Genomic DNA, 126753 nt, shown 5'->3' on the forward strand with positions numbered 1-126753 from the left:
AGAGACATTAATGTACAATTGTTAGGATTAAATAAACCCACATGGCAATTGTGTAATATGTGCAAAAAATGTGAGCACTTTACTGAAAGGAAGAGAATTAGCCTAAACTATTGGATCAAAGTAACCATTCATTGCAACAACTTGCCTTTTGTAAAGTATAAACGTGCCATATACCTTTGTGTTGTGTACTATAGAAAATTAAGTTAAATAAGAAAATTAACTCCAATGTGAAAACACAAGCACATGTATATTATCGTTTCAGCCCGATGAAGGCGAAGATGAAACTATGACTTAGAATCAAGATGCAACTATAACGACCCGGATTTTTGACCCAATTTTTTTTTTCTAAATATAATATTATTTAGAATTATTTTCCTTAATGCAATTTTTTTTAAATACAATTATGCATGTAATATATACATGTATTCTTTTTAAAATTTTCCTACACACAAATTACATGCATGCACAAATACAAACTCTTTCCGTCTCTCCGTCTCCTACTCAGTCTCTACTTTCTCCTTAACCCTAAAATCAAGCCTAATTCGTCCATTCCAAATCCCATGAACCCAACCCCATTAAATTCACCATTATTCTCTTCCACCAAAATTCTCCTATAAATACCCCACCCCATTGACCTACGAAATTTACATCACAATATTCCCCACGCCTCACCAGTCTAGAAGAGAGAGAAAACGGAGTTTCAATCCATGGAGTTTTAGAGAGAGAAAGAAAGAGAGAAAAGTGGGTTTCATAGCTACGCCAAACCGAAACTCAATTCAACCATCCCGATCACCTCCTACAACCTAGAGCATCCCTAAACAAGCCTCAATCCGATTCCAAAGTCTCCCGATCAAAAAAAATCCGAAGTCTTCTTCCCCAAAATTCAAGATTCGTTTTTAAATCAATTCGATCCGATTAAAGGTATTATAATTCATTCCAACCTCTTCTCTAAGTATATTAATGTGCTAAGATGTTAGTTTTTATGTGACTAGAACAAAAAAGAGTCGAGATTGGAATTCAACGAACGAAACCCAAATTTTCCAAAAAACAAAAAAAAACAAAAAAACACTGCGCACTGTTTGTCGCCGCGCTTGCTGATCATGTTTTTTTTTTCTTTTCCTTTGGAACTGTTCACCGCTGGAAGTTTTAGAAAAATTGACACTATAATTACACTTATCCCCCTGCTCTTTTTAAATGTAACGTTTCAGCCCAGATCATTAAATGTAATTGGTTATCTTATTGCAGTTACACCCTTGAGGTTGTTTAGTATAGAAATTTGGCCCAATTGAGTTATAGACTTAAAACAATTAGGCCCTTAGGTTACTTAATTGTCCAGTTCAACCCCATCGTTATATTATCACTAATATGTTAATTTAAATTCATAAAAAAATAAGCCTAGAGTTACTAGTAGTTGTACAAAATTATTTTTTCTTTATTAATAAAAATTTCTGCTAATAATATTTACTTCTTGACCATACAAGATTAAGGGCAACGGCCCGTTCATAATAAGTTGCGTGATTACATTGTTTATTAATTGTTTTAATTATTATTGATTTGTTGTATATTGCATCGATACTTGATTTGAGTGCTAGATTGGACCCTAGAGACATGGGGTGGTATGCGAATAGAATTCACTTAGACGGTGCTAAGTAATGGATGAATTGAAAAGTTTTATTTCTAGATTGCCTGCAGGCGTGATGTTGAGATTTGTGATGAGATTGAAACTGGCGAGTGTCCAGTGATGGATTGATAAACTGGCGTGTGTCCAGTGATGAATTGATAAACTGGCATATGTCTAGTGATGATGGTGAAGTGGTATATAAGATAGGCGAACCCTAGTTGTGATTCAGGCATGATAAGCTTTCCCTTTGTTGTAGTTATTGGGATGCACACTCGATACATAACTTAGGTGTATCTGCGACAGCAAAGGGAAGTGATCTCACGGGACCGAGCATGACTAGCGGTTGAGGAGGAAAGATCTCGCGGAGGGATCTTAGATTTCACATTAGAATAATGAATAGTAATAAACTGATGTTTGTGAATCTCTGTTCTACTTTTTGTATCTTTATTATCCTGGTACTTGCTAACTGTAAGGTAAGAGGGGTAGTTGGGTTGGATTATTCTACTGGGTGATTTATCACTCACGGATACGTCTGTATCCTGGCAAATCGTTTACTTCGGCGATCAATTTGCCAGAGGGCTTAGGATTCACTGGAGAGGATTCAAATATGGTGCAGTTCGACACGGAAAGAATATCAGGAACGAAGATCGAGTATGTTTCGGATTTGTATCAAACCTAGAGTCAGCTCTGAATTTAATGTATTTTGAATCAGTAAATTTATCTTGTGACTGTAATAGCTAAACTTTATTTTAAAAAATTATATTTATTTAGCAAATTTTCTTAAGATTTTATTTTATATTGCTTCCGGAAAGTCGGGGCGTTACAAATGGTATCAGAGCCTAGGTTCAACACTCGGCCTTGGGTAGATTGGGTAGACCATACTCTAAGAGCGTAAATCCAAATAGCCAAACGTTTACTGTTTCAATTACTTCCCTAAACCACGACATATCTTACTTAAGTATATCAAATAAATATTTTATTTACCTTTCGCAATTCAAACTCCGGTGAGTTATGGAATCAACGTTGATTCCGATTAGGAGAAAGCGATGGAGGAGCCATTCCTTTTATAATTGGTTGGCCAATCAAACGAGACGAAGAACCCCAGTCCGAAGAAGGCAATGAGACAAAATCTCGACAATAGAGGACAAGGAGGGTATTCAGTAAATAGAGCACCTGTCAAAGAAGAATTCCCTTTCTCTAGTTAGATAACGGTCGAAAATAGATCAAAAAGAGAAAGATCAGTGAGAGAACGTTGTTGCACAAACTCCTTTTCGAGAACCAGATATTTAGAAACCTCAAAACCCTTAACCTATCCTCATAGAGCAGTCATTACAAGATTGGCACAAAAGGTCAACGACATCATTCTCTACAGTCATTTTGTCAACCCACCAGCAAGGACAATACTTGTAACCCTGATTCCAATGACAACGTTGCCTACGTCAACAACAATGCTTGCGCGAATGCTAACTCAAACCTCAACGCAAGACGGAGTATCAATTGGGTCGTGCAACTCATACAAGCGATTACTGCCACACCTACACTCCAACCTCAAGCTCCGAACGCCTCTCATCCCTAAAAGATGGATAAATCATCGTAGAAGGAGTCTTAGCCCTACGTTTGTCTTGTGACTCTTAGGTCACAAAAGGAATTGACCTTGATGTTAAGGTTCGACTATTAGTCAATGGCGCTATTATTGAAAGTGATAGGAGAAACGAAAAATCATTTTTCGCAAGTGAGGTCTTACTCATTTAAGGGGGGTAGACAAGATCTTTCTACACCTAACGCACACAAAGCAAAGTGGCGTGATAAGCCCTCTGAATGGTTAGCAAGACTCAAGTTGAAAGAAACAGATCCTATGGAATTGGGCCTTCCTTACATCATCTACAAATACTAGGACATGTTTCCTAAGGAATTGCCAAGACTACCGCCGCCAAGAGAAATGGATTTCACCATCGAGCTACAGCCCCGCACGGTCCAAATTTCTATGGCTCCGTATCGAATGGCTCCAGCAGAACTACGGACATTGAGAACGCAACTACAAGAACTTTTAGGAAAGGGTTTTATTCGACCCTGTACTTCACTTTGGGGAGCCCCTGCCCTATATGTCAAGAAGAAACACTCCGACCCTAAATCGAGTATTGCCAATTCAACAGAGTCACAAATCAAGAACCGATACCCTCTTGTAAGAATAGATGACTTGTTCGACCAATTGAAAGGGGTCGACTTGTAAATCTAAGATCAGGATACCATCAATTGAGAATCGGAGATTGTGACATATCTAAGATTGCGTTTTGCACACGTTATGGACATTACGAGTTGAGTTCGTAGTCATACCGTTCGGACTAACCAATGCCCCTACCATTTTCATGTATCTGATGGACAAGATTTTTATGCCATACTTAGACAAGTTTGTAGTAGTGTTCATTGGTGACATTCTCGTATACTCTCCAACGAAGAAAGAACAGGAAGACCACTTGAGAATTGTCCTACAAGTACTCCGAGACAATTATTTGTATGCAAAGGCCATCAAGTGTGAATTCTAAAAAAAAAAAAAAAAGAGTCAAATTCCTAAGACACGTAGTGTCAGAGAAAGGAATCTCAGTCGATGGCAGCAAAGTAGAAGCGGTCATGAACTGGAAAAGACCCTCAACGATGTTCGAAATAAGAAGTTTGTTGGGATAAGCTAGCGACTACAGAAGATTCGTACAATGTTTCTCCATTTTGGGTAAACGATTGACTCAACTGAACCGAAAAGTCGTTCCAAGAGCATAAGAAAAATCAAGTGTCACATTTTAACCATTTTCGAGCAGAACGTGGGGTACACAGTGTAATGCGATGCATTCAAAGACGAATAGGGAGCTGTACGCATGCAAGATGGAAAGGTCTTCGCTTACAGATTCCGACAATTGAGACCGCATGAAAAGAATTATCTAACTCATGATTTGGAGTGGACAGCAGTAGTGTTCGTTCTAAGATCTTGACGACATTATTTATACGGAGAGCAGTTCGAGGAAAGGCAAACGAGGTCGCTGATACACTGAGTCACAAAAAAATCGAGGACAAGCGACTAGTTTAGCTACCAGAGAATAAGAGATAATGGAAAGCCATCAGCGGATTCAAGCTGCTACTCCATATTATATAGATTTGGATGGGTCGGGTCGGGTGGGAATTAATCCTACGCATCCGACACACTGAAATTTCTAGCTTTTTTTGACCCGAACCTGTCCAACATAGCCAAGCAAAACCTTCCGTTGTGCTTACTTTTTAGGTCGGGTCAGGTCGAGTCCTCGATCCGGCTGGATTCATGGACACCCCTAAATTCACGCACCTTTCATGTTACTTGTATCAAAATCGTGACTGAGCCTTATGAAATACTATGAACATTCGGAAAAGCTTTATTTCATTTTTCATAGGAGTGTATACGGTTTCGTCTACTACAGTGTTGTGAAAGCAATACAAGTTGTTTTTCCCCCCCCCCCTCCAAACCATACCATTCAATGTATTCAAGAGATCACTGAAAGGGGATTGACTTATTCACTCCTCACGGAGGAGCCATAATTCCCTTATTTACAGAGTCGCGCGATCTCGGCCGTCCATTTCGCATTTGAACGATACAGATTTAAATGAAACTTTCTATTCCCTGAAAACATTTCATTTAAATCTGGACCGTCTAAAAACTTTTGGATGGTCCGGATTCACCTCCATAAGAACTAAAACGAGAATAGATAATATGAGAATCCTCTTTACCTAAAATGAAAAAGAAACAAAACATTATAAACCCAAGACAGTGTGATTTAAAATGTTTGAATTAGAATCGAAAGACTTTGAAAATCATAGCCGATTAAAAAATAAAAGACTTTGAAGATCAAAATGGAAATTTTTGTGAATATCGGGAGAGGGATTTGGATTTACCTTGTTGGACTTCAATTTAATCTTCAGGACATAACCAATGTTCATGGTTGTGACACTTTGATAAAATACAAAAAATTAAGGGCCGCTGAAGAAATACTCTCAAATTATTTTGGCATGTATAGTAAAACTTAACCAATGGATGAATGCCACATGTCCCTTCTCAATAATTCTCCCTTTTGTTTACCATACTTTAGACAAGACAAGATAACTAGCAGGAACAAAATAGACTTTTATGAAGGAATACACAAATACAAGTTTTATGGTAACAAACTGAAGGATTGGTTTTTGCTATATTCAACCCCACTCAGACCGCGGATCAAAAAAAAAAACCCCACTCAGACCTCGCTGGCTCACCCTCGCCGCGCTCCGCCTCCTCCGCCGCTTCAAGCATCACAGCCTCATTCCCAGCTAAACTAATCAGTTGGACAGAATTGGCAGTTTGATGAGCAATTGCGATGAATATCAAGAGCAAGATGGCGAGAGTATGGCAAGGATTAAGGGTGGCGCAAAGGCTATGGCGATGGTGAGAAGAATGCGAGACAATTTAGGTTTTTGGGGTACTTCTGGGAGAGTGTATTGGAAGAGGTTGTGTTGTGTGTCGTGCTAATGAACGCTTTGGAGGTGCATGATTACAAATGTTGTGCGACGAGGATCGATAAACCAAACACACACAAATCAAATCAAACACTGAAAAAGAGACACACAATTTTACGTGGCTCTCTAAAATCGGGTACATCCACGAGGGGAGCAGATTCACTATTTTTAGGGAGAATTTACAATCACACTCAACCTCACATGCAAACGCTATATAATTGTTCTCCAAACTCACTGTATACAAAGCCCAGTGATACGAGAGAAATACACGTGCTTTCATGTCCCATGGGAATTGCTCTAAAAAAAGACCGAAAACGGCATGCTCTTTTAATCATTCTTGTCAAGGCAAGGCATGACACGACTCTATTGAGCAAAAACTATATTTTCTAGGCCGTTTGCCTTCAATCACTCTTGCTTTCACGTCCCGTGAGTTATGCTAGGAGAAAACATCGAAAACGACATGCACTTTTAACTGGTCTACCCGGGTTTTAAAAAATGGCCGTTACGTAATGAGTTTTTGAAGGCCCAATACCATTATGGGTGAAAATAATGGCGTTACAAAAATTCACGTGCGTGTCGGCCGTTACCGACATTACAGTTTGTGTAACGGCCGTTACATCTCGTTATAGGACCGTTGCGCCTATACAACACCGAGAACAACTTTTTTTCTATTCTTTTTCCTTTCTCAGACCTTTATGTGATCCTACAATGGAAATTGATATTCACACTCTCTTTTTTGTTATCACACTCCTTTTTTTGTCTTTTAGCAAAAAAAATACATACACTTTGAACACCTAAGATAAAAAAAAAAAGGATAGTGACTAATAAAAAAGAAGTACGAATATCAATACCCTCCAAAAAAAATATTCTTTGTTAACTTTTTGAGATGCTTTCACGTGCTAAAACAATATTTGAGAACCAAACTCTTGTTAATATGAAGAAAAAAAACACTTCAATTTAACTCTTAAAATGCAACATTTGATCAAATCCTACTTAAAACTACTTGTAAAAGTAAAATCTTGCTTCAAAAACATTCAATTTAGTCATAAATAAGGTTGGAGCTTGTGTATCAACCAAGTTTTCAGTACTTGCAAGTTGCAAGTGCTTTAAAAAAATTCGCGAGTGCAATGTCCGATTCCTATTATACATTGCCATTATACATTGGCCGATTCTCCTTGTATCCGTTACTCGCGACGGCGACCGCAATCGTTACGACCCACCGATACTTCGATTTGAAACCGTGAATACAAGTTGATAAGGTCTTAAATGCTCTGAGGTTCTGATTTGCAGCTGTGTTCCTCAACAGCTTTTAGAAGGCCACAGACAGATCCAAAAGATTTTGAGCCAACAAACCCAACCCGGGGATCTGCTGACCTCACAAGATCTTGGAAATCCTCCAGGATCCGCCTTCTAGGGTTTTCCTCGAGAAAGTTGATCTCTCTCTGGCTGCATCTCTGTTCCTCTAACAGCTTTTAGAAGGCCACAAATTGGTCCAATAAATTTTGAGCCAACAAACCCAACCCGGACCTCACGAGAGAGAGAGAGAGAGAGAGAGAGAGAGAGAGAGGAAATTCAATGAATCAGGACAACTTCTGAAGGCTCAACCTCATCTCTAGACGAACTCTATGAAGACGACGAATTTTGTTATGGAAACTTGACTAGTTATGAAGGCGGGGGGGTCTCTGATGATGATACTTGGAACGAATGGTGAGCGCTTTTAAGTCATTCGTTGTAGTCATGCTTAGTTTTGATTCTATTTTTCCTTGACCTTGTTTTTCGCCTGCATCACTAGTACAAGCAGCTTTAACTATCTTCTACCCTCTCTAGGCAAACGATCTGGTTGAGGCCGCTTTCCTACTCATATACTATCACACTGTGTCAATTGTCGCATGGTGGAACCTTTATCAAGATAAGAGACTCATGTTCGATGTAGTTTTATTGATTTGAAAATAAGATTGTCCAAATTCTTATTTACTCAAGAATTAATAAAAAATTCACTCCGGTGGAAAATATTGAACTGAACCTTACATTTAGGAAAAAGATCTCGGTATGTAGCCAATGGCGTTTCAAAAGGACACCATTTAGTTATCCTCAATCTATGTTATGACTAGTTTTGTGTAGGCCACCCTCCTGTTCACCCTCAGAGTCATGTTTCCGGTAGGATCTATATTGACAATTTGACATGCTGAAGAGTGCGAGGCTTTTGGGGATTATGTCTTGCAATCCTTTTTACCATTTTCTTGGGTTCCAGGATTGCTTCATTTCACTATATCTTGATGACTTGACCAAAAATATATACACTGCAGACTTTTATTACCCATAAGCATGTCCGAGAGCGTTTCCACTTGGATGGAGGTTAACGTGCCTTTTGTCCTGCTTATCAAAGAACGTTAGAAACAAAAAGAGATACCTTGGGACTACTGAATAGGAAATTCTTTGAAGCTTATATGCTTGGATTCATGTTTTGGCAAACTAGCCGTCTTCATGTTTGCCTCAATGATGTCCGCTGACGTGACTTGAGAGTGTCCTAAGACCTCCATTTACGGATGAGACAAATTTAATACCTGCATGTGGGAGATCCCAGTCCCCTATGTACCAACTCTAATCGTTTACTGGTTCATTGGGCAGCGGTTGTTAGTTTGGTTTAACCAACATGTTCCATAGGGGCTGCAAAAATGGTTAGACTTCTGTCCACGTGGAAGCGTTGTCCTTGTAGTCACTGCAGAATTTATGCCTGGAATAGGTAAATGATTGAGAAGTTCCTTCGTGTGTGTATCTTTGGTTCTCTCTTTTGTCCATGTCATCTTTTTTGGCTGCTTTGTTTTATATACTTATTTTCTATTCTTTCTGTGTATTGTAAATCAGGGATGCTGCTGCTCTACTTGAGTCTAAGCGGAGAAAGGTTCAGGTAGAGGGATAGGATTCATAGGAATATGTCGATTAGCATAACAAGAGAGGATAGGGGTATGTCTGCTGCCAAGGTAAAGCATCCTCCTACCCTTGGTGTCAAATCACGTATTGTGCAAATAGAACTGACACAATTGTACTATTTTCCTTTTTCCCTTTGAAGGCTCTGTATTCAATATCACGTTCTCTCAATCTTTTGCTACTATCATTTCGACATATGCATTTGTTTATTGGCTTATTTGACAGGATGAAAGTGGTACTTTTTCAATGTAAGTAATAAGTATGGATAGTGTATGAAGCATAGGTATGTGTATATAACTATATACAGGTACTGACACATATATGGTTATTGGTACGAGTCGTACGACCCGGGTGCTTTAATATGACCAAATCTAAAAAAACAAAGGTACAGATACGGCTAGAGTACATCCTTAAAAAATACTTTTGTACATCAAAGAAATGCATCTTAGAGAAGGATTAAAAACTGAGCGAAAAAAATAGTGACATTGTTTGGCTTGATTGAATAATAATCGATCATAGAAAGTAGAAACAACAGTTTAAGGCTAAAAGTAAAGTACAAATAAGTATTCAATATTAATACATTAAAGAAATTAAACTGTAAGACTTAATTCTGTTCTGTAAGGATGATAACTGATAAGAATAACAAGAAATCCGATCAAGTTTAACAAGTAAGAAAGAAAGTATTATTCTACATGGGTGAAACTCGGATGTGTACTCGGTACCTTCGTGTACAACAAGAATTATAGGGAGAAAAATAATGAGTAATGTTTTGTATACCTAGTACACATGTAGAAGTACCATGTCAAGTACCGGTAGGCGGTACCAATAAGTACCAACTATGGGTAAACTATGTTCTTTTGAAGTACCTATTCTTCATAGTGGATAATCTGTGTTTGTTCCTACTCAATAATAGCAATTGATAGTACGTGTTTTTTTGGTAGGTTCGTTAAGAATCAAGCCTTCATTGTTTGGACCATCTCTTTTTTCTCTGCCATGTTTAGCTTTAAAATTTCAAATAGACTATAAGATATCTAGTTTTCAGTAATTTTTGCCTATTGTTTCAAATTGAGTTTTAAATGGGCTTGGCACAATAAGATAATTTTATCTGCATTGCAGTCCATCCATTTTTATTTTTTAGTGTATTTTATATATGTATCCCGATCTTACGTAAAAAATTTATCTTTTATATATATGCTACTCTTGCGTATCCCCGTATCTGTATCTGAATTTGGATACATATCCACGAATCCTCAATTTTTTGAGTTGAGGTAACCAACCTTCAGATATACACAAGTATCCAATTCTCGTTCCCGCATTTGTGTAGCATCCACCTATCCAATCTCGTAGGTGTGCATACAAAACAAGGTTATGAAATAAGAAACAAAAATAGTAAAGTGGGGGAAATTACAAGTACGAGGACTTTAATTAGTGGCAGGGAATATGAGCGAGTGGAAATAGGTGGATGGTATTCTGGTTGTTAGCTCAAGGAACAGCTGTAGTTAAATGTCAAATGTTTTGGATTTCATAAAATTCCCTGTACCTTTCTACCTATCTCCTTAACAAATAAATTGCTTGCATGGTCGATCTCTCCATTATAAATCTAAATTGCTTCTCCGACACCGTAGTCACCATTCTCCAGGATGCTCAATAACTCTTTCCCACATCTTCATTGTTTGGCTCATCAACTTAATGCCGCTATAGTTGTTGCAACTTTGAATTTAACAGATAGAAATAGAAGGAAAAAGGCACGTATCGTGACCATTTTTACTCTACTATCCATCCATCCTGGTAGATGTGCATACAAAGCAAGGTTATGATGAAATAAGAAAACAAAATTGGGAAAAGGGGAAAAATATGAGTTTGAGAAGACTTTAACTGGTTTCAGGGAATATATTGGTGAATGTAGGAAATTTGCATTGACCTTGATACCGCCCTATTCATCATTGCCCTTTGTGATATTTTGCTATTACCATTCAACACCTCCTCCACCCATGTGTCCCCCCCATCACGCCCAACCAAACCACTATTGTTATCTCGTATGCCTTTTCCTCGCTATTATATCCCCAAGCAGAATGCCATCTACCACATTCTCTCGCCCTAAACGCCATCTATGAAATAGGGATTGATAGTTGTTGTGGCCCGTGGTGGGTGCGATGCGAAATACGGCTGTTGTTTTACGGAGGTGGCGTTGTAGAGGGAGGAGTGGGTGATCATAAGTGATAGGGCCCCTACTATTTTTATTTGTTGGGTTTTTTGTAATGTTTAGATTAGGGGACCAAAATGACACTTAGTGTATACTTTGGGAGCATAAAAGGTAAATTAAAATATAGGTAAAATGACCACAGTGCCCTGGTTTTTACGTTCAAAATAACCAATGTCAGGGCCAGGGATGACTTTGATGCACATTCTAAACATCGGGGACCAAATTCGTGCAATTGGTCGTTGGGGACGAAAATGACACTTAACAAATATATTGGGGACCAAAAACGTGAATAAGCTCTTTAGACTTGATTGTGTTTGGAGTATATTGTTGTTTATTTATGCATACGCAAAAACCATTTAAAACAATTCTATGACTCTACTACTAGCGTTTTATGTGGGCTATGAAGCGAAGTGTAAGTTCTATTGACGTGTTTCAGTTGGCACACAGGAGATGAAAGTTTAAATCAATTTTGGCGTGCTTTGAGAAGTTCTCATTTTCACAAGTGTTTTTTTTGGCACGCTTAAAAAGTTCTCATTTTCACAAGTGTGTCGGTACTTTGATAATATGATCATTGTGTTGCTTTGTTGCTGTTTACACGTGCTTCTTCTATCTATGACGTGATTGGACTCGATTTTGTTTGAATTCATCTTCATTCTTGGGGTGGTCTTCAGGAAACATTTGTATTTTCTAGTGGTTATTTTTCCAAAGCTTGATTTATGCATTTGTTAATATTGACTTGTTTGAAGTTGCATTTTTCAAGTTTGGATAAACAGTTCTCTGGGGTAAATCATTGACAAGAACAATGTAATTGTCATTGTGTTTTGTCCTTTCATCTTGCAGGAAGATTTTAAGAGGGTATATAACATACGCAAGATCAATGGAAAGCATAAAACGTTAGTACTGAAGTTGTGCAATCTCAAGGTCTGTATGGATGGAATGTCTTTTTCTTACGAAAAAGTGCTTAAAATGTTATATACTCAGTGACTGGTTGATGAAGTGCATGTTATTTCAAGCGTTTACCACTGTAAAGCAGAGATTCTTTGATTTATGCATAATTTTAGGTCAGTGCCACTTGTCACGGAATGGCACTGGACACTGAATCATTAGGTGCAAGCTAATAAGCTGAACCTATGTAGCACGGACACGAACACAGAAGCAGACATGGGAATTCTTAAAAAACGGGGATATAGACATGACGGGGGGACACGCCATGTGCAATTTTTTCCCTAGTTTAAATTGCAAAATGTTAACAAAATGAAATGGATGAGTACCAATGGTCCAATACCATTCAAACAGAACAAGATATCAATAAGTTCAATACAACCCAATTGACGAAACATCCATAGTTCATAAGTTCCATAATACTAAGCCAAAGAAATAAACTAAGCAACTAATCTCTAGATTTCAATTAGACCCAACTTCCATCACTTCTTCATTGCCATCTCCATCGTCCGTAAAGATTACAACCTCCATTTTGGGTTCATCAAGTAAGAGGTCTGCAACCTCAAGCATCCCAACGTCATCAAGTGAGACAAATTGGTCTCCCACAATATCCCACATCTTAGTCTCCCCTTGACAATATTGTAGGCTTCTCCTTGATAAAAGCCGAATGTTGCTATGAACAAACACCAAGTCCTCTGCCCGTTGGGGGGTCATTCTATTCCTTCTCAATGAATGGATGGAGGAGTATGTACTTTTCGCCTGGCGGTTACGCTGTTTTTGTAGAAAACTCTTACACGCCTTTTTTCGTCTCCTCGGCGCGCTTACGCTTCCGATTGTCATCGCCCTTCCCTTGCCTTTGAGTCCTGGAAGTTCACTGACCTGCCTTTCAATCGGTCGGACGGAATTCTCATTCATCAATTTCTGGTGGAAAGGCAATCAGGAGGACAGTATTTGCTGGAAATCATGAGAGAATCTTTCTTTGGCTAAGATTCAGGGTGGGATGGGTTTCAGGAATTTTAGAGCTTTCAATGAGGCTTTGTTGGCACGACAAGGGTGGAGGTTAATCATGAATCCTCAAGCTTTCTGGGCGAGATTTATTAAGGGTATTTACTTTCCGAACTCCTCCTTTCTACAAGCTTCTCGAGGCAGTCGAGCTTCTTGGGGGTGGCTGAGCTTACTCCATGGCAGGAATCTTCTTTTTAAAGGTTTAAGATGGCAAATCCAGAACGGGAAGAGCACTGATTTTTGGAATGACCCCTGGATCCCTTCACTCCCAGATTTTAGAATTCCAAGCCCCAAACCCCCTGATTGTAATATTCATTAGGTGGCTGATGTGATCAATTTTGGCTCTAACCAATGGGATACGCCAAAGCTAGCTAGTGTAGTCCTCCGGATGTGATTGATGCTGTTTCATCTATACCCTTTGATAGACAGGCCTGATCAACTGGTGTGGCATTTTAGTTCCAATGGAGATTACTCAGTCAAGTCTGGATACCATATTGCTCATAATTCGGTTTTAAGCATGCTGAAAGAGAAACCTGAGTCCTCCTTTCAACCAAATGAGGGATTATGGAAAGCTCTGTGGAATAAAGTAGTTAACAAGGTTAAGAGTTTTTGGTGGAGAGCGTGTAACAATATTCTAGCGACTAAGGAAAATTTACTCAAGCGCAAATGCTCTTCCTCCAACTTATGCCCAATCCGTGAGAAGGAGGTGGAAACGGTGGAGCATACATTATTTCTGTGCTCTTGGGTAAGACCTGTCTGGTTTGGGTGCAACATCCAGGTTTTGGGGAATCTAGGGGGTAATCCCTCTACGGTGAAGTGGGCTTCTGAAATGGTGGATTCCCTTGCGAAGGAAAGTGCAGCTGATTTCATGGGAAAAGTGGCTTTGACAGCTTGGAACATTTGGAAAGCTAGGAACAATTTTGTGTTCAGACAAGTAAAGGTTAATCCGTTGACCACTTTAGCAGCTATCAATCATGGTAGTTTGGAGTTTTTACAATTTTCAGTGAGAAATTCAGTCCACATGGATAACCCTATTCATCAGGAGGCTATAACCACCTGGAGGGCTCCGGATGTTGGGAAATTTAAGGTTAATTGTGACGTTACTATTCCTCCTAATAGTAGCAACAGCACAGTGGCAGTGGTTTTAAGGAATTGGAGAGGAGATGTCTTGGATGGTTTTGCAAGGAGAGTGTATGCTCGTACCAGTTTGTTTTGGGTGGGGGGGGGGGGGGGGGGGGGACTTCTAGCCATTCAAGCTGCTTGTGAGTTGGCAGTTAGCTTGGGTATCAAGGGCGTAGAAGTGGAATCGGACAACGCTAAGGCTATTTCCCTTAGTGTTTCAGAATTGGTGCCACCTTGGGATTCTAGAGCAGTGGTCATGGACATTCAGCATCTGGCTAAGGAAGGTGATATTTCTTTTTGTTGGGTTAGTAGAGCAGCTAATAGGGCTGCTCCTGAGATGGCGGCTTTAGCTAGGCGTAATTTGCTTCCTTGTAAGTCCGAGGGGCGTTTTGGTGGATTAAAAAAAAAAAAAAAAATCTTCATCATCGTCAATGGTTTTGTGTATCGTCAAAAGCAATTGATCCACAAGTTCTACACTATCCGAAGCCATTCTTTGCCAAAATCAAGAACATACTGTAAAAATTTGATCAAACCAGCTACTATCATACTAGGCCCAAAATCGCAATGAGTTACGGTAATCACACACCTAACTATTATAAGCCATCAACCCTAGGACAAACAACAAAAAGCAGCAAAAAGAAAAAAACTAAGGGCAAGAGAGAAAACGATCGAAGAACCCAAACACAATCCCGAGGGGAGAGAATACCCTTCGATAAATTTCTTAGTATCTCCTTCTTAGAAAGGACTTTGTTGTCGATCTTAATACTGCTATGTTTTTCTGCGTCCTTTTGTTCCAATTCTACTGCACGGATAGATAGCAAGTGCACTATGTCTTTGAAGTTCTTCTCAAAAGCATTTAGTAAGTCGTGTGCTGTGGAAAAAAACTACAAGAGAAAGGAATTAAAGTATACCCACAAAACATAAATGAAGTGCAGTAAAGATTACAAAAGTGTAGGATCCGAATTCTCACCACATCGGTTTCTGATTTAATTTCTTCAAAATGAGTCAAACATTTGCTTATAAACTTTAAAAAACTTTTTGTTGCATGATTCTCCGATGAAAAGAAGCTCGTATTGTATGCACGAGGCATCTTTTGTCCAATTGCGTGTTTATCCACGTGGGCTTTCATTGACCACCTTAATGAAATGTCAGCATCAATAACTTGCAACCATATTTTTGCATTTTCACCCAAAGGCATACAAGTGTGGGTTCAAATGGTTTCTCCATGGGTTTCCACGACGTTAGACAAATGATTAATGAAAATAATGCGGTCACTTGAAAGACCGATAATGACTCTATGCGAGCCAATTTTCTACAAAATAAACAAGAAGAACAATTAAATGAATGAATTGAAACGGCAAAAAAAGAATGAATTAGGGAATCAGATGATGTCCCAAAAAATCTTACTCCTGAGAATGATTTCTAAGAATGCTGATTATGTATTCCATTTCTTGACCAGTGCGACAATTGGTATGCATGTTGATCATGTGCATGAAATCCCCTAACTTGGTCCACTCTGCATTTGAACCACAACCACCTGCATTTGAATTACCAAATACAGGTGGTTGTGGTTCAAATGCAGAGTGGACCAAGTTAGGGGATTTAATACACATAATCAACAGGCATACCAATTGTTGCACTGGTCAAGAAATGGAATACCTAAACAACATTCTTAGAAATCCTGATGAGGAGTAAGATTCTCTGTAACATTCTTTGCTTCCCTAATTAATTCTTTTTTTGTTGTTTCAAAACACCCATTTAATTGTTGTTCTTGTTTATTTTGAAGAAAAGTTGGCTCGCATAGAGTCATTATCGCTCTTTTGGAGTTTGAGTGACCACATTATTTTCATTAATTATTTGTCTGACGTCGTGGAAACCCATGGAGAAACGATTTGAACACACACTTATATGCCTTTGGGTGAAAATGCAAAAAATTGGTTGCAAGTTGTTGATGCCAACATTTCATTAAGGTAAATGAAAGCCCACGTGGATAAACACGCAATTGGACAAAAGACGCTTCATGCACGCAATACGAGCTTCTTTTCATCGGAGGATAATGCAACAAAAAGTTTCTTAAGGTTTCTTAGCAAATGTTTGACTCATTTTGAAGAAATTAAATCAGAAACCGATGTGGTAAGAATTTGGATCCTACACTTTTGTAATCTTTAGTGCACTTCATATTATGTTTTGTGGGTATCTTTAATTCCTTTGTCTTGTAGTTTTTTTCCACAACACATGACTTACTGAGTGCTTTTGAGAAGAATTTCAAAGACATAGTGCACTTGCTATCTGTCCGTGCAATGGAATTGGATCAGGAGGACACAAAAAAACACAACAGTGTTAAGATTGACATCAAAGTCCTTCCTAAGAAGTAGATAATGAGAAATTTATCAAAGGGTATTCTCTCTCATCGGGGTTGTGTTTGGGTTCTTCGATCGTTTTTTTCATTCCGATATTCTCGATTTAGGTTCTCTCGTTTTTTTCAATCCCATGTTCTTTGTGAGTAGTGATAACGTGCATCCTAGTGCTACCTGTTGATTCTTGATCAACTCCTTGCATTTCCTCTCTCTCTGACATTGGCACACGCACACAACAGTTTGCTCATTTTTGGAAAGCAGTTACCTTTCCTTTATCATGCGACATTGGGGAGGAGGTTATCAAAGTGGTTCTGATTGTTGATCATGAAAGAAGAATCCAAGGTCTTCGTTTCATCAGTTTGAAACATATTATATTTGGCCTCTCACTATCTCAAGTTGGTGAGGCTGTCCAGAAAATCGGGCTTAACAAGTTCACTGAAATGCCTCCGAAAATGCCCATACAAGTGGAAGTAAAGAAGGCAAAGTGAAACGAAATATAAAATAGTGGGGTGCGAAATGCACTATTAATTTTAGTACTTGTATTGTGTGTCGATATAGGGGCACGTACTAGAGTTTTCTTCCAGAAAGTTGATTTCCCGTCTCTCTCTCTCTCTCTCTCCTTATATATGTGTGTGTGTGTGTTTGTATAGATATACATATATATCCCCTATAGCTTGTGCATTTTGGGTTCAGTGGTTTCGTTCTGTTGTTTGGGCTAGGAATCAAGGAGTAGGCCAGATAATGAGGGGGAAGGATACGATGTTGATGTTGGGCTCAAATGATTGTACTGGAAGGTCACCTTTACCAGCTATTCTTCTTTTCTGTCGTATATGGAATATGGATCACTTACAACTTTTGTTATTATTGATGCATAGAGATTTATGCTTAGTGTCTTTTTTTTTGGGGGCTGGAATTAGGGAATTCCTTGAAGTTGACAACCAATTTGAAGGTCGGGTACATGAAAGTAGAAGCAGTTCCCCCGATGAGGGGGAACGGGGTGATGAGGTGTGTGTATGTTTTCATAGTTATGTAACTATTTATGACGTGACTTTAATTGATTGGCCCGCTGTAAACAAGTTTTTAACAGCTGAGCTGTGAATAAGATATTCTCATACTACGACAAGATCTAAAAAATGTAAATGTCAAAGAAATAGAGTAACCCAAAATAAACCCAAATCAGGAAAATAAAAAAAATAAAAAAAATAAAAACTCAAATCTGGGAACTAGATTTAACACATATTAGTTACTTAGTTAAATTGAAGTGGTGAGATGTGGCAATTGTGCGAAGTATTAAGATCAAACCCATATAAAAAAGTAATCCTTTGAATTTCATTGCTATGCCCTCCGCTAGACTGTTCAAAATATTAGGAGTTAAAACAAGATAAGCCAAACATTTGAAGAGATGGGTCTCTAATGATCTAAAATATAAGATTTGATGGATATGCATGGTGCATTGGTGCTAGTGGAAGATGGTGGTTATTAAAGGAGGTCGAGAGGGGGGAAAAATGTGTCAATAAAACATAGGGGCAATTTTGTCATTTACGAACAAATAGGACACATCTCATTGTATGATTAAATAGTTTCCGTTAGTTTAAATAGAAAACGTTATAAGTTGAAAGTTAAAAGGGGTGTAAGTATTTATAATGAAGTATATAGGGATCAACAAAAAATGATCAAAGTACGGTACATGAGGTGTTGCTAAAAATTCCACGTAATATGAAATTAAAAAGGACATGTAAAAGGCATTGCAGTGTGTTTTGAAAATGATAGTGTACAGGTGTACGGATAGATATATATTTCAGGTAAAGGGGTGCAACAGTGTAATAAAATAGAATGAAGATTTAAAATTTCGCAACTCCATTTCTGGGATCCATCTAATGCATATTAAGATTTATAAATTTTAATAAAAATTGTAAAAACCTTTCCTCAAACGGGGGTAACACTTCATAGACATTTGGGTGTGGTTGTTGCTATAGAGCTTTGTATATTCTGTTTGTTTCATCTAATGAATCAGATTTCTCAAGTGCAAAAGCTCCGCCCTCTTTGTTGTCATACAAAATAACGTCATGGCATTTCAGATACTAACCCCTCAGTCCAAATAGGAAAACCCGACGATGTCTATACATAATGTTAAATAAGATCAAAATCAAATAGTTTCACAAATCGAAAGTGAAACAAGAGATATCAGAAGAAGCAATAACTTGATAACTCTGCATGATGAATCCTATCAATCTCAATTTATTCTTCGCCGTACTCAAATTCAAATCAAGTAAAACTTGTTAGGATTCCTACTCTCTTTGATGTGAATTTGAGAACGGCGAAGAGCAAATTGAGGACGATAGAATTTATCATGCATAGTTATCAAGTGATTGTTTCTTCCGGTTTCTCCTCTTTCACTTTTGGTTTGGGAAACTGTTTGATTTTGATCTTATTTAACATTATGTGTAGACATCGTTGGGTTTTCCTATTTGGACCGATAGGTTAGTATCTGAATGCCAGGACATTTTTTTGTATGGCAGCAAAGAGGGTGGAGCTTTTGCACTTGAGAAATTTGGTTCATTGCATGAAGCAAACAGAATATACAAAGCTCTAAAGCAATAACAACACCCAAATTTTTGTGAAGTGTTACCCCCGTTTGAGGTAAGGTTTTTTTTATAGTTTTTGTTGAAATTTATTAATCTTAATATGCATTAGACAAATCCCAAAAATAGAGTTGCAAAATTTCATATCTCCATTGTATTTTATTACACCGTTGCATCTCTTTACTTGAAATACACCTATATACTATCATTTTCAAGACACACTGCAATGTATTTTTGACATTTTTTTTTTAATTTAATGTTACGTGAAATTTTTAGTTACACCTCATGTAGTTTGATCAATTTTTGCTGACCCATATCTACTTCATTATAGATACTTACACCCCCTTAACTTCCAACTTATTACGTTTTCTATTTGAACTAACGGAAACTATTTACTCATACAATGAGATGTGTTTTATTTGTTCGTAAATGACAAAATTGGCCCAATGCTTTATTGACAACTTATTTTTTCCCCTCCCGGCCTTCTTTAATGACCATCATCTTCCACTAGCACCATGCATATCCATCAAATCTTCTATTTTAGTTCATTAAAGGCTAGCTCTTTAAATGTTTGACTTATCTTGTTTTAACTCCTGCAATTTTAAAAATATCTAGAGGAGGCAGAAAGAGGGTATGGCATATCAATTGAATTCAAAGGATTTCTTTTTGATGTGGGTCTGATCTTAATATTTCGCACAATTGCCACATCTCACCGCTTCGATTTAACTAATTAACTCATGTGTGTTAAATCCAGTTCCCAGATTTGAGTTATCAACACTCTGTTTGGTTTAACATTCAGAGAGTTACTTTTAACTCTCGGTACAGTTTTCAATAAATTTTTTCCTCTATCTCTCTTCACTCATTACCACTCCAACTCTCGAAAATAACTTTCTAAATTGTTAACCAAACAAAGCATTAGTTTTTTTGGTTCTTTTATTTTCCTGATCCGGGTGGCTTGAAGGAGCTACTTGCACCTGATGACTATGAAATCGTCTGGCGAAGTGTTGTTGCCAAGTTTGTCTTGAGCATTTTTGATGTGGTAAAGTCTTTTTCCATTAGTGGATTTTCTCTTACTTGTGGCTATTATTTCTTGGCTACTTTGTTTAGTTTGCAGTGAAATTAGTTTTTTCATGGCAATTTATGAATGACTTGGTTAAGGTTCATTGTTTGGTTGACAAAGAGGACGAAAATGATGAGACACAAAATCGCACCTCTTACAAACAAGCCTGCTAACGGTTCAAAGGTTAACTTGCTTTTCAAATTAGGAATCATCACTCTGGTCCCCTGTACTTTAAGCGAAATCACTCGTCCCCTTTTTAACTACAAATCCTACCCTTAGAGCCCTTTGGAGGAGGGCAATAGGGTAATTCCACATACCAACTCACCTAAGCAATTGCTGAATAGGGAGAGACATTGGACCCTTGAAATTTCCATTAAATTGCAAAAAATATCATGTCACTCAAAATTCACTAAATGCAGTTTTTCTTGAGCATTTCTGTTGTGGTAAAGTCTTCTTCCATGTGCGGATGGTTTCTTACTTGTGGCTATTGTTTCGGATACTTTGTCTATTCCAAATTTCCAAGATTTCCTTTTATGGCAATTTATGGATGACTTTGTTCATTGTTTGCTTGCCAAAGTGGACCAAAATGATCGGACACAAAACTGCACCTCTTACAAACAGGTCTTCCAACAGTTCAGAGTTTAACGTGCTTTTTGAATGGGGAATTATCACTCGTATCTCCTATACTTCAGAGCCCCTGAAATTACCACTAATTGCAAAAAATATTATGCGAGTCAGAATTTTACTATTGTAGTTTTTCCCACACGATACCTTTGAATGTACGAAATCTGTATTGCCCTAGATACCGCTCTATTCATCATTGCCCCTTTGTGAGGTTCCGCTATTACCATTCAACACCCCATCACGCCCAACCTAACCACTATTTTTATCTCCTGTGCCTTTTCCTCACTATTATATCCCCAACGCAGAATGCCATCTACCACATTCTCTCGTGGCTCTAGCCCTACATGCCATCTATGAAATAGGGATTAATAGCTGTTGTGGCCCGTGGTGGGTGCGATGTGAAATATGGCTATTGTTTTGCAGACGGGGTGTTGTGGAGAGAGGAGTGGATGATCAGAAGTGATAGGCCCCTACTATTGTTATATTTGTTGGCTTATCTGTAAGGTTTACATTCGATTTATTCAATTTTAGTCTCTTTGAATTTAGGGATGAAAGTCAATCAAGTTATTATTGTCTATTGATATCAGAATGAGCTAATTTTCTAACAAGGACTCTTAATGTTTCAAACAAATTGGGTGGCCCTGATATAGTTTGCGTAGGACCCAGTGTTCTAAAACTCGGAAATACTCGGTGAGTACTCGATACTCGGTGCCTAGCCGAGTAGAGTTAGGGCTACTCGGTGGGAATTACTCGGCCAGCCGATTACTCGGCATTACTTGGCGAGTACCCGGCGAGTACCGATTACTCGGTAAAACGAGATTACTCAGAAGTGGGGAGAAAATCGAAAAAAAACTGAAAAAATGGGGTAAAATACATAATATGTTAAATTTGAAGGGTCGTTAGTGTAATTTCAGTATAGTTTTATACTTACCCTAATCAAGTGAACACACCAATCAAGCTACTGCTGCTGTTCGAAGCAGCTGCTGCTGTTCCAACGTTGAACTTTGTAATTGACTATTAATTTCGTACTTGGTTTCATTTGGTTTGAACGTTAAACTTTGCAACGGACTAGTAATTTTGTACTTAGTTTCATTTGGTTTAAACTATGAACATTGAACTTCTCATTATGCATTATGAATATCATTTGGGGAACATATAAAAAAAAAAATCCAAGTAATTTCTACTCGCCGAGTACTCGGCCTACAAGGTACAAGGTGGCCGGCCGAGCGAGTACCGAGTACCGAGTTTTGGAACATTGGTAGGACCCCAAGATGACTTCCACACAATTTAGTATATATTTAGTGTACACCAGATGATGTACTATTTTGGTCAGCCGCATATATTCAGTATAACTATGTATCTTCTTTGCGATGTATGTATTATCCCCTCTTTTTAGTGTTCCGAAAATTGATGTCAATGAAGTAATACACATTTACCCCCCAAAATGGACCAACAAAAAGACATCTTTTCTCTTTACTTCACGTCATATTTTTCCATTTCTCGTATGCTTTAGTTATCCAAATAAGTGAAGATTGTCATTTCTTTTCTTTCCTCACGCTTCCTTTCTCACCATCCAAGGGGCAGTTAGAGTTCTATTAGTGTACTTGTTTATTCATATACCTTTCATCAATGGAACCATAAGTTGGTCAAGTAGATTCTCTACTATAGTAGAGAAACTTTCTCTAACTATAATCCATATAGAGAAAGGAATGTGCAGCATTGTTTTACTATTTTTAAAGTTGAGAATTTGAAAAACTGTTAAGGCTCGACTTACAATGATCTGTGCCCGATCTGTTTTTATAAAGTCTCTGTCGACAGACTTACTGTAATTCGATCTACCTCCCTTGTAGCAGTGTGGAGGATGAGTTGGTGTGGGATCATTCCAAAGATGGCCAATTTTCAGTTAAGTCAGCTTATTGGCTGAAATTCTATGGGAAGTTTGGTACAGGTACAAGCAATGTTCAGGGACATTTCTCAATGTGGGGTATAAAGTGTGGGGTTTGGGTCTTCCTCCGAAATCTCAATTGTTTATTGGAAGGTCGTTCATTGGATTTTGTCTGTCAAAGATACATTGCTCAAGTGGAAAATCGAGGTTTGTTCAGATTGCTCTTAGACTTGCTGGAGACAATAAAGCATTTATTTTTCCAGTGTTCCTATGCATTTAACGTTATGGAGGGCTTCATATTTGGGCTTCAATTTTGACGTAGGGACCCCTGTGTTGTTTTCAGAATGGTTGACGGGTTGGCTGAAGAGTGCTCCAAATGAAGAAGTTGTTAGGGGATTCTGTGTTATTGCTTTCGGTTATTTGGTGTGCACGGAATGATGCGTTATTTGATTAAGAATGGTATGGTGTGGATGTTGCACAAACTCGTTTTGCAGGGCTATGGGAGCAGTTGCACTAATTTTATGTGTAGTACTTTTGATTCAAATAGCAGGGTGCTACTCAAATAGCAGGGGCTGTTTTGTGTTCCAAAGGCAAGGGGTGGATACTAATATGATTCAAGTGCAATCTTGTGACGGATGGTGCATGGAAGGCAGCTTCTTTGAGAGGGCCAGTTGCCTGGATTAGTTGCAGGAGGATCAGAGCCCAGGTGGAGTTATGTTATGCTATCTCAGCTGCTATGGTGGAAGTCCGAGCGGGCTTGCAAGTCTTGAGGTGGGCCTTGGAGAACAATATATTGGAGATCTGCATTCAGACCGACAGCTGGTTATTTGTTCAAGGGCTCAATAATCCACATATGGCTGACTAGTTTGCGAACGGCCCTTTTTGGATTTTCGTTGATTTTCTCATTTTATGTATGTTAAAGTTGTTGAGGTTTCTAGGCAGATTGTGAAATTTGCTTATAACATTGCTCGGGCAGCTTTACTAAGTGTGTAATAATGTGTGATGTTTATTGTTAATGTTATTAATGGGTTGATATTGCTCGTCAAAATTTATTCTACAATCATCACCTCATAGTTCTCGGGAAAAAAAAAAATCACCTCACAGGCCGTATAGAAATCCATGGAATCAGTATGTATAAGCATAGGAGTCATCTTTTGTCCAAAATAAAATCCTTAACCGCAGCTTCTCAAGACATTTGTATGTTTGCCTTGTACCGGTTACAAACCCCATCGTACACAGAAAAAACATACACCAAATAACAGTGGTTCTGTTGTACAAATTGAAGATACTAGTTTATTTTTCATGCAAAATGCCACCGAGGAATAGGTTTTAAAAAATGACAGAATAAACTAGATAATGCAATGCAAACCCGGCCTGCTGCCAGTCTGCAGCCATTGGAGACTCTTTTTGCCACATCTTGTGACTTCGATACAAACTTGGGAAACAAAGTTGCATCGCCAACTCCCAAGTCCAGTTGGTGCACTATCAAGAGATCTGCAGCCAGTCGATACTCCATTATCAAATCTTCCAGAACTAAAGATTCATTCACCATATCTTTCATTGATCTTGGCTGATTCTTCAACTTCTGCTTCAACAGCAGTACCAGTATCTGCGTCTCAGGACAATACATGGACCCATACAAGCATAACACACCAGAATTAAAGCTTCCACCTCCGAATACACGCACGTAGCACAGTCAGTGTGCGAAAAACTTGCATGTTTCAACTTATGGATAGCCAAAATGGACAAATCATTTTTGTTCTAACCATATAAAAGGTTCTGCATGTAATCATTCAAGTAAGAATGTTTTCCGAAACAAATGGTCGATAAAATACCACCATATCGTAGGCAATGGACACCAAGCTGGAAGAGAGAGATGTTTTCTTGGTTTACACATATCCCTGATTCACCTGTTGAAACTGCGCTTTCTGTAGCCGCATTAGCTAAATTAGATTCAATACCCAATGTTCTGACAGACTTCAAACGCCCAATCCATTTGAAATCAATGGGATCTGAAATTAGTTTTAAAAAACAGCCCTTGTTAATTAAAAAGGCCCAAACTTTCGGTGTTATTCTCGTGACACAACTAAGAAACTCTCTAGATAGGTCCTCAACCATTACAGCTCGAGCTTGACCAATATCAAAGCTTGTTCCGAACTTATCCACCAATGTACAGTTACAACATTTATAACTAGGACAAGATGGAATTTCTGCAACAGTTGACCCCCCTTTCGCAAACAATTTCCATACTGGGCTTCTAGCAACATTTAGTAAGGACTCACCTGCTAATATCCAGAAAGTCGCAGCGGATGCAACTAGAGAAGATTCAAATAGAAACAGATGATTTGTTGCACCAGCAAGTAACAAGGAGTAGGCTGCACTGGTTCTACTTGCAGTGAAAGCTTCCAGCTGAAGTTTTTCTACTTCAGGATCAACAGCCAACAAATCGCTGGCACGGGTTTTATACGCAGAAGCCAGAGTGGTGTAGGCAGTCAAAGAGAGATGGTGCAGGGGATGCAAACAAAAGTGCTGCTTTCGTTTTTCTTCTTCAGTTTCAAACTTCCCACCACTGAGACCATGAATAAGCAAGTTCTCGAGCTTCTCACAGCTAGATTTGGGATTACCAAATTTCAAGTATTCTGCTATGGCATCATCTACGTAATCACTGAATCTTGTAATTTCCTCATCTACACCAAGGTGGTGGTGATCAGAACTCAGGTTGGCACAACTGCAATTGACAGCAGAAATTTCCTAGCCAACAAAAAAGATTTTAAATGTGTTACTGCTAATTTAGAAAGTTCAGTCACAGATTTTGGGCATAGTTAAATTCTCGGATGAAAGATTATCTTTCTCGTGCACTTGCAATTCAAAAAAAAAAAAGTCTTTCTCCACCCAAAAGAAATCATATAATCTAAAATATACCCAAATAAGAAAAGAGAGAGAGAAAAAAAGAAGAAGAGAGAACTCCTTTTTCTGAAAAACAATGATTTCTATAACTACTTTTTTCTGGTAAGTTGATATTTGGATAACTTGACTTAAAGAAATAAATTTTTTTTTTTTGTTTGATCCATGAAACAGAAAAAAATACCACTAATCATGCTTTGAAAGGAAAACTCAATTGTTACAGAATATAACTAGCAGGAACAAAATAGAGGATTGATGCACGATACACAAATACAAGTTTAAAGGTAACGAACTGTAAGGTAAAAAATAGGCAAACGTTCAGCATGATAATGACATTTGCACTGCGAATACCAAAGCATAAAGGTGGGAAAGAAAAATTGGAAGAAAACAAGAACAAAATTGTGGCATGGTCACATGGGTGACCAAGATGCAACTAACATTGGAAATTATAATTCAAGGAACTCTTACCTGCAAAGTATGATCCACATATGTAGGGGGAGAAATACTACATCGCTGACAGGAACAAATGAAACGATATTGTGACCATAACTCTGAATGCCTCAACGCCTGAGCCAAGAAAAAAATTGGACCTAGATAGATGTGAAACTACAAATGCTTTTGCAGATTACTACAAAAGAAGGGAAGGTTGGATCAAGCCAACATTATAGGATGCTAGATGTGGAATTCATGTTTAGCCGCTAGAAGACAATAAAGCCGATGTTAAGAAACAAGGATATGGACAGAGGAGACACATACATTTATCTTTTTTATTCATCACCATTTATCACTACATTTCATCAAATTTTTTTTTAGAAACATAAATGGCATAACAAAGGAATTCTTTCTTTAACCATTTCAGACACAACCTCTGCTACTTTGCAATCCAAAACTGACAAAAGGATTTTGTTTCTCTTCATTTGTTGTCATTTCAAACCAATGGGACTCTGAAAGTTCATATGAGGTATGATGTCTATCATAGTATTCTTCAGTAGGTATGCAAGTGCATCTACATCCATTGCAAATTTGTAACCCTGCACTAATTATTCATTTACTTCAAAAATTAAAAGAGGAACACATTCCAGTGAAAGAAAAATAATCAAGCATCTATAATGATATAATAGCAAGAAGACCAAAGTACCTTAGGTTGCAGTAAGTCAATGTAGGCAATAGATACCTCCTCAAACTTCTTGATCGCCTTGATACTTCTTACAACTATTCTCGGACCATATGCCTTGCTCACTGCTCCAAAATTTGTACAAAACAAAAAACTGAACTCAGATAGATCAAAATTGTGTTTTCTATCTTGCTTCAGTCTCCTAGGAGACAAAAAGATTTTGGAAATGTCAAACGAATTTCGACAAGTACAAAATTTCCTTTCTGGATGTTTCAAATACATGCAAAAGGAGTTCAACATCTCAATATGTTTCCTATCATTCCAACCTATTGAAGAGGGTGGGATTGATGATAGGGATTTGTTGAGGCCAGTGTATGCTGGTCAAGACACCTAAGTAATCTATAAAAACAACTTTGAATCAGAAAATTGAACAGTAAATTTGAACTACTACCTTCCGTTGATTCATAATTATCACAACCGCCGCCATTTTGCATCCCTTCAATCCCATTACTGCTGCAGCCACAGCCTGTGGCAGCACGAAGAATGCGCAACCTTGACTCACCACCGGAATAATCTGGCAGCGAAAACGCGTAACAAGCATTGGGAGAGCAGCTGTGATTGATCCATGAGAAGGTCGTATCGTACACAGCAATTCCGACAAGAGGACCTCCATTAACCTGCACCTCCACAGCATTTGTTAGCACCACACACAACACGGCCTCTTCCAACACACACTCCCCGGAGTACTCCAAATCTAAATTGTCTCGCATTCTTCTCGCCATCACCATTGCCTTTGCACCACCCTTAATCCTTGCCAAACTGTCACCATCTTGTTCTTCGTGCATCAATTCATTGCGATTGCTCATCAAGCCGCCAATTCTGTCCAACTGAGGCCCAATTCTCCTTAAATTAATTATTTTTCTGATATGGGAATCTTAGTTCATCTATTCTGAATATTTGTTAGATTCACGATATATTTTTTGGGTTAATCATGTGTCACGATGAGAAGAGTAAAAAATTACGACCAAAAACCAAAAAAAAGTTCGCAAGACGAAAAAATTACCTTACACTTTGGTGTTTGTGGTGTATTTGTCGTCTAAGTTTTTTCTAACATGGGTTCACATTTATTTACTTTTCTGATTCACTGTCTAGATACAAATGATTAACCCAAAATTACAACGAAAAGATAAACCAAAAATAACGAAAAGCAAAAACAAAACGAAAAAAAATACCAGATTAGTTTTGCCGGGAATGAGGTTGTGGCGCTCGAAGCGGAGGAGGAGGCGTAGCGCGGCGCGGAGGTCGGAGGTGTCGCCGCCCGGGGCGAGGTCCGAGCGGAGGAGGTGGTGCTCGGCGCTGGAGAGGTGGAGGTCGGCGTCGGCTTCGGAGCATAGCGGAGAGCAGTAGAGGACGGAGGAGGGGGTGGGAGAGAGAAGGGAATCAGTGAGGGGAGAGGTGGGGAGGAAAGGTGGGAACTGGTGGGGCGGAGGAGAGAGAGCAGAGAAGCAGGCTGAGCAGTGAGAGAGGAGTGAGGAATCGTGGAGAGAGAAGGCGAGGGGTTGAAGCGGTGGGGTTAGGTCTTGGCCTACTCCAACGTCCTCGTTCGCTCTCATCTCCATTTTTTGCAGCTGCCAACAGAAAATGTGTAAAAACTATACTCCAAATTTGAAACCCCAAAACTAAAAAACGGCCAGGGATCTATATCGGATCGGAGTTGAAACGGGAGAGGTCGGAGAGGTGTCGGAGTTGGAAAATTATCGGGTCTCTCTCTATCATAATAATTTGATTAATTTTTTTTTTTTAGAGTGTTTTGACAAAAAAAACAAAATATTAATAATTGATAAGAGTTTTAAAAAAAATAAAAATAAAAAAATGAACTAATGTTTTATTAATTGGTATATTGCTCTTATTATATCAAAATGGAGTAAAATTTATTTAGACATGTATGTAAAAAGTATAAATACTTATAATTAGAGTCGGATCGGGTTAAAACGGGGCAAGGGAAGCAAATACCATCTCCGCTCCATTCGTTTATCGGATCGGAGCATACCCACTCGGATCGGGGCGGGGAGGTTGGAGGCGGGGATGGGTCGGAGGTAATTGCCATCCCTATAAGGGTTCCGATCTCCTCAGTTCCGAAAATTCATGTGCCTCTGTGCCAAGGAGTTTTCCGATTTTATATTTTAAATCCAACAAACAAAAAACCCGTCAACACAGAAACGCAGGAGTTTTTACTTTTTGGACACCAAAGATCCAGGTGTCTGATCTTCTCTATCCCTAAAACTCCTCTGCATTTCACATCCAATTTCATAAGTGACCAACATAAATGTAGTCAAATATATCTATCAGCAGATAATACAGAAGAAAATCCTAAATCCCACTTCTGATACCGCCTGCAACCCCCAGCTGAGCTGATTTTTTCACGAAAGCGGCTTTGGAAGCAACCACAATCGGACTCCTCACATAGTGGCGGCCGTCGGACCACAACAACTGCCCGAAGACGTATTCTCCAGCTCCGCCGAGTTTCTTATTTGTCAGCGTCAACTTGAAGCTTTTCTCCTCGCCTGTCCTGTCAAACTTCAAAACATCAGGCTCCACCGATACCAAGACTCCGTGAGGTTCGCGTATGCTTGCTGCATAGACACCCGGTGAACCGACATTCTTGACTGTCCGGCTCACTGTGACCGAGCCGAAGAGGTTGGGGACGGTGATGGAAGGGTAGTTGAAGTCGAGGAGACTGAAATTGCTGGGACAACTGTAAGGTGCTTTGGAAAACAGTTTGATGGTGGTTTGGTTGTAGCCGATACCGCAGAGGAAGTCCAAGTAATCGTTTGCGTTCAAGTCGTAGACCAGGCCGGGATGTGCAGCGCGGTTGGGTCGTACATGTCCAGCTCCATAACTGAAAGGCGTTGCCTTCATAGAGGTGCCGTTGCGCATTGGATTCACAGTGTTATCTCTGGTTCTTGCTGTAAAGATCCAAAAAAAACACAAATATTTGAAGACAGAGGAATTCATATAAACGGCATTCCCTTTATAGGAAAGAACTAGTAATACATTTCTTTCTGATGGCCATGTGATATTCAGGCGTTACCTGTAGTCATGATCGCGGACTTAATGGCACCGGGACTCCAATCAGGATGCAGTTTCTTGAGAAGTCCAACTACTCCCGAGACGTGTGGACAAGACATAGACGTGCCAGATTCTGTTGTGAAGCCAGTCCGACGTTTGTCAAAGTCGTTCTCGGTTGGGCTATGTGCTTCAGTGTAGGCAGCTATAATGTTGACTCCTGGCGCTGTTATGTCAGGCTGAATTCAAATAATCAAACCAACAAAAACATTTGTGAGTGGAGAGAGAGATAGAAAGAGGCCATGAAAGGAGCAGGCTTTGGCAAAATGAGATGGAGAAGGAAAATAATTCCTCATCAAACCTTGAGGATTTCTGGTGTCACAAAGTTTGGACCCTTGGAGGAGAAAGAGGCCATGAAAGGAGCAGGCTCTGTGCGCATTTTTGCTGTTGAAGCAGTAATGTATGCCTTCGGATCCCTGTTCAAAGAACGGTACTCAGACGAAAATGGAAGGAGATGGCAAGTCACAACATCCGACGATCAAGAAGCAGGGGGAAGAGAGAGATTTACTTGGTAGAATTGATGTATGCATAAACTACAAGACCGTCGGTGTAGTTGATATGCGATGCTGGGAGGTAGTGCGGATCAGTGATAATTTCATTGCCGTCAGGCTCATCGTTACAGAGGATCATGCCAACAGCACCGGCTAGCGCAGCTAGCATGCCCTTCTCCACTCTCGGGTTATCGCCCCTTAGACACACCAATATCTTGCCTTTCACCTTCTTGGGGTCCAGTGTTCCTTCCTTGCACAGCATACTGTATTGCAACACATTTAAAACAAACAAAATGTCAAAATGTCGTTACAAGTTCGAAATTACTCCTTATATAGCTAACGATTTTGAAGAGAAGTCCTTAGAAAGATTATTCTTACGCTTCTTCTGCCGAGGCATTCTTGGCTTTAGCGTGTGCACTGCTGATAAGGGGATAGAATTTATGTCCTCCCGGTAGAGGCTTAGAAATGCTTGTTCCCTGAGCACAAACAGTGGATGAGATTTGAGAGAATAAGGACTCTGTATGAAAAAGAGAAGAAATTCCCAAGCAGGGATACAAAGAGAGGATATAAGAACGACACCTCAAATCGTTTCCCGTTTGGTAGTTTGACAAGAGTAACGAACTTGCGGTCAGTGGTGCTTGCTCCAACGGTGATTATCCATGGGGCAACGTTGGTGACAGTGTAATCTCCTGGTCCTCCATTCCCGGCTGAGCAAATCACGACAACACCGTTCATCACAGCATGGAACGACCCAATAGCAGTGGCATCCCCAAAGTAATCAGTAGACGGCCCGCCAAGTGACACGGACAGCACATCAACACGGTCGTGTATGGCAGCATCAAAGGCCGCCAATATATCGCCATCGTAACACTCTCCACCTAGTGGGTTTGGAGGCCAGCATACCTTGTATGCAGCCACACGAGCTTTAGGCGATCCTCCTTTTGCAGTACCGTTGAAAAGGCCAAGTACTTTAGCTCCGGGAACAAAGTTCCCTCCGGCTGTTGACAGCGTGTGTGATCCATGGCCATTGTTGTCGCGTGGGGAGTTTGTAGAAGCGCTTAGTTCACCTCCACCGGAAAAATAAGCCTTCTTGAAATGCCTAGCCCCAATAAGTTTCCTGCAAATTCAGCGCAAGTATTAAGACATAGGCTTGCCCCTTTTTGCGTTCCATTTGGATGGCGATATATGGGAGAAAATTTCAAGGAAGATAGCTCAACCTCATAGGCACTAACTTATCGTAGTCTTCAATATTGCCGGCAATAAATACTGGCTAAATACTGGCAATGAAACTACGATAAGTTGGTGTCTATTACACGGGACGCCAGAAATAAGAGCATACCTATTACACGGGACACCAGTGCTCGTGTTGTTCTCACAGAAACCTTTCCACTTGGCCGGAACGGCCCCGAAGCCTTTATCGCTAAAGCTTTCCGACTCAGGCCAGACCCCTAGCATGGCGGCAAGAAAGTGTGAGATATCATGTTTCACTCCTTGAGAAGGTTAAATGCTAAACAGGATTTCGCTAAAGGAAAAAAAAAAGTTACCCGTGTCAAGATTTCCAATGATGATATCTTCGCCATAACTAGCCTTGCTCCACAGTGAATTGTGTTGAGCTACACCATTCTGCTCCAGCAACATAAATTCCCATGAATGGGTTGTGTGCAAGTGTTTCCCTTTATTCAAGAACACAGACAAGACATTCGGGTGCCCTGCATTAAAGCAAAACGTATCCCAACTTTTAAGCACTCCACTGTAAGCTATAAGAGACACATATATGTAGGAAGTGCAATATGGTTCATACTTGCAATTGCTGCTGCTTCCTCTTCGTCGAGAATCGCTGCGAAACCATTGATATCTCTCGTGTACGAGTAAAATATCGACTCCTTGGCCTTCTCGGTGCTGCATCGCATACAACAATTTAGCAGAGATAAAAGGAACATTCGACAGTCGACACAAACAGCAAGGTCTCACAAAACATAGATCTAACAAGTTACGGATATAATTATACCTTCCCAAGAAGGATGCTAGAAACTCATTGTGCGACTCTTTCACCTTGCTAACACTAGCCATAGCATCTTTCAGCCCATGTGAATGCACTCCCATGTACACTATATAAGACTGTAAATCACACAATCAAAAAAGCAATTGGTAAAGAAAATTAATGAGGATTGGCTGGCAAAATTGCTATCAAAAGCAAAAACTAAACTAAACAGCAGAACAAGCACCACAGATCAGTAATTTTGGTACCGCATTTAAGCTAATTTTATTTTGTTAGTTTGACCTTCTTCTTCTTTTTTTGAATTATCTACTCGTCCAGACAAAAGAGTGAGAAAAAAAAAAAAAGGAGTACTAATGACCAACTTAAAATTTTTACTAAAAATCCAAAAACCCTGTTTGTTTTGAGTTATTCATTTTTATATTTCAAATACTTTGCCAAAATATTTTACCTAGCTAAAGAATAAGAATTAACACATGCTCATCATACAAGAAAACTAATTTTATGAGAACAACACAATAATAGAGGTAGGCCAAAGTCACCCCAGGAGGTTTAAAGGACGAATTTCGGCGATTGGATATATACCTGCTTGACCGCAGAAGCCGGTGTTTGGAATATCAGAGAGAAAAGAAAGAATGCTAATAGCTTTGACAACCCCATCTCCATGCTTTTCTCTCTCATAACAAGAGCATTAAACAAGAAGAAGAAGGAGAAGCAGGGACCCCTATGAATAGTTTGAGTTCTCGAGAGTGAAAGGCTTGAAATAGGAAGGTGATGAGGGCTAGCTGGTTCTAATTAATGGGAGAGCAATTAGAAAGAGTCCTCCTATGCCTTTTTCTAATTCTCTTTATTGTCAAACATCTTGTTTGCCCATCCTTATAGTGACAAGGGTGAGAGAAGGGGGGGAGTTAAGTACTCAGAATCAGAGAATTCCAACGAAGAAGGTAACCTACTGATTATCTGTTTCTACAGATTCCGGATCTGCATGCAACTATATATATACATGCATGCAAAAAGATTCAGATAGAATCTGATTTGTATGAACCTTTTGAAATAGTCAACCTTCCATATTCTTTCTTTCTTTTCTTTTTTTGAAAATTCTAATTGAGTTGACAATAACAAGTGTGTGAATGTATATTAAAATGTATAAAAAATATACAGAAATACGTATTTTCGTTGTCTTCTTGTGTGCTTATATATTAAGGGATTGACAATAGAAAGACCGGGCTTTTTTTTTTATCTGCAACCTTCCATATTCATCAACCATTACATTGTACGTGCATGAATGTATTAATTAAGAAACAAAAAAAAATAAAAATCTCTTCAATTTACTACAAAGGTATTAATGTTGTCCAAGGCCAGAGAGTCGATCCTTTTGAGATGCATGAATGAGTAATTGAATCAAGTCCCCTTACGTTAACTGAATGACCATTCTCCAAAGGACTCAAAATGGGAGTCTCATTAAATTCGAGTGATTTACATGGTAGTATGACAGAACATAGCTTAGCTTATTTATCATCTCATTATTATAAGAGAATTGAATGTGTGGTCAAACATCAGACCAGACCTTCCAATGGTTTTTTCAAGTAGAAGTCAACCAAGTGTTTAAAGAATATCCGATATCGGACTACGAGATTTTTTTTGTAGACGAGAGAAACATGGGGTGTCCGGTTGAATCTGCCAAGTAACGCATTTTGTGAAAGTTGTGGGTTAGTGTTCAAAATGCAGTAAGTTATAGCCCTAATTGTTAGAAGAAACACCCCCTATATAAAAGGGCCCAATTAAATAATTTGGCTTCTCCGCAGAATGTTATTAGACTGTAGAGTGCTATTCGCGTAATCAGAGCAGTCCAAAAGTATTTTTTAATGGTTCATATTTTTAAAAAAATTCTTTCAGGGAAGAGTTAGATTTTTTTTAAAATATATATCGTTAAATGCAAGGATTACTGGCTACGATGAAACGGCAGATCGGCCTCCCTGCGGTTCAACTCCATGAAAGCCAGGTCCCAATTAAAAACCCCAAACAGTTCGTTAAGGGCCAAACTATTCTGATCTGGTGGGGCACCTGTGAGTTTGGTGGGTCCTTTTCCATTCCTTAGAAAGAAAGAAAAAAATCGAGCTTTACAAATTCCTCTCTCTTCTTAATTTTTTTCTGGATGAACAAGAAAGAGATGGGAAGAACAAGAGCAAAGAAACGATCGAAGGCGAACTTGCAATCGAGGGAAGGAAAAAAATTAGAGATTAAGCGAGACAAAGAAGAATGCATGCTTGATTCCGTACAAGGACGGAACCAGGATTTCGTAAACGCGGGGGCTGAACTATGACAAAAAGATTATGAAATTTCAAGATTCGAAAATCTAATAGTTTGGTTGGTTTAGGTTTTAAGGGAGGTTTTTCAGGTAATGAATGGAGATAAATAGAAAGAGAAATGAGATTAATAATTGAAGTAAAATTAAGGGGAGACTGTGTGCAAAGAGAAAAATTAGATTTTGAGACCTAAAATGAACACATTCTTATAACATTCAAATATCTAAATAACACTCAATACAAAATACAATATCTAGGTGTTCTTATTAACAAATAAAAAAACAACTAATATTAATATTAAAATTTAAAAAAAACTGAAACAACGCTGGGGCCGTGACCCCCATATGGCACACATAGATCCGTCATTGATTCGTAGTTTGTAGGTTTTGTGTTGAATGCATGCATTTGTTTTTGCAAAAAATAAAAAATCATTTATTTACTTCATATTGCATCATGAATTTTTTTTTGTTAAGAGCCCCATTTTCGAGATTCGTCTTACTTTCTCAAAATGTTAGAGCCAACCCTGTCAAAAGGATCAAAGCGACTCTTCATACTACGTTTACGTGTCAATGGTAATATGGTCGATGAATTTATAAGTGACGTTTATGGTCCATGCTTTCATAAACTGAAATGTCCACAAACATACATTAGATGGATTATATCAAACGTTGAGCATAATTCTTGAGCTAAAGAGATGAAACACAGCTTATCCTATTACAAAACACATGAATAAGAGCATGTGATCTAACTAATCAAAATTAGAGAGAGAAAAGTGAGAGAGTGCTGGGGTTTGGGGGAGGTTGATGCCCCCCGGTTGCATCCTCATGAATAAGCTTCCTATGTAATTAAGCATCCAATAATAAGCATCTCTCAAAGTCCCATTCGGCGATCCCTGGAGCTCTGGCAATACTTGCTGTTTCTGGGACCTCTACACGTGTTGCACCGAACAACCATGCTCTGATCTCAGATCTGACTCAAACCTCTACGTGTCTTGTACCAGACATGCATGTATATTACCCCTTGCTTGCTCGGCCTCCCCCTCCAATCCCCCCCCTCCCCGTCTAGCGGTTTCTTTTTTCTCCCTTTCCCCAGTCGGTTGGCTCCCCCTCCTCCGATCTCTCCCTTTCCCTGTTCGATTGGCTGACCCCATCTTAGTTCCAATTGCTCCCCCTTTTCCCGACCTCCCCCTCCCCCTCCGATTGGGAATTTTCTTTTCTCCCGTCCTTCGATTGGACCTGGTTTGTTCCGATCGGCCCCGATCAAATCTAATATATGCATGTACGTTTGATTCTTGTTCTAGGTTATGTTTTAGGGCTCGTTTTGCATGCTTGATTAGCTGAGGTTTTCTTTTAGAGCATCTTCAATAGACTCAATGGGATCCTAAGCAATTTTTCTGGAAAAAGTGCACATTTTAACTTTGTTTAGCCACCAAATATTTTTACTACCCAATAGCCTGGACAAATCCCTACCCAAATTCCAAAACTCCCTTGATTTATAAAAAAGGAAAAACACTCACCTCCACCACCATCCCTCATCTCTGACACCTCCATAGCCACCACACCCACCAGCAGCTATACCCATCGCGTGCGCTCTCTCTCTCTCTCTGAAATCGCAAAACCCAGATGGAACGCAACGATTTTGCACTGTCGTTGCCCAAATCGGAAACCGCAACTGACTGACCAAATCAAAATTCCACAAACTGAAATCGGAAGACTCACAAATTAAACTCAACCACAAACTACAAACTGAAATCGAGTTCGATTGCGGATTCCGTCATCATTGAGTTCGATTTTGCCGCTGCGGCCATCGTCGTGGAGTTTGATTTTTCCATCGTCGAGCTCGTTTCTGCCATCGATCCGAACCCAAGTTCGATTTTGCTGTCGTCGAAACCGATTCTGCTGTCGTGGAGCATCTCTTCCGAGCTTGAGATCTCAATTATTTGGAGATACGGAACAAGACTCCGTTTTTCTTCTTCCTCCACGAAGAAACAAAGAGATGCTCCATGTGGCCAATTGTACGTGGGACGCGCTGCAAGAAACACAGAGAAAATGATAAAATAATCTGACCGAGTGAACAGTACCTCGCTGGTCCAGACGAGTTAGTAGCAATATGGCAAGAGGCGAGCCTTTTGTTGAGTCTGTTGGAACATGATTTTGGGGTTCATCTTATTTAAAATAGATAAAAGAAGTATTTGCTTAGCCTATTGAAAATGCTCTTAGATGTACATAGCTTTAGTTTTATTTTTCTATTTCTGTTGTATATTTTGGTCTTTGCGCCACACTGTGCTCTGTTCCTTAATTAGGCATTTTGTTGGCCTTCGCGGCACGCTCATATTTATTGGCGATAGCATGCATGGATTTGTGTTTAGCGGATCCGTACTCTGTGCTCTGTTCCTTAGGCCTAAAAATACATGAATTACACGTGCCCGTCTCTATAATCTAATTGCTTAGTTTGGATACTTTCTCAGCTTCATACGAGTCATTCTTTCTTGAATCAATAGAAGGGAAAAAGGATTTACTGGATGAATTTAGTTGTACTCGTTACTAAATGGTACTTGAGATTGCGAGCGCTAGTAATGGAAAAGAAAAGTAGGTACTTCTAGAACCTGCACCAAATAACGTAACGTTAGATTCATGATGACATTATCGTGAGTTATCTTCTCATCCCGTAAATATAAAGAAGTCCCATTATACCCTTATTAATTAAGTATAAATTGCAACTATTTATCTCTCCATTCAACCTCTCATTTATTATCTTACCTACCAATTTCCGAATATGATATATTTATCATAATTTATGGTAAATTTATTATATTTGTTATGTACGTTTGCAGTTTTAAGATAAATTAATAACATAAAATCTCGTTCGAGCAAAAAGTGTAAAACTTAACTTCATCATATGCAAGAAGGTTTATATCATGTATGCTTCCAAAAGTTTTTAAACATAAGTATATTTGTATGTATATGCCGATCTTTAAGAGAGAGAAAAAGACCTTGGTGGTGGGCCTGGTGGGATCCGGGGGCTCTGCTGTGCCATGAGGCACAGTAGCGCCTACCCACACCCCAAAACTGTGCCGTTTTGAATAAAAAAATATTTTAAGTTATCTATTTGGAATTCTAAAGAGCAGAAACGTGATTATATGAGAGCTTTAGAGATAAAATTTAATTATGTCTCTTTAGAATAATATGATCAGAATAACAACATCTTTACACTAGTTCAACCTGATTGAAAATTGGATCAGTTAATTTTTTAACCATATTTTTTAATATATAAATGTTCTAAAAAAAATTAAGTGCTCAAATTTTTAATCCGTTTGAACAAGTACGAAGATCTTATTATTCTGAACGAATTATTTTAAAGGATCATAATTAACTTTTATCTTTAGAACTCTTATAATTAAGTATATACTCTTTATTTAGGATCTTCTGGAACAGAAACACACGATTATTAAAACTTTAAAGACAAAAGTTAATTATGCATTTTTAGAATAATATGTTCAGAATAATAAAATCTTCGTACTTGTTCAAACGGATTAAAAATTTGAGCACTTAATTTTTTTTTAGAACGTTTATATATTAAAAAATATGGTTAAAAAATTAACTGATCCAATTTTCAATCAGGTTGAACCAGTGTAAAGATGTTTTTATTCTGATCATATTATTCTAAAGAAACATAATTAAATTTTATCTCTAAAGCTCTCATAATTACGTTTCTGCTCCTTAGGATTGCAAATAGATAACTTAAATTTTTTTTTTATTCAAAACGGCACAGTTTTGGGGTGTGGGTAGGCGCTACTGTGCCTCATGGCACAGCAGAGCCCCCGGATCCGGCCCGGTGGAACAACGGCAAATTGCAAAGTGCGAAACGGTACGACTCCAAATGTGCAAGCGTGCGACGGTGAGATGCTTTGTGAGTTCGTATTACTTTACTTTTACTTGTGCTTAAAAACCCTGAAATTGAGATGCAGCACGTGACTCCACGTGTGCATCCAAGACATGATTGGTCAAATATCACAATCCAGACACAAAAAAATTCCCCATAGCTCTCACACTTTACACATGCTGCCTAACGCTAATACGGGGTTAAAATCTATTGGTGTGGAAATTTCCACGATGCAGCAGCCCTCTCGGCCACTTAAGTACTCGTACTATTTTAATCAATCAATTTCCCAATCACATTTTTCACAATCCCAATTCCGAACCAACTTATTATAAACAGGCAAACCACAAAGCCATCAAAGCACTAGACTTTCAAGTTTCAACTCTCTCTCTCTCTCTCTCCACACACCCGAAATTCAGTACCCATAAGTTGTAATTCTCTTTCCTCCGGCCACAAAAAATCCCTTCTAGCTATCAGTTCCATGGCGAAAGTAGCGATGAAATTACGGATCGAGGCAGCACCGGCTCTTGTAATTTCAATCAGGAAGGCTTCTGATTTTCCTCGGTTAGAGACTATACCTGAAGAGAAATCTACTGAAGATAAAGATGATTGATGGGATGAAGATGATTTCCAGAGAAACAGAGAGATTCTGTTGTTTTGCGATTTTGAGTTGTTTGTTTTGTAGATCTAGAGTTTAATTAGCCTTGTAAAATGGACTTATTCCATGGGACCTGAAAGCAGGGTCCAGTTGTTGTTAGGCCTGATCCTGTTATTTTTTGCTCTGAAATCAGGCCTTACTCTGTCTTGTAAAATTTTCCTATTTTCCTCGACGGAATTCCATTGTCCTGTCCATTTATTTGCACATCTCTCTCTCTCTCTCTCTCTCTCTCTCTCTCTCTCTCTCTCCATTTATTTACCGAAAGTTGTTGAATCAAGAAAGGGTGTTAACTTACCAACAACTCTCTGGTTAAAATTTCGTTCTCCCTCTGGACAACTTTGAACAACACTGCGTAAAGTTATGGGACCATATCTCATTGTGGAATCTTCAAAGTTAAAATGTTCCACCGCAAGTCATTTAACCTCCGTAGCCCAAAAAGATTTTACGGGAAAAAATAATTTACTTGCGATTTCAACATCCAAATGCCGGAAAATGGATAAAATGATTTGTCGGAAAATATTTTATGGTCAAACAAACGGAGCCTCTTTTGTTATTTTCCCCTAAAAGTGAAATTGATCCTCCGAATCCGAAGGTGGAGATTGATTTCAAGCTGATTGCTCTTGTTTACACGCAGCGGAAAAACAGTTGAGCAAAGAAAGGTTCGAAGTAGTTATTTTAAACGCGTGAGCGAGTGTTGACTGATGATAACGAAAGGCATTGATATTTTGTTTTTGATCAATTAATCAATGTCTACAAGGCATTGGTTAGCAACATCGTTCAATATACTCTAATAGTATTTTCTCCGTCTTTTTTTAAATGTTATGTTTCGTAATTTTAATTTATTAAAAAAATATCATCATTACACATTTCACATCAACTTATACCTTTATTTTCTCTATTTACCCTCTATGAAAACATCATCATCACACTTTTACTCACTAACTTTTCAAAATGGAATATAATTTTAGGGGCAAAATGGAAAACGTACAACCTTTTACCCACTAATTGTACAAAATGGACATTTATTAAGAGACGACTCAAAATAAAATACTGAACTTTAAAAATGGGACGGAGGGAGTACCAATTTTTGCTACTTCTATTTTATCATGCCGTATGTAATGGCTGACATGGTATCATTCGGGCTTTTTGTCAATTGTAAAACTTATTACATGCCATTTACAAGTAGGAGTAAAACTTATTCCATGCCATTTACAAGTAGAGTAAAAAAAAACGATGATAGAAGTTTGGTGATATACTCTATTACGTTTGTCTCTTCGTTTTGGTCAACTAGCATCTGCAAAGCGTTGGTTAGCAATGACGTTCAATATAATACTATTAATTTTCGTTATTCTCATTATATCATACCTTAGATAATGACTGACGTGATAACATTTAAGCTAATGGCTGACGTGATATTATTCAGGCTAAATCCTCTATCTCTAACAATCTTTGTCAATTGTAAAATTTATTACAAGCCATTTACCAAGTAGGAGTAAAAAATGATGATAAAAGTTTGGTGATGTACTCTATTTTCTCTCTTGTGATAATGATAACAATAATAGGGAGGGAAAAAAAATGCGGTGGTATCATGCATGACGTTTATGTTATAAGCCGCATTTGGTCAACTATCCCAACCACCACAACAAACTTTTATAGAGAAAATTATCATCCCACCCCAAGGTTTCTACAAATTATTGATTGTCCCCTAATGTTTGGGAAATTACAAAATATCTCCTGTCTCGGGAATAAATTTCTCCCTTGTCATGATTTAGCTGCTGGGAAACTCAACGGGAAAATTTTGACATTATTAAATCTTAATTATAATGGATCACACTGTCCTTTTGTAACTTGTGAAAAGCTGTAGAGGTGTTAAAATAGCATTTTACAGGCTAAAAAAAAGAAAGATAGGTTGGTCCACTTTAATATTGATTTAATGATGTCAGTCAAAACTCCATCGAATTTCCTAGCACCAACATTTTATGATGAGGGAGTATTTTGTTATGAGACAGTGAGTATTTTTTGCAAATTTTTCAAGCTTGAAGAGAAAATCTGTAACCTATAGAAACCTTGGATGATTTTAGTAGTTTATAGCTCTGACACTTTCCACATGCTTAATACTCCCTCTCTTTTTTAATTATACATGGGCCCCTTGAGAAAAGTTACAACTTTGGCATAAAAAAATAACATATATTTTGAAAAACTTTAATTTGGTGAAAAAAAACTTTAAAAAAAATTGCACATATTTTTTATATTCTAATCTAAAAACTACACGACCTTTCGTAAGTAACAAGCGACGAGAAAGGAGTTAACAAATCTATTGGTGTGGAACTTTCCATTAGCTTTCTTGGCCACTAAGTACATTATTTTAATTTCCATTCACATTGTGCATATCCCAATTACAAACCCACTTATAAAAGGGCAAAAAGCTACCGTAAAAACCCATAAAGCACTCGCCTTTTCTCTCTCTCTCTCCACAACTCAAGAAATTTTGTAGAATAGACTCTTACTTCAGCACACATAAGTCGTAATTCTCTCTCCTCAAGCCACAAAAATTAACTTCTTTTTTATTTATTTGGCAACTCGAGCTAGAAAAATCCCTCGTGTCAATTAGATGGCGAAAGTGGTTATGAAGTTAATGTTATGGATTGAGGCAGCACCGGCTCTTGTTATTTCACCCGGTAAGACTTCCAAATCTCCCAAATTGAAGACTATACCTGAAGAATCACCCAGATTGGAGACTATACCTGAAGAGGACTCTGAAGAGATCGATTGATGATTGACCGATGATTTGAGATAGAGTGTTTGTGTATATTCTCTTGTTTGTTTCCTTGTAGGGTTTTGTTAGACCGTCATAGAAAGCTTAGTCTACTTGTGGCAAAATTATTAATGGCTCTAAGAGCATCACTACGTGGTGCTCGATGGGGCTTGATTTTTTTTTTCCCATTTTGATTATTAGGATGTGTTGCTGTAAAGTTTCCCCTTTTTTTTTAATCGAATTTAATGTCTTGTTCATTTATTTGCATCTCTCTCTCTCCCTCTCTACTATCCATTCGTATACCTTCTTCTTCTTCTTTTTAAAGACATTCATTTGTATACCTAAATCTTTATCATTTACCTCTATCAAACACTGATGGAGCTATATGATTCAAATTCGAGAGGGACCCAAGTTAAAACGAAAAAATATTCAACCTCTAATTAGTGAAAAGCGTTAATAGAAATAGTCAAAATTTCCAAAAACACAATCACCAATTACTGATTTTATATGTCAGAACATGTGAATGGTCATCAAAACCGAAAATTCCATGATGTGAAAGGCAAAAAAAGAAAAAGAAATTAGAGGGAGCCTGAGGCAAGAAAAAAAATATTGGCATATGAAAAATCTTAGGATGATCAAACAATTTGACCTAGATAGATGTGAAACTACAAATGCTTTTGCAAATTACTTCAAAAGAAGGGAAGGTTGGATCAAGCCAACATTATAGGATGCTAGATGTGGAATTCATGTTTAGCCGCTACAAGACAATAAAGCGATGTTAAGAAGCATGGATACGGATAGAGGAGACACGTACATTTATCTTTTTTATTCATCACCATTTATCACTACATTTCATCAAATTTTTTTATAGAAACATCAATGGCATAACAAAGGAGTTCTCTCTTTAACCATTTCAGACACATACTCTCCTACTTTGCAATCCAAAACTGACAAAAGGATTTTGTTTCTCTTATTTTGTTGTCATTTCAAACCAACCGGACTCTGAAAGTTCATATGAGGTATGATGTCTATCATAGTATTGAAGAGGGTGGGATTGATGATAGGGATTTATTGAGGCCAGTATGCTGGTCAAGACACCTAAGTTATCTATAAAAACAACTTTGAATCAGAAAATTGAACAGTAAATTTGAACTACTACCTTCCGTTGATTCATAATTATCACAACCGCCATTTTGCATCCCTTCAATCCCATTACTGCTGCAGCCACAGCCTGTGGCAGCACGAAGAATGCACAACCTTGACCACCACCGGAATAATCCGGCAGCGGAAACGTGTAACAAGCATTGGGAGAGCAGCTAGCTGTGATTGATCCATGAGAAGGTCGTATCGTACACAGCAATCCCGACAAGAGGACCTCCATTAACCTGCACCTCCACAGCATTTGTTAGCACCACACACAACACGGCCTCTTCCAACACACACTCCCCGGAGTACTCCAAATCTAAATTGTCTCGCATTCTTCTCGCCATCACCATTGCCTTTGCGCCACCCTTAATCCTTGCCAAACTGTCGCCATCTTGTTCTTCGTGCATCAATTCATTGCGATTGCTCATCAAGCCGCCAATTCTGTCCAACTGAGGCCCAATTCTCCTTAAATTTTTTATTTTTTTGATCTGGGTATCTTAGTTCATCTATTCTGAATATTTGTTAGATTCACGATATATTTTTTGGGTTGATCATGTGTCACGATGAGAAGAGTAAAAAATTACGACCAAAAACCAAAAAAAAGTTAGCAAGACGAAAAAATTACCTTACACTGTGGTGTCTTTGTCGTCTAACTTTTTTCTAACATGGGTTCACATTTATTTACTTTTCTGATTTACCGTCTAGATACAAAAGATTAACCCAAAATTACGCCGAAAAGATAAACCAAAAATAACAAAAAGCAAAAAGATAACGAAAAAAAATACCAGATTAGTTTTGCGGGGAATGAGGTTGTGGCGCTCGAAGCGGAGGAGGAGGCGGAGCGTGGCGCGGAGGTCGGAGGTGTCACCGCCCGGGGCGAGGTCCGAGCAGAGGAGGTGGTGCTCGGCGCTGGAGAGGTGGAGGTCGGCGTCGGCTTCGGAGCATAGCGGAGAGCAGTAGAGGACGGAGGAGGGGGTGGGAGAGGGAAGGGAATCAGTGAGGGACAAGGACGGAATCAGGATTTTACCTTGCGAAATGTATACTAAAAACATCTAGTGATGGCGAGACTATATAAGTTGGGTATAAACTCATTGTGTGATACGAATAACAAGTTACTGATATAATTACCTTCCCAAGAAGGACGCAAGAAACTCATTGTGTGACTCTTTCACCTTGCTAACACTAGCCATAGCATCTTCCACCCCATGTGAATGCACTCCCATGTACACTATGTAAGACTGTAAATCACACAATCGAAAAGTCAATTGGTAAAGAAAATTAATGAGGACTGGTTGGCGAAATTGCTATTGAAAGTAAAAACTGAACTAAACGAAACAGGAGAACAAGCACCACAGGCACAGATCAGTAATTTTGGTAACGCATTTGGGCTAATTTTATTAATGGATTATTTTCTATATAAAAAAAAAATATCTGTCTTACATGAACTTTGGTTAGTTTGACCTCAAATTATTTTTTTGAATTCTCTACTCGTCCAGTCAAAAGAGTGAGGGAAAAAAATAATGACCAACAACATTTTTTTTTTTTTACTAAAATCCAAAAAACCTGTTTGTTTTGAATTATTCATTTTTATAGTATTTCAAATATTTTACCTAGATAAAGAATAAGAATTAACAAATGTTGATACAAGAAAACTAATTTTATGAGAATAACACAATAATAGAGTTAGGCCAAAGTCACACCATGAGGTTTAAAGGATGAATTTTGGCGATTGTACGTATATACATACCTGCTTGACCGCAGAAGCCGGTGTTTGGAATATCAGAGAGAAAAGAAAGAATACTAGTAATAGCTTTGACAACCCCATCTCCATGCTTTTCTCTCTCATAACAAGAGCATTAAACAAGAAGAAGAAGAAACAGGGACCCTGATGAATAGTTTTGAGTTCTTGAGAGTGAAAGGCTTGAAATATGAAAGGTGATGAGGGCTAGCTGGTTCTAATGGGAGAGCAATTAGAAAGAGTCCTCCTATGCCTATTCTAATTCTCTTTTGCCAATATTTATAGTGACAAGGGTGAGAGAAGGGGGAGAGTTAAGTACTCAGAATCAGAAAAATTCCAACCTAAGTAGGAAACCTACTGATTTTCTGTTTCTACAGATTCCGGATCTGCATGCAACTATATACATGCATGCAAAATGATTCAGACAGAATCTGATTTGGAATAGTCAACCTTCCATATTCTTTTTTATTTTTTTTTGAAAATTCTAATTGGGCCGACAATAACAAGTGTGTGAATGTGTATTAAAATGTGTAAAAAAATACAGAAATACGTGTTTTCGTTATCTTCTTGTATGCTTAATTATTAAGGGGCTAATAATAGAAAGACTTTTCTTTTCTATTTTTTCATTTGATCTGCAACCTTTCATATTCATCCACCACTACATTGAACGTGCATGAATGTATAAAGAAACAAAAAAAAAATCTCTTCAATTTACTACAAAGGTATTACTATAATTAATTGTTGTCCAAGACCAGAGAGTCAATCCTTTTATGATGCATGAATGAGTGATTGAATCAAGTCCCCTTACATGAACTGAATGACCATTCTCCAAAAGACGCAAAATGGGAGTCTCATTAAATTCGAATGATTTACATGGTAGTATGACAGAACATAGCTTATTTATCATCTCATTATTATAAGAGAATTGAATGTGTGGTCAAACATCAGACCAGACCGTCCAATGGTTTTTTCAAGTAGAAGTCAACCAAGTGTTTAAAGAATATCCGATATCGGACTGACGTATTTTTTTTTATAGATGAGAGAAACATGGGGTGAATCTGCCAAGTAACACAAATTGTGAAAGTTGTGAGTTACTGTGTGGATGACTTGTCAAAATGCAATAAGTTATAACCCCTAATTGTTAGAGGTAACACCCCCAAAAAGGACCCAATTAAAGAATTTGGCTTCTCTACAGTACAGTCTGTTATTGGATTGTAGAGTGTCGTCTGCGTAATCCTAGACATCCAAAAGTATTTTTTAACGGTTCATATTTCAAAAAAAAACTCTTCCAGGGAAGAGTTAGATTTTTTTTTTAAATATGTATCGTTAAATGCAAAGATGAATGGCTATGATGAAACGGCAGAGGCCTCCCTGCAGTTCAACTCCAGAAAAGCCTGGTCCCAATTAAAAACCCCAAACAGTTCGTTATAAGGGCCAAACTATTCTGATCTAGTGGGGGACCAGTGAGGTTGGTGGGTCCTTTTCCATTCCTTAGAAAGAAAAAAAATCGAGCTTTACAAATTCTTCTCTTCTTAATTTTTTCTGGACGAACAAGAAAGAGATGGGAAGAACAAGAGCAAAGAAACGAAGACGAACTTGCAATCGAGGGAAGGAAAAAAACATTAGAGATTAAGCGAGACAAAGAAGAATGCATGCTTGATTCCGTAGTTTGTAGGTGTTGTGTTGAATGCATGCATTTGTTTTTGAAAAAAAAATATCATTTATTTACTTCATATTGTATCATGATTTTTTTTTTGTTAAGAGCCCCATTTTCGATATTCATCCCCCTCCTGTCGCAATGGTGTGGGGCATACTTTCTCAAAAAGTCAGAGACAGCCCTGTCAAAAGGATCAAAGCGACTCCTCATACTACGTTTATGTGTCAATAGTAATATGGTCGATGAATTCATAAGTGACGGGTTTATGGTCCATGCTTTCATAAACTGAAATGTACACAAACATACATTAGATGGATTATATCAAACGTTGAGCATAATTCTTGAGCAAAAGAGATGAAACACAGCTTATCATATTACAAAAGTACATGAATAAGAGCATGTGATCTAACTAACCAAAATTAGAGAGAGAAAAGCGAGAGAGTGCTAGGGTTTGGGGGGAGGTTGATGCCCCCCGGATGCATCCTCGTGAATAAGCTTCTTATGTAATTAAGCATCCAAGAATAAGCATCTCTCAAAGTCCCATTCGGGGATCCCTGAAGCTCTGGCGATACTTGCTGTTGCTGGGATCTCTGCGCGTCCTGCACCGAACAACCATGCTCTGATCTCGGATCCGACCCAAACCTCTACATGTCTTGTACCCGACATGCATGTATTTTACCCCTCACTTGCTTGGCCTCCCCCTCCAATCACCCCCCTACCCATCGAGCGATTTTTTTTTTCTCTCTTTCCCCAATCGGTCAGCTCCCCCTCCTCCGATCTCCCCCTTTCCCCATCCGATTGGCTGACCCTATCTTAGTTCCAATCGCTCCCCCTTTTCCGGACCTCCCCCTCTCTATCCAATTGGGTTTTTCTTTTCTCCCCTTCTTCGATTGGACCCGGTTTGTTCCGATCGACCCCGATCAGATGTGATGTATGCATGTATGTTTGATTCTTGTTCTACGTTATGTTTTAGGGCTCGTTTAGCATGTTTGATTAGCTAAGGTTTTCTTTTAGATGTACGTAGTTTTAATTTAGTTTTATTTTTCTGTTTTTGTTGTATATTTTGGTTTTTGCGCTCACACTTTCCTCTATTCCTTAATTATACATTTTGTTGGCCTTCGCGGCGCTCTCATATTTATTGGCGAGATAGCATGCATGGATTTGTGTTTAACGGATCAGTGCTCTGTGCTCTGTTCTTTAGGCCTAAAAATACATGAATTGCACGTGCCCATCTCTATAATCTAATTGCTTAGTTTGGATTCTTTCTCAGCTTTATACGAGTCATTCTTTCTTGAATCAATAAAAGGGAAAAAGGATTTACTGGATGAATTTAGTTGTGCTTGTTACCAAATGGTACTACTACTTAAAAACTGCGAGCGCTAGTAATGAAAAACGAAAGTAGGTACTTCTAGTTTTAAGAACCTGCGCCAAATAACGTTAGATCCATGACATCATCGAAATAGAAAATTATATACGCAACTCAACCCATACTTATGTTCTAATCCATGACATCATCGTGAGTTATCTTTTCATCTCGTAAATATAAAGAAGTCTCATTATACAATTTATACCCTTATTAATTAAGGATAAATTGCAAATATTTATCTCTCTCTCTCTCTCTCTCTTCAACCTGTCATTTATTACCTTATCTACCAATCCCCGAACATGATATATTTATGATAGTTTATGGTAAATTTATTATATTTGTTATATACGCTTGCAGTTTTGTGATAAATTAATAACTTAAAATCTCGTTCGAGCAAAAAGTGTAAAACTTAACTTCATCATATGCAAGAAGGTTTATATCATGTATGATTCCAAAAGTTTTTAAACATACGTATATTTGTATGTATATGCTGATCTTTAAGAGAGAGAAAGAGACCTTGGTGGCGGCCCTGGTGGAGCAGCGGCAAATTGCAAAGTGCGAAACGGAACGACTCCAAATGTGCGAGCGTGCGACGGTGGGATGCTTTGTGAGTTCGTATTACTTTACTTATTTGTTCTTTTTCCCAAAAAAAAAAAACCCCTGAAATTAAGATGCAGCACGTGAATCCACGTGTGCATCCAAGCCACGGTTGGTCAAATATCGCAATCCAGACACAAACAAATTCCCCATGGCTCTCACACTTTGCACATGCTGCCTAACACTAACACGGTTAAAATCTCGGGAAAATTTCAAAATACCTCCAAACCTTTTAGAAACTTCAATTTCACTCTCGACGTTATTTTCTGTTAATCAAAACGCCCCCTTCTGTCTGAATGACTAACGGATTTCGTTAAAAGCTCCGTTAAATAGCGTCCCGATCGAATTTCGATGATCCGAGCTGCTTAATGTGTTCAAAATGTATTTATCAGGGTATTCGCAAGAAATCAACAAAAAAATGAAATCAACAAAAAAATGACCGAAAAGGGTTTCATCTGAACAGTTTTTTTATTGAATTATTCAATAAAAAACTGTTCAAATGAAGCACTTCCTGATCATTTTTTTTGTTGATTTCTCGCAAATACCCTTAAAATCACGTTTGAATCATATTAAGCGGCTCGGATCATCAAAATTCGATTGGAAAAATGGAGGTGCGAATTGATCCGGATTTTGTTCAAGTCCAGAAGTCCGGATTTTGCTTCGGTCCGCACCTTCCCTTTTTCGATCCAATTTCGATGATCCAAGCCACTCAATGTGATTAGAACGTGATTTTCAGGGTACTCGCGAGAAATCAGCAAAAAAAATAACCGGAAAGGTCAATAAAAAACTGTTCAGATGAAGCCCTTCTCAGTCATTTTTTTTGCTGATTTTTTGTGAGTACCCTTAAAATCACATTCTAATCACATTGAGCTGCTCGGATTATCGAAATTAGATCGGGACGCTATTTAACAGAGCTTTTAACGAAATCCATTAGTTATTCGGACGGAATGGGGCGTTTTGATTAACGGAAGATAACGTTGAGAGTAAAATTGAAGTTTTTAAAAGATTGAAAGTCTAATTGACTTTTAGTGTAAAGATTGGGAGGTATTTTGAAATATTTCGTAAAATCTATTGGTGTGGAAATTTCCACGATGCAGCATCCCTCCCGGCCGCTTAAGTACTCGTACTATTTTAATCAATCAATTTCCCAATCACATTTTTCACAATCCCAATTCCGAACCAACTTATTATAAACAGGCAAACCACAAAGCCATCAAAGCACTAGACTTTCAAGTTTCAACTCTCTCTCTCTCTCTCTCCACACACCCGAAATTCAGTACCCATAAGTTGTAATTCTCTTTCCTCCGGCCACAAAAAATCCCTTCTAGCTATCAGTTCCATGGCTAAAGTAGCGATGAAATTACGGATCGAGGCAGCACCGGCTCTTGTAATTTCAATCAGGAAGGCTTCCGATTTTCCCCGGTTAGAGACTATACCTGAAGAGGAATCTACTGAAGATAAAGATGATTGATGGGATGAAGATGATTTCCAGAGAAACAGAGAGATTCTGTTGTTTTGAGATTTTGAGTTGTTTGTTTTGTAGATCTAGAGTTTAATTAGCCTTGTAAAATGGACCAATTCCATGGGACCTGAAAGCAGGGTCCAGTTGTTGTTAGGCCTGATCCTGTTATTTTTTGCTCTACAATCAGGCCTTCTACTCTGTCTTGTAAAATTTTCCTACGTTCCTTGACGGAATTCCAATGCCCTGTCCATTTATTTGCACATCTCTCTCTCTCTCTCTCTCTCTCTCTCTCTCTCTCTCTCTCTCTCTCTCCATTTATTTACTGAAAGTTGTAGAATCAAGAAAGGGTGTTAACTTACCAACAACCCTCTGGTTAAAATTTCATTCTCCCTCTGGACAACTTTGAACAACACTGCGTAAAGTTATGGGACCATATCTCATTGCGGAATCTTCAAAGTTAAAATGTTCCACCGCAAGTCATTTAACCTCCGTAGCCCAAAAAGATTTTTCGGGGAAAAATAATTCACTTGCGATTTCGACATCCAAATACCAAAAAATGGGTAAAATAATTTGTCGAAAAATATTTTACAGTCAAACAAACGAAGCCTTTTTTTGTTGCATTAGCATTTTCCCCCTAAAAGTGAAATTGATCCTCCGAATCCGATGGTGGAGATTGATTTCAAGCTGATTGCTCTTGTTTACACGCAGCGGAAAAACAGTTGAGCGAAGAAAGGTCGAAGTTGTTATTTTAAACACGTGAGCGAGTGTTGACTGATGATAACAAAAGGCATGATATTTTGTTTTTGATCAATTAATCAGTGTCTACAAGGCATTGGTTAGCAACATCGGTTCAATATAATAGTACCAATTTTTGCTACTTCTATTTTATCATACCATATGTAATGGCTGACGTGATATCATTCGAGCTCATGGCTGACGTGATATCATTCTGGCTAATAATTTTTGTCAATTGTAAAACTTATTACATGCCATTTACAAATAGGAGTAAAAAAATGATGATAGAAGTTTGGTGATGTACTCTATTAGACTATTACGTTTGTCTCTTTGTTTTTGGTCAACTAGTGTTTGCAAAGCATTGGTTAGCAATGACGTTCAATATGATACTAATTTTTGCTACTCCTATTATATCATTCCATAGATAATGACTGACGTTATAACATTCAAGCTAATGACTAACACGATATTATTTAGGCTAGATACTCTATCTCAACAATCTTTATCAATTGTAAAATTTATTACATGCCATTTACCAAGTAGGAGTAAAAAATGATGATAAAAGTTTGGTGATGAGGATACTCTATTACGTTTCTCTCTTTGTGATAATGATAACAATAATAGGGTGGAAAAAAAAAAGTGGTGGTATCATGCATGACGTTTATGTTATAAACCGCATTTGGTCAACCATCCCAACCCCCACAACAAACTTTTATAGAGAAAATTATCATCCCACCCCCAAGGTTTCTACAAATTATTGATTGTCCCCTAATGTTTGGGAAATTACAAAATATCTCCTGTCTTGGAATAAATTTCTCCCTTGTCATGATTTAGCCACTAGGAAACTCAACGGGAAAATTTTCAAATCATTAAATCTTAATTATAATGGATCACACTGACCTTTTGTAACTTGTGAAAAGCTGTAGAGGTGTTAAAATAGCATTTTAGGGGCTAAAAAAAGGACAGGTTGGTCCACTTTAATATTTATTTAATGATGTCAGACAAACTCCATCAAATTTCCTAGCCCCAACATTTTATGACGAGGGAGTATTTTATTATGAGACAGTCAGTATTTTTGCAAAAAATTTCAAGCTTGAAGGGAAAATCTGTAACTTGTAGAAACCTTGGGATGATTTCAGTAGTTTATCTAATTTTTCTATAGCTCTGACACTTTCCACATGCTTAATACTCCCTCTTTTTCTGATAAAAAAAAAAAAATACTCCCTCTTTTTTAAATTATATATAGGCCCCTTGCGAAAGGTTATACAACTTTGACATAAAAGAATACTAACATATATTTTGAAGAACTTTAATTTGGTGCAAAAAAAACTTTGAAAAATTTACAGAAAACCTTTTATATTATATTCTAAAAACCTACACGACCTTTCGTAGGTAACAAGAGACGAGAAAGGAGTAAACTAATAGTCTATTGGTATGGAACTTTCCATAAGCTTTCTTGGCCTCTAAGTACATTATTTTAATTTCCATTCACATCTGTTCAAAATTTCCATTCACATTGTGCATATCCCAATTACAAACCCACTTATAAAAGGGCAAAAAGCTACTATACAAACCCATCAAACACTCGCCTTTTCTCCCTCTCTCCACAACTCAAGAATAGACTCTCACTTCATAACACATAAGTCGTAGTTCTCTCTCCTCAAGCCACAAAAATCGCTTCTTCTTTTTTTTTAATCGGCAACTCGAGCCAAAAAAATCCCTCGTGTCAGTTAGATGGCGAAAGTGGTTATGAAGTTAATGTTATGGATTGAGGCAGCACCGGCTCTTGTTATTTCACCCAGTAAGACTTCCAAATCTCCCAAATTGGAGACTATACCAGAAGAATCACCCAGATTGGAGACTATACCTGAAGAGGACTCTGAAGAGATCGATTGATGATTGACCGGTGATCTGAGATAGAGTGTTTGTGTATATTCTCTTCTTTTTTTTCCTTGTAGGGTTTTGTTAGACTGTCATGGGCTAATTCCATGAAAGCTTAAAGCATAGTCTACTTGTGGCAAAATTATTAATGGCTCCAAGAGCATCACTACGTGGTGCTCGATGGGGCTTGATTTTTTTTTTCCCTTCTGATTATTAGGATGTGTTGTTGTAAAGTTTCCCCTTTTTTTTTTTAATCGAATTTAATGTCTTGTTCATTTATTTGCATCTCTCTCTCTGCTATCCATTCGTATACCTAATCTTTATCATTTATCTCTATCAAACACTGACGGAGCTATGATCCAAATTCGAGAGGGACCCAAGTTAAAACGAAAAAATATTCAACCTCTAATTAGTGAAAAGCGTTAATAGCAAAATCGAAAATTCCGTGATGTGAAAGGCAAAAAAAAAAAAATGAAATTAGAGGGAGCCTGGCTCCACCCAGCCCCTATACAACTCCGCCCCCATGGTATCAAATTAATTTTCTTCCTAGGAAAAGAAGATGTCAGTTTATTCTATGCTAAGAATAGGGATAGAGAGTCGGAAGATTGTAAAGCACATATAAAAAGGATAAACGTACGTGACAATGCGGTTGTGGGAATTTGGGTCGGGTTTGGGATCTAAATTGAGTCGCGCATGTAGGTATGACCCGATGACTCATTTCGTTGAAATTTAATCTTATCTTAGATATGACCTGATGACTCATTAGAGGAAACTTCAGATGTAACCACCAATATTTAGTACTCCTATATCCAAGGGAGGTACGCGGGTAAATGTATCTAGACTACATCTAGATGTTCTCCTGGAGAAAAATCCTCACGGGAGAACAAGAAGAGTACTACAACGCAGAAATTAATCTTCCCCTTTTCCTAGGGCCCTTATGTTTTGTTTGTTTGTTGTTTTGCTAACTGGATGTTCGGTCAGTTTACGCGCATCTCAATTAATTCACGAGTTCGGGTCAGCTTGCACGCATCTCAACTAATTCGGGGGCCTTGAAGATAGCACTCTGCAAATCCTCTAGCTGCCCCATGGTTTAGAATATTTAGCCTATGTGGAATTTGAACGTGCGACCTCATGAAAAACAAATATTTATTTGCTTTCTTATACTCACTTGACCAAAGCGATTGAGGTTATAGTGCGAAAATGTTGTCATTTATTTGTTCCGCTCTTCTTTGTTTTTGCGATTTCCTTTTGTTGCTGCCTCATGGTATTCTAATGCATAACCCGAAGGGGTTCGCCGAGTGGTCTTGGCCCAAACTTAGGGGTATGGTCCCTCTTTAGGTTTCGAGTCCGATTCTCCTTACCAACAATTTTGGGGCCACCTCACTCATATACGTAAGCGTGTGAAAAAGCTGTGAGTGGGGATTGTAGTGATTAGTCTGAAGTGCGTGCAAGTTAGCTCGAAACACCATGCATTACTCTAAAAAAAAAAAAAACATTCTTTGGTAGTAATTTTTTTTTGGTGACTTCTTATTGTGCTTTTCTTTCTAATTTTTGGAGTTTATCATTCGTCTCGACGAGAGGAATCAGAAAAAAATATAAAATTTTGGAAAAAGTTAATATAAACCAACACTTTGGGGAAAAAAAAAAACAGCTGTTTGGTACTTTTTCATCTTTAGTGAACTTTTTTTTTTTGCTTTTGGTAATAATTTGTTAATTTTTAAATTTCTCTCGTCTTGATAGAAAAACTAATTTAAAAGGTATAACGGAAATCTAACAAAAATGAAAAAAAAAACGAAAAAATACACCTAAAGAAACAGACAAAAAGGTTAGGTAGAATGGAGCAGCATCATTATAGTAATCAACAGCGAGTGCTTTCAAGCCACTCTGTTTCCATGGTTCAAACCATCTTAATCAAAGCTAAATTGGGACTGTCTTGACATGTGAAGATAAATTTTGCAATCTTATAGGAGAAATGTTTTGTTATTTGATTTTTATCATCGTTTTGCACCATCGCTTAACTTCTTTCTTTTTTTTTTATCCGAACTTCATTTCAAAAATGTCAAGCGGCACTTACAGTAAAACCATCCGAATACAATGCAAAGGAGTCTACAAACTACCCATCACAAAAAAAAATACATGAAAACACAAGAACAAAGAGACAAGCCAACATCTAGATCTATGCCGAGCCTAAGCTCCCTCCACACCGGCCAAGGGCGAAACCAGGAATTTATTTCGTCCTAGGCTAACCAAAATTTATATATGTAAACCAAAAAGAAGGCAAACTCGTATATAAATATATAAATGTTTTAAAATAAACAAAACAAAAGTACAAAAGAGTTTTTCCTCCTTTTTTATTTTGTCGTTCAATTAGAGTACGTACACTAGAGTAGCGAAAATAAAATATTAGCTATTATACCCACCTAAAACCGAAAAAATCCACTTGCAACAATTAGATAAAAGCTTAGGTAAAATACATTCGCTACAATACTTCGGTATATATACTGAACGACTGTTCATTAACAATTTCTTTTATATTATTTTTCACTTCTCTCTCTTGATTTCTCTTATATTATTAAACAGTCTCAAAAAAATTAAGTGCTCCAATTTTTCATTCGTTCGAATATGTTCAAGATCTTATTTTTCTGATTATATTATTCTAAATGGTTATAATTAATTTTAACCATATTTTTAAATATATAAACTATCTAAAAAATTAAGTACTCCATTTTTCAATCCGTTTGAATCAGTGCGAAGATCTTATTTTTTTGATCATATTATTCTAAAAAGTCATAATTAATATTTTCATCCAAAACTCTCATAATGAAGTATCTACCCTATAGGATTCCAAATAAAGAGTAGAAACTTGATTACAAGAGCCTTAGAGACAAAAATTAATTATGACAATTTATAATAAAATGATCAAACAAATAAGATCTTTACGCCGTTCAAACGGATTGTGGATTGAGCTAGGCTGAATGGGAGGATGGTGGGTTGGGCTAAATTCATTTGGACCGAAACTTTACACATAATTTTTTTTTTTTTTAATTCTTAGGAATTGCACCTAGGCTATAGCCTAGTGCAGCCTAAGTGTACTTCCGCCATTGACACCGCCTCAAAGGGTCGGGTCTCCTGAACAAAGACCACAACCAAGCACTGATGGAAACAGATTAAACACAAGCAGGTCGGTTGCCGCGCCACCTTGAGAAGTCCCAAAAAGCACGCCGACCTGCTCTGGCCGTAGGATGCACGCCCGACGTCATCAGATGCTAGGACGGACCACAACCAAAGCACCATCGCTTAACTGGATGATCGTGATTTGTCATAGGTTCGGAAAAGATTAGGTGAACGGAAGAGTAGAATTTGCATGCCTGGGGTCACAAAAATCGATAATTTATCGCGGCCATCATTTTAAAACTCGGAATAGAAAGTTAAGAAAAAGAGTCCGACCATGGGTACATCGTTTGGTGTACGCAGTTTGGCGTACACGGAAGTGAACAGTAATTGGTATTTACTTACGAACACTGCTATAGGTACAACAATGGTTGTACAGCAGTCGCGTACAGATGGATTTTACGCCCGTCTCGGGTCCCGCAAAGATGATCGGAGCCGCTCATTTTATTTAAAACATTTCATTTAGGGTCCTTATAAAAAATCATCTCAATCCGATAGCAGAAAGGGTGTTTATGCATCATCCAACTTTACTTCAGAATTTAGCCTAAATTTTGAAGCAAAGTTGGATGATTCATAAATACCTTTTCCGACATCAGATTGAGATGATTTTTCACAGAAACCCTAATCGAAATGTTTTGAATAAAATGAACGACTCCGATCATCTTTCCGAGACCCGAAACGGACGCAAACGAGATCTGTACCCGGCTGCTGTACAACTTTTATTGTACTGCTATCTTTACTATTTACTGAATAAGAACTAGGAGTGAGAGCGTATACAATCCTAGCAACTCGCACGTTTTGTGGAATTATAGTATACGAAATACAATAGATACACAATCTAGGTCGTAAAAATTTACTTGAATGTGAATTTTGTCCAATGATAAAGTTAAGAAGGGTAGTGATTGGAGATTTTGGAGTGCCGCGTAACTTTCTCTCTCTCTAGAAAACCCAAACTCGAAACCAGATCTGGGGGAGGGGGGCCGCCGCCGCCCTCCCCCTCCTATCCCCCCCCCCTTCCCGCTCCTTCCACCTCCCAAATCTACCCTCCATCGTTCCTCTCCGCCTCCCCCTCTCGTCTGTTCTTCTTGTTCCTCCATTTTCCTACCCGGTGGTCCGGCTCCAATGACGGGATTCCGCCCTTGTTGTCCGGCAATTCTGGTGTAGATCGGAGTTGAGGAGGCGGTATATGATAGTCCGACAAGCGGCGATCGTTGGTGTGGTTAATAAAGGTGAGGTTGGGGTTAGGGTTTGCTTTTCTTTTCTTTTGCCGGTTGTTTTTAGCTTGGTTTTCTATCAGCTGGTCTCCCCAGTTTGGTCTATACCGATCTTGTGTCCTAGAATCCGGTGGGTGTTGGTGATAGGTGAATAATCTCTTTTAGTTAAGGTTTTGGGTGTTGTTGGCTGGAGTTTTCAGCTGCGATAGAGTCTTTTTTGCTTGTCAAGGTTGTGCCGGCAGTTTTGGCAACGCGTTGGGGTGTTGCTGGGAGTTTTGGTGCTCGGATGTGGTGTTCGGTGCTTCGTCGTGGTGTCGAGTGTTCGTCGTTGTACCGGCGTTCGCGTGCCAGAGCCTGAAGTGTCAACAAGGCTCGCACCGATGTGGTCTTTCCCATATTAGTGTGGTTCACTTGTCGGTGATTGCCCGTCGATGTACCTCCTGATATGGGTGTGCCGGCGTTGAGCTTCTTCTGGACACCATACCCGTTTGGATTTCATCTTGTGCTGATTGTGGGTTTGAGCTGAGTGTCTTTTTCGATACTCTACTATTTATTATGCGATTGGTTCTTATGTCCCGACAGAATCGTTGGCATGCTTCGGCAGTAGGTGCCTAGGTCTAAGTTTAAATAGTTTTGGTTCACTCTTGTATTTCGTGATGAAATCTGTATTACTTTCGGACTTTACCTGTTAAATGGGTTGAATCGATTCAAAAAAAACATTGTCTAATATTTTATGCTCATATTCAATCGAACAAATGAGCACTATGAGAGATTGACATCAAAAGTCAAACAGGACCGGGCACGGTCAGTCACCAAATCCCTCCAATTATTTATGCATACTGTAGTGGGCCTTCAAAGAAGTATGATCCCGTAGGAAAAAATTAGCTTGATCAAACACGATAGCTTTATCAAATACTTCACACTTCCGGAAGACAAATTGGAGGTTAGATAGTGATTTCCAAATTTCTACCGCCGTTTTGTCTTTCACGAATCTTAACTGTTTGCAGGATTATACTTTTCTACAAGGCATACAATATGAACAGTTCGGATTATCAGTTTGAACTCGGGAAGAGCACATTAAGGTACAAAACTGGAGCAAGTGGGGAATTGGATGACTGGACCGGAGCCTGATCCTGAAAAGTTATCCTTACCTTCACAGTACTTGGAGACAAATACAGCTCATAACAGAAAGGAAAACGAAAATGTTATGTACATGAAAAAGGATACATGAATGTGTCTAGAAAAATGTTATGGTATGTGAAAAAGGATCTGAATTATCTATTCTTTTTCATGGACACGTTCATGTATCCTATTTCATGTATCGTATGAAGTCCCAAAGCGAAAGAAAAAAACAAAAAACAAAAAAGCCCTCTGCCTTTTGATCCATAAAAAGAAGGGGAGTGATTTCCGCTCTCTCATTTTTACTAACTACACTCCCATTTTTGTTTTATTGTGTGAAGTTATTAAAGCACCCTTCCACTTTTCAATTTTCCTTTTGTTGTTATCCAAATGAAATTAACTTTTTACGAAGTTCAAGGACATTTCAGTTATTTTACGCACTAAAAAAAGGGGAGTGTGGTCAGTAAAAATAAGAATGAGAAAGTCACTCTCCAAAAAGAAATCTGAAGATCCCAAAACACCGCAGGAGGCTTCAAAACATATAACCATCTCTCTCTCTCTCTCGCTTCATCCTCACTCTATAGTCTATTCGCAGCACCAAACAAAGGAAGCGAGGGGCTTCTTTTAAAATCCGAACCTTTGATTATCGAAATGAACAATAAAATAAGTACAGTTGCACGCTGCTGTGATGCTCATAGCAGCCCCACCCCCCGCACCCACACAATACGTCCTCCACTGAGGGTAGAGACAAAGAAAGGGAAGAAAAAGAGGTGGCAGTTCAGCTGTTGGGGTCAAGTGGCTTGTATTCAGCAGCTTTTTCTTTTTTCCAATTTTGCCAACGCAAAAAGTCTAGTAGGTGGTTGGGTTTGTGAATAGAAAGCAGGGAGAAAAAAGGACAAGGGTATGGAGGGAAATAGGGACCATGAAAACCTGGCCAATTTTGATTCCAAAACCTTCCTCTATGACCCTTCTATAAATACTGCTACATGGACACCCATTTGTCATAGAATCAAGGGCGATCTTCTCTCTTACTATTATTTCTAAGTTGTGTCTTTTGCAGATCCTCCAATGGGGGCGGTTTCACGAATGTTGTCGTGCTTCGAACCCATTTCGTGGATGTGCGAGCAGAAGTTTTTTGCGAAATTTTCATACAGGCGATGATATGACTTTTTGTTAAGCTCTTGTTTTTAGAGTCGAGACTCGTATATTTTTCAAAATGTCATGGCCAAATTAGTTTCTTTGTTGATGAATGCTTGCATATGCATGTTGGATGCAATACTATGCCTGGCTCCCTGTATGCCATTTGCGAAATCCACCCGTACGAACTGGTGGCCTTTGTGGATGGCATGCGAGGAGCCATGCATATATGGCATGGTATTGGCTCTCTCTCTCTCTCTCTATATATATGCATGGTATTGGCTCTCTCTCTCTATATATATATATATGCATGGTATTGGCTCTCTCTCTCTCTCTCTCTCTCTCTCTCTCTCTCACAGGGGTGAGCCCCCAACAAGCCCTCCGGGCTTGGACAACCCCCTACACTTGGCAACCAAAAAAAAACAAAAAACCATGAAGTATGTATTAAATATTTGACGTAGCGCCACATATACAGTTAGTCGCTTTGGTAAGGAGGGAAGGTTCTGTCTTTCCACAGCAAATGCGTTCGAGTCCTTGCGTATGACAGTTCCTTATTTCATTTTTTATTTTCTCAAGGGAGCCCCCCATTTTCATTGTCTTTCCATTCTCCATAGAACTTATTTTAAGCCTCCTACTATTATTTTTTTTGTTTTATTTTTTCATGTGACCTCTACTATTAAAAGTTAAAGGATGAGGTTAATAATTTGGGGAGTGCGAAATTTATTCCCCTTTTTGTTTTGATCAAACTATTTTACTTTCATAGTATTTTTCATTACAGTAACTAATATAGACGTTAGAAGTCTATATTGGTAAATATTAGTACTCACTTAATTTTAACCTTACATAGTAGACCTTTTTTGCCAAAAAGGATTTGTAAAAATAGTTGTTTCAACGGAGACTAGTTTTTCTTAGTTGAAATCACATAGAAATTTATCTTCGGACTACTATGTCATACGAGAGATTAAGTGGATTGGTTATGATCTCAATTGAAAATAAGTACATGAATAAGTTAAAGTACAATAACAATTTATCCTTTTGCCGAGCAAAAAAAAAAAAAAACAATTTATCTTCAGAGAGTAGCTAGTCTTTTTTAGTTGAAGTCACAAGGAGAAGTTTTGGCATTAGCAACACTCTTTATACAGAGTATGTTTCTTGTTCCTTTCATCAAGATCCATAATTAATTTCAAAAATGACTACAAAAAGTTAAAAAAACAATTATAAAGCACCATAACCGGGATTGCATTTTGACTTTGAATTTTAATTCAAGCTAAAAGCATAATATAACCTTGTTTTTTTCTTTTTGTTTTTTTTTTAACTTGTTTGTCCTTTTTTATGAATTCATACTAAGTGGGCAACCAAGCGTAAGGTCGAACTTGGGGGACCTGGAGACCCTGCCAAGCAGGGGTGCCGTGCATATCTCGGCCGTCCAAAAGTGTTTTGGACAACCCAGATGTAAAGGTATCGAACGGATTTTAAAAAAAAAAAAAGGAAAAGGAAAAAGATGTTTCGATCCGGGCCGTTGATTCTGAGATGAACGGCCAGATTGGCCGCTCGGCACCCGCTTGGCAGGGGTGCCGATCGGCAGGGTCCCCGGGTCCGGACTTGGGCAACCCAAATATCGGGGCGCTCTCTCTCTCTTTGCCCAAATATCGGGGTGCTCTCTCTCTCTCTCTCTTTGCCCAAATATCGGGGCGCTCTCTCTCTCTCTCTCTGACTTGAGCCTTCTGTTCTGCTTGATGGTTTTAACTTCCTCTGACACTTGGGAGTTTGAATGACAAGTCTGTTCATAAGATCTATCAGTTAAAAGGGTTCCTCTGTGGTAGTGATGGATCTCTAATGTAGCAATCCATGCAAAATACATACCGAAATATCGATCCAAAAGAACAGACCAAGACCAGTCTTGTAAATATATGCTGCTATTGATTAGTTCACCCGTTAATTTAAGCAATTTGCAAAGAAGTGAAATGGAAATTATTACATTGATGAATTGTGACTTCAGCACAACAGAAAAATGCTTTGCCGATACAATTGTCGTAACTCGGTTAAGTTTACAAGTTTATCAATCCAATTTCAACATATGTACAACCGTCACAAATCTGACAAAATAAAGCAACAGCAGTACGAAATCTTGATTCTCAATCATCCGTAGCGCGTCTCGAATCTGAAAGAAATTTCAAATGATCAATTCTATACAGTTTGTAAACTATCTATCGTCCATACTTTGTGTTATCTTCTTAGGTATAGCTGCTGCCGGGGCTCATTGTGCTAACACTGGTGGAACCTTTGGAGAAAAGCTCCGAATGCCTGCGGCTGCGTATTTTGACATCCATGAGATCGGGGATGAGTCCAGGTTGTGAAATCTCGACATTGCTCGTGTCAGTCTCATCGGTTAACATCTTGAGTACCTCGGACATTGCAGGACGTTTTTTAGCCATTTCTTGAACACAGAGAAGGCCCACCTTCAAGAATCGGACAGCTTCCTCTGCTGGGAAGTTGCCATTTAGCACAGGATCCACCAGTACCGCAAGGGTATTTGCCCTATACATTTCCCATGCCTGCAATTGCACATGAGTGAACTCATCTTTAGCCAGAACAAAATTTCACAGAGCAGAGCAAATAAGCATGGACGCGTTCAGGCATGCGTTGAACAACGGACACACTTAAATATGTATTTTTCTTGTCTTTTCTAGTCGGACAAACTTGGTTACACATGGAAGACATGCTAGGATAAGCTGGGAACACGTTAGGAGGTCAAAAATTAACCTAAAATCTCAGGGCACGGTCAAAGTCGCGGTGACTTGTTTAGTGAGTGTTGTTTTTGTGTTTTTTCATCCTTAATATATAGCAATGTTTTCTTTTGCTACTGATAAATTTTTTAGTATATATGCTGATACGCAGAATGTTACATTTCTTGTATGTGTTCCCACCGTGTTAGTGTCCTAGTTTTTAGAGAAGTGACGAGTTAGGATTTTTATCATAAATGAAATGTTTGTGCCAATGCTTCTTAGGAAAAAAGTGCAGAAAACATTCTGGAAACATTGCATATATATCCTGATAATTTTGTGCCAACATTGTGGACACTATTCTGCAGAAATTCATCAGTTTGGAGAACTTACGTTAAATAGAAGAATTCACAGCTAAAATTGATGGTTAACAGTTTGCATTGCTTACACTACCTGATCAACTAGGTAGTGCTCTCCAAATCGTACATCGAAATTCATGACTGGCCGACCGCTGACAATTTCCATTAGTAGCACACCAAAGCTGTAAACATCTGATTTCCGTGATAAATGTCCACTAACGGCGTATTCAGGAGCAAGATAGCCTCTATGGCATTCAAAAATTGGAACAAGCTCCATCAGCATCGAAAAATGATAAACTTGAACGAAAATTTTGGGTAGAAGGGTATTTACTCTTACACTACTTACAATGTCCCAGCAACGCGAGTGCTAACGTAAGAAGCATCATCTCCAAACAGCTTGGACAGACCAAAATCTGCAACTTTAGGGGTGAAATGCTGATCAAGAAGTATATTGCTCGCCTTTATATCCCGGTGTATGATCCGGGGTTTAACTTCCTCATGGAGATAGGTTAGTCCGCGCGCAACACCTAATGAGACATCCCTCCTCTGCGCCCAACTGAATTTAACCCTAGTTTGCACTCTGCCTAACATTAATCAGCAATCACAGATTAAGTACTTTTTCCCTGTACCACATTTCCAGGATCATTTTTTTTTTTTTTTTGGTATCAAAAAACACATATTACTAGATTTAAACTTACCAAGAAAGGTGTGGGAGAGGCTATTGTTTTCCATGTGGTCATAAACCAAAAACCTCTCAGCTCCATGCACACAACACCCTCTGAGCTTAACAAGATTTTCGTGTTTGATATTGGACAGTGCAGCTAATTCAGCTATGAATTCCCTCTCCCCTCTCATTGATTCAAGCTCAACAGCAAGCACTTTTATGGCCACAAACGTCCCGTCTCTAAGCCGGCCCTTAGTAATCCAAAGAAAACTAAATTTAATACCACTAAATTAACAAGAACAAATTTTAGTCCTGTACTAGATAGCCTAGTCAACTAAGTGTCTGTTCCAGCTCAACTTACAGTAAAATTTGTAATTGCAAAGCAAGAAACACAGAGCATAACGTATCAAAAGAGAAAAGAAACACAAAGCATCCAAATAGGCTTCTCAAAAGTCCGGTTTTCAGATTTTCTAACTAGTTTTCGGCCCATAACAAAAAGAGAGAGTGAAAAACAGAAAATGTGCCAAACAAGTAGAGAACTTTCACAAAGAAAAAGTCCTAATTTTTTTTGTCGCTCAGGGTGTCCGGACCAACTTACCCGCACTTCGACTAATCCCTTGGTACCAGTTATGTAACAACACGCATGACTTTGTCACAATAAACATCCCGTAAGCAGTGACAGTCAGTCAAGGGTGGTCTGGGGCGATCAACCCACAAAAAAATACTGGATGAACTCTCATGTTGTACCTTCTACTTGTAAAAATAACACGAAATTATAAGTGCTCCTAACCCTAACTATTCGGAGCTCGACCACCAATATTGGAATCTTGATTTGATCCATTCCTAGCCATGCTATGCAATTTTTTTTTAGATAACCCAGGATGTCCGGGCAATTCTACGCCCATATCAGCCAATCTCTGGACCAATCCCATCAGGAAGCCCATTGAAAGCCAGGCAAACAGTATAAATTAGATCTGGACTTATAAGAGTTGATAGCACCTAGAGGTTTCGAACCTAAGACTGCAATGGAACCATGAGCAAACTCACTACAAGGTGTAGTGTAGTGAGTCATCGCAGCCGTCAAAAAGTATTTCAACGGTCCGGATTTAAAAGAAATTCTTCCAAGGATCTCTTCCCTAGTTCCTGGAAGAGTTTCTTTTAAATCCGGATTGTTAATTGCTAAGATATACAGTTGCGATTACTCATTACACTATGGAGTAGGGGTGATATCGGTCTGGTTTCGACCGGTTTGGGTGTATTTTTCGGTCGAAACCGGTTATCCGGTTTGAGATTTTTAGAAACCGGTTGAGATAAATTGGTCTGGTTTCAACCGGCTCAACCTGTTTCGGTTCAATTTATCCAGTTTTCATTCATGGGCCATATTTTTGGCCCAACACATCAAAAAATTCACAATTCAATCCACAAAATATCAACCAAAAATTCATAATTCAACCCTTTTTTTGGACCCAACAGATCAATTTTGAGCCCAACACATAAAAAAAAATCCATAAAAACAGTTTTATATATATATATATATATATCTATGATTGATTTTATATAATAAATATATTTATTAGACCAATATACACCACAAAATATCAACCATGCAAAAACCCATAATTCAACCCCTCTCCTACGTTTATATATATATTTAAAAACCGGTCGAAACCAGACCGGTTATATATATGTATAATATATATAAACCGGATCGAAATTATTTTTCCGATTTATTTATAAACCGGAACTGAATTGAAATTATTCAACCGATTTAAAAAATTCGATTCAGTCCGGTTTTGATCGATTTTCCGGTCTCGGGGAACAGCCCTACTATGGAGTTCAGAATATGCAATTTGTTCTGGAAAGAAAATAATCAAATACTACCTTGTAGACAGAACCAAACCCTCCCTCACCAATCTTGTTTGAGGGGTGAAAAGACTGAGAGGCGGCTTTCAATTCATTGTAAGCAAATACACGGAAATCCTCATCACCTCCTTCACCTGGTACATAGTTGTTTTCACATTAGAATCAATTCGTACCCCAAAAAAAAAAAAAATTGATGCTGCTTAACTGAAACAAGGTATCTATCTGAGGGTTTGCCCTCGTTAACTTCAGGACCAGAATAAGTCAAAGTGGGTGCAAGCTGGTGTGAACATTCGGTTATATAAAAAAATAAAAAAAAACCTGAAAAAATGTATGAGAAAGGAGTTGAAAAGGAATGAGAATATACCGTCAAGGCTTCTATTTGGAATCAGGGTATCTGATGGAGAGAAGCAGCGTAAAAACTTTGAGCAAGGGAGAGAAAACTTCATGCATTTATTTGATATGTGTTTGGTTTGGGGGTTTGAAATCTGAATTCCCATGTTAAGGAATATGGGTATCAATGGGCATATAAAACTGCAGAATTAAATAGATAGATAGATAGATAGATAGCTAGAGAGAGAGAGAGAGAGAGAGAGAGAGAGAAGAGGGAAGGAGAGAGAACTGCAGAATTAAAATAGATAGATAGATAGATAGATACTTAGCTAGAGAGAGAGAGAGAGAGAGAGAGAGAGAGAGAGAGAGAGAGAGAGAAGGGAAGGAAAGGGTCAGGGGGAATTCTTGCGAACGGATTCCCCTGGATTTTGACTTGTAAGAAAGTCTTTGTAGTTGTTTGAATTGATCATTTCAATTTCCAATCCGTGTACGTGAAGATTTTTTTATTATATAAAGTGAAAGTGGGAGAAAAATAAAAAAACGCTTTGTTCGTTTGCCATTTTAGTTTTGTTTTAGTTTTATCTTTCAATCATTACCTTACTTCTTTTTCCAATCATTATCCTATTTTTTCAATTATTACTTTCACATCTCTCTCTATCTCTCTCCAATCATTACCCCTATCTTCAATCATTACTCTATTTCTCTCTCCACCCACTACCAAAACTAAACTAAACTAAACTCTCAACCAAACACAACCGAGTAATTTTATTACTACTAGTACTAGTACTAGCGGTAGGGGCTCGCCCTCCGTGTGTACATGTGAAAGTGCAAGTTAAAATTTTTGGAGAGTGCGAGTAGAATTGTCGAGCTATTCAATGTTGAGATGAAATTTGAACTATTGAATTGCAGAAATCTGAATCTTTAAAATAACTTTCTATTAAACAACTATTCAATTGTTACTCTTAACTTTTTCAGGAGCTTTTCGGGCTTTAGAGTTTTCTCATTATTCAATTTTGTTCGTATTTGTTAATTTTTGCGTCAAATCTTTTTGAATTATTATTTCGTCTCGTCGAGAGATATTAGATGTTTTAAAAAATAATTTAAAAATATTTGACGCAAAACTAACAAATGAAAAAAAAAATTGAATAAAGGCTCCCAAAAAAGTTGAGGGGAACAAGTACTAAAAGTAGTAAAATGTTGAGAGCCCTAAAAGGCCATCTCTGTGAAGAACCAAACCTTTCTTCATTTCGGTCCTACTAGTCTCCTACCACACCTGAGAAAATTGCGTTTGGAAAATTCGGACCCCAAGACCCATTTTTGTTTGTTTGCCTCTTTTTATTTCATTTTTAGCCTCTTTTAATTGTAATTCTGTACCGGCCTGGCGGCCAGCATCTCATTTCGGTCCCGTTTTCAAAAGAGAAATAAGTATTTATTTTTTAACAAATCAATTTCAAGCTCAAAAATCATGTGCTTACGCAAATAATTTTTCTATCAATATGGATCTTATTTGATAGATCTCATTGATATCTATAATACGGTGCAAAAAAATTAAAAAATTATTTTACATTTACATTATTTTTGAGTTTAAAAATGTGAAATAAGTATTTATTTTTTAAAAAGGTATTTTGGAACGGGGCCTAATATGTACAGGTAGCACCGTTCGGCTAAATAAGGCTTATTTTTTTGTCCTTATTCAATTTTTTTCTTATTTGTTAGTTTTTCGTCAATTTTTTGGGGATTATTGCATCATCGTGACGAGAGGAATCTAAAATGTAAAAAATTATGATCGAAATCCATTTTTTTAATAAAGACGAAAAAATTGGCTTATTTTTGTCTTTATTCAAAAAAATTTGGTTTCGATCGTAATTTTTAACTTTTTAGATTACTCTTGTCATGACAATGCAATAATCCCAAAAAAATTGACGAAAAAACTAACAAATACGAAAAAAATTGAATAAGGACAAAAAAATAAGCCAGTTGGCTTATTTAGCCGAACAGGGCCGTAACAAATTTCTATCTCGCTAAATTTTTGGTTATGGAAGTACTCTAATAATTGCAAGACATGAAATAGAGAAACAAAATAAGTTCTAATATTTTGATGTATCCCGATCGACATCAGTTCTAACAAAAACAACTTTTTCACTCACGTACCCATCAGCAATTTATTAATTACCGAAAACAACTTACATTTCTCAACTAGACTGGGAAGCTGCTGTGCAGCTTCGTGTTGCACAGCGTGCTGCACACCCGCTGGCGAGCCTTGCCGGCATCGGTCCGACGATCGGAGACGTTCACCGCGTAGAGCTCATCGAGTTCTACTTGTGTGCCAAAATCTGCTCGATCAAATATCGATAAGTGTCTCATCTGAACACATATAACTTGAAAAAAATGGATTCAGTGGTTTTGATCCAGTGTTTTGTATCCATTAGGATTTATTTTTTTCAAGTTATATATATTCTGATGAGGCACTTAACAATATTTGATCAAGCTGATTTTTGGCTTACACGAAGAACTCGATGAGCTTTACGCGGTGAACGTCTCTGATCGCCGGACCGATGCCGGCAAGGCTCCCCGGAAGGTGCGCAGCACGCTGTGCAGCACGAAGCTACACAACAGCTTCCCCAGTCCCAACTTATTCACTCTCTGAAAAACCTAACAACTTTCCAACCACAAATGAAAATCTACACATTTTTCATCATTACTGTGTAAAAAAAAAAATTCTCCTCCCTTTGTGTATAATGTGACATAAGACCCATCAACATATACATTATGTTATTATAGCAGAGGGTATAGGATTTTCATAAACAATCAAATTAATACACGTGACTTTCTTTTATGACATTTTTAAACCTTTAGCGATATCTAAATAACATTACATTAATAATGTATATCATATATGAACCGATAATTTTATTTTAATGTTTATTTGAAAAGACGGTTACAGTATCTCGCATCGTACATTTCCGCTAGTCTAACAAATATGGGAAATAGGTTATTTGAATTGGTCTCTAATCCTTGAACCCAACAATTGTGGTAATAGTAGAAGAAAAGGTCATATGACGCCTCGATCGCGTTTGACACAAGTCCTTATCTAGCATTAGAGATCCTCTGTATAATGTTGGGGGTACCCATGTACCAAGTGATTTTTAGCTGCAAGATCATGCTTAAAGATTCTCTAAAGCATGATCTTGCGGTTGAAATTCGCTTGATACGCGGGTACACCTAGAACTCGGTAGAGAGGACTATAATCCTGTGTCGTCTCAAGTATAAACTAATTTCAGCGGTCTAAAGAAAGTTTCAAACTGGAAAAAAATAAGACAATTGAATGAGTCAAGGGCCTAGAATAATAGTTTTTTTTGTTTTGGGTACTTCGGAAATGTATGCACATTTTATTTGTAGTATGTTTACTGCAGTATAGCAGTGGAAGGATGGGACACAATTTGTGCGCACAATTTTATATATCGAAAATTCTAACTCCACATCTACATACACAACCAATTACACATTCATACTCACAATAGTGTGTGCGGGCTCCACCCCTAATGTAAGTATGAGTGTGTAATTGGATGTGTATTTAGATGTGGAGGTAGAATGATTTTATATAATAATTGATGATTTTAGGATAATTGTGGATAATGGAGTAGTGATTACGACGAGTTAGATTACTATTTTGCTCATAATAATTATTGAATGTCACATTTAGAGTAGTCGTAAAAATTTATTTATTGGAGGGACAATTATGACTACTTTTGTGATGGAGCTTCAAAGATTATCCCTCCCTATATTATTAGAAGAAATTGATTTTTGCGCTACACTTTTGTACGCAAACGCTCCACTTTGTACGTGAAGTTACCAGTAACTTCACCTAAAAAATGGAGCGCATGCATATAAAAGTGGAGCGCCAAAATAAACCTCCATTATTAGAATATCCACAATGGAATAATCAAAAGAGATAGGTTACTAAAGTTAATAATGTTGGTGCAAAATATGGTTCACAATACTATAATCAAACTTAGCAACCTCCTTAATAATTTGAAAGTCTTTTCGTATTTTATTACTACTAGTACTAGCGGTTGGGGCACGCTCTCTATGTGTACACGTGAAAGTGCAAGTTAAAATATTTGGAGAGTGTGAGTGGAATTGCCAAACTATTCAATGCCGAGATGAAATATGGACCCTAGGATTGCAGAAATCTGAAATCCTTAAAATAACTTTATGTTAAACAATTATTCAATTGTTCCTCTTAACTTTTTCAGGAGCTTTTTGGGCTTTTTGAGTTTTCTCATTATTCAATTTTGTTCGCATTTGTTAGTTTTGCGTCAAATTCTTTTGGATTATTACTTCGTCTCGTCGAGAGATATTGGATGTTTTAAAAAATAGGAGTATTTGTATAAAAGTCATAATCTTATACTTTTTTCAATTCATCTCGACGAGACAAAAAAATAATTTAAAAATATTTGACGCAAAACTAACAAATGCGAAAAAAAATTGAATAAAGGCTCCCAAAAAAGTTGAGAGGAACAAGTATACTAAAATAGTAGTAAAATTCTTGTTTCCAAAAAGAGCCCATCATCAGAATAGCCGAAACCGAACATAACAAAAATGTTGAGAGCCTAAAAGGCCATCTCTGGTCAAGTGTGAAAGAACAAACCTTTCTTCATTTCGCTCCTACTACTAGTCTCCTACCAGACCTGAGAAAATTGCAGTTGGAAAATTCGGACCCCAAGACCCATTTTTGTTTTTTAGCCTCTTTTAGGCTCCGTTTGTTTTACTTTTACTGTAAAATATTTTTTCAGAAAACAAACTTCAAACATTTATTTTTCGGTGTTTGGTTAGCACTTGAAAATATTTTCAAAAATCAACAAAATAGTGTAGAGAGAGAGAAATAGGGGGCTTAAACGGTGGAAAGATATGAGATTATTGGAATTGAACGAGGGTCAGGACTGACGATCGAGGAAACTGAGCAGTGAGAATTGCAGTAAAAGACAACGGGTTTATTTTGGAAAATAACTCACAAAAAATTTAAGGGTAAGTCCAATTGATGGAAAATGTTTTACATGTAAAATGTTTTTCTCATTTTTGACACAATCAAACACCAGAAAATAGGTAAAACAATTTACAGGAAAATATTTTACGTTCAAACAAACGGAGCCTAAATGTATAAATTCTGTACCGGCCTGGCGGCCAGCATCTCATTTTCTCTAGAGGAATAATATATGTACAGGTACCAAATTTGTATCTCGCTACCTTCTTGGTTACGGAAGTACTGTAATAATTGCAAGACATGAAATAGAGAAACAAAATAAGTTCTAAATATTTTGATGTATCCTGGTCGACCTCAGTTCAAACAGAAACAACTTTTTCACTCACGTACCCATCAATAATTTATTCACTACCGAAAACAACTTATAGTTCTCAACAATTTATTCACTCTCGGAAATGCCTAACAATTTTCTAACCACAAATAAAAATCTACAAATTTTTTATTATTATTGTGTAAAAAAAAAATTTTATCCTCCATTTGTGTATAATGTGACATAAGACCCATCGACATATACATTATGTTATTATAGCAGAGGGTATAGGATTTTCATAAACAATCAAATTAATACACGTGACTTTCTTTTATTACATTTTCAAACCTTTAGCGATATCTAAATAACATTACATTAATAATGTATATCATATATGAACCGATAAATTTATTGTAATGTTTATTTGAAAAGACAGTTACAGTATCTCGTGTCGTACATTTTTACTAGTATGACAAATATGAAAAATAGGTTATTTGAATTGGTCTCTAATCCTTGGACCCAACAATTGTGGTAATAGTAGAAGAAAAGGTCATATGACGCCTCCATCGCGTTTGACACAAGTCCTTATCTAGCATTAGAGATCCTCTATATAATGTTGGGGGTATCCATGTACCAAGTGATTTTTAGCTGCAAGATCATGCTTAAAGATTCTCTAAAGCATGATTTTGCGGCTGAAATTCACTTGATACGCGGGTACACCTAGAACTCGGTAGGGAGGACTATAATCCTGTGTCGTCTCAAATATAAACTAATTTCAGCGGTCTAAAGAAAGTTTCAAAATGGAAAAAAATAAGACAATTGAATGAGTCAAGGGCCTAGAATAATAGTTTTTTTTTTGTTTTGGGTACTTCGGAAATGTATGCACATTTTATTTGCAGTATAGCAGTGGAAGGATGGGACACAATTTGTGCGGACAATTTTATATTATTATGTATCGAAAATTTTAACTCCACATCTACATACACAACCAATTACACACTCATACTCACAATATGAGGTGAGTTCCATACATCTTAGGTGTGTAGTGTGTGCGGGCTTCATCTCTAATGTGAGTATGAGTGTGTAATTGGATGTGTATTTAAGTGTGGACGTAGAATGATTTTATATAATAATTGATGATTTTAGGATAGTTGTGGATAATGGAGTAGTGATTACGACGAGTTAGATTACTACTACTCATAACAATTGAATGTCACATTTAGAGTAGTCGTAAAAATTTATTTATTGGAGGGACAATTTTGACAACTGCTTTTGTGATGGAGCTTCAAAGATTATCCCATTCCCTCCCTATATTATTAGAAGAAATTGATTTTCGTGCTACACTTTTGTACGCAAGCGCTCCACTTTGTACATGAAGTTAACTTCACCTAAAAAATGGAGTATTTTGCGTACAAAAGTGTAGCACGAAAATAACCATTCATTATTAGAGTATCCACAATGGAATAATCAAAAGAGATAGGTTTCTAAAGTTAATAATGTTAGTGCAAAATAAGGCTCACAATGCTATAATCAAACTTAGCAATTTTCTTAAAAATAATCAAATTTTGGGTTTTGGATAACCAAAATTAGCAACCTTTTGCCAATAACCAAATTTAATGAACCCCACATTTTCAATCAAATACACCCATCATTACAAAAAAAAAAAAAAGTTCTCTCTCTTCCCTACTCTCTTTTTCTTTTCAACAATGTTTTCAAAAAACAATATTTCATTTTTTTTTAAACTGCTTTCTAACTGTTTGTAAAATAACATTTTTATACAAAACAAACTGTTCATTTGTAAAAAATTTATTTTGTTTTTAAAACTTTTTTTCAAGACCTTTTCTTATATAAAAAGTATTTTTTTACAAAAAACTATATTTTTGAAAAAATTCAAAAATTATATTCTATTTCTAATAAATATTTTTTATTAGTCTCAAAACTATTTTTAGAAAAAACTATTTTGTATGTTCACAGTTTTTAATTTTTTTGTAATTTGAAAAAGTGATGTGGCAAGTTTTGGTTATCTAATTTTGATTATGCCATTATGAACCTCTACATTGCTAACCTTAACAATCTCTTAAATGTATAATCAAAAACTGATGTGATAACTTTTGGTTATTCAGTTTTAATTATAGCATTGTAGATACCCTTTAGAATAGATGTCCACTAAAAGCAAACCACATTTTTTCCCTTTATTTATATGAATTTACAAATTATCTTCTTCTTTTTTCCATCCGCACTTTTACGTAGCGAATGACTTGGTAGTTGCCATATTTATTTTATTGAGTCTGGCCTCTGAGGGTGGAATGTGACAATAACAAAGGGTTTTTTTCTTTTTTGGGAACACGTTAGAAATGTTTTTTTTTTTTTTTTGATCTGCACGTTAGAAATACATTGATGAGAGAATATTACAACCTTCCGTGTATGCAACTAATACAACTGAAACAAGACAAATTGCACACTCTTGAAGACAAATGATGAAATAAAAGGCCAGGCCCCGTTTCCTTCTACTACTACTAGCTTCACAATCATATGGTCCATATCCAAGAAAACGCTGGAAGAAGTCCAATCAACATGGATTGGGCCTGGGCTGAACAAGTAAAATCCATTTAACTATCTTAAACGCAGATGGCCCAATTTTAGTTGTTACAAACTTACAATACAAGCAAGCACAAAATCAGTCTTCAGCCAGACCCTTAACTCTACTGTTTTAATAAGTTTGATACGTCCATCCCTTAACAGTCACACAATATCCTTCAAAATGCTTTGCGCTTCTGCTCTCAAGCCTTGCAAAGCGCGCTCTCAATATTCGCTCTCGATAATGTTAGTAGGTTAGGAGGATGTGTTTCAGAGCCGTTTTTCATGCTCCCACTCAAAAACGGTTTTCGGATTTTCCTCTGGAATCGTAGTTTTGTGGATTTTTTTGGCATAATTTTAAGTGGGTACGTAAAGTCACTCCATATGTAGGAGGATGGAAAAGAATCATACTCTCTATTATTATTATTATCATTTTTTTTTACTCTCCATTATTATTAGTCAAAATATATAGATATGTAACGGGCATTTTGTAAGAGTACCAGCTTTATTAATGAATAACCAGTGCCTCTGTCCAGAAGATGTTGCAGATTCTCAGAAAATGGCATTTGGAAGAGACAGCTGATGCCCATCTCATTAAATTGTTTCATGGGTCAAAATTGCTTTGACAAGCGTCTTTTTCGTCATCTTATATGAATTTTTTTTAACTTTGGTTTTATGTTTTTATACTTTTCCGACTTCTCTCGTTGAGATAAAAAATATTATGTAAAATTAAACTCAAACTCGGAAAAATTAAGAGAAAACAATCGAAAAGACCGAGAAAAAAGCCCCCAAAATTTAGGACAAGCTCACTATCTCTTAGCAAAATAAAAAAAGATTTACTTGATAATCTATGCCGTAATTTGTTGATAAACATGAAGCGTCGTGAAGTGTTGTGTTGCCATACATGTGACTTACGAACATGTCACAATTCGTGTCGTGTCATGCCTGTGACGTGTCTATTTCATGTCGTGTTTCACCCTTGCATAATCTATTAGTGAGTTCATCTCATTTGTATATAAATGAAATAGTATTATATTTTGTGCTGCTGCCGTGCTTATATATGCCAATGCTTGTGATGTGTTCGTATTTTATCATGTTACTTTTGCCACGTTCTCCAAAGTGATGTCTTGGTCCAACTCATCGAACCCATATAGTGTTTGTTGTCGTGTCGATCCATACAATGTCATGTCTTACTGTGTAAGGCAAATTTTAAATATATAATTTTTTGGTTTGAAATTACCTTCTTAAAAAATAAGCAGCATATTGGAGTTTTGGAACGAGGCCTTAGAGTTTGTCGAGCGAAATTATAGATAGACTTTTATGTATTTCGGCATTTGGAATTTGTTGTAAAAAAATACGTATCTATAATTCGAGCTCCTCTGTGATTTTCTAATAATGTCTATGGAATTTAAGTTTTACAGGCTTCTCTCTCTCTCTACATCGCTGCATATTAAAAAACGAGCCTTGCTACACACACAGACAATCTGTGCACAGATTGTGCACAGATTTCATTGTGGGGTCCACCACGGATCTCACACAAATCATCCGAGCCATTCATTAAAGGTAAAACATTTTTTCAAAGGTCCCGGTAAAAAATAAGCTCAATCCGATGCCTATAGGTGCTTCATCCAACCATCTAACTTTTCATTTAGATTTCCAAATAATAAAAAGTTATATGGTTGGATCGGGCATCTATAGGTATCGGATTGAGCTTATTTTTTACGAAAACTCTTGAAAAAATGTTTTACATTTAATGAACGGCTCGGATGATTTGTGTGGGACCCATGGTGGGCCCCACAACGAAATCTGTGTATGTGTGTATAGACTTTCTGTTAAAAAACAGTAGTCTGTTTACACAAACATTTTTCACACAGATCACGCACATATCCGTATGCAGGGCCGACTCCAAGTCCCACACAAACGATTCCGAGCCGTTCATTAAATGTAAAACACTAGTGCTTGCCCGTGCCTACGGCACTATCCATCCCAATTGAAATTGAAATTACCATTTGAATCTTGATAGCGTCTCAACTTGATGACATTTTTGTAATATATTTGTAAGAGTGTGGATACTTTCTTAAGAGAGTTGGAGAGCACACATCGACCATTGGATCAAATCAATTTCAACCTTTGGATCAACTTGTCTTGTGTGGAGTCCCACACCCTTGTGTTTTATTATATAGATTTTTTCAAGGGACCCCACGAAAAATCAGCTTAATCCGATACTATAGGTGCTCGATTCAATCATATAACTTTTCATTATCTTGAAATCCAAATGAAAAGTTAGATCATTAAATCGAGCACATATAAGTATTGGATTAAGCTGATTTTTAGTGGGGCATTTGGACAAATATTTTACATTTAATCAACGACTCAGATAGTTTATGTGAGACACAAAGTGAACCCCACAACAAATCTGTGCATTTTTGCTATGTGTGTAGTATTACTGATTAAAAATGATAGGATCCATGAAAGAAATTGAATGGCGTAGATTCACTTTCATGGACCGTTTAATTTCTTTCATGAATCCAACATCATGGATTGTACCAGGCTTTGTGCATATTTATCTCATTATCCATTTGGATTGATCAAGTGTATCTTAATGCATCTGAAAGGTTAGTCATTCCACTGATATTCCACTTATTACATTCATATACTCCATCATTAAAAAAATTTGTTGCCTTTTTATTTTATTGGTAGGTAAATAGGGCTTCAAGTGGGATGATTTGACCTGGTGGATTAAACAATGAGAGGGCAATGGAAATGAGTTTCAAGATAATCCTAGGTACAAAAGGACACCATAAAACTAACTTTACAATCGCCTGGGTAAAAATTGATTTGGTATTTTTTGGAACAATAAAATAGCTTAAAAATACTGATTAAAGCTATGTTCTGTTAGATTTTTATTTTTCAAGTACTTATTGTAACGCCCCGATTTTTCAAAAGCAATATAAAATAAAAACTTAAGAAAATTTGCTAAATAAATATAATTTTTCAGAATAAAGTTTAGCTATTACAGTCACAAGATAAATTTACTGATTCAAAATATATTAACCTCAGAGCTGACTCTAGGCTTGATACAAATCCGAAGCATACTCGATCTTCGTTCCTGATATTCTTTCCGTCTCAAACTACACCATCTTTGAATCCTCTCCATTGAATCATGCGCCCTCTGGCAAATTGATCGCTGAAGCAAACGATTTGTCAAGATACAGACGTATCCGTAAGTGATAAATCACCCAGTATAATAATCCAACTAAACTACCCCATTACTTTACAGCTAACATGTAATCGGATAATAAGGATGAGACAAGTAAAACAGAGATTTTTCCATATAAACCAGTTATTACTATCCATTAACCTAATGTGAAATCTAAGATCTCTCCAAGAGATCTTTCCTCCCCCAACCGTTAGCCTTGCTCGATCCCATGAGATCACTTCCATTTGCTGTCGCATATACACCTAGGCCTCGTTTGATTCGCGGACTGAAAATGATGGGATTAATAGTCCCTGGATTAATTTCATCCCTAATTTCACCCAATCCCATGTTTGATTCGTGTGGGATTAAATATGGGATAAGGAATAGGATTTTTCTTTAAAATATTTCAAAAATATTTTTTGAAAAAATAAATTTTTTAAAAAGAAACATTTCAAAACAAATTTTTTTGTGAAGCATTTTTATTACAAAACAATTTGGGAAAAGTTTTTTCTTTTTTGAACTAATTTTTGAAAAAAAAAATTCTTTAAAAAGTTGAAAATCAATTTTCTGAAAGAAAAAAAAAACTAGTTTTTGAAACTTTTTTTTGAAAACATTTTTTGAGAAAAGAAAGTTTTAAAAAACATTTTTCGTATTTATTTAACAAAAATATTTTCTGAAAACATTCTTGAAAAACATGAAAGTTTTGAAAATATTTTTTTAAAAAATTTTTTGTAAAACATTTTTGAAAAATAAGAAAGTTTTGAAAATATACATTTTTAAAAAAAATATAAAAACATTTTGCTGAAATTAAAATTAAAGAAAATAATTCTGAAAATACTTTTTGAAATCAATCTCAATATCATCGAAATATTTTTGAAAACAATTCCTCATTTGTTAATCCTACGTAATACCACCTCCCCCCTAGGATTATTTAGTACCCCTCATATAGGGATAAAATTAATCCTGGAATTAATAATCCCGACAGTCATTTCGGGAACCAAACGTGGGATAACTCAGGATTAAGTACATTTAGTCCTATCCCAGGCAGTTAATCCGCGAATCAAACGAGGCCCTAAGTTATATACCGAGTGTGCACCCCAATAACTACAACAATGGGAAAGTTTATCATGCCTGAACCACAACTAGGATTCGCCTATCTTATACACCACTTCACAAATCACTTCACAATCATCACTGGACACACGCCAGTTTATCAATTCATCACTGGACACTCGCCAATTTCAATCTCATCACAAATCTCATCATATCTCAAAATCACGCCACCAGGCAATCTAAAAATAAAAATTTCCAATTCATCAATTACCTAGCATCGTCTAGGTGAATTCTATTCGCATACCACTTCATGTCTCTAAGGTCCAATCAAGCATATCAAGTAAGAGTTTGAATAATATGCATATTACCAAAATAATAATTGAAATAAACAAACAACAAGCGAAGCAATCACGTAACTTTTTATGAACGGACCGTTGCCCTTAGTCTTGTATGGTCAAAAGTTAATAACAATACAAGAAACTTTTATCAAAAATAAATAAATAAATAAATAATAATTTTATTCAAATATTAGTAAGTCTATGCTTTTATTAGTCAATTTATGAAGTTAGATTACCATATTAGTGATAATATAACAGTGGGTCGAAACTGTACAGTTAACCATCTTGGGTTAAAAGCTGCAATTTGTAAATAACGTATCATTAAATTTTGGACCAAAACAATACATTCAATAACCTAAAGGGGTTAACTGTATTTTTAGTATTAATTTTCAAAAACAATACATCCAAGAACAGTGGGTTTTCAAAAAACAGGGGGAAAACGTCGGATTATATGATTTCGATTCGTGGGTTCGATTTTTGCAATTGAAACTTGTTAAAAATCCTCATGTAAAGAGTACATATACTTAGGGAGAAGTAGGAGAAGAATTAATCTACCTTTAATCCGAACAAAATGATTCGGTGCAGTCCCGTGGGTTTTCGTTTGGCAGCGAAAGATCGGTATTCTAGCAGCAACTTTGGACTGGAATAACTTGACCAAACCTCTGCCGTTTTGGACGATTCTTGTGTCTAACGCGAAGATCATGAAACGTCCTACAACTTTTGTGAAGAAGCCGAAGCCCGAAAACCATTTGAACTAGGAGAAAAGTAGGGATTTTTATAAGTATTGTTTGCTATCTGGAAACAGAAATCCGAGAATTTTACTGATTTTTGGACAGCAATAACTCTATCAATCCTTGACCGTTTTGGGTGATTTTTGGGTCGAAATCGAAGCTCTCGACGCCCTCTACAACATTCGTGAAGAAACTTAGGCCTAAAAACGACAGCAACTAGGAAGAAACAGGCCGTGAACAGAGGGACGTGATATGTACGAAAATTAAAAGGGTGTGATTCCTCTTTTCTTATTTCTGTTTATGTAGTAGACTAGGAGTGTTGTATTGTGAGAGAGGAGTGGGGATTGGGGATAAGTATGGAGGTGGTGGAATGCAGAAGGAGAGAGAGATATAGTTTAGGGAGAGTTTGAAGGGGAGTGGAAGATTGGTTTTAATAGAATTTTGGTTAGATAAGGTATAAGATGAGTATGAATACTTATATATCTAAAGTATAAATATATATCCTATATAAGTGTGAAAGTAATATCAATTATACACATAATAATGTATAATTAGTAATTCAATCTAATTAGTTATTGAATTAAGAATTTAACATTATAAATTTGCCAAAAAAAAAGGGCAAAAAAAATTCAGGTCGTTACACTTATTTTCCGTTTTACGGAGCATGTCATTTTCTCACAATACATTACCATTAATTCAAAAAATAAGTACTTATTTGAAAAATAAATACTTCTCCCGTTCCGCAAAAGTTTTTATTTTTTAAGTAAAAATAAGTACTTTTTTTTAGCGGAACGAGATCTTATTTTAATTAATGGAATGGAGCCTCAATAACGTTTTGTGTCAATTACTATAAGACATTAAATTATTCCTTATTTATTTTAGGGTAGTATATGTAATGTTAAACCAGAAATGAAATCCTTACACGATAAAGGTTGCAGAATGACTTTTAGTTATGACAAGACTCAAATATTATCTACAAGTTGTGCTCACACAAGAGTGTTGTGTTTGCAGGGCACAACCCCACAAAATCAGTCAGTGCTATAAAATCTTGCCTAAATTAGATGCAAATATTTCTTTTGTAAATGCAGACTTCAGGTTGGTGCAGAGCACCGTGTTACGTAACTCTGAGCCGTCGGATCATGCATCTGACGGTTCAGATCTCATCTCGGCAACCAACGATCGAGAATCGATTCATTGTTGAGATGAGATCCGAGCCATCGGATGCACGATCCGATAGCTCTGAGGTGCGTAGTACGGTACAACGCACAATACTGCACAACACCCTCCCCTAATTCTGTAATAAATACCCAGTCTTACATATTCATTGGCAAAAAAACTGATAAAAGATGAATCATAAATCTATAAGAGCCATTGATGACTGTTCATATTATGCAAAGTTATAGACAATGGGGCATTGATAATGCCACTCTCCAAAATTATAATAACATTGAGGGGCAAAGCCGGCCCTAAATTTTCGAAGGTTTAAAGCGAAAATTAAAAATATGGCCTCCTCTTTTGTTGGACTATAATAAATAATAAAAAAATAGGAGAGCTCTTATAATTCAGAATTTTTTGGAAACCTAAAGCAGCTGTAACACTTGCTTTATCTCAGGGCCGGCTCTGCCCAAGGGAGTGACAAAATCAATTTCATATAGGGATTGATAATGTCACTCTCCAAATTGATAATTGCACTCTCATTTGAAGTGATATTATAAATTTAGGCAGTGGCATTATAAATTCCTTATATGATAACCACATTTTCTACGATGTCTTTTTATCACGTACTTAAACAATCTATCATTTGGGATTTATTCTCATGCAAGTGCGGTTTAATTAAATATTTTTCAATTCTATATATTATGACAGGGAAGTTTTTGAATCCCTAAATTTCCTCCAATATATTGGACCCTAGGATCAATACACATTTTTTCTACGGCTGAGATTACATGGTAGAAAACCGAGAGATAAATTGAACTTTTACCAAATCCTGATATCCTGATTTGTTGTGAGGGTTAAAAAAAAAAAAACTTGATTGTAATGACTTAAAGATTTCCGAAATTTCCGTTTACATGATTTCCAAAATTTCCTGCATGAGAGTCCCTGTTTACTTGATTTCTGAAATTTCCGAAATTGCCTATTGTAGTTGATTGGTTGGACATTATTCAGTTAAGGACTTAAAGATCCATATTTGCCGAATGCCGATTGTAATGACTTTTGAATTTTCTGAAATTGCCGATTGTAGTTGATTTGGGTGGAATTAAAGACTTGATTGTAAAGACTTGCCGTTGATTGTAAAGACTCATTAGGAAATGTCAACACATTCAAGTCGATCACATTCAAAACCGAATTAAAAAAAAGGAGGAGGAGGAAAGATTCATTAGGAAAACTTTTCAAATTGCAAAATAAAGGAAAGATACAATTACATTAAATTTGATTTACTCGACGTGGCTGCTATGCACGGTTTTGTTACATTCATATACAAAACTTCCGAATTTAAAAAAAGAAAGAAAGAAGAAAAGATTCATTAGGAAAACAGATTGAAAGATTCAATTACATTAAATCAACTTTAGGTTGGCAAATCATTTCCTAATTAGTAATTACCAACCATTTTGAAGATATCAATCATTTAATTACCAATCATTTCCTAATTACTTGACGCAGCTGCTAAACTCTGTATTAATGAATTTGGAGATCATAGTGCTCCTCATTTCGAAGATAGTTCCCATCTTCGGAAGCACGCCTCTGGTAGTTCCCATCATTTCGAAGATACTTACCCGACGCCGCCGCTACCAACCATTTCAGGTTAGTTGGTTTTACATTGTTCTGCAGCAGCACCGCCATTTTTGGTTCCATTCTTCTTCTTCATTTGTTTTTTTTTTTTGGTAAGTATATCTTCGTTTTTTTGGTGTCCCGTTCACATGATGAAGAGTGAGAATGTTAATCCTAATATTTTTCGACGCAATCGATTTTCGAAAACTATCGTCACACCAATACTGAAACATCCAAAGAAGCACGCCGTGTTAGATTAGGAGTCCTATACAACAAAAAGCTTATTCGTGAAGGTACTAATATCCACCACCCCATACTTATTTTTCAACAAAATGCTTAACCGAGGGAGCATACCACTCAAGTACTGAGGGAGAGCACCACATGGGTAGAATTTTAACCGCATGGTTTGTGAACATAGGTGCGCATGATTTTTTTTTCCAGTGGTTTCAAGAAAAAATATGAAAAAGTAGCTATTTTTATTATCATTTTATAAGAGTAGTTTACCAGTCAACTTGAAGGTTGGTGGTTGTGCTTTGACAAGGTAAATAATTGAAATGTTTTGAGGGCATAGATAAAAGAGGGGTTCAAATGAAATTTTATTTTCCTGCCAATGAATTTGAGTATTCTCCTTTGTTTCTATTTAGTTGGAGAAATTCAAAGCAAGTATTGCAGTATCTAATTTCAAATTGCAAATTTTAATGAATCAATCTGACTAATAATCCGGAAGTACGTTTTCATAGGTAAATACCGTAGATTGACTCAGATTGATTTCATCTGACGGTTTTCAGTTTTTGGAAATAATTTTTTAAGCTTGATTGGCTTGATTATAATGACAAATCTATAATGACATATTTCAATCTTGCTTCTCTTTAACTGTCGATTTTTTTGGGTAATGATTTTTAATGCCGATTTTTGGTAATAATTTTTGAAAGCTTGATTGGGTTATGGGATAGATTGGCGTTAATTTTTGAAAGCTTAATTGAATACTATTATTTTCAGTAATGAATTTCTACACTAAATTTCCCAAAACGTTTCTACACTACACTTACGTTTTGGTAGTGACATAAGGAAAGCAACATAAGAAAAATCATTTCAAATTATTTCCTTATGCAATAATGTGTTCCTACTTATGGAACGTCTTCACACGAAGAAATAAGAGAAAAATGTGTGAATCTTTTTTTAAAATAACATAGAAGGAGGAACACAGTTATGTCAATCTTTTTTTTACTAACGTAGTTACCCATCTTTGTTTTTTTGGTGTCCTATTTGCAGGATGAATAATGCGAATGAAATTAATATGCAAATTGACCCAGTTAAAGAGCAAAACACGCAAATGAACCACCAAATGGTAAGACTTTTAAACTGCGCTTTCTTTTGCAGATAGGAGAGAGAGGCCCCACACAAGAAAATCGATGCAAACGAGAAAACACAGAGAGTAGGGGTGTTACGAGGGGGGAGAGGAGCTCTGGAACTGGGCTGCCGGCTGCGTGATCTCTGATTATCTGAGATGAGATGGGATGAGAGTTGGAGATAAGAGGGGATTTAGGGTTTTCAATAGACGGTCAAGATTTAAATGAACGGTCAAGATTAATTTGAAATATATAAAAATATATAAAAACACATAATCGGTCGGTTCGGTCTGATTTCGGTTCGGGGTGTTTCGGTTGGTTCGGGGTGGTTCGGTCCTGTCGGTTCGGTTCGGTCCGGTCGGTCCAGATTTTAACAAAACCGAGACCGAACCGAAATAAGTTCTGTCGGTTCGGTCCACCCCGAACCCAAAATTTTCTGCCGCTACCCCGACCGAAGACCGAACCGAACGATCGGTTTTTTCAGTCTTTTTCGGTCCGGTCGGGTTCGTAACACCCCTACCAACTGGGCTTCTGGTGACATATCATTCTTTTTTAGAATTGTGATCGAGAAGTCTCGAAGCTCAAAAGGATCAATATGCTTGAAGATTTTTAGTCTTGACATGTTTCATGTTCTCTTTTTAAATGTCTCCTCGAAGCACGCATTTTCATTAATTTATATCATTTTTTATTTTCATCGGTGTTTTAGATGGTGTTTTTTTTATTTGATCAAGATTTATGCGTTCGAGTTTGTTCTATGCGTCTTAATTGGTTAAATTTGTTGTTCAATTTTAATTTGAGTGTGCTGAATGTTCGAACCGTGCCTCCAGGCACGAGCATTCGCTAGTTCTATATATAACATGGGTCGGGATTATATTAGTACAAATTTTCCGAGATCAACTCCACAAAGTAAGTTTCAAATCCATAACATGCAGTTAAATTTATAAATAGTTTTGAGTTTAATATAATATCATAATTCTATCGGTACCGATGAAGGGTGCATTGATGGTGCACATATCAGTGCGTGGGCCACTTATGGATTCTATACAAATAATTCGAGTCGTTCATTAATTTTAAAATAATTTTTCGAGCGACTACAAAATAAAATTAGCTAAATTGAATAATTATGAGTGTTTAATCAAAAGTATCAACTTTGGGGGGGAAAAAAAATCTAACATATCAATTTTTCATTCAGAATATAGGATCATGAACTCTGAATGAGAAACAGATGCACTAGATCAATCACTTGCAATAATGCAATCGAATTGTTTTTTTTTCAAAGTCACTCAAACGAATATTTTAAAATCAATAAACGATTTCAATTATTGTTATGAAATCTTCAAGTGGGCCCCTCGAGCCGATCATTGATACCCATAATTGAACTCCATAACATGGTTTTGAAAGAAAAATTCAAATGAGGTCAAATGAGACAGAGGGTGTGTGCTGTGCAGCTTCGTACTGCACAACGTGCTGCACAGCCTCCGGCGAGGCTTTTCCGGCATCGTTCCGACGATCGGAGACGTTCACCGCGTAGAGCTCATCGAGTTCTTCATGCGCATTAAAAATCAGCTCGATCAAATATCGTTAAGGTCCTCATCCGAACATATATAACTTGAAAAAAATGGATTTAGTGGTTTTGATCCAGTGTTTCGTATCCATTAGGATTCATTTTTTTTTCAAGTTATATATATTCGGATGAAGCCCTTAACGATATTTGATCGAGCTGATTTTTGGTGCACGTACAGAACTCGACGAGCTCTACGCGGTGAACGTCTCCGATCGTCGAACCGATGCCGGAAAAGCCTCGCCAGAAGCCGTGCAGCACGCTGTGCAGCACGAAGCTGCACAGCACACACCCTCTGTCCGGTCAAATGACTTCAGACCCCATTTCTTCTTCTGCCCCTAGTTTTCCGGGTAGGAAACGTAGGATAAGTTGGAATGGGAGATTAACGTCTCCATGTCGAGCAGTGCAGAGCGTCTGATCCAACCGCTAGTCTCGATAATCGACGATTTGAATCTTAATCAAGTAAAGAACGGTTTAAATTCATATGCACTCAAACTCGATTCGAATCATCCGTTTTTTGATCAACGGCCGAATCTACAAGTTACAAAGTCCTGTATTTGTAATTTTGGGAACAGCGTTTCATTATCTTATCTTATCACCCACTGCTTCCCCCACTACAAGTAACTACTACTGTTACTTAAAAAAGCAAATCAACCCTACTTTGGGACAACGTTTTTTAAACATTTTCTTTCATTTTCAGTCTCTCTCCACCGAACCACCATTATCACGAGATTCTTGTTCCTACTCTCCTCCTTTCCTCTTTTCACCTTCCATCTCTGATACCTCTCTCTCTCTCTCTCTCTCTCTCTCTCTCTCTCTCATGCTCTGTTTTGCAAAAACAACTACTCAGATGCTCTAAAATTCTCCAGAATCAAACCCACATAAAACCCCTGCCACTCCATTTCCCTTCAAAGATCAGGTTTTTAATCTCTCTCTCTCTCTCTCTCTCTCTCTCTCTCTAGGAAAAAGAAAAGAAAAGAAAGAAGCCCCAAAGCTCTGGGGCTTTGTTCTTAATATGTTGTTTGGACTTTGGATATAAATCATTACTATTAAAAGAATATAATTTCTTCCCAATTCCATTCAGTTGCCCTTCTTTTCTTTTCTTTTTCAATTTTCTCAAGTTGAATTAAGACTCTGCCCCATTTTCTTGTCATTTCAAGAGGTGAATTGAACATGGGTAACATCGGAAGTAGCAACATAAACGGCCGCCGGAGGAACGGAAGCCGGAGGAGCCACCCGCCGCCGCCGCCACCGCAACCCCCTCAGCCCGAAATCTCGCCGAACCAATACGTGTTCGCGGCCCAAACCCCTTACCCTGCCCAATACCAAAACCCTAACCCCCATCCGTACTACCATTACCCGGGTTACTACCCGCCCGCTTTGCCGGCTCCGCCTTTGCCCGCACCTTATGATCACCACCACCGTCCGCCGCCGCCGCCTCCACCGCCCCACATGTACCCGTGCGGGCCCGCGATGCCGCCGCCTCTGCCGTATGTAGAGCATCAGAAGGCGGTGACTATACGCAATGATGTGAATTTGAAGAAGGAGAGCTTGAGGGTGGAGCCGGATGAGGAGAACCCGGGGAGGTTCCTTGTTTCTTTCACGTTTGATGCCACCGTCGCTGGGAGGTAAGAGAGATTTTACGTTTCACGTGATTTTTTCTTGGTGTCATTTATTAATTAAATTTTGCTTGGTTCATATTGGACGTGATAGGGATGCTAATATGATATAGTTTATTAATAGTTTCAATTGTGAAATTAGATTTTAGAAGCTAGCTGTTAGGGAAAAACCGTCAGAACCGCGAATGCAGTCTGAACAGATTCGGGCACTTTGGTTCAGTGTTTTGTAGCTTGGTCTGGTCCCAATTTAGAGAATGAAAAAAATGAATCAAATGGTTTGGTATGTTGATTTATGTTAATGGTTAAAATAGGCGACAACTTTCACGGATTGGTTTGGTTCTCGTAATCTACAATCCAAATCAATTGTTTTGGTTCTTGGTTCACCAGAAAAGAGAATGAATTCAGTCTATACTCATCCGTATTCGAAGCAATTTCCTAGGGAATTATCCTTTTCTTTCTCTGTTTGTTTACACTTCTTCTTATTTGTCTAGATTGTTCGATTTGTACTGTTTCTGAGGAGGTTTGACTTGTTTAAGTCAACTTTAAAGCTTAGTTTTGTTGGTTGGTTTGGTTCCTACTACATAAGTCATATAATGTTTAAAAAATGTGAGAAAAAATTCTCCCTTTTTCTGTTTTTTTTGACTAGGTTTCAGAGAGGAGGATATAAAATCATTGTCTGGTTTTCCTAAATGCATGCCAAACATGGTCCTAAGTAAACCATTCATTTTTTTTAACCCGGATGTCCGAGCCAGCTTGCTCGCACCTCGACTAATTCCAGGACCCCTCTTGGAGAACAGGCCTTTTAGTTGCTTTCTCGTGCCCCCTGGCCAAACCCTTGGGGTCGTATTGCTGCCCCTTATGTCAGGACTCAGTAGGCAGTGTAAGATTAAGTGATTTTTTAGCACTAAACACCAAAGATTGCTTAAACATTGCGTGACATGGATACAAATTCTGCTTGTATATGATCGTGTTTTTCAGAACAAATGTACAGTTTGACAGGTTATTAACTTCCCCACTGCTGATCCTCATTTAATGACACGATTGGATGCGGCAACTCTAGATGAAAATGAATTGGATCGGCTAAATATATCCGTAATAACTTCAGTGGAATAGCATGAATGTTTGTTCTGTATGTGGAAATGGAGATATGGATAAAATGGTTCATGGTCTAAGATGGTCCCAATGCCAAATCCCCTGAAAATATTTATTATCGAAAGCTTTAAATAATTAGATGGAGAAGTTGAACATGAATGAATAAATTGGTGAACCATTCGGAGATGGGAAGGTATAAATTATATGTCTCCAGTTTGGAGTGGATTCACGCAAACTGTGGATTGTTGCTTAGATGGTTTGGGATAGACATGTGTTCTGTTTTCTTCTCTTTGTTTGTCCTACGAAGTAATGTTATGTAATTGATTCATGACTGAACTCTTGTCGTTTGAACAAACATGCTGCTTTGTTACCACATTTGATGATGTATTACACTCCAGTGCTACGATATTTTACTGGATTTTCAACTCTTGTGCTGTTTGCTCTGGAAGTTTTCTCCTTTGATATATCTTGTTTTGTTAACTTCTTGTTTGTTCCCGAAACGCACAAGTTCTTGTATACACAGCTTATAGCATTACAATTGTTTTCTCTGGTAAATATAATTAAGGTCTACATTTTATTTTTATAATCACTTTCTTAACAGCATTACGATTATGTTCTTTGCGAAAGAGGGTGAAGATTGTGGTCTTACTTCAACGAAGGAAAACATGCTCACACCTTTGACTGTGCCTTTCGAACAAGGTTTAGGCCAGAAGTTCAGACAACCTTGTGGGACCGGGATAGACTTCTCAATGTTTGAGGGGACAGAATTACTGAAAGAGGGTGAAATGGAAGTGTATCCTTTAGCCGTGAAGGCAGAGGCAATCCCAGTTAGTCCGAATGGATCAGCTGATGGAAACCCGGAGGGTGGAGCCAGTAACTCTCAAATAACAAAGGCAGTGTTTGAGAAGGAGAAAGGTGAGTACCAGGTGAGGGTGGTGAAGCAGATCTTATGGGTGAATGGGATCAGGTATGAGCTTCAGGAGATTTACGGGATTGGAAACTCGGTTGATAATGACTTTGATGGGAATGATCCGGGGAAAGAATGTGTTATTTGCCTATCAGAACCTAGGGACACGACTGTCCTTCCCTGCCGACACATGGTACTCTTTGTCTCCTTCTCTTGTGAGCATGCATGTTGATTAGTGGTATTTATTACATTCTGGATCTTTTTTTCTCTGTCTTGTTTGGGAAAAGAAATATGCAAAATGCCCGGCGGGTGAGCCTGATAAGCTTCAGTGCTGCAATTTCCATTGGCAATTGGTTCTTCCGCTCATGACGGAAACGGGGCTTGTGGTTTTCTGTTGAAGTTTTAGAGGCCTTCTTGTGGTGTTACTGTTTATGAGTTTTGCCTGTGTTTTTTCCTTTTCTTTAATCTAATGGGAATCGGATGAGCAGAGACAGAATCAGACTGATTCATGAAATCCCTTTTGGAAATTCCATATTTCCCTGCTATTCACAGAACATGAGAAGAAGATGATTAATCATCCATTTTCATGAGGGGTTTAATTCAATATTATGTATTGTCATCAACTCATTAAGAGTTACTTAAATTCTTCTGTAACAAGTAGCCGGTTAATTGATTCTGTCCTAGTTTCTTCGCGTTGGTTAACATGGACCTGTTTCCTCATTTTCAGGAGAGCTTTTATTCTTTCCTCATGTTAACAGCTTATTACTGATGAAACTCCCTGGATTTTCTTTTTTATCTATGCAGTGTATGTGCAGTGGATGTGCAAAGCTTCTGAGGTTCCAAACAAACCGGTGCCCTATATGCCGGCAGCCAGTTGAGAGGCTTCTGGAGATCAAGGTCAACACGGGGTCCGACGATTGAAGAAAAATTGGATTTCCTGCTGCTGCATGCTGGAACTCTCTTTCTCCTCAAGAAGAAAGTTCAGCTGTCCAAAAATGTTTTGGAGATGGCAATGATCTTGACAGGATATCATGACTCAATCCTAAAGTTGCCCTAAAATGTATTGCTAGGTCTTTTACAGAGTTCATTGGACCAGGAACACAGCAAGCCGTAAGCCAATGTATGATTTGTGCTTGCGTCGGTCCTTGATCAGTTCTTCGAAATCAATATGATTTGTTGTAAAAATATGTATGTTGAGTACTTTATTTACATTTGATCTTGGTTTAATGGTTAACACACTCTACAAGTTGTCATATAATTCTTTCCTTCGTTCCGTTCTTTTCCCTACTGGTAGGTTAGGTATCAGGTGTTTTATTCGCGTTATCTATGTTGGCCAATGAACTAAATATTCACACAGCGACAGTAGCATGAAGAATAATCGAGCAAACATGCAAAGAAAGAACGATAGAAAAATTTACTTGGTGATTCGGCGACACTGTTACATAATACATTCACGGCTCACATTAGTTTCTCACGATATTGTAAACAAGGAAGTTACAAAAATCAACTAGAGTTGGCAATCTTATACACTGGCAGGGGTTTCAGTCACCAGATTAATCAAAAGAACACATAGTTGGAGACGGTTTTTGATTCACTATCAATCGGTATTGAGAAGTATCCTCGCATGTGACGTCATGATCTCCCATGCGACGTAAAACGGAACCTACCAAGTCCCATTTGACAATCCAAAGAAGAGTTTTATTTCAGAAGTTTCGATATATTTATCATCTATGCAAAAAGTTAAGCTGATCGAACCCTATTTGAATGGTGCCATCTTTGGAGTTATCCGAGAACGGGATAGCCAATTCCTTCTTTTCTTTCCTTCCATTTATGGGTGGGTGGTTGGTGAGACTGGGAGGGACATTAGTGTTCTCATCTATATGGATATGGAAGAAGTAGGAGAAAGAGAAAAGCAACTTTCTCGATTGTCAATTTTGTCGCAAGTAAACATGATAAACATGAATTATTTCGCACTATGGCAAGAAAGTCACAATTATTTCCTACCCCACCAAAAAGTCCAATAACTTCAACTAAAAACCCCCACATTACCATTCCCACTCATTATGGTACAAAAGGACTTATTGTCACCACAATCGGATTTGATGTTAGGAGAATTTTTTGGGTGCAAATAGGGTATGGGACACGTGGTATCCGGCATGCATCCGAGCAGTCCAAACGTGTTTTGGACGATCCAGATCCGAACACCTTCTCTCCTCTTCAGCTGAACACTCTCTCTTCTCTTTTTTTTTCTCTCTCTCTCTCTCTCTCTCTCAAATCCTGGCCGTCCAAAATATGTTTGGACGGCTTGGATGCGCGCCGGGTACCACACGTCTCATACCCTATTTGCACCCAAAAACTTCTCTGATGATAGACTGAGCGCACGGAGCTGGGCGTAGGCTGTCGACCAAGAGGCCGCCACCTTTGGCCCTGTGAGCAAACTACTTAGTACTCCAATATTATGTTCAAAAATTTTAATTTTGGACCCAGCATATATAAGTTCAAAAGAAAAAAATAGGTCCCTTCTTCGAACTTCGCTTTAGCCTTAGAAAATGTCAGGGCCGACCCTATATGCACACTAGCAGTATTAATTTATCCCCACTACCGTGTTGAATTATGTGTAAAATTCCTTTTTTAACCCGTTCGGCTAAATAAGCCACTTGGCTTATTTTTTTTGTCTTTATTCAAATTTTTTTTGCATTTGTTAGTTTTTGGTCAAATTTTTTGGGGATTATTGCCTTTTTATAACAAGAGAAATCTAAAAAGTAAAAAATTACGATCGAAATCCAATTTTTTTTAATAAAGATGAAAAAATTGGCTTATTTTTGTCTTTATTTAAAAAAATTAGGTTTCGATCGTAATTTTTTACTTTTTAGATTCCTCTCGTCATAACGAAACAATAATCTCCAAAAAATTGACGAAAAACTAACAAATGCGAAAAAAATTTAAATAAGAAAAAAAAAAAAAGGTCAAGTAGCTTATTTAGCCGAACAGCCCATGCTTGGTCTCTTTACCAATAGGGTTGGGCCTGCGACCCACCTCAGATCAACGTGATTCAACACCCACAACTGGGGCAAGTCTGCTCACTAAAGTTACCACCTCTCCTTGATCTTGTTGTAAGCTTTCTGCATCAAAAAAATTGTCCATTGTACAATTTATAGGGGTGAGGGTGAACCAGATTTGGCCGATTTTGTTGAAATCATGAACCAAACAATTTTTTACAGATTAGAGAAAAAAAATCGGTGAAACTCGTAGATTCGGGTTTGGTTTCGGTTTTAATGCACGGTTCATTTCAATTTGTTGTTATTATAGCATGAATATTAACTTATGCATGTGTTTACATGTATCGCTGTGGTTGGGGTCGATTTGGAACCAAACTGTAAGAACAAATCCAAATACCAACCATTTGATTCGATTTTGATTTTTCAAACCAAGACCAAATCATGCCAAACGGGCTGTTTGGATGGGGACTAGGCCCCTGATTTGGGAGCCCGCCGGACTTGCAATCCCTTCCCTCCTCATCTCCGGTCTTTGGCCGGGAAAAATGCGAGGTGGATTTGATCTGTGAGTGGATTTACAATTCACGCACAACTGAATTTGATAACAATAGGGGTACCCATGTCGTTGGTGAAGCGGGATCTGTATTCATGAAGACAAAATCCAATCGTACAAGATAAACATGAGCAAGCCATAGTTGAAAAACTTTGTTACTTCGAACTTTTAAATGTGAACTAGCACAGCCCTCATGGCCAAATCCAAGTCAACTTAATCTGCAAAATCGTTATGACAAAGTAACGAACTGTTTGTTGACAAAGTCTCTTGTTGAAAAACCACAATGAGCACACAGATAAAGGTCGGTAGCATCTTTCTCAAAGAAAAAGATCAAAGAAGCGGTCACATTCTCTGGTCCCTTGGCGAAAATTATTTCTCACACTGGTGATTACGACCATCTTAACATCTTTATTTTGAGCTCAGACAGATGTCCTTTTGACTCCTTTTGTGCAGTTGAGTGAATAATAGTAGCAAAAACCAATCCTAAATACATTCTGATGAATCGAATGTAATTGAAACGGTCTTTTTGCAAATCGCATATCAAATAGAATCATGAAACGCTCCGATTCGGTCATCATTTCTTCTCTTTTTTTTGTCAATGATAGAAGAGATCATTTTACATCAAATATAAAGTACAAAGTATAAATTCGGGACACTACATTAATTGTGAGAGTCCACGAGATAATCAAGCCCAACAACTCAATCAATACAAGAAATAAGTTCATTATATGATAGAAAAGAAAGAAAGGAAAAACTCTCTAAGGAAAGAACACGTACACACATGTGGAAAGAGACTACTCCCGACCTCCTAATGAGATTCAAAAATCCTGGCCAACTGAGCTAGCCCCGGTTGATTGATTTAAAGTACACGTTTATGCCATTGGATATTTACATGACAAAACGTATTACTGAAAAAGTTTTTTTTTTTTGGGTAAATACTATAAAAGTATTTTAGGCCTAAATCAATAAGAAGCTGGTTGTAAGTATTGTATCATATCTTTTTTATCTCTACATTATTTATTTTTCCATGATTATTGGTCTATACACACATGAATAGATACGCACACAAGTTTATGACTCTCACAATCTAAGATACTTCATGCGAGAAGATATAAAAAAAAATATTTGTACTTTGAATTGATGAAATTGAGAGAAATTGAATGCATTAAGAATCCATACATTAAGTTTAACAAATGACAAAAAAAAAAAAAAAAAACCATCATTCATTCACCCACAAATGAATGATAATTAAAATTATTTGTTCAAATTAAAATTATTTGTTTACGTAACGAACCAATGCAAAACAAGGTCTAATTTGACGGAACCAAAGCATGTAGTCGGCTGGTCGCGGTGCCAGGGCACTTACCTCCGCCCTTCTTATCACCTGACCTAAGCCCCTACAGGTTTCTTTAGAGATGATGTTGATTCCTGTGAATCGTGATCCACTCCAAACTGGAGTATTATCTTGACATGAAAGGGTATATCAGTTTTTTTCCCAGGGGCATAGGTACTACGGTACTAGCGTTTTTGAGTTAAATTACTTTTAGACCCCGTTTTGCTAAGTTTTTTAAGTATTTATTTTTTATTTTACGAAGCACATCATTCTTTCATAATACATCACCTTTAATTCAAAAAATAAATACTTATTTAAACTATCGATGTTGATCCATACCTCTAATCTTATGGAGAATGCTGAGGATGAGTATCTCAGCACTTTAGGTCGAGCCCGCAACAATCATTATGAGATCACTTGAGATTAAGATGGGTAGAAAACTTTAAAATTAGTGGAAATTGCACACGGATTAATTAACTTTTCGCCCCTAATCTAGATGATCATATGAGATTTAAGATGGGCAGAAAAATTTAAAACTAGTGGAAATCGTACATGGATTGATTTGCCTTTAGCCTGTAATTGATCCAAACGTTGTCCCTCAATCACTTTCAAATTTAAAGTCTTAATAATACTAACTCCGTCCTGCAATGTTTGACACTTTTGTGCTTTTCGTTATCCCATAATATTTTGCTAGTTTGAAAAGTCAATAGCAAAATTAGGTGAACTTTCCATTTTACCCTTTTTCTTTTGCACTCTAAATAACAATCTATTCAAAATTCAAAGAAACAAAGTACACTTTTCAGAAATAAAAGTACACTATTCAATTTGGAAGCCACAACTAGCGCCAAAACTTTTTGGTATCCGGCCCAAGTTTGAAAATTTTCAAATAGTGTTGAAATTACATAAGGGTAAAATTGGAAAGTTAACTCATCAATTGTACATCAAAAATTTTCTCTTAAAAGTGGGAATTTCCAAAAGTGCCAAACATTACGGGACGGAGGGAGTACTAATTAATAATAATTTATAAAGTGTTTAAAATTTAAAGTCATCATTTGCTAGTGGCAAGAGTCTTGCCGCAAGAGACAGATATTCAGTTATTCACTCCCGCGCGTGCCACTTTCTGAATAAAATAAATACTCCTTGAGACTGTGAGGGGTAAATTTATTACTAGTTGTATAAAATTGGAATAATTAAAGTATTGTCACAACACTCGTGCACAAGTTTTTTTTTTGCTCGGCGAAAAAAAATTTATAATTTTTGAAATTGTTACAAGACTAAAGAAACAAGGATTCGAGGACCCGAAATCCAATTCCGAGATTGAGTGAAGAACCAACCAAGAAAACACCCATTGAGACAAGCCCACACCTAAAAGGCCAAACCCCAAACACCTATTAGGCCAAGCTCAAAACCTTAAAGAAGAAAAAGAAAGAAACTCAAGACCCCACGCCCTAAACCAGCAACCTCAACGCCTGCATCCTGATTACCACCGCCCTTGCAGCCGCACACAGACCCACGATCGCCACAAACCCTCGAGCACAAGTTGGGAGATTGTTCAGATCGTAGAACATACAAATTCCACTCTAGAGACAAGGGGAAAATAAGTAAAATCTTAAATCAAACAAATTAAAATGCGGGAGATGAGAAAAAAAACCCTATGATGTGGACAGCCAAGGAACCTCATGTAAGGTTTCAAATGCATCTTGAAGGTATAATTTGTACTGTAAATTGAGATTGTTAAATCGCACAAGCAAATGATTGAATCGACATAGCTAGTTCTTCCATTCATTTTTACAGAAGGTTGTGTTCTTGTGGAAGAGGTCACCATCTCACCAGGTCCAAATGCTTATATAGTGAGACCCTTGGATTTTTGAACTGATCTACGCCCAAATAAAGTGTTCTGTTAAATAGTGTGACTCAGGTGAATTGAGGATATGATCGATGGGGTGAATGATCTACGCAGAAAAATCAGCTCAATCCGATACTTATAAGTGCTCGATTTAATCATTTAACTTTTCATTCAGATTTCAGGACAATGAAAAGTTAGATGATTGAATCGAGCATCTATAGGTATCGGATTGAGCTGATTTTTTGCGAGGGCTCTTGAAAAAATATTTTACATTTAATGAATGACTCAGATCATTTGTGCGAAATCTAAAGTGGGCCCCACTCACGGATCTACACATGATTTATGTGGAAAAAATCTATATGAACAAACGTACTATACACAAGAATATGTACTCATAGCAGCTTTGTTTTCCTTTTCCTTTTGATTGCTGCTATGTGTACATATGAAATGTATATATCATGTACATATGGATTTTGTGGGATCCACCTTGGGTCCCACAAAGATGATCCGAACCGTCCATTATTTTTAAAATATTTTTTATGTAGCCCTATCAAAAATCAGCTCAACTCGTTATCGGTAAGGATTTTTTCTAAATTTGTAAGGGCGAAACTAAGCAGTTAAGTAGTTTTGCCCCCGCAAATTCAGAAAAATTTCTTACCGACATCAGGTTGAGCTAATTTTTCACAGGGTTCCATAAAAAAAAATTTTAAAATAATGGACGGTTCGAATCATCTTTGTCGGGCCCGAGGTAGGCCCCACAAAACTCATATGTACATGGTATGTACATTTCATATGTACCCATAGCTTTATTGTTTCCTTTTTGCTATTCCGGGCGGAAAGACGTTGTTGGTACAGACACACCAGTACATACCCCGTGTACAAATCAATTTTGAGCTTGTTTTTTGTTCCCAAAAAATGATCCAAGTCTGTTCACTTTGTTTAAAATATTTTGTTCAGAGTCCTTGCAAAAAATAAGCTTAATCGAATATTGGTAGAAGCATTTACGATGCATCCAACTTTATCCCAGAATTCAGGCTTGAATTCTGGGATAAAGTTGGATGTATCGCAGACACCCCTAACGATATCCGGTTTAGCTGATTTTTTGAAAAGACCCTAAATAAAGTATTATAAACAAAATAAGCGGATCAAATTATGTTTTTACTCGATGGTACAGATAAAAAATCTGTACCTTCATCATTTTTGTTTCGGGTGTAAGCAAGGAGAATTTCCAGACTCAAACCAGGATAGTAGGAGTAGTAAAATTGTTTTGTAGTTGAAATAGAGAAGAGGTATTATTTAAGCCTCACCCGGAATATTAATTAATAGGGAAATTTATAGAATTGGTTCTTCTAGTTTCACCCAAGTCTCATTTTCATCCTCCAAGTATTAATTGCAACTCTTTTAACCTTCAAGTTTGGTTTTCGTACTAAGTTGGTTCAATTGATAACGTCTGTCAGCCAAACTGAACGAAAAAAATCATATTGAGGGCAAACGCCATTTATTGGATCAACTTGGTACGAACTGCAACGTCCAAACCGCCATCAATCAGATTTTTTATGTCCAATTTGGTTGACAAAAGTTATTAATTGGACCAATTTGGTACGAAAACCAAACTTGAAGGTTAAAAAAGTTGTAATTAATACTTGAAAGATGAAAATGAGACTTGGATGAAACTAGAAAGACCATTTATATAAATTTCCCTAATTAATAACATCCCAAAACCCACCTATAAATAATACCCCCGCACCCCCTACGGTTGGATAAACTAATCCCCTGCGCCACCTACAAATGCTTTCCAAACCAAGGATGAGAATGGGGCCCACCTCTTTATCCCCACATAATTAATCCCTCTTCCTTATGAATCCTGCTTTATCTACCGACCAAATTCCCACCGAAATCGTACCGACGGCCGCGCCAGGTCGTCTCTGGCCACCAAACAGCCGATCCGAGCCATCCAAAAATTCTATAAAAGAAAACCGAGGGGGCCGACAAGGGAATCAACGGCATCCGATGTGTGTAGGGTGTTTGGATCAAACACCTTATTTTTTGTGTATATATGTGACAAGCTCTCCACGTTAGCCACCTCCGAACTAGGTCTCCCTGAACCTGGAGGCGAATCATGAGGAATCTTTGACCAGCAAGATTGAGAAGCACACAAGTGAGTTACCAGGAAGTCGGGAAGTCAGGCTCACGCTTAGAGTCGGAGAAGGAGCACTACATCAATGCCAGGGCAGTAGGGGATTAAGATCGGGTCGGGCCAACAAGCAACATTAGTTTCTAGGGATAGTATTAGCTCTAGTTGCTCTAACCATTCTAGTGGACCGGTCGAGGCCAGCAGTACCGACAGAGCTAGTGCCGGGTGTGATGTAGTGCTCCTTCTCCGACTCTAACCGTGAGATTGGCTTCCTCACTTCTTGGTAACTCACTTGTGTGCTTCTCGATCCTGCTAGTCAAAGATTCCTCATGATCCGCCTCCAGGTTCAGGGAGACCTAGTCCGGAGGTGGCTAACGTGGATAATTGTCACATATATACACAAAAAATAGGGTGTTTGATCCAAGCACCCTACACATATTGGATGCCGTTGATTCCCGTGTTAGCCCCCTCGATTTTTTATTTTAGAATTTTTGGACGGCTCGAATCAGTCGTCCAGTGGCCAGAGACAGTCCGACGCGGCCGTCGGTACAATTTCGGTGGGGATTTGGTTGATACGTATAAGATTTCTCGTTCCTTATTCCCCATCCAAACGGACCCTTAATGTGAACTGTCCCATTGCCCAAGGTGGTGTCATTCTCAAAAGCAAGAAGAAGAAAAATCCTTTTTTACTCAAAAGGGGTCTAGCAGTAGTTGGCCAAGCTTGTCATTGAAAAAGTGAAAGACGTCCCCCTCTCCATCTCTGTCTCTCTCTGACTCAAACTCTCTCTAAAGTCTAAATTCTAAATTCTAAATTCTAGGGCAAATTTCACTGACCTCCCCTGAGGTTTCTGACACGAACAGAAACCTCCCCTGAGGTTTCTGAAACGACACTGCCCTCCCCTCCTTTACCCGACAATACAAAGGGACCCCCCTGCCGTTACCTTTCCGTTAGAAAATGGATGGAAAAGGTGATGTACTATACTTTTTACAATACCTATACTACTCTCATCAGACTCTTTACCCCTCTCATTTATAAAATATAAAATACAAACATCTCTACACTTTGTGCTCATTTCACTTTGAGATTTTGTCCTTATTTAAAAGGATTCATATTTGTTAATTTTTTGTCAAACTCTTGTGAATTATTGGTTCGTCTTGATAAGAGGAATTGAAAAAAGTAAAAAATTAAGACTTTTACCAAATATTTTGAGAAATTCAATATTTTGGGTAAAAGTAATAAATTTATACTCTTTTGATTCCTCTCGTTGAGACAAACCAATAATCCACAAAAATTTAACGCAAAACTAGCAAATACGAAAAAAATTCAAATATGAACAAAAATCAAAAAGCCTAAAAAACCCCACAAACAAGCCCGCACGAAAAAAAATTTGTGGGTTTGTTTGTGGGATTTTTAGGCTTTTTAGTTTTTGTTCATATTCAATTTTTTCGAGCCGAGCGCGAGCGGCTTGGATCGTTTGCAGCCCTAGCAGTAGTTGGCCAAGCTTGTCATTGAAAAAGTGAAAAACGTCCCCCTCTCCATCTCTGTCTCTCTCTGACTCAATCTCTCTCTAAAGTCTAAATTCTAAATTGGTGGCAGTTGATAAAACCTTTATCTGGGTTTCCTCTCTTCTATCCCTGTTTGCTCAGTTGTCATATGAAAACACAGCCTCATTGAAGTAGGTCAGACATTCCAAATCTGAAGATCACTGAAGGATTTGCTTTAAGTTAATTTCAAAATTCTAAACTTAGTTGAGATATGCGTAAATTGTTCCGTACATCCGGTTATTAAAAAACAAAGGCGACATGCAGATTGTGGGTCTCTGTCAATTGTCAAAACCACACAGATAAAGCTCTGTAGCATATTCTCTTAAAGAAAAAAGATCAAAGAAGCGGTCACATAATTCTCTGGTCCCTTGCGAAAATTGTTTCTCACACTAGTGATTACGACCATTTTAACATCCTTATTTTGAGCTCGGACAGACGTCCTTTGACTCCTTTTTGTGCAGTTGAATAATAGTAGCAAAAACCAATCCTAAACACATTCTGATGAATCGAATGTAATTGAATGGTCTTTTTCCAAATCGCAGATCGAATGGAATCATGAAATGCTCCAATTCGGTCATCATTTCTAGAAACTATTAAAAGTACACTTTTTATGCCATTGGTTATTTGCATGACAAAACGTATTATTATGTTTTAGGCCTAAATCAATAAGAAGCTGGTCGTAAGTGATGAATAATGAATTGGGAATAGGTATTGCAAGAGATGCGGATTCAACGCTTTTACGATCTTTATGACTATTATATCCATATCTTAATTTTTTTTATCTCTCCATTATTTATTTTTCCATGATTATTGGTCTATATACACATGAATATATAGATACGCGCACGAGTTTATGACTCTCACAATCTAAGATACTTCATGCGACAAGATAAAAAAAAAAAATTGGTATTTTGAATTGTTGAAATTGAGAGAAATTGTATGCAATAATAATATTGCTAGTGACGTTTGTCTTTTGTAATTTGTATGAAAATTAAGTCTTAAGTACAATACTCGGGTAAAAAAATCAGTCCAAACAAATGTTCTGAGAAAAATTTACCAAAAAAAATGTTTCGAGAAAATAAATAAAGTAATTAAGATTTTTTCAACAATTTATTTAAATATCTTCATCAAATGACTAGATCAAAATTTCGGAGATCATAGTAGGAACTGGCTCCTCTCAAATTGTACTCTCTCTGGTCCCCGTCAAGTTTTCACTTTTTTGGGCCCGTTCCGGAACAGACTTCAAATAGCTCCTTTTGCAATTGCAGATGTTTGATAAAGAGAATTGTTTCGGGGGTGTATCGAATCATATGGTGTCTATACTGAATTACAAAATTTTCGTCTTTAAGTGATCATTCATTGCAAGTGGTTGGCTTCCTTAGTGGTGAGGCCTTATGCTCCCATCCCATGCATAATCGTTTCAAGGGTGTATCAAATCATATGGTGTCTATACTGAATTACAAAATTTTCGTCTTGAAGTGATAATTCATTGCAAGTGGTTGGCTTCCTCAGTGGTGAGGCCTTATGCTCCCATCCCATGTACCTGGATAAGATTCAATTTTCGTAAGCCCCATTTCCATCCCCTAAATCCCCTAGGATAGCATAGATTAAATTTAACGAATGGCAAAAAAAAAAAAAAAAGATCATTCATTCACCCACAAATGGGAATCGATAGCTTTAGTGTATGGAATCAAATCGTTAAATACGTATCATGAATCATATTGTTCAGATAACAAAGCTTTTAAACTCCAGTTTGTTTTGGCATACAGTCGTCAAGAGTGCAAATAAGCATATCAAATCATATCAGATGCTTGAGCGATGGCCTTACAAATTTGTGCAAATTAAAATTATTCGTTTACGAAACGAACCGATGTAAAACGATGTTTAATTTATTTAAAAAAAATGGTGGACCCAAACCATGTGGTGTTGGTGCCAGGGCACTTACCTCCACCCTTCTTACCATTTGACCTAAGCCCTTCTTTCTTTCTTTGCACTTGAGCTAAGCCCCTCTAAGGCTCTTCCGAAACATTGATTCCTGTGAATCCTATTATAGGATAGATCAAAAATTTTATTTTTTCCGGGGCATAGATAGCGATAGTGAGTTAAATTACTTTTAGAACCATCGATGCTGATCCATCCGTTGGAATCCAAAACCTCTGATCTTATGGAGAATGCTGATGATGTAAATTTCTTTGCTTGCTCCCCTTGGAACATGAGATTGCGTGAGTAAGATGAGTAGTAGAAAATTTTAAAAGAAAATCAGTAGAAATCGCACACGGATTAATTAACTTTTCGCTCGTAATCTAGATGATCATATGAGATTAAGATGGGTAGAAAAATTTAAAACTAGTGGAAATCGTACGTGGATTGATTTGCCTTTAGCCTGTAATTGATCCAAAGTCGTCCCTCAATCACTTTCAAATTTAAGGGAAAGTCTACAATACACATCTCTTAAAAGGATGTACCATATGCACCTATTTTATGGTTCATTCATAACATTTTAATGTGTTTCGTAATTTTTATTATACAATTCATAACCTTTCAACAATACGATTCATAGCATTTTCATTATGATTCATAACATTTTGGTGTATCTCGTAACCTTTATACGATTAGTAACTTTTTAGCAATACGATTCGTAACATTTTCTCTACAATTCATAACATTTTAGGAGTGCATATGATACACACTCAAATAAGGGGTGTGTATTGTAGTCTTTCCCGCTAAATTTAAAGTCTTAATACTAATTAATAATAATTTATAAAGTGTTTAAATTTTAAATCATTTAGTCATCATTTGCTAGCTAGTACTAGTATTTGGCAAGATATTGGATTTCTACCCACTCCCGGGGATGCATGGCGCTTCCGGATCGTTATCTCGGTAATTAATGATCCGGGTTGAAAACAAATTCTTTCAGGAAAGAGTTAAGTAAGATTTAACTTTTTCTTGCAAGTGTTCGTTTTTAATCCGCAGTGCTTTATAGGGAGCTGCTTTGCAGCATCCCTGGGTCCCACTTTTGCACGTGGTACAATAAATAAATACAGTAAACAAATTCATTCATGGTTAAAGTCACTTTGCCCCTTGAAAGTACGTTAAATTGCACACACACATAAATCGGGCACATTATTGTTTTGCTCTAATGATTTGAACCCGTTCTAATGGACCCTTGTATTTAGATAAGTCATGAAAGAAAATTAGATTAATGTCATAATTATAATTACAACTGTATTTCATCATTCTTCTTTCAGAAAAAGTACAATTTTAAGGATAATAAAAAGGCATTATTTGAGACTGTGAGGTTGTAACAATCAAAGTATTGTCTCAACCCTCGAGCACAAGTTGGGGGATTTTTCAGATCGTAAAACGTACAAACTCCATTTTCTCAAGAGACAGGGGGAATAAGTAATCTTAAATCAAACAAATGAAAATTGGGGAGATGAGAAAGAGAAAAAACACCCCATGACGTGGACAACCGAGGAACCTCATATAAGGTTTCAAAGGTGTCTTGAATGTGTAATTTGTAAATTGAGGTTGTTAAATCGCACAAGCAAATGGCTAAATCGACATAGCTAGTTCTTCCATTCATTTTTACAGAAGGTTGTGTTCTTGTGGGAGAGGTCACCGACTCACCGGGTCCAAATGCTTATATAGTGAGACCCTTGGGTTTCAGAATTGATATACGCCCAAGTAAAGTTTTCTGTTAAATAGTGTGACTGGAGTGAATGGAGGGTATGACGGTGACCTATGCAGAATTATAGGGTTTTAGTTGTTCAAATTATGACTCCAGGACTTCTTTTATTGGAAAGGTGAAACTTTGAAGTTTATTATGTAATTTCTTTTACCATTGATTTTTTTATTTTGTTATTTCGGAAATGTATGACTTTTAATAAATGGTAATGACTGAGATTCATTTGATTCCACTTCCCGGTTAAATACCCATGGTTTTCACCTAAATCACACAACTGCCATCCCCTTCCAACCAGAATGCGTAGTGCCGTAGGCACGGGTTAACACTAGTAATACTATATATCAAAAACAACATATTGACAATTTGTGTTTGACTTTATTTTTCTCAAGGTGGCATAGGCACGAGAATAAACACGGCATGAGAATGGCTTCTTGTTGATTGTAGCGTGTCCATGAGTCGAGCTACGGCTAGACTATTATAACATGATGCGACACAATATAACTTGATTAATAATAAGGGGTGCGATTCCGTCAAACTAAATGGACTAAAGCCCATTTTTTTAGAGATTTTTAGACAGGTAAGTCTCTTTACATACATCAACTCAGATACCATTTAGCGAAAACAATTTGACTATTGACATTAGCCTGTAGTCCATTTATTTTAGTGAAATGCACCCTAGGCCGGATTAACTACGACACGAAACACGATCGACACATAAATAAATGGATTGTGTATAGCCCATTTGACATATAAATTACTACTATCAAATACAATAAACAAATCAAATAATAATCATAGTGAGTCAAGAGGAGGGATCACAATTTTGAACGACATGTCCAATACATTTGGAAAGGGAATGGATCCTCGCAGTCCAACTGGACGAGACAGTCCATGAATCGATCGTCCATTTTTGTAATGAATGATTGAAATTTGTTGTAAAATGCTTCCATGAATTTTTTTTAAACAAATTCGAACCATTGATTATACTAATAGACGATCAATACATGGACTGTCTCTTTTAGTCCAAACCGTTACACTGAAGAGGATCCAGACCCATTTGGGAAAGAAAAAAAAACCTTCTTAAATAATACTTTCACTTTTGACTCCTAAAATACATATTTTTCTTCTCATTTTGATCCCTGAAGTATAGGATGTGTGTCAATCAACCCTGTAGTTCACTATAATTGGTGGAACGCGTGGTTAAAAATCTCAATGAAATCCATGATTCCAATTTCACAAGACCTCTGATATTTTTTCCGTCAGAGATTGAGATTGTTATTGTGGTTGTTACCAACTAGATCTTGCATTTATAAATAAGCACTATTCGGAGGACCATTAGGGAAAATTCAGAGATTATGAATCAAATTTGGCAAAAAGTGTTAATTAACCGAAAATTAGTTGGGAAAAATATTTGTTGTACTTTAAGTTAGAGCACCTCTATTAGCCGATTGGTTTGGTGCACTTGACCCATATAACTCTATACCCGGATCTGGGATGCAGCCAATCACGCTTGGCAACTGTGCCAAATGGTCGATCCGACCGTTCATTTCGACAATCGACGGCTCGGATTTCAATTCAAGCAAAGGATGGCTCGGATCTTTATCCACATGAATTAGATCCAAGCTATCCATACCGAGATGAGCAACTGAATCGACGGCTCGGCATCGCGGCCGACAACATCTCCCATTCCCTCTATACCCTATCTCTATTTTTTTTATAAGCTATACCCTATCTCTATCACACTCACTTTTCTCTTTTTTAGTTGAAGCATTTTATAGTTTCAGCCGCATATTATGTCCCACAGTAAAGATAGTTTGAATCAAGCATAAGTTATGCAGTGATGCTACACACAGAGCAAAAATGCACAGATTTATTGCGAGGCCTATTATAAATCTCATACAAATAATTCAAGCTGTTCATTAAATGTAAAAAAAAAATATCAAGAGCCCCCGCAAAAAATTAGCTCAATCCGATACTTATAGGTGCTCAATTTAATCATCTAACGTTTCATTCGGATTTTAGGATAATGAAAAAGTTAGATAATTGAATCGAGCATCAAAGTATCGGATTGAGCTTCTTTTTTTCGTGGGAGCCCTAGAAAAAGTATTTTACATTAAATGAACGACTTGAATTATTTGTGTGGAACCCGAAATAGGCCTCACACACAAATTTGTGCACAATCTATGTGGAAAAAAGTCTGTGTGAACGGACTCACTGTAAGTTATGTACACATTACACAAGAATATGTACTCATAGCAGCTTTGTTTTCCTTTTTGCTATTCCGGGCGGAGAGATGCTATTAGGTACACCAGTACATACCCCGTGTGCAAATCAGTTTTGAGCCTATTTTGGATTTAAAAAAATGATCCAAACCATTTATTTTGTTTAAAATATTCTGTTTAAGGCGTCTACAAAAAATAAGCAAAATCGAATAATGATAGAAGCATTTACAATGCATCCAACTTTGCTTCAGAATTTTAGCCAGAATTCTGAACCAAAGTTAGAGGTATCAAAAACACTTCTAGCAATATCCGATTTAATTTATTTTTTTAGTAACTCTAAATAAAATATTTTAAATAAAATAAGCAGATCGGATTATTTTTTTACACAATGGTACAAATAAAAAAATTGTACCTTTATCATTTCTGTTCCAGGTGGAAGTTTCCGGACTCAAACCAGAATGGTAGGAGTAGTTACTTTTAAGAGTTGTGCTACAGGTACAGCAACCCACATACAGCATTCGCATACAAATTAATTTTGTGCCCGTTTTGGATCTCACAAATATGATCGGAGCTGTTCATTTTGTTCAAAATATTGATCCCTATAAAAAATCATTTTAATCCAATACTAGTTAAGATGTTTACGAATCATCTATCTTTGCTTCTAAAATTGAGGCCAAATTCTGAAGCAAAGTTGTATGATTCGTAAACACTCTTACCGATATCAGATTGAGATGATTTTTTACAGAGACCCTAAAAAATATATTTTGAACAAAATGAACGGCTCCAATTATTTTTGTGAGACTTGATACAAATGCAAAATGGATCTGTGCGCCGCTGCTGTACATGATTTGTTGTACCCTAGCATTTCTGTACTTTTAATGTGAACTGTCCCATTGCTCAAGGTGGTGTCATTCTCAAAAGCAAGGGAAAAAAAAAATCCTTTTTTACTCAAAAGGGGTCTAGCAGTAGTTGGCGAAGCTTGTCATTGAAAAAGTGAAAACGTCCCCCTCTCCATCTCTGTCTCTCTCTGACTCAATCTCTCTCTAAAGTCTTAAATTCTAAATTGGTGGCAGTTGATAAAACCTTTATGTGTGGGTTTTCTCTCTTCTATCCCTGTTTGCTCAGTTGTCATATGAAAACACGTCCTCATTGAATTTTCTTGTTGATTTTACGTAGCTAGTTTGCTTCCATCTGATACCCATACAGAAGCTCGTAGATACTACTATAGGCTATGGAAAGTGAAGAACAGGAGTCTCCGGCTAAGGAAATGGATGAAAGGACTTCCAATAACAGCTCAATTAGTACTCCAAAGGTAGTTTGTTTACCTTTTGGCTTAATTTCACTGCTTTTTTTTCCCCCCCTTGCTTTGAACAGGATTTGTAGCTTTTGTAGTCATATCTGGGAGTTAAATCTGTTGTTTCGCCTGAATTCTGTGATGGGTATCTCCAAATTTTGTCCATTATTAAAAGCATTTGGTCTTTTTTATGGATTACATTCAAGTGACAGGCAGTGTTCTAAATGGCAGCCTCGGCGGCAGCTCGGCGCCATAATTTTACCCTCAGCGGCTCATTTTCAGCCGCTCATTCGGCGGATAGGCAGTGCTTGGCGGCTGACTTGGCGGCTAAGGGAGATTTGGCGGAGCTATGCGGCCATCTTGGCGGTGCTTGATTGCCTTAAAAATATTTAAATATATATATTTTGGAAAAAAATGCTGAATCGCTCAGCGGCGCTTAGGAGGCCTAAGCACTTGGCGGCGGGTTGCTCACCCAACTAGCGCCATTTAGAATTTTTTTTTTTGTGCATCCAAACAAATTTGTTTTAGCATTTCAATGGCACCCAAAACCCTTACGACTGAACCCTAACCGAGTGTTAGAGGTCCGAAACGCCGCCATTGCGCTGAATTTTGAATGATTAATGAGGAATTATTGGAATCTATGGTTTCAAAGTGCTTTTCACATACCACCCCCGGGTTTGCTTGAGCGGTAAGGGCGAGCTCATTGCCTGGAAAATGACAGGGTTCGATTCCTCGCGGGGGTTGGTATCCAGGATGTACCTGGCGGTTGGGGCAGTGGTATGCTCTGTGGAGTGGTTCCTTCGTCACCCCCCCCCAAAAAAAAGGTTCTTTTCACATTGATGTTAAAAAAGAAAGTGCTTTTCACATTGGAAATTCATGATTAATGTTTAGCAAACTGTTTTCATTTGGATATGTGCGTTTTTCTAATTAATGGCGTGTGATGTAGGTTGTAGAATTGAGCGAAATAATGGAGGAATCACCCACCGATCAACAACGGCAAAGGCAAAGCCTTGCCTTAGAGATACCCTCAAGAACAAATGAGAACTCTAATGGGGATTTTGTCAGGATAAACATGCCCCAAACACCGAATCAAACTCCTAAAAGAGTGAATTTTTCGCCCGCTCCTAGCCCTAGATACCCTCGATTCAATGAATCTGCAAGTCCCTTTAGAGGTAAATCATCCCTGAAAAGCCTTCTTCCAAAATTGAGCTTCAAATTTCGTACTGCTAATTCGGAAATTGAGAAAGCTGCAATCCTAGCCTTGGGAGAGTCGCCAATGGAGAAGTCTTTGGGTCGAAGGACATCCTCTCTTACAAAACTTTTCACTCCCAGAATGAAAAGAAGTTCATCTTTACCAGGCATCCTAATTATACACTCAAATCCAGAGTCTATGCATGGAGGGAGTACAGTGGATGATTATGCATATGCTGTAAGTATTTACCCCTTATTAGCTTTGAGAGCTGTTAATTGTTAAGCATCTTAATGATTCCTTGTTATGTGGAGTGAACATCATGATCAGAGATTTTCAAAATTCTTTGTTGAGTACTATTAACAGTACAAATTGTTCTAAACTCTTGGCAGTTGTCATTATTACCACTAGTTTGCCATTCTTTCATGATCTTCATGGTCAATCACAAAAGTCTTATTTACGCCAAAATCCAAACTCTCCACACCTTCAAATTTGTCATTTCAGAGCACGTAGGAGAAGTCATATGCATATACGAAGAATCTGCTGAGTTCGTCAGCAACTTTAAGTCTTAATACATTCTGCTTCATTGTATGGTTTATTTGAAAGATGGGCTAACAAGAAAGTGAGTTTCATTCATTATGGAGTCCAATTGGGTTCTGGATATTCCATTTGTGCACTGTCTAAATCGGCTACTGTCTTGTAGTTTAAGTTTCTGTATTCACTTGGGTTATTATCATACTCTCTCTCTCTTTTTTTTGGCACTACTAACGGGGTCCTGGTTTATATAATAATCATATATAATGCTACTGTCTTGAAGTTTAAGTTTCTGTATTTATTCTGCACTACTATGGGGGTACTAGATTGTAATCGTGATCATGTATAATGCTAGAGACGCATCTCCAGTAGCCTCTATAGTTGCCTGAGATTCATCGACTAGTGGTGTACTGGCTTCAAGTTTAAGTTTCCGTGGTTAGTAGTGACACTTAGAGGTAGCATTAGAAGTTCCCACATTTCATATCCTTTTGCTGTTTCAGTAATCAACGTAACCCACTTTGAACTTTCCTCCCACCTATGTTTTCCACATCTGTACTTGCTTCTGATAATGTTATCTCCTATGCAGAAAAGCGGGACTCAGCTTTCTATTCATCGTTCACACTCAGTCCCTGTGTTAAATAAAGATGGAAGCATAAGACAGGGTGATTCATTAAGCGGTGTGTTTCGTGTGGTTCCCACTACTCCACGAGCTGCCGAAGGAACTCCCGCAACGTTGACCACAAGTCCAACAAACAATACTGGTAATTGTCTCCTAATTTTCTTCTTTTGTAAATAGAACTTATGGAATATATAAGGAACTCATTGTCCATTAACTTCCAATTATCATCTAGAAGTCACCCAAGAATTGACTTAACTAAGTTTTGGAGACTAGTGCCAAATGGAATTGACTCCAATACAAGGAACTGGGAATCCTGTTTGTTTTTTTTGGCATTTTTCTCAGCAATTGGAGAATCCCATTTGTTGCAGTGATTCATCAAGAATAGTATGCTTCACTCACAACCCAAAAAGGCCAAACCTCAACGTTTTGACCGACGAGTGCTTGTGACCTAGTTTTGGATTCACTGGCCCCAAAATTACTAGATTCATGATTACAACTGCTAGAAATCTACGACTACGACAAAAATATGTGGAGAAAAATTTCTTCCTATTGTCTAAGAAGTTTCCTGTCAGGCTGTCACCAAGTTCTTAACTTAACTATTAGATGGTGATTCTTTAAAATGAGAGCAGAAACTGAGCGTTCATAAATCAATTTCTCTTATTATCATCGGCAACGAAGAAATATAGGAATAGAGAACAGACAGAAAATGCAAACTCTGGGACCGTACTACAGTACTAGTTTACACTTTCTGCTTCAACTTGACACTTGTTTTGGAGCTTGCGATAACCAACCTATGCTTTTAAGGTCTTGTACTTCAGATGGAAATTATGATGCTGGTGATGATATTCCCGAAGAAGAAGCTGTTTGTAGGATCTGTTTGGTTGAGCTTGGGGAGGGTGGTGACACTCTTAAGATGGAATGTAGCTGCAAAGGTGATCTTGCACTGGCCCACAGAGAATGTGCTGTAAAATGGTTTAGCATCAAAGGCAACAAGACATGTGATGTGTGCAAACAAGAGGTTCAGAATCTACCTGTCATTCTTTTCCGAATTCAAAATGCCCAAGCCCGTAACTTGCGAGGAAATAGAGCCCGGCAAACTGAAGTTGCTCGATACAGGCAAGTTAATGAGGCTTTCTCCTGCAACTGGCTAGGAAAAAGGAACCCATTCTGATTTTGTGATTCCATCTTTGCATTCCTTCTTTTACCTTTTTTTTTGGTGATTGGAAATATATTGCCAAGTGCATTCCATGTATTGAGGACCGAAAAAGTTAACTCAAAGGCTTGGTGGAGCCTGTTGTTAACTCGATTGAATCAGGTTTTAATCAATTGGGTTTTTGTATTGTACCCTCTGCTGATGACTACTCGTAGTTTTCGCTATATTACCAAACTAAACTAAGCCTTGTTTCCCAGACTCCCAACCAATTGGGGTCAATTACATGGATTTGTTTTCACTATTTTGTTTTGTCAAGAGCTGTATAATTCTTTAAATTTAGTGAATTCATATCAGTTTTTTACAATAGCATCCCATGGTAATATAGGCTACCTCCTAGCATTTCCTAATAGTAATGGTATCACTTTACTTGGATTTAGGGTGTCAAGTCATTAGTTTTCCACGTGTGAAATCACTTATATTATATTGATGTTGCAAGTCTGTTGTTGGTGACCAACCCAAAACGTGCATTATAATCAAGTATATTATCGTGCAAGTCAGTTACATTGGGAGCAATCACTTATGCTTTAGGGGCAACTTAATTATGTTGATGGTGCAAGCTGTTGTGGCTGACCGACTTACTTGTGTTATACTTTTGGTGCAAGTTAGTTATGTTGATTACGGCAGACACTCCAAGGTGTAAGTCTTTGATGGGTGACCTAAAACTCTGGTGTAAATTATCCTTTTGGTGCAAGTCAATTGGACATGGCGTACTAGTTATTTATGTTGTTGGCACACATCAGTTATATTAAGGGTGTAAGCAGTATGTTATGTGGAGATTAAATAGGTATTCTTCACATCACTCTCCATGTTCTGAGATAAACTTTAATAACTATCATGTCCCAAGTTATTTTAGTACTTGATTGATGCCATGTTTTCGCTGTTGTTTTAAGGACTTGCCATTGATATGAAATTTTCTTTTCTTTCATCCCGGTACCATTACAATTTATTTATTTTTTATTGGCACCATTACGATTGAATTGCTGTCAGTATTTTTGTGGGGCTGTGAGCTGATGTGCAAATCTGTATAATTTTCAGAGTTTGGCAGGATGTTCCTGTTCTGGTCATTGTCAGCATGCTCGCGTACTTTTGTTTTCTAGAGCAGCTTTTGGTAAGTTTATTGACTTCCAGGCACAATACTTTCAAGCATAACACCACGTCCCTAATATTGCTTTCCATGTTCAGGTTTCAAATATGGGATCGGGCGCAATTGCCATATCCCTGCCATTTTCCTGCTTTTTAGGTCTCCTTGCATCCATGACATCAACAACTATAGGTAGATATAGTTTAAATTTGAGTATTTGGAACCCTATTTAGAAGCATGAATTTTGCATCTTCTGTGGGCTCTGCTGATTTCTCTGCACTTTGTGCTTAGTGAGGAGGAAATTTGCCTGGCTGTATGCTGCTATTCAGTTCTCACTGGTGGTTCTATTTGCGCATCTTTTCTATTCACTGGTAAGAGTTAACTAAAATTCTTTGTTTCAGGACTTTCCAATCGAATAAAGTTCCGTTTGTATGAGTGGATTATGATATGGAAGGAGATGAGGTTGGAACTCTGTAAAAATGGAGGAAGCTTAACTAGTGGATGTAAACTTGTGACTCTAAAGTAGATGATTGCATAGAGTCAAGATGTATATGTTAAAATACGTGTCAAGAAGGATCATAAATGGATCGATCTGAAATAACTATAGTTGCATATTTCCAAATCCATCTAGTCCAAATCCTTTCTTGAAATATAAACTAAAGATTATATGTTTCACATCAGTGGGATTCAAACGTGTATTGAGAACTGCTAGTAAATTCAAACGCAACCTAAACGGTTTATGTGGAATTCAGAGTCACAATGCTTTCCTATTGTAAGAGATTTCTGTTGATATTCCTGGCTCTTTTGGGATCCAAGTCAACTGATGTGAATCCACCTCTAGAATCGGGTAGAAAAAAGATGCACGTGCAAGGCCCAACGAGGTTCTTACAGATTTGAAGATGCCATTGAAATACAGTTTCGTGTTACCCTTTTCAGAAAACAAATGCACCCGTCGTGTTTTCCGAGAATCCAAAACATCTTTGTGGTGTTTTCCAAGACATGGGTTGTCGTAAAAATATCTGCAAAACGTGTATTGAGAACTGCTTGCCAACATGTTTTGTGTTTTCAAACAGGAAACAGAAAACATCGAACATCCCCTAATTGTTTCTGTATGTTTGTGTGATTGCTACAGCTTAGAATGCAGGCTGTTCTGGCAGTTCTTCTTGCCACACTTTCTGGTTTTGGAGGTGCAATGTGTGGGACCTCTGTTCTTCTTGAGTTTTCAAAACTGAGGGATAGATGGGATTTCCAGTTAAATCAACATTCGACTTCTCAGGAGGTAACTCAGCCGCCGGCAACTTCAAATACACAACAATCAACTGCTCCCCCTGAAACTGGGGAGTCCAGAGTATAGCGTGGCAGCTAATTCATTATTGTTACAAAGAAACATTTTGTGCAGAATGCCATAGTAGATCAAGAACTGGTTCTTAGCTTGTGTATAATAACGTTAAGTTTCGGTTGAAATATTGGGTTTGGTATTTGTCCTGCAACTGTACAGTCCAACTCTCTCTCCATCAGCTCTACTGTCCAGCTATAGTTTAGAACTTGTTGACTGGATTGAACTCCCAGTGTCCAACTTGTCAAAGAGACTTGTCGGAGCATGGGGTTAGAATCTTTTCTTATTTACTTTTCCTAGTGATGAAAATTGTTGAATTGCCTAAACCTAAAGGTGGCAAATGGGTGGGTTTGGGTGGATTGGAACGGGTCGGGTGTTGAATATGGACAAGTCGAATACAGGTCAATTGTAGGGGGGGTGCAATGGGTCAGGTCAGAACATACCCAAACCCGCCCCGACCCGTTTCCTTCATGTTCTCCCCTTTTCAAATATTTCCCCCAAACCAAACCTATTTCTGCCCACCTCACCAGTCACCACGCACCAGCACCCACCGCCACCACCAACTGCTGACCATCGGAGACGCAACCGACCACCACCCACCGCCACCGAGAACCAGAATCAAAGTTCACCACCACTGCTGCCCAACCAAACACCTTTTAATGGCCCTGTTTAGGCTAAACCTATACCATGTGGCTAAGCATTCATGTTCTGCTGTGTAAGTGTTGTATGTGGATACTCAGTAATGACTCCCGTAACTAATTTCAGACCATGGCAGCCACAGAGCCCTTGCCTTTATTGTATTCCCTTGTACCTTTACTGTATTCCCTTATCATGGTTATGTTTCCGGCCTAATCTTATTTGGGTATGGATCTGTTTTAGTTTGAAGCAGAGAATTAACTGGCTATTGACAAGGCTTGGGAGTTCAATCTCATTGGGAATTAAGAACTTCCTTGGAAATGCTCAGCACTAGTTTATCTCGATTCTAAGTACTGTAATCGCACCCCTTTTCCCTCTGGATCTCCGAATCTTGTCCTCCGACTGCATTTCGACAGCAAGTTTTGGGTTTCACATCCCACACAGCAAGCAGAAAAGTTTATCCTCTCTCTCTCTCTCTCTCTCTCTCTCTCTCTCTCTCTCTCTCAAGGGGACATTACAACTCGCAACACTAAGACTCAAACCAACAAATAGCATGACAATTCTGAGCATGCCAGAAGATGGGTAATCGAATACTATTAATAGAAATTTACTACAACTATCGAATGCCAATCCCTGAAAAAATACTAACAATAAGATGAGAAAAGCTAATCAACTCCAAAGAAGAAGGAGGAGGAGGTCAATCAAAACAAAACCCTACAAACAATAATACACTTAAAAGAACCAACTTCCGTTATTCTGCTCAGGCATCTTGTGATCAAATTAGACAGATACTTACAGAGTGGGGTTTTTGCAATCTCTTCTCCACATCATAGCGCAACAGATATCGTCATTAGTCTTCATGGCCACCAACTTCCAGTTTTGTGCAAACCAACCAGATGAAAAGACGAGACCGACCCTCACTTCAACAGAATTGTACGTTTCCAGTTTGTCTAGATAACGAAGATCCCTATTTCGTCATTGTCTGTAGCTAAATTGCTTTTCCTTCAGTGTGGTATTTAGCAAAGAGTCCGAACCGTTTGATGATTGGGCTTCGGAAAATCCGGGTCTCGTCCAAATCTTGATGTGTCCATCTCGGCAGACACTAAGGACAGATTCCTGAGTGAAAATCACACCTGATAGAGGCTCAGTGTGGACCCGGTGCGAAACGACTGGAGAGAGCTTCGGAACGTCTCGCATGCTTGGGGCAGGTTGTAGGGTTCCCACTGGGCAGGCACTGTCCCAGTGGGATGACTGGCTTCCGGTGCTGAAAGTGGGGGACCCGCCGGGAGCTCGGCGTAGGGGCACAACAATCTCTTCCACCTCCAGGTCCCAGAAAAGTAATTGTGTGTCCTGTATAACACCATTGAGTGGTGAATGACACGTCCTAAAAGACACTAGGCAATCAAATAATGATAGTATAGAATATCAAAAAAAGAGAAATCAACTGCTGAACAAGACCGTGCAGTGCCAAGCTCAAGTTTAGAAATTCCAGAAAATGGAAGTGAGCAAGTATGGCTGTCTTCGGATCATGGATTTGTGGTGGGATTCAACCATGGCTGTCATCTCTATGAGCATCCTATCTTCGGTTGCATCAATCCCATCACAAAGTTCTTCCAAGCTACACCCTCACAGATGGTATATTCAAAAAATTCCATCAACACTAACAGGTTTTTGTAACTCTATTAAAGGAACTGACAAACTATATCCTAAAGGATGGTATCTGTGGAATTCCTCAAATCTCACTTTGATGTCCAATGTTCAAGGTAAAAAGCCCAATAAATCTCGTAAACGTCATTGCCCAGTCACTATTAGGCACCATCGTACCATTCAGCTTGATGTATATAATCGACCGCAAATAATTCTGCAACTACTAGTCGGATGCGGACAAAAATAAATAAACTAAACCAGCAATAACCACTGAGAACCATCACAGCCTGTATGGAGTTCTATAGGTACCACTTGTCAGTTGAGAACTTCACAGATAAACAGACATCCGAAAGTCAAAAATGCAAGATACATGTACTGATTTACGTACTAGATGACTAGGGACCGTATAGCCAATAATGCTCAACACAACAAAATAAAACAGAGAAAAGGAAATTATGGGAGTACGGATCCAAAAAAGATACCTGGCCAACCGAACCAAACCGGTACATGACATTTTCCTCTGAGCCATCTGAATTTGGTGGTGACCAAAATGAATCAAAAGCCACTCCACTGACCTGCCACCCTCCACTTAAAATGAATATAGAACTCATCGTTATTGAAAAGAAACTCTAAACAGATATCATTTATTTAGAGACTTACCCATGAGTTGTGTCCCTCACCCCATGCTACAACCTTCCGGTTGTCCATACTCCAAACTTGAACTAGATCATCTTCACCTCCAGTCAAAACGTACTTTCCATCCACACTGTTGAGTTGCACTTTTTGTCAATTACAATATTTCTCCAAAAGTGGGTTTCAAAAGTTAGTCTAAAAAGAGCACGTTGGAACAACAGTATCACTTCGTGAAAAAGAAAGGAAAACCTTCAAAACTAAAAAGGTGCAAACATATAGTAATCTCTAATGGAGAAAAAATCACCTCCAAGAGCAACATAACAGAGCCCCATAATAGCTTTTGCCACCACATATCAGTTGTTCATTTTTGTAGTCAAATACCCGTAGATAACCTACATTCATTGATTGGTTAAAATTTCATGTGTCACTAACAACTAAAAACAGATTAAAGAAAGGACAAGGAAAGGGCCAAACTGAAATAAGCTACAAAAGGAAGGAAGACAATACCATCCCGTCCAACAGTAGCAATATAGGTCCCATCTGATGAGAATGCAATACTATTAATTGAACCTTGGCATATATGCCATCTAGCAATTGGGTTCTGCATGAAACCACAGAAAGTCAAATCAATAATGGAAGGTGGAAGCTCTAAACATAGATCGTCACTACATATCCATCTATTGGTTATAGGATAAAGCATTAAAATTTCACGGCCTCCCTTCATTATGTTTATGCTACCGCAATCCAAAAGACTCAATAATCAAGGAAATAGGAATGAGCTATGTGACAATCAGCATGTCGATGTCCATTACGAAATAATAATCACGTCTAAACTTAAATAAGTAAAGGCACTGTATTCATTAATGTTTTCAGTAAGTAATTTAAAATTCACATATTGTCAAGAGGGTACAATGTAACTGGGATGACTGTAAGCAAGTTGTCACATGTTGCATATGTATGTTACAATTTTAGTAATTTAGTTATGAAATATTTTCGCTTCTTTTTTTGCTAATATGTTTTCGCACACCCAGCCAATGTAGAAAAACTTTCTAAAAACACCTCAGATACCAAATAAAAACAAGCAAGCAAATCTGAGGACTAATACGAATCAATGACAAGAATATATTTCAAATAGTTTGGGAAACATGTCAATATTTTTTTTTGAACGGCGAGGAAACATGTCAATATACCTTACTGTAACGTGCATGTGCAACAGAAAATTGAGTTTGATCCTTGATGACAGGGAATAAAGGATCACCAGAACCTTCTTTGTTCTGAAAGGAAAGAAAAAAGGGACATTATAATAGGATACAAATCTGTTCAAAGCACTTCTAAGCATATAATTCAAGAATAATCTGATAACTGTTTCCCTATATACACGGCTTGCCTTTTCATACACATAAAAATTTCCATCTGCATGAGCAACGATGAAAGCTCCATCCCCATTAGGCACCCAAGCAATACTTGTACAACGACTGTTGCAAATAAGGCAATAACTTAATCAGACAAGAAACCTTGTATAGACTTCTACCACATAGTTCTTGATTCTTCATATAGGAACAATAAATATTTCACAGAAGCATAAAATTATTGTACACAAAACGTAATTCTGAATTTTCTGTTTCCTGATGAAAAACGATACAAGCTAGACACATTCAATAAGGGTCTTTTTAGTAATATGTGGCTAGAACTCCATCCAAACGAAATTAACTCTCTTAACTAGGATTCAACACCTTGAAAGTTATATCCATGAGTTTCAGGATAAGCTCACCTGTACTCTTTCTTCTTGGGATAGCTTTTTTACTGGGGAAAATAAAAAACCCACCTCAGCTCTTTCCTTTGGATTAACTCTTGTGTTGATACTTGATAAAGAAATCATTCGATCCACATGGATTGCCACGTCTTAGAGAAGAGAGATTAAATGAAGGATAAGATTAGATGATTGGCTTGTCAAGTTCCTTTACGAATTCAATCAACAGGAAAATAACCGGTTGTTCTCAACGAGATAGCTAGTCACTAGCCTTCCCTACTACAAATTAGGAAGCAAAATAATACTTAAGAGCAGTAGCAAAAAGTGGCAACCAATGAGGATCAAATAGGTTTCCTCCACGGACAAAACAACTCAACCAATACAGGGACCTGAGATATTATTGAAAGAAAATTTTCCAAAATCTCGTGAACACGGGTATGCTTACCCTGAAACTTTATTTTTTACCCTGATTAAATAGAGTTCTTATCTCCGTATCTGCTCTACTAAACAGCTCTTGATTCCATGTTTTAAATCTATGAAGAGTTTGGGCTTTTTTGCCAAACCAAAACCAAGTTTGGTATCTACTACATAGTTATCCCACTATGCTTTCACCATTTCTTTGAAACTGGATTCCCTAACCCTGGTTAACTAATCCATATCCTTTATTTCATCTGAAATTCTCATGACATAGAAATCAAAACTTTTTACACCAAGGGTGATTTCAACTAGCACTCACTGCTAACAATTCTGCAAGACACATAAGTCTTGCATCTTCTTCTTTTCAGAGCCCATAAACAGCTGAAAGCCCTCTTTTGTGCTTTCCACTAGAAAACAGAAAAGAAAAACCCACTCATACCATCCTCCTTGGCAAACACCCTGTTGTGCCTCCACAGCCCATAAACACCAATAAAGCCCATTGTTAAACAGTTTTCCATCCTCGTTCCTTGAAAACAAACACAAGAATCATTCAGTCTTTGTATAGCTATTTTGTAAATTCTTTTACCAGGTCATTGAGACCCCTCAATTCCAGCAAGTTGTTTTGACTAAGGTTGTATATAACAATATACCATTCCTTGTGGATTCAAGCCCCTTAGTGAACTCTAAGGTTTTCTACTCCTTATACTTCAAACTCTATGTATCGTGAAGGCTTCGATGAAATAACCAATTGCAGTTTCTAAATTTCATTTTGAGTTCCACGTTTATCAATAAGTCTTTATTTCACCTGGGGTTAGCACCTCTATTTTGATCCATTGTAATTATTACTGTTCCATTTACGATGTTCCAAGATGAATATTATCCCCTAAAATTACTAATAGGATGAGCAACAGATATTTGCAGTTCATTTCTCTTCATACTCAGTCAGTTCATTTCCATGACACATGGACCTTTGGTCCATTACCGTTAACAAAGTTGAATCAGGGCTACAACAATTTAATCTCTTCTTCAGAAATCCTAACCACAAATATAGGGGAAGCTTTAGGGATTAAAAATGATATTATCCTACTGTAGCATGTACCTCCATTACTTTCCTTCACATAAGAGTCCAACTGGAAGTATTTATCAATATTTCACCACACGATTGCGCTTGTGTATATCCAGGATTGATCTTAGTGAGACTAACTTTCGGGGTAAAATAGATTTCTCATGACAATTCTGGATGTCAGCCCAATGGCATCCCATTAGGAATAGGGTGGAAAATATAGTACTCTAATGAATCCAGATCTTTTAACACAAATAACAGCTTTTGTTATAATTTCGTGACTCACTTATCATACTATAGCGTCGCTACTTGACTAGGAAATAAGACGTATACTACAACATCACTACTTCACTAGGAAATAAGACTTACTTTGGTTTGGTTTCTGGTATCATTCCTAGAATGACATAATATCACTTCACAACAGGATTGCACGTGTTCAGTGACTTTGCAAATTTTCTCATCCCCCACCCACTCCTTATCCGTTACCTGCTCTACCGTTACCTGCTCTACCACTAAATTTCAATTTTGATACTCAATCCTCTACCTTCTTCTCAAGTCGATTATGACTTTTCCAAGTACGATTTCCATGTCGATCCACAAAGCCAAGAAGCCCAACGGTAATACTGAGCTTGGAGTGAAACCACCTACAGATGCGAAGAAGACTCTTTTAAACTAAGTTGGCAATATCACCTATCTGTCATGCCTTTTCTTCCCTAAATTGACTTCACTTCAGAATAACTGACATGATAATTTACACCAATAATCAACCTTCATGCTGAGAAACTAATCAAACCAATGAGACCATCTTCACAGAATACAGGATGAATGATCAGAAATCATGTATATCAAAACATGAACATTTTTCATCAATAAAAAACATACATTATGAGAGAGTGCTGAAACTGATAAGACAATCCTCAAGTAGGTAGAGAGAGAGAGAGAGTAGATCATATATCTGAAGATTTAGCAATGTGGCAAAATGGAGAGTGATCAGAATAGGGTAAGGATAGTCAAGGTCTTGCCTATTGTTAACACAACCATCTTTGTTATAATGCTGAGCTCCAACGAGCTTCTTCCCAACATCTTGTAGTTGTTGTCTCAGTGACACTGAATAGACTGGAAAAAAAAATAATGCACGAACCGAATTATAACTCACAAGACAAATTGCTTGTCAAAAAGACAAATTATTGAGTAAAAGAAGACTTTACCATCCCCGGATATCAACCCAATAAGCAAATCATGCCCATCCTTAGCATCCGGGTCAAATGCATGGCAAACAGGATTTGAATTACTAAAATTTATTGACTTTAGGGGATCCTGCATTGAACAACCAAGTTTTCAGGACTGAATCCAATAGGACAAACGCCGGGGGGGGGGCGGGTGGGGGGGTGTGGGGAAGGGGGAATTTACACTATAACCAAACTACCTTATCTTGAGAGTTCAAATCGCTAATGAAAATTGCATCACCGACATTGAACACCAAGTAAGTTCCTTTGCCATCGAAATTTGAAGTACCAACAAAACTATTTGAACTTGACGCTCCCAGTGATCCAACCCTACTAGAACCACTTACAGTCTTACTACCTGCACCATTGCCTCCCACAAAACTAAGTGCCCGACTCCCATTCCCACCACCTAAGAACCTCGCTGCCGCTGATCTCACACCACTGCTAACGCCCATACTTGATGAAGTTGACGGTGGGGCCTGCACTGGCTTATCCTTGAGAGGAGCCAGGGTAACCTGACAAATAACCAGAAGCCATTCACAATAAACCCCAAATTTCTTTTTGGATTTAACAAAATATCTAAGCAAACTAAAGACATCAAAGAAAATGGTTTAGACAGCAACACCCTTACAAGGGTGAAATTTTTTATGTTCATCCAAAGCTGTTTGGGAATCGGAGCGTTACTAATAAATTGGTACTTAAGTTGTATTGTTTGTTGTCCGAGATCGAAATTGAATGTCATAATTAACCAAAAATTATCATTTCCGAGTGGGTAAATTCCAAACAAAAAAATAGACCCAAAGCATCCAAATTAACCAAAAAAGCATCCAACTTCCCAAAAAACAAAATTCAACTTGAAAAAATTAATCTTGCAACAAGGGTTGTGTCTCAAAATGAATTTGCAGTAATGGGAAATCGAGAAAAACCTGAGTGGTGATCTTGCCATGGGAATTTCACCAAGTGGAATTGATTCCAAAATTATCATATCCACGTGGGTAAATTCCAAACAAAAAATAGACCCAAAGCATTAAAATTGACCCCCACAAAAAGTACCCAACTTCTAAAAAAAACGAAATTCAAGTTGAAAACATTAATCTGCGACATGGGTTGTGTCTCAAAATGAATTAGCATAACCCAAAGCATCAAAATTGACCCAAAAAGTATCCAACTTCCAAAAAAAAAAAAAACGAAATTCAAACTGAAAAAATTAATCTTGCGACAGGGTTTGTGTCTCAAAATGAATTTGCAGAAATGGGTAATCGAGAAAAACCTGAGTGGTGGTCTTGCCGTGGGCGTAGTGAATTAGACCGGCAGGGTGTGTCTTCTCGTACTGGAGCTTGTACCGCCCTTCAGGGGTTTTGAAGTACGTTTTGAGGCCTGGCGACTGGGCTGCGTTATTCGCCGCCGCCGACGACGACGGCGGCATCATGGTGTTTGCACTGCTGTTCATCATCTTTATTATTATCAAATGCAACAATAAGATTACGACATTTCTGGGTTAGGGTTTTTGTTGTGAGTGTTTTTCAAACTGAGGGGTTCTTATGTCCGATAGACAATGGGCTCTCTCTCTCTCTCTCTGGGGGGTGTGGCTTTTGCGGATGGGTACCGGTGAGGGATCGATAGTATGGAATATTGGAATCTCTGGTATTGTGAAGAGAAAAAAGGTGGGTTTTTCTTTGTCAAGGGGATGATGATTTGACTTTTTTGATGGTGCCTATAGTCGACGGGATCGACGGTGGGGGCTTCTCTTTTTCTCTCCCCGAGGCGCCGTTCAGAATCATACAACTGAAGAAAAACTGATTTTCCTTTCTTTTACCCCCTTCCGGGATAGGGCGAGGGTCCAGTGTGGTTACAACCAGTTTGGTTTAGTGATGGACGATTTGTGGACCCGGGAAGGGCTCACAAAAATTATCGAAATTGTTCACTTTTTAGAGCTCGTTGAAAATATTAACCATGCCAAAAATCAAGTTGATTGAATATCGTTTGATATAACATTGAAATGCATTTATCTTCAAAAAAGTGTTGCACACTTTTTTCCATAGAAACTTAATGTATTAATAAATCATATCGAAATCCGATCAATGTGATTTTTTGCGTAATCAATGTTCTCGATGAGGTCTAAAAATTAACGGTTCCGATCGTTCTTGTGGGTCCAAAAAGGGCCCACAAAAGATCCATAACTAAACCAAGCTGATTGTAAGTTTGTAACCACACTTTGACTGGACCTTACCCTTCGGGATAAATAATTTACAAAAAATACTGTACTACTAGTATTCCTAAAGAATAGGAGTACTTGGTAAACATTTCCTACAAAATCTATTCCGAAAAGTCTAATGGTACCGACCAAATCCACCGAAATCGTACTGACGGTCAATCCGAGCAGTCAAAAAATTCTATAAAAAAAAATCGAGGGGATTTACGTGGGAATCAACAGCATCTGATATGTGTAGAGTGGTTGGATCAAGCACCCTATTTTTCGGCTCGGCACGATCGTCAGTACGATTTTATTTTTGGTGGGCTAATGGTCGGTACCATTAGCAGGACTCAATGTTTTCGAAGTCACCATTCGTTACGACTATTGGTAGGTACTGAAAATGTACATAACGCTATGCGGGGCCAACTTTTGGGTCCCACACGAATAATCCAAACCGTCCATTAATTTCAATATAATTTTTTGAGTAGTCTACAAAAAAATCAGCTCAATTGAATATGCGTAAGTGTTCAAACCAATTTTTTAAGTTTTTAGTCAGAATTCAGGATCCTAAGTTCTGAATAAGAATTTGGAAGATTGGATCAACCTATTAAACACATCCACTTATGTGCCCCACGAAAAAGTATTTTAAAATTTATGAACTGTTTGGATTATTCGTGGGGCACCCAAAAGTGGGTCCCGCATGCCGTTATGTACATTTCTGGTACCTACTAGTATTTTGATACTGCTTGCATTATTGGTCTCTATTTGTCAAGACCAAAGTCACCATAATTAGCATGCACGTGCATAAGCAAAAGCACAAACACGAGCAAAAGCGTGAAAGTAAATAGTAAACAAACTACTTTGCTTGATTTTTTATCTTATTATTGCCAAACATCAGCGGGGTTAGTAGATTAATTCACAGTGAGTTTCAGAAGCTATCATAACCTTGAATCCCAAATGCTTATGACAAAATTCGAATCCTAGCCTCGCATATGGAGAAGACCAGGAAATGTCAATTGGGCCAGAGACCATTAGCCACTATGCTATATTGACTTCTTAATGTATCCATACTTATGAGGCCCTTTTGGTACAAATTTGCTTTCATAAATGACCTCTGTTATATTTTTTCGTCGTTGTTTCTAGACAAGTAACATGTATGATGGTACTTTGCTCCAGTAGTCCATGGTGAGTAAAAACTGAGTTAGAGCATTTCCAATTCTTACCCTTTTTCATTCAAAAAATTGGGTAGAAATTTTTGTTAAAAGCTTGATTTGGGTAAGGCATCTCCAATACTAAATTCATACTTGTACCAAAATTTATTTTTGAATGGTACACTTGTTAGTTCTATATTCATTAAGTGTGACTCACATGACTTGTCATCTTATTATTGTATTTATGTATTATATTTATTAAAACTTGGATATAAGATTTAAGTTAATTACCCATATAATGGTATCTTTATGAATAGTTGCCTAATACTTTCTTGATGGAAGGAAGTCTAAGGGGTGTGACTATTGGAAAGGGTGCGACTCTATGTGAAGAGTCACATATTGGGTTGTGACTATTGGGAAATGGTCCCTGTCTATCTATATAAAGGTCTGTGATTACCATCAAGTTATGAGATTAACGTGATATAGAATAGACTGGAAATCCTATCCATTTCTCTCTAAACAAATCAGTGAGAGTTGTGAGTGTTAGACAATTCGGTTCAAGATCAAAATGGGGTCCAGATTTCTCAAGACTTAAATACCATAGCAGAAGGTAAGTATTTTTCCGCTGCATATTTATTTTGATTCTCCCATATAGGTTTATCAACACTTTTAATTAATGAGTGGCACACTTGTAATTAATGAGAGTAAAAATAGGCTTTTAAAAAATGGGTCTGAGCTTGAGTCCCCCTAAATTTGGGTGAGAAAAATGGGTAGAACTCAAAATGGATAGACAAATGGATATAACGTTGGAGATGGGTTTTTAAGTTTTTTACTCAAATTTTTGGTATGGAAAATAAAATGGGTAAGGATTGAAGACACTCTTACTGTGACTAAAGGGGCATTTCCACTAACAAAAAATACTAAAAACTTAACGCATTTTATCATCTCGTTTTCACTAACAAAAAAGTTTCAGCATTTTACCATTTTATTTTCACTAACAAATCAACAAAAACTTTTTGTGATACAGTAACTCTACTCACAAACTCATCAATAACTTATTCACTACTGGAAAAAACATGACATTTCTCAACAACTTATTCACTACTAGAAACATCTAACAACTTCACAACTACAAATAAAAAATCTACAAATTTTTCACTACCGGAACTAATACAAAAGGTACTGAGGTCACTCCTAGTCCTAGGAATGATATCAGAAAAACCTTGGCAATTTATCATATACTAGTGCATACCCGTGCCTGAAGGCACAACTCGAGCAATCAGCACACGCAAATCATTATGTGCTCACATGCAATATCTCTAGTGATGAAATTAACATAATCTAAACACTCAATGCATGGGCATTCGCTCAAGGCATTGGTTCAAGCACATGCCAATATAACATGGCATATGAAAACATGTCTAGATTTTTATCACAACACATTTTGACATGATATTGCTTACATCCCAAAAACCCAATCGTCTTCATAAAATCCACTATAACAGTTTTGAAATAAATAAAGGTTCATATTTGTCTCATATGACACCAATGATTGAATTTAGTGAAATAGAGCAACATCTAACTATTCAACCCAAATTAAGTAACATTAAGTAACATAAGGAAGCAAAAGAGATGACAGAATTGTGCCTTTGAGGTGGTTTCACTTGTACCTCCACATGGATTTCAACATTGCAGACTTTAATAGTTCAAGCTCCATTACCAAGCTCAAACTCCTAGGATTTATGCGGGAGGTTGCCACAGCAACCTGTATAAAATCAATATTTTTTCCGCTCATAAATACAATTTCAACCATTAAAACACTTTGCAAGTTGCTACCGTTGTTATGTTTGTTCCCTCATCCATGTATGTGCATGTAACAATGAAAGTCGAGCTACTTTTCAGAACCAGGTGCGTGGGGATCTTAGTCCTGAAAATTAATAGTGTGTCAAAATGAATAAAACCATCATCTTTCTATTTTTCTACCCTTTTTCATGATGAAACATGCACTCTTAATAATCACAATCAAATGAAGAGGAAAACATAAAGAACTAAAGTAAGAAGTCAACACTTGGATTTTTTTAATTAGATTTATAAAAAAAAAAAGCATGTTCAAAAGTATGAAAACTAATGGGCTGTGAGTACCTCTTGAGCAAATACCAATTTAACTTAGACCTTCTCGTTTAGCCAATCAACAAAATCTTCCTCTTCAAATAAAGGGATATCTTCCTGCACGATGGAGTGCAACCAACCAATTAAGAAAGAACAAATATGATAAGCTGCAAACCACAAAATAGGGAGACTGAGCTGTTAGCCTCGTAACAATGATCGTAACATGATTAGAGTTCCAAAAAAAGATTGAGAAAATGAGGAAAAGGTGGCAATATTAGAGTTTCAAGAAAAGAACTTTACGATAGAGTAGTCGATTTGAAATCCACAGGGAACTTTAAACAAAAAGAACCCCGAAAATAATATATTTGTGGTCTTGAAACACAGAGTTCCTAATAACCTTTGTGGTCATTTGTTGGCCTAATACATTGTTCATAAGAAAAGAAAATTAATCAAGTCTTCCAAAAAAAATAAAATTAATTAGTAAAATATTGAAAAACAAAGGAAAAGAGAAGTAGATAGGAACAAAAAAGTGTCAGTTGCTCTCTATGCAAAAAAAAAATCTTACTAACCATAACCATGGATATCAAAACAGAACCAATGGGAGGAAAGGGGCGTGTTGGGCGGAGAGTTGCAAACAAATCAAAATCATTCCATGTTTAAGGGTAAACAAATCAGAAACTCTTAGGTTATTAGAAAAACGTTTTGCTTATAATATATGTTCCTTTTTGGTTTGATTTGTTCCTTGTTAATAGCAAATAAAGTTTGCTTTCCATGGTAACGTACTGTAAGCTAGAATAGGAATTTTTTTTTTTTTTTTTTATGTGTGTGAATGTCTTTGTTTTGGAATGGTTACCTATTTAGTTCTCACTCGTTTCCAAGTTAATTGAAAACGTGTGTATTACATGGATTGCTAATTACCTATCCAAATTTATCGTTAGCCCTACTACCCGTTAATTTCAGCCGTTGAAAAGAAAAAATATGTACCGATCCTATGATCGAAAATATACATATTCAAAGACCACAATCCCATATTATATAGATGATCATATCAAAATTTCCTTATTACGTAGTCTTTCTATAATATAGATGCCCAAATCATGGAATCAATTATGGCATTTCTTTGGTCAATAAAATTTAATTTAAACTTACTCATATTTAGGTAGTCATATAGGATAGGTACGTATGATATACTTGCATGTACAATTAGTGCTGAATTTAGGTTTCGGAAAATGAAACAAAATCTATATCTATCTATATTACAATACACAACGGTTTTGCAAAATGTCTCTCTCACAATTGTCCTACGTAGCACATTGAAGGGCTCTGATTATATAAAGGGTTTGAGGGCAAAAATTCAATATATCCAAGGGTTATCATTTGTCTAGGTTCAAAAATTTGAAAACCCATTATTTTTCTCCCTTAATTTCTGATTCTTTCCTATTTCTGTGGCAAAAATATGAAAATTTGTTTTCCCTTTACTTCCCCTGTTTGACATTTCATTTCTCTCCCCTTCTCTTTTCCTCTCTTCTCTCTCATTCTTCTTTTTTGTAATAGATTGACTTTATTTATTCATTTTATTATCACAGCCTCTATACTTGACTTCATTTGTTTTCTGTTTTTCAATTGCTCAGGCTCGGGCTCATAAGATTCACCAGCTTTTCTCACCTTTCTTGATCGTGACCATCTACCATAGATGAAGTAAGTTTCCTTCTTTTCTTTGTGTTCAACAAAGTCTACTTTTTGAATCCTAAGTTTTTGAATCCACAATATCCAAAACCCAAACACTTCTAACATACTATTATATTCAATTTTTATTATCTTTTTTTTACATATTATTGCTTATGTATTTTTACTAGATGAGAACTGAAGCGCCATCCTTTTTTTATAGGTTGCATTGGCTAACTGATGAGTCAGATACAGAGTTGGTTGGAGTTTGAAGCTTAGAAAGTCTACAATTTTTTATAAGTGAGATTACATTTCTAGATGTTGATATTGCCTATGTATTTTTACATTCTGAAGCTTGGTTTATTTTTTTCCCCATAAAGTGTATTTTGTGATAACAGAGGTTTTTTTCCAATTGTGATCAGTAGTTGGTAGCGTGATCAACATACTGTGAATTCAAATGGCTGGCTATAAGTACCCTATAAGCACGGACACTACAACTGTTAGTTTTTTTGTGTTGATTCAAGTTAACTGGTGGATATACTTGAGCTATTATTTTTTTGTAGTTGGAATTTTGCAAAATGGGGCGTTGGTCTTCAAGAGGTTAGAGAGACAAAACTGGTGTGCATGGGCATGCACTAGTTAAATCAAAAGGAAGGAGATATGTTTAGTTTTCTCCCATATCAGGAAAATGTGTAAAACTTAAAAGGAAATCATCTTTAATGCTAACAATAGGTCAACATATAATTTGAAAGTTTGGAAAACATTTACATTACTGTAGATTTATTCATTAGGAAATATTCATTCGATCCGACGGCTACAATGTTAATAGGAAGTATAATCGAATGGTTGTGGAGGGTGCTCTGTTTGTATGAATAGACATTTTAGTAGAAAACCGCTCTGTTTTATAATATTGATAGATTAACAGTAACAAATAAAGTTGGTTGGATGTGTTGCTAGTCTTACG

At 37.5% G+C, this 126753-nt stretch overlaps 7 protein-coding genes and 1 long non-coding RNA gene across 22 annotated transcripts; 3 read left to right on the forward strand and 5 right to left on the reverse strand.

The window, feature by feature from the left end:
- Nucleotides 1-7729: 7729 nt before the first annotated feature.
- On the forward strand, nucleotides 7730-23883 carry LOC131325721 (uncharacterized). 9 transcript variants are annotated; one of them, XM_058358126.1, is made up of 6 exons: nucleotides 7778-7834; nucleotides 8756-8870; nucleotides 8993-9035; nucleotides 12099-12179; nucleotides 22769-23042; nucleotides 23158-23883. In XM_058358126.1, exons 2-6 carry the CDS (start codon nucleotides 8803-8805, stop codon nucleotides 23271-23273), a joined length of 582 nt encoding a protein of 193 aa, XP_058214109.1. In that variant the 5' UTR covers nucleotides 7778-7834; nucleotides 8756-8802; the 3' UTR covers nucleotides 23274-23883. The 9 variants fall into 9 exon arrangements, 4 of the variants coding, with proteins under 4 accessions (XP_058214111.1, XP_058214109.1, XP_058214110.1 ...); XM_058358128.1 differs by lacking the exon at nucleotides 8756-8870 and having other exon boundaries at nucleotides 7730-7834; nucleotides 8993-9108; XM_058358127.1 differs by lacking the exon at nucleotides 7778-7834 and having other exon boundaries at nucleotides 8765-8870; nucleotides 8993-9108.
- Nucleotides 23884-24103: 220 nt separating this feature from the next.
- LOC131325280 (protein SET DOMAIN GROUP 41) lies at nucleotides 24104-28625 on the reverse strand. Of its 4 annotated transcripts, XM_058357461.1 has the most exons (6): nucleotides 28086-28541; nucleotides 27305-27740; nucleotides 26878-26978; nucleotides 26208-26306; nucleotides 25118-25586; nucleotides 24104-24847 (listed from the first exon to the last, which is right to left on the reverse strand). In XM_058357461.1, the coding sequence occupies exons 1-6, from the start codon at nucleotides 28470-28472 to the stop codon at nucleotides 24597-24599; spliced, it is 1743 nt and encodes a 580-aa protein (XP_058213444.1). In that variant the 5' UTR covers nucleotides 28473-28541; the 3' UTR covers nucleotides 24104-24596. The 4 variants fall into 4 exon arrangements, with proteins under 4 accessions (XP_058213444.1, XP_058213443.1, XP_058213446.1 ...); XM_058357460.1 differs by having other exon boundaries at nucleotides 24104-25586; nucleotides 28086-28625; XM_058357463.1 differs by having other exon boundaries at nucleotides 24104-25586; nucleotides 27305-27732; nucleotides 28086-28228.
- Nucleotides 28626-29175: 550 nt separating this feature from the next.
- Nucleotides 29176-45158, reverse strand: LOC131325279 (subtilisin-like protease SBT5.4). 2 transcript variants are annotated; one of them, XM_058357458.1, is made up of 11 exons: nucleotides 44958-45158; nucleotides 44339-44448; nucleotides 32272-32369; nucleotides 32015-32179; nucleotides 31810-31918; nucleotides 31050-31587; nucleotides 30849-30946; nucleotides 30488-30733; nucleotides 30281-30395; nucleotides 29945-30158; nucleotides 29176-29819 (listed from the first exon to the last, which is right to left on the reverse strand). In XM_058357458.1, the coding sequence occupies exons 1-11, from the start codon at nucleotides 45054-45056 to the stop codon at nucleotides 29224-29226; spliced, it is 2388 nt and encodes a 795-aa protein (XP_058213441.1). In that variant the 5' UTR covers nucleotides 45057-45158; the 3' UTR covers nucleotides 29176-29223. The 2 variants fall into 2 exon arrangements, with proteins under 2 accessions (XP_058213441.1, XP_058213442.1); XM_058357459.1 differs by lacking the exons at nucleotides 44339-44448; nucleotides 44958-45158 and adding exons at nucleotides 32479-32588; nucleotides 33052-33260.
- On the reverse strand, nucleotides 43218-44207 carry LOC131325281 (uncharacterized). The gene is made up of 2 exons (XR_009199641.1): nucleotides 43996-44207; nucleotides 43218-43659 (listed from the first exon to the last, which is right to left on the reverse strand). It is a non-coding gene; the product is annotated as an uncharacterized LOC131325281 (long non-coding RNA).
- Nucleotides 45159-61235: 16077 nt separating the features above from the next.
- Nucleotides 61236-65393, reverse strand: LOC131327006 (putative serine/threonine-protein kinase). Of its 2 annotated transcripts, none has more exons than XM_058359948.1 (6): nucleotides 65261-65393; nucleotides 64915-65030; nucleotides 63068-63284; nucleotides 62716-62953; nucleotides 62464-62614; nucleotides 61236-61842 (listed from the first exon to the last, which is right to left on the reverse strand). In XM_058359948.1, the coding sequence occupies exons 1-6, from the start codon at nucleotides 65391-65393 to the stop codon at nucleotides 61522-61524; spliced, it is 1176 nt and encodes a 391-aa protein (XP_058215931.1). In that variant the 3' UTR covers nucleotides 61236-61521. The 2 variants fall into 2 exon arrangements, with proteins under 2 accessions (XP_058215931.1, XP_058215932.1); XM_058359949.1 differs by having other exon boundaries at nucleotides 62716-62949; nucleotides 63064-63284.
- Nucleotides 65394-84747: 19354 nt separating this feature from the next.
- On the forward strand, nucleotides 84748-88973 carry LOC131327061 (probable E3 ubiquitin-protein ligase LOG2). Its single transcript, XM_058360054.1, has 4 exons — nucleotides 84748-85016; nucleotides 85260-85725; nucleotides 87410-87908; nucleotides 88520-88973. Exons 2-4 carry the CDS (start codon nucleotides 85271-85273, stop codon nucleotides 88634-88636), a joined length of 1071 nt encoding a protein of 356 aa, XP_058216037.1. The 5' UTR covers nucleotides 84748-85016; nucleotides 85260-85270; the 3' UTR covers nucleotides 88637-88973.
- Nucleotides 88974-105040: 16067 nt separating this feature from the next.
- LOC131327063 (uncharacterized) lies at nucleotides 105041-111454 on the forward strand. 2 transcript variants are annotated; one of them, XM_058360056.1, is made up of 8 exons: nucleotides 105042-105344; nucleotides 106273-106755; nucleotides 107636-107810; nucleotides 108487-108784; nucleotides 109917-109989; nucleotides 110064-110154; nucleotides 110254-110333; nucleotides 111095-111454. In XM_058360056.1, the coding sequence occupies exons 1-8, from the start codon at nucleotides 105264-105266 to the stop codon at nucleotides 111314-111316; spliced, it is 1503 nt and encodes a 500-aa protein (XP_058216039.1). In that variant the 5' UTR covers nucleotides 105042-105263; the 3' UTR covers nucleotides 111317-111454. The 2 variants fall into 2 exon arrangements, with proteins under 2 accessions (XP_058216040.1, XP_058216039.1); XM_058360057.1 differs by lacking the exons at nucleotides 110254-110333; nucleotides 111095-111454 and adding an exon at nucleotides 110364-110642 and having other exon boundaries at nucleotides 105041-105344.
- A 1049-nt stretch (nucleotides 111455-112503) lies between these two features.
- Nucleotides 112504-120470, reverse strand: LOC131327062 (catabolite repression protein creC-like). The gene is made up of 11 exons (XM_058360055.1): nucleotides 119941-120470; nucleotides 118871-119185; nucleotides 118653-118761; nucleotides 118467-118560; nucleotides 115602-115689; nucleotides 115405-115488; nucleotides 114722-114815; nucleotides 114519-114606; nucleotides 114242-114347; nucleotides 114064-114156; nucleotides 112504-113284 (listed from the first exon to the last, which is right to left on the reverse strand). Exons 1-11 carry the CDS (start codon nucleotides 120121-120123, stop codon nucleotides 112910-112912), a joined length of 1629 nt encoding a protein of 542 aa, XP_058216038.1. The 5' UTR covers nucleotides 120124-120470; the 3' UTR covers nucleotides 112504-112909.
- Between the last annotated feature and the right edge of the window lie 6283 nt (nucleotides 120471-126753).

Source organism: Rhododendron vialii, chromosome 5a (assembly GCF_030253575.1).
Source record: "Rhododendron vialii isolate Sample 1 chromosome 5a, ASM3025357v1".
Classification (NCBI taxonomy): domain Eukaryota; kingdom Viridiplantae; phylum Streptophyta; class Magnoliopsida; order Ericales; family Ericaceae; genus Rhododendron; species Rhododendron vialii.

What these genes read in the sequence shown, in the direction of transcription:
- LOC131325721 (XM_058358126.1), top strand. Translation starts at nt 8,803, where the DNA reads ATGGTTAGACTTCTGTCCACGTGGAAGCGTTGTCCTTGTAGTCACTGC. An exon ending in CTAAGCGGAGAAAGGTTCAG is followed by an intron (nt 9,036 to 12,098) that starts GTAGAGGGATAG and finishes TTCATCTTGCAG; the next exon opens with GAAGATTTTAAGAGGGTATA. An exon ending in TGAAGTTGTGCAATCTCAAG is followed by an intron (nt 12,180 to 22,768) that starts GTCTGTATGGAT and finishes CTCTGTCGACAG; the next exon opens with ACTTACTGTAATTCGATCTA.
- LOC131325280 (XM_058357460.1), bottom strand. Translation starts at nt 28,472, where the DNA reads ATGGAGATGAGAGCGAACGAGGACGTTGGAGTAGGCCAAGACCTAACC. An exon ending in TTCCCGGCAAAACTAATCTG is followed by an intron (nt 27,741 to 28,085) that starts GTATTTTTTTTC and finishes ATTGGGCCTCAG; the next exon opens with TTGGACAGAATTGGCGGCTT. An exon ending in TTGACTTACTGCAACCTAAG is followed by an intron (nt 26,307 to 26,877) that starts GTACTTTGGTCT and finishes TTCTTGGCTCAG; the next exon opens with GCGTTGAGGCATTCAGAGTT.
- LOC131325279 (XM_058357458.1), bottom strand. Translation starts at nt 45,056, where the DNA reads ATGAGAGAGAAAAGCATGGAGATGGGGTTGTCAAAGCTATTACTAGTA. An exon ending in CAAACGGGAAACGATTTGAG is followed by an intron (nt 30,947 to 31,049) that starts GTGTCGTTCTTA and finishes GTTTGTGCTCAG; the next exon opens with GGAACAAGCATTTCTAAGCC. An exon ending in TGACACCAGAAATCCTCAAG is followed by an intron (nt 30,159 to 30,280) that starts GTTTGATGAGGA and finishes ATTTGAATTCAG; the next exon opens with CCTGACATAACAGCGCCAGG.
- LOC131327006 (XM_058359948.1), bottom strand. Translation starts at nt 65,393, where the DNA reads ATGGGAATTCAGATTTCAAACCCCCAAACCAAACACATATCAAATAAA. An exon ending in GGTTTGGTTCTGTCTACAAG is followed by an intron (nt 63,285 to 64,914) that starts GTAGTATTTGAT and finishes TGGATTACTAAG; the next exon opens with GGCCGGCTTAGAGACGGGAC. An exon ending in CCTCTCCCACACCTTTCTTG is followed by an intron (nt 62,954 to 63,067) that starts GTAAGTTTAAAT and finishes GATTAATGTTAG; the next exon opens with GCAGAGTGCAAACTAGGGTT.
- LOC131327061 (XM_058360054.1), top strand. Translation starts at nt 85,271, where the DNA reads ATGGGTAACATCGGAAGTAGCAACATAAACGGCCGCCGGAGGAACGGA. An exon ending in GATGCCACCGTCGCTGGGAG is followed by an intron (nt 85,726 to 87,409) that starts GTAAGAGAGATT and finishes CTTTCTTAACAG; the next exon opens with CATTACGATTATGTTCTTTG. An exon ending in TCCTTCCCTGCCGACACATG is followed by an intron (nt 87,909 to 88,519) that starts GTACTCTTTGTC and finishes TTATCTATGCAG; the next exon opens with TGTATGTGCAGTGGATGTGC.
- LOC131327063 (XM_058360056.1), top strand. Translation starts at nt 105,264, where the DNA reads ATGGAAAGTGAAGAACAGGAGTCTCCGGCTAAGGAAATGGATGAAAGG. An exon ending in ACTGAAGTTGCTCGATACAG is followed by an intron (nt 108,785 to 109,916) that starts GCAAGTTAATGA and finishes TATAATTTTCAG; the next exon opens with AGTTTGGCAGGATGTTCCTG. An exon ending in CGCATCTTTTCTATTCACTG is followed by an intron (nt 110,334 to 111,094) that starts GTAAGAGTTAAC and finishes TGATTGCTACAG; the next exon opens with CTTAGAATGCAGGCTGTTCT.
- LOC131327062 (XM_058360055.1), bottom strand. Translation starts at nt 120,123, where the DNA reads ATGATGAACAGCAGTGCAAACACCATGATGCCGCCGTCGTCGTCGGCG. An exon ending in ATTTTTATGTGTATGAAAAG is followed by an intron (nt 115,489 to 115,601) that starts GCAAGCCGTGTA and finishes CTTTCCTTTCAG; the next exon opens with AACAAAGAAGGTTCTGGTGA. An exon ending in GTGAGGGACACAACTCATGG is followed by an intron (nt 114,157 to 114,241) that starts GTAAGTCTCTAA and finishes GGAGGGTGGCAG; the next exon opens with GTCAGTGGAGTGGCTTTTGA.